Source organism: Cyprinus carpio, chromosome A6 (genome assembly GCF_018340385.1).
Source record: "Cyprinus carpio isolate SPL01 chromosome A6, ASM1834038v1, whole genome shotgun sequence".
In the NCBI taxonomy this organism is placed as follows: Eukaryota; Metazoa; Chordata; class Actinopteri; order Cypriniformes; family Cyprinidae; genus Cyprinus; species Cyprinus carpio.
In genome coordinates this window covers 25,871,405-26,015,583 of record NC_056577.1, presented here as the reverse complement: position 1 = coordinate 26,015,583, position 144,179 = coordinate 25,871,405, and the positions used below count along the sequence as shown (strand labels likewise).

At 35.4% G+C, this 144,179-nt stretch overlaps 8 protein-coding genes across 14 annotated transcripts; 5 read left to right on the top strand and 3 right to left on the bottom strand.

Moving 5' to 3' along the window:
* The first annotated feature begins 4,636 nt into the window (after positions 1-4,636).
* mdfic2 (MyoD family inhibitor domain containing 2) lies at positions 4,637-13,572 on the top strand. Of its 2 annotated transcripts, none has more exons than XM_042758743.1 (4): positions 4,637-5,163; positions 5,261-5,333; positions 7,314-7,490; positions 12,850-13,572. In XM_042758743.1, exons 1-4 carry the CDS (start codon positions 5,161-5,163, stop codon positions 13,104-13,106), a joined length of 510 nt encoding a protein of 169 aa, XP_042614677.1. In that variant the 5' UTR covers positions 4,637-5,160; the 3' UTR covers positions 13,107-13,572. The 2 variants fall into 2 exon arrangements, with proteins under 2 accessions (XP_042614677.1, XP_018967028.1); XM_019111483.2 differs by having other exon boundaries at positions 4,638-5,163; positions 5,257-5,333.
* Positions 13,573-24,298: 10,726 nt separating this feature from the next.
* Positions 24,299-37,453, bottom strand: LOC109087613. Of its 2 annotated transcripts, none has more exons than XM_042758740.1 (11): positions 37,335-37,453; positions 33,778-33,968; positions 33,513-33,603; positions 32,732-32,964; positions 32,365-32,601; positions 32,171-32,248; positions 31,870-32,086; positions 30,557-30,765; positions 29,769-29,841; positions 26,706-26,823; positions 24,299-24,780 (listed from the first exon to the last, which is right to left on the bottom strand). In XM_042758740.1, the coding sequence occupies exons 1-11, from the start codon at positions 37,339-37,341 to the stop codon at positions 24,585-24,587; spliced, it is 1,650 nt and encodes a 549-aa protein (XP_042614674.1). In that variant the 5' UTR covers positions 37,342-37,453; the 3' UTR covers positions 24,299-24,584. The 2 variants fall into 2 exon arrangements, with proteins under 2 accessions (XP_042614674.1, XP_042614673.1); XM_042758739.1 differs by lacking the exon at positions 37,335-37,453 and adding an exon at positions 35,376-35,601 and having other exon boundaries at positions 33,513-33,604; positions 33,779-33,968.
* LOC122145345 (2-epi-5-epi-valiolone synthase-like) lies at positions 37,147-41,645 on the top strand. Its single transcript, XM_042758741.1, has 5 exons — positions 37,147-37,483; positions 38,258-38,891; positions 39,409-39,645; positions 39,812-40,064; positions 41,028-41,645. The coding sequence occupies exons 1-5, from the start codon at positions 37,242-37,244 to the stop codon at positions 41,111-41,113; spliced, it is 1,452 nt and encodes a 483-aa protein (XP_042614675.1). The 5' UTR covers positions 37,147-37,241; the 3' UTR covers positions 41,114-41,645.
* Positions 41,646-42,628: 983 nt separating this feature from the next.
* Positions 42,629-47,153, bottom strand: LOC109058794 (microphthalmia-associated transcription factor-like). Its single transcript, XM_042758742.1, has 9 exons — positions 47,044-47,153; positions 46,406-46,627; positions 45,131-45,226; positions 44,896-45,013; positions 44,652-44,744; positions 44,082-44,138; positions 43,859-43,934; positions 43,544-43,691; positions 42,629-43,211 (listed from the first exon to the last, which is right to left on the bottom strand). The coding sequence occupies exons 1-9, from the start codon at positions 47,074-47,076 to the stop codon at positions 42,813-42,815; spliced, it is 1,242 nt and encodes a 413-aa protein (XP_042614676.1). The 5' UTR covers positions 47,077-47,153; the 3' UTR covers positions 42,629-42,812.
* Positions 47,154-63,403: 16,250 nt separating this feature from the next.
* Positions 63,404-107,969, top strand: LOC109091511 (FERM domain-containing protein 4B-like). 4 transcript variants are annotated; one of them, XM_042758734.1, is made up of 24 exons: positions 79,042-79,321; positions 83,379-83,444; positions 83,548-83,642; positions 84,693-84,785; positions 85,061-85,145; positions 86,652-86,708; positions 87,132-87,154; positions 91,838-91,921; positions 92,906-92,971; positions 93,396-93,453; positions 93,768-93,854; positions 99,653-99,729; positions 100,246-100,384; positions 100,512-100,653; positions 100,743-100,876; positions 100,975-101,091; positions 101,181-101,409; positions 101,780-101,827; positions 102,072-102,204; positions 102,801-102,965; positions 103,237-103,946; positions 104,398-104,518; positions 105,118-105,345; positions 106,759-106,875. In XM_042758734.1, exons 1-23 carry the CDS (start codon positions 79,160-79,162, stop codon positions 105,341-105,343), a joined length of 3,117 nt encoding a protein of 1,038 aa, XP_042614668.1. In that variant the 5' UTR covers positions 79,042-79,159; the 3' UTR covers positions 105,344-105,345; positions 106,759-106,875. The 4 variants fall into 4 exon arrangements, with proteins under 4 accessions (XP_042614671.1, XP_042614668.1, XP_042614670.1 ...); XM_042758737.1 differs by lacking the exons at positions 79,042-79,321; positions 106,759-106,875 and adding an exon at positions 63,404-63,647; XM_042758736.1 differs by lacking the exon at positions 105,118-105,345 and having other exon boundaries at positions 79,060-79,321; positions 106,759-107,969.
* Positions 107,970-111,094: 3,125 nt separating this feature from the next.
* LOC109091510 (PRA1 family protein 3-like) lies at positions 111,095-114,028 on the bottom strand. The gene is made up of 3 exons (XM_019105283.2): positions 113,758-114,028; positions 112,541-112,758; positions 111,095-112,379 (listed from the first exon to the last, which is right to left on the bottom strand). The coding sequence occupies exons 1-3, from the start codon at positions 113,937-113,939 to the stop codon at positions 112,204-112,206; spliced, it is 576 nt and encodes a 191-aa protein (XP_018960828.1). The 5' UTR covers positions 113,940-114,028; the 3' UTR covers positions 111,095-112,203.
* Positions 114,029-114,507: 479 nt separating this feature from the next.
* LOC109091084 (tRNA nucleotidyl transferase, CCA-adding, 1) lies at positions 114,508-120,001 on the top strand. Of its 2 annotated transcripts, none has more exons than XM_042758732.1 (8): positions 114,508-114,624; positions 114,924-115,072; positions 115,375-115,568; positions 115,761-115,899; positions 116,054-116,180; positions 116,386-116,579; positions 116,922-117,175; positions 119,012-120,001. In XM_042758732.1, exons 2-8 carry the CDS (start codon positions 114,931-114,933, stop codon positions 119,258-119,260), a joined length of 1,299 nt encoding a protein of 432 aa, XP_042614666.1. In that variant the 5' UTR covers positions 114,508-114,624; positions 114,924-114,930; the 3' UTR covers positions 119,261-120,001. The 2 variants fall into 2 exon arrangements, with proteins under 2 accessions (XP_042614666.1, XP_042614667.1); XM_042758733.1 differs by having other exon boundaries at positions 114,571-114,677.
* A 147-nt stretch (positions 120,002-120,148) lies between these two features.
* LOC109091509 (oxytocin receptor-like) lies at positions 120,149-123,239 on the top strand. Its single transcript, XM_019105282.2, has 2 exons — positions 120,149-121,764; positions 122,486-123,239. The coding sequence occupies exons 1-2, from the start codon at positions 120,885-120,887 to the stop codon at positions 122,692-122,694; spliced, it is 1,089 nt and encodes a 362-aa protein (XP_018960827.1). The 5' UTR covers positions 120,149-120,884; the 3' UTR covers positions 122,695-123,239.
* Positions 123,240-144,179: the final 20,940 nt, after the last annotated feature.

Genomic DNA, 144,179 nt, shown 5'->3' with positions numbered 1-144,179 from the left:
GAGAGTTGTTCCCTCCTCAGCACTACTTAGGGCTCACCTCATAATGTGCCTGCGCTTAAACCCAATCATAATCCGTCTTAAGCAATAACAACAAGACAATACTTTACTGAAAATGTCTGATGTCATATCATAATTACACTAATGGTAAAAGCTCTCTTTGCAAAAAAAAAAAAAAAAAAAAAAAAAAAAAAAAAGCTATATATATATATATATATATATATATATATATATATATATATATATATATATATATAATAAAGTGCATTTTAACTTTGCTCAGTCAATTGCTTTCTGCTGAATGCCTTGGATTTCTTTAATCACAGAAAAAAAAGTGGAAATTTCAAAATGAAGTCAAAGAAAGCAAAAAGGAACATATATTTATATTATATATCTATACATATATACGGAATATATGGAGTTTGGATTATGAAAGTCCAATAACATAAAAATAAGTTCAAAAAGACAAATGTGACTACAAAATGTCTAAGCAGGTTAATATTATCTGTTCAGACTGGAATATCTATATTCTACTAGAATATCCATTTAGTGCCAAGACAATATTGCCAGGAATATCAATAATTCAAAAATATTCATCAAATATGATCATTTTGACTTTGACATCTAATTAAATAAAAAAATAAAAAATAAAACAGAGAGTCAAATAGTCTGCCTTCAACCAATGTGGGGCTATCAGCTAATAGAAAAAAAAAATCTATTTAGTCATTTACTGGGTTGAATAACTTCAAGGCTTTTCCGAGCCCCCCTTGCATCACCCAGGGAATTCCCAAGTGAAGCCATCGCCTTAGGAAACCTTCACTTTCTTTGTTTGAGAGAGAATCCCCGACAGATTTAAGTCATATACTGTTTAACTTCACCAAATCCAATTTCTTCCTTTTCTCATATTCCTGCGATATTTTGCAGTATTCTGAGGCCATTCATCTGTAGTCTTAATTGGAAATTCTGATATCTATTTTGACTATCCTTGGGAGGGATATTTCTTTGTCATTTTCACTGGAATAAGCTGGTATGATGGCCTGGTCACGTAGCTGTCCTCTAACATTTGATAGAAGCTGACAAAATAGGGAGATTTATTGACATTTTTAGGAGCCTGATGACATCATAACCTTTTTTTGAAATTGAGAAATGATCTGCATTACATACAAGAGTCAAGTACAGTTGGAAACATAAAGCTGAAGCATGTAATTTTTAATTTATATATATATTATTTATTCAAATATTTATCTTAACAAGCTAATGCAGAGGCAGAGGCAGCTGCTTGCTGACCTATTACAGACAGGGTGTGCCCAGAAAACTTTTACAAAATTAATATTTTTGTATTTTCATGATGCAAGTGGTACACTTAAGCTTTAGAATCCTTCAATACATTCATTTTACTAAAATCAATCCATTAAAATCTTAACTATGAGTCTATAAAAGTCATTCTGTTTCAACTCATCCATCATGTAAATCTAAGAACTGATTGTCTGTGTATGGGGGATGGGAAGCTATATTTATCATTCAATTTTAAGCAGCAAGGTTTTTCTCCTTTTATACAAATGAATTAATCTATTTTTGTCATTACGCATAATGTATTTCATTACTGGAGGATAAAAGAGGGGTTAACTCATAAATAATTTAGAGGAAGGGAACCTGGTTGCAATATAATTAATTATCAACTGGATTTAGAATATGACTCCATGCATGATCATTTTATCTTTCTTTGTCTAAAGGTAAGAAGGAAATGTTAGCTCTGTTTATTATGATACAGCATATTCAAACATATCTGATGTTTTACAAAAGTCTGTATGCAAAAAAGCAAACAAATATATATGCGTTGTTGCCTTCATGATATGTAGCTTAAAAACACAGCACTTGTTTAACACTTGCTTTTGACAAGGCATCTGGTACAGCATTCATATATATGTATACACACATTTTTTTTTTATTTACAGGCCGTCTGTTCTGTAAACATATGCAAACATAACTGATTAAAATTGAATATCATTACATGTTGGTGTTAGATGAAAAATAGCCTAAAAACCTTGCAAAGTTTGATATATTTATCAAATCTTAACTTATTAAGATTGCAATTTTAAATTTTTTAATTTAATTTATTTTTTTGGTAGATGAAATGAACTGCACTGAACCTAGGTGAAGTGTGTCATTTTTTTCACAGGGGGAATGTGCTTGTTAGCATCAACCATTAGCCCCTCCTGGTAGATGCTGTAAATGCTATCAAAATATCTGCAATTTTATATATATATATAAAGAAATTATATCAATATTATGTTATTCAAAACTAACCGTGTATTCTAAACATTTTTTTCCTCAAGCAATTTCATTGTATTATAGTTGTTTTGCATGAAACCAGCACTCTATGTTGAAGAAGGCATCTGGCACGCACGGTCCACTCCCAAAAACATTCCCACGTCTTAATTTTTCAATTAGCAAGACCCTTGTTCTCTAAACATATGCAAACACAGTAGGGCATCCTTTAAAATGCAACTCTAATCTGCAGGCTAGTTAGAGTAAATTGGCAGGCTTGTAAACCTTGAGAAATCTGAATAGGGCTCATTATCAGTTTATCTCGGCTGATTGACTTTTATATGAGAAGCATGTGTTGTAGAAGCTGAACTAAGATTGTTTGGTGTGAACAGGTATGTGTAGACATGTTTGTTTACAATGAAAAAAACTAGTGAACTTCAATGCAGTAGTGCTATAGGCTACAACATAAGGCTCTGAATAAAAAAGGCTTTTATTTTTCCATGTGAAACTCTGTGAATAATGCTGGAAGAAAGTAGATTCATAATTTGGCATTTTTTCAACTTATGACAATTTTATGTCCCAAGGGTTGATTTTTATTAACACGTACAACTTTATTTTCAATCTCTCTCTCTCACTTTCTCTCGTTATATCTAGTTCACATTCAAACTGTCTTAGAAATTTTTTACCATGCATAGCCTTGATTATTAATTTTTCCAAGCCTTTTACGTATAGATTTTATATCATTGTCACAGACTAAGACTTTCAACTTTTTTTCAACTGACAATTTAAGCAAAACTAATATATTACATACTAATATATTTCAATATTTATTTGTATGAACATTATTACTTAAAAATTACTATTTATAATTTCCACCAAAAAAATCTCATATACACATATATATATATATATATACACAGTACAGGTCAAAAGTTTGGAAACATTACTATTTTTAATGTTTTTGAAAGAAGTCTCTTCTGCTCATCAAGCCTGCATTTATTTGATCAAAAATACAGAAAAAACTGTAATATTGTGAAATATTATTACAACTTAAAATAATAGTTTTCTACTTGATTATACTTTAAAAATATATAATTTATTCCTGTGATGCAAAGCTGAATTTTCAGCATCATTACTCCAGCCTTCAGTGTCACATGTAACATCCAGTCTATCACATGATCATTTAGAAATCATTCTAATATTCTGATTTATTATGAGTGTTGGAAACAGTTCTGCTGTCTAATATATTTGATGAATAAAAGGTTAAAAAGAACTGCATTTATTCAAAATAAAAAAAAATTCTAATAATATATATTCTAATAATATATTTTCTTTACTATCACTTTTTATCAATTTAACACATCCTTGCTGAATAAAAGTATTGATTTTATTTAAAAAAAAAGAAAGAAAAAATTACTGACCCCAAATTACTGACCAGTAGTGTATATTGTTATTACAAAATACTTATATTTTAAAAACATAGCTTCTTTTTTTTTTTGTTTTGTTTTTTTTACTTTTTATTCATCAAAGTATCCTAAAAAAGTATCACATGTTCTGAAAAAATATTAAGCAGCAGAACTGTTTCCAACTTTGATAATGAATCATCATATTAGAATGATTTCTAAGGATTTCTAAAGAAAAATTCAGCTTTGCATCACAGAAATAAATGATAATTTAAAGTATAATAAATTTAAAAACAATTATTTTAAATTGTAATAATATATCACAATATTACATTTTTTTCTGTATTTTTGATCAAATAGAGCAGAAGAAACTTCTTTCAAAAACATTAAAAATAGTAATGTTTCCAAACATTTGACCTGTACTGTATATATATATATTTATATATATATATATATATATATATTTGTAAGTTATTTCAAAATCTGTGTACTTGTTAACAAAGTAGTTTTTGTGAAATGCATGCCTGAGAAAAATCAAGGTAAATACCACTGGCCAACAGATTATTTTTTAATGTGCCCCATTTCCAATCAAGCTGTATTTAAATAAAAAAATAAATAAATAAATAAAAATATAAATAAATAAATAAAATGAAAATAATAATAATAATAATAATAATAATAATAATAATAATAATAATAATAAACGAAAATAACTGAAATTTGTATTTAACACAGATTAAAAAAAAAATGCTAAAATGACAAAAGAGTCTGATATTTCTTTCAAAAAATGTCTAAATGTCTAAAAATCTAAAAAAGTAATTTCCACCAACATAATTTCCATTTGGACGAAATGACACTGTGGGCGTTCAGAAAAAAGAAAAAAAAAAGACCAAATTCGTCTGTACTGCACGTGCCTGCTGTAGACACTGTTATTATTAATCAAATTTAGTAAACTAGTGGAGTGTTAGAGAGTTCCACAGGGCCAAAAAAACTACTAACTGTGGGGAAAGTGCGACATCTTCTAGAAACCTCAGCATCAAATATGCATATGAAGACATGTTTGAACATGAATAATGAGATCTACCACTAAATGAATCATCTCTAAAATGGCAAAACTTAGAAAACGCGAGGTTACCTTGTGTTTTAGCTGTCAAGCAATACACGTCACGACGTCGTCGCTAGACTTGGGTGTGTCACACATGTCAATCAAAGTCGCTTCTCTCTTTAAACCAGCAGTGACGACTAGCGGGAGGGTGAGAGAAACGAAATCATCCCCGCTGCTTTGATGACTGTATTCTTCTGTAATCTTCAATCTCACCAACTTTATTTATAACTAATCATTTGTAAAAATAGCGACGTACAGCTTTATCTGCTGAAGTGCGAAAGGAATATTTTTTTGTGTTGCTGGAGGCGTGTCGTGCATCTGTGTTATTATGCTTAAATCTCTCATGTGATGTCTTGATATTCCCGCCACTAAGATAACTGTATATCAATGGTAAGTTTTCATACGCAGCTTTAGCAGTGTCTTTGTACAGTTTTTCATGAATCGCACCTTGATATGACAATTGTTTTGATATCACACTGTAAGACAGATGGCTGGACAAAACTCGGAAATCGAGCTTGATTTGATCAAAACTGCAGAGAGAAGCTCGTTGGTAAATGCTGGTAAGTTAAATAAAAACCAACATGCTCCCATAATTGTCTAACACACTGAAACAATTTTGGTTTGGTGCATGACATATTGAGAATAATGTTTTCTCACTCGTTTTGAGATGGTTATTGATTGAAGGATGCAACAGTGCATTAGCTTTCACAGCAGTTAGAAATAGACGAATCCTGTCCCCTGTCTTAATGGATCTGTTTTTGTCCCATTTTTCCCACTGTGACTATCCCTTTCCCCATCTAGTAAATCCCCCAAAATTGTAGTTTTTATGATGGTGTAGTATACTCAAATAAGGGTAGACTGGGGCTAGTTGTCACACTGTCTATAACTCCATAGATCCCCACATTTATTTATCAGAAAGATTTGTATTAGAGAATATATCATGCATACAACGGCTATGCCTGAAAGCTGTGATTGTGAACAGCTGATAATGGCACACCTGAGATTCTGCTCATTTCGAAGCTGCTGTTTAAATCCTGTGACTGTGTTGTCGAAGAGCATGCGCTGTCCTGTAATAAAACACGAAAGATTAATCTTCTACATCTGTCATATCATAACACGTTCACTTCACAAAGCGAGAACACAGTGAAGAAACCACAGAACTTTCTGGAGAAACAATTCCTTATACCCTTTTCTAAATTATTCAGTCTGAAGGAGAGAGAAAGAGAGAAGAAAAAAGGCCAATACAGCCCAAAGCCATTTTCATTTGTCTTTCCCCTTCTCTTTTTTATTTTGGACTAACAATGCAGATTCCTCTATGGAAAATATGTCCCGTGTGTTAATTAATCATAAGACATTAAATGTTAAATAAAAGAGAGAAAAGCACTATGAATAATTCACTTAGGATAGGTGGAAGAAAAAATAAACAAGGTAGTGCAGCCAAAGCAATGATTCATTAATAGTTTGCATTCAGAGCTGGCAGATTCATTATTGAATGATTCTGAGGCCAGTGAAAGCACAGGAACACATCTCAGCATGTTTTCTAGACAAGCCTTGATAAACATTGCTTCAGGATGAAAGAACTTTTGAAATGAGAACTGACATGGTGGATTAGATAACATTGATTCTTTTGCATATATAAAGGTGGATTTGTTACTGACAGGGATGTTTAGAGTATTTAAAAGTGATGTATTTGAGCACTGCGGAAATTACACTTTCTCCTTTGTCCAGTTAAATGTGCAGAGAAAAAAAAAATATATAAGTAAGCTTTCCAAAACTGTGTACACACACTGGCTCTGTGGCACTTTCAAAACATTAATGTTTGTAGGAGTCGATTGACGAAATGTTGGCTTCTGGCTTAGACAATGGCATGTGTTTGGGACGTGAATATAGAGTGCAATAGTGCCTGCCCACTTTTTCAGAGGCCTTGGTTCCAGAAGTAATTTTCCCTTTCATTTTTCCCTCAGGGATTTTACAAAAGTCTTTGTTAAAGAGTTATAAGCCATGAAACAAACCAACCAGCTATGCGGAGACATTACAGACTTTGATTTGAAGCTAAAAAGACTGTGTACTTAATGGCTTTAATGAGGATTGTGAATGTGGAACTTGTGTGGAAAAATTATTTATTCTACACTCTTACAGTTAAAGTGAATGGAGACCAGGGCAGTGAAGATCCAAAAAGGACAAAAAATAAAATTTCCCCATAAAACTCCGACACTATATTCAAACTTTTTCATGTCCATATTTACTGGAAATCCTGTTCTGAAAACATGATCCCCAACCCCGTTCACTTTAATTATATAGATATTCTGCTATAAAAATATCATTTTCTGTTTTTTCGAATAAAGAAAGACAGTATAGGTGTTAGAATTATGACAGAATTTTATTTTATAGATGACTTGTTCCTTTTATGCTTTAGAGGATTTTATGAAAGCCTTTTGTATAATCTCACTTAGTACAGTAGGTGAGTGTAAATCAACCATATCTTGCTCAATATGCATAGGTGTAACATGCAGATTATTCAAAAACTCTCTCTTTTGCAGTAACGGAGGTATCCAGCACAGCACCTGAGAAGCTCTCACCAATTCCTGAGCTGGATCCTTGGGAGAGAGAAGCAGAAACGGGCTCGACAGAATTCACATACTCCTTATGCTCAGTGGACAGGTACAGCACTGCCTCCTCTTCCAGCAGCTCCCTATCTGACTCCCAGGAGAGAGGAGGTGAGTCACGCATCATCACACCTGGGTTTGTGGATTGGCTAGTTCCTCATTCAGAGACCACCATAGTGCCCAAAAGTGCTCTAAATAAAAATAAAAAAAACATCAACTAAAACAGCAAATAGTCTATAAACAAAATTCCAACTACTAATTTTCTCTCAAATGAGTGCTGGATTTTTACACTGTCTTGTTAAAAAAATCCTTTGATTTTTTTTTTTTTTTTTTTTTTTTAGTTTATGTGTTGCCACAAGCATATAATTATGCATTTTAAATAGTAAATTATTAAAATTTATCTATAATTTAAAATGAAAACTAAGGAAAATCATGTGATTTTAAAGCTGTCTACATCTGTTGAATAACTGAATTAAGCAGCACATTCGATTAAACTTACATATAGAGATAAATTATTAAACCCATGCGCAGAGAGCTCTTGTCCATGACTATTATGATTCAACTGCTTTTTCAATATGAAATTAATTAGAACAATATATTTCCCCTCATTCAGCCAGTAGGTTCAGATTAGTTCATGTAAATTTTTTCAATTTCGATTTATTTATAAAGCACAACTAAACATCTACCATTAACCAATGTGCTGTACAAAGTAAGTAACCATTTACAGAATTAAAACAAAGGCAAGGTCAAAAATAAAACTGCAATACACAAGGCAAAGCAAATGCAAATCATGAATAATAAGCCAGATCAAATAAAAAATATTTTAACCTAGATTTTAAAATGGATAGTGTAGGGGCGGTTATTATTTCTGTAGGAAGACTATTCCAAAGTCTCGGAGCGGCTACGAAGGGGAAGGGGTAAACAACACAACACCACAAGTTTTACGATCATTCAGACTTAAAAATTTAGGGATGTTCATGATTTAATATCCAAGAGGCAGGTCATCTGCATAATGATAACTTTTACCATACTTCTCAAAGATAGATCCGAGGGGAAGCATATACAAGGAAAATAACATGGGAGCTAGAGTAGAGCCTTGAGGGACCCCACAGGTCAAAGGTACAGAAGAGGAGTGAACTTTGCCAATATTAACTGAGAAACTCATATAAGAAAGAAAAGAAATTAACCAATTAACCTCTAAACCCCAAAAAACAACTACAAGGGACAGAAGAACATTGTGGTCTACAGTGTCAAAAGCAGCGCTCAAGTCTAAAAGTACCAGTGCTACAGAATCTCCAGAGTCGGTAGCTAAATGAATGTCATTAAACACTTTTAACCCCTTAACTGTCACTCACATGTTTGAACATAGACTTGAAAGTGCACTTTCCAAACTAAAATTTTTATAATTCATGAACAAAAACATTTTATAACATGATATTGATGTACCATTTTCGTGGTAATACAATGTCTGATTTTAAAATGGGTTTTTAAAGGATGAATTTTGAGATTTTACATTTTTCAGTTGATGTATCATTTCTGATTATTTCTCAAGTGTGATAGAGAAAAAAGGCAACGAAGAAGACTTTTTTTCGACAAGGTCAGAACTCCTGTTATGATGTAGATTTTTGAGGGTGCACTCTTGTCATAAATTAATCTATTACTTTTCCTACATAATTTTTAACAAACAACATTGGTAAAATATCTATTTTAGGAATCTTTAGACCTTTCCAACGATACATAGTTTGTCATGATTAGATAAGGATTTAGTGAAGTAAACGTAGGTGTCCCGTATACGGGACGGGGTGACAGTTAACAGGTTAAAAGAGCCATCTCAGTGGAGTGAAATTTTCTAAAGCCTGATTGGAACGCATCAAAAATTTTGTAATTGACCAACAAACTTTGAAGTTGATGAAAAACTACTTTCTCTATAATTAAGGAGTTAAGGTGCAGTCATTATGTCATAGTGTCAAGGTTTACACATGCATTACAATGACTTTCCTGGTATAATATTCAGAGGTTAATCTAATTCCTACTATTATGCTCAGAGGCAAGGGTATTTTGTCCCGCATTCATTGGCACGGGAAGATGTTTTAGGTCGGGGGTGCTGTACGCGTGGGTGGGGGGTAATAGCAGTATTTTTTGGTGGGTGGGGTGCAAACCAAGACAGTCGATTTGGTCAGTCAAGCTTTTAAATACATTTTCGCATTTCTGTAGTAAACGTACAAAGTCACAATCCATGTACCATTAAAAGCGGTTTTACTATGATTAGCGCTGCAGCAAGCGTGTGAGGTTGCCATGGCAACCAGATACATTACGCGCATAAAACAGATACCTTTTGGACATTATTCAAGTTAAACGCACAGGCATACAAACACATTTAGTAACGTAAAATCTTACTGAAAATGACAGATTAAGCAGTTTATATTCTGAAATATATTTCTAGGTTGTGTTCCGTGTGCATTAAATTACATTTGGATGTAAATGGTCCTTTTCCTAACAAATGTAAAACACTGAACTGCTAAGGGAGCGTCTAATGGATCACCTTTGTGACGCTGTCGGGGTCTGGAGTCAGGCATCTAGCTTCATCTGTCTTTATTTTGGTTAGGTACAGATTCCTCTGCAGTTTTTGTATGTTGTAAAAAAAACAAAAACAAAAAAAAACACTAAATATCCATTCATGTCATGCAACAGCATGCAACAGGTAAGCATAGGCTATTATCCGCCAAAATGCAGATTCGTCACGCGTCAACTTCTTACGCAAATAAGATTGGGAAAGCCTATTAGTAAGTTTGATTTTATTTATTAATTTACTTACAATAAATAACAATAAAATATATTAAAATAACTACTTTGTGCATATTTACTTTTGAGTTGAAAACATTATTAATTACCAAATAATTAGTAAAATCTTTCAATCGTTAGGGGGGCAACGATTGAAAATAGTAGGATATTTTGCTAATTACTTATTGCAAGTAGTTGCAATTATATGCACCTCAGCATTGTAATACATTATAAACCAGTATGAGTTGAGTGCAAATTGAGTGTAAATTTTAATTCTAATTATTAAATGGATGCCACCTTATTGGGAAAAAAAGCCCTCCCTACACCTACCCTTATCCTACCCAATACTTTATTTTCAACTTTTTTTATGATTTTCTTCAATTTCATTAAAAGTAAATGCTTTTCTGATGTGATTTGAAGTTTGAAAAGGGAGGAAAAAAAGTTCGCCAAAAGGCAGTTTCGAACCCAGGTCGATCGCGTCAAAAGGAATAGAATAACATACGCTTCACCATCTGCACCACTGAATTTGACAGTTAGCTGCCGTCTTCTGTAATGTTGACTAGCACAATCACAATCCGCCAACAATACCAGCTACTTGCACTATTTTTAGTGTAAAATAGACGCCGGTTGTTGTTTTTTTTACTCTTATTATTATTATTTTTTTTTTCCAACAGTTAAACAGTTGCCCACAGAAAAAAAACAGAGGGTGCTGCAGCACCCTCAGCACCCCCACTTGCCGCGCCTATGCCCGCATTATGCTCAAATCTACTTAATCCCATTTCTACCCCTAAAACATAGACCATCTCCTTTAACGTAGGATCTAGAGATGACATATGATGACGTGTAACAGTGTAGTAGTGGTGTCTCGTTTCTTAGAGGAATATTTTTTATATTTTTAAATCTGGAAAGCCCCATTTGAAGCTTGGTTTATTTATTTATTTTTTACACAAAACCCTGGGCTGTGGAAACATTTCTTAAAAACAGACCATCACATTAAGCCGACTACACTAAAATCCCCCAAATTTTTGATTCTGTGTCATCCCCCTATTTATGTAATCACCTGAAAGTGCCTGGAAGAGAAAAACACCTATACTGTACAGATGGATGATAATTGATTACATCTCCACACAGCTCTATTCCTTATTTCCTGGGAAGGAAAAGGTGGTTCAGTAAATTATGCATGTGTACAGAAGTGCCCAGCGAGAGCTGGGAAGCTTTTAAACTGTTGTATACAAGAGGTGCGGACAGACTCCAGGTCATTAAGGGCCTTTAAGTGTCTATCCCCATCAGCCGAGATCTCAAGGTAAGAGTTTTCAAAGAGGCATTTAGGTTCTATAACATATGTAATACTCTATGGGCTTTTTAAATGCTATTGGCATGATGGTGCCATGTCATTCTGAGCATTTCTGACATCATTCACTCTTGTGTTTTTTGACGTATTATGTGACAGTAACAGCATGTGTGTTAGATGTGATAATTTCAGTTCTAAATGGATTCATGTTGTGATGTACTGTAGTATATATACAATAGTGATAAAGCCTGTTTGTTAATGTTTAAAATGAATTAAAAAAACGTTTCAGCAATATCATAACTTAGCTCTGCTAGAGACGGATACTTTTTACATTTGAAACATTTTTAGCCGTTTGTTTTGATTTGCTAATGATAATTTTATAGTTGAATAAGCACACAGAATTAAAAAATATTTAAAAAATTTTGCATAATCGAATTTCTGCCTGAAACCCTCGGAAGTCGGAACATAAAAGTACTAGTATTTTACCCTATAGGGATTTTTCAAAAGTCTTTGTTAAAGAGGCAAAGTCATGAACCAAACCAACCATGTATGATGTGAACAACATTGCAAACTTTGATTTGAAGCAAAAAAGTATTTGAAAATCAGACAAAAGTACAAGACTGTGTACTTTGATGAAGGAAAGAACTACAATACCATGAAGCATTATGAATGACATAAGTTAAAAATGACAGATAAATATACAACTAGTGATTTAAAGATATTGATTGTGCATATAGACACAACACATTTTAAGTTTATTGCAAAACAAATATGCTTATATATGCAAATATTTTTTTAAAAACCTGAAACCCTTGGAATATAAAAGGGCTTTTAGTTGAAACCCCCCACCCCCTCAAATTATGTTGTAAAGTTTGACACTAATCACACTTTTATTTTATTACATTGGCTTGGCAAGAAGCACTACACATGGCCATTTTTTTAACTGCATCAGTACTTGAATTCATTCTTTTTATTTGTTCTGGCCTTTTGTTTTCATGACATATTCCTGTTGAAAAAACAGCAACTGCTGGTTAGGTATGTTTTAAAGCATGGTAGCTTGTTTGAGCTGGTTTAAGCTAGTCCTGAGCAACTAGCTCCTGCTCAGGACCAACCAAGCTAAAACCAGCTCAAACAAGCTGCCATGCTTCAAAAAATACCTAACCAGCATTTGCTGGTTTTTTTTTTTTTTTCTTTCCCTTTTTTTCCAACAGGGATTGCCAGCATCTGAAGCATCATGTTTCTGCTAACTAAACAGATAAGCTACAAGTGTACTCTCCATTAGGAAGGTTTTACACACTTCTTCTAAATACACTTCCTGCAGCTGTGAATAAAGTATAGATGCTTTAGCATTCCCTTTTGACTGTCCACAATCCCATGATTTCTTATTTTGTTGTTCAGAACTCTGTGCCGGGATTGTGCTGAATTGTCTCTTCTGCCGATTCTACGACTTGTTCCTCATGCTACCTGAAACATGCGAGCGAGCTGCTAACTCCATCTGCCCTGCCTACATGCTTTTCTCACCACCTGCGGAACCTGCGCATAATAACACCTGGAACTGCAGTTGTGATTTTGACTGTGGCCTTATGGACGCCTGCCACGAAACAGGGGAATGTCTTGAACTAGCGATGGAAATTTCTGAGGTTTGCTATCACTGAGGTGCCTGCAAAACTGAAGATGTTGCTCTGTTGGGAGAAAACTTTTCAATTCCACATCACTTTGGGAAAAAAAAAAGTTGGTATTTTCATCCCAGAACACCACAGTCTATGCCAAAGCAAGCTCGTATATGCTCATTTGGACCTAGCATAATCAAAATAAGTCATTCTAGGTTGGAAAATAAATGTAAACATGACATTAAAGCTACTATTAGCAATTTCTGCAACTCAATTGCAACTCTTATATCTTCCATAGTCCGGCTCCTAAACTCATACCATTGATTGAAGTGGTAGAGAAGTGCCTCCAGGTTTTCTGACTGGTTAATGTGAGTGGCTTTCTCTTAAATAACACAAGACCTCCGGTAAAACTGGCTCCTTAAAGGGGTCCTATTATGCTTTTTCACTTTTTGAATTTTAGTCAGTGTGTAGTGTGTATGTTTGGGCATAAAAAGATCTACCAAGTTACAAATCTCAAAGTCCACTCCAAAGGGAGATATTTCGTTTTCAAAAAAATCCCTTTTCAAGAACTACAACGAATGGCTCGTTTGGACTACAGCGTTTGTTTTCCGGGTTTTGTGATATCACAAAGCGGGCCATTAGAATATCATTAAAATAATTCCAGCCTACGGAAATTAGAATGGTTGGGGGATGGGGAGCTGCGAGGTCATGGTTAGAACGCTTGGTTGAGTGCATCAGACAAGACGACGATGCTTCATGTTTTGTAGTAAGTAAAGTAACTTAAAAAATTGACAGCAATGCATATTTACAGTACCTTTGGAATTTCTGAATTTTTGAAATAAACATAATACATATTACCGTTGCACTTATCTATACATAGTAAATGCAGTTATTTTTTCAGCGGGTGGGGGGTGTGCCCGAAGCTTGAATCCATATTCAGAAATGCACAGAAAAAAAATAAGGTTTGCTAATGGTTTCCTGTTATGTTACAGGAAAGTTATATTACAGTACATAAAATTTCACGTACCAAATAAACAAAGTAGGAGAGATAACTGAGGATGATGCCAAATGATTTGTAGATTCTGAGCACCGCTGACAAAACATCTAATCTTGTGTCGTAAGTACAGCCGCTCCATAGTATAAACAGAGTATGTGCGATCGTGAATCTCGAAAGTGAAACTAAAAAGCAATCGTGAACTCAAAAGTAGTTTTAATGCCATGCATAAAAGGCTCCCCGATGGCCGCAATTTATATAATTACCCAGTGATATAACTGCGAGAGAAAGATGAAATATGCAGGTCCATCTCAATAAATTAGAACGTTGTGGAAAAGTTCATTTATTTCAGTAATTTAACTCAAATTGTGAAATTTGTGTATTAAATAAATTCATTGCACACAGATTGAAGTAGTTTAAGTCTTTGGTTCTTTTAATTGTGATGATTTTGGCTCACATTTAACAAAAACCCACCAATTCACTATCTCAACAAATTAGAATATTGCATTAGAATGAAATCAGCATCTTCAAGAAGCTGGGCAGCAGAAGGAAGCATGAAGTGCTCCAAAATTTCTTGGTAAAAGGGTGCAGTGAATTTGGTTTTCAAAAACACAATGGACCAACACCAGCAGATGACATTGCACCCCAAATCATCACAGACTGTGGAAACTTAACACTCAATGCCTTGACCCCAGCCTCAGTCCATTCCTTGTGAAATTCACTCAAATTCTTGAATCAATTTTGCTTGACAGTCTTCATAAGGCTGCGGTACTCTCTGGTTGATTGTGCATCTTTTTCTTCCACACCTTTCCTTGCACTCAACTTTCGTTTTTCGGAAGGCGCGCCTTCATCACACCTGAAACTAGTCGAGCTGTTTGTGTCAGGCTGGGGAGAAAGGTATTGTAATAATGTAAATTATGTGAAAAATAATGCGTTTTTCGAACCACTAAGCATGAGAACATGTTTTAGTACACCCCCAAAACAAAATCAAGACTTTGTAAAAGAGCATAATAGGACCCCTTTAACAAAAAGTGTGTTTTAACACTATCAAACTGATCCAATACTGTGAACAGAAATAAACTCGCAAACACTTTCAGGATGTTCACTGAAAGGCTGATAAAAAGATCCTATCAGCTTTACAATAACAGGCCCTTGTGCCAACGTATGTCGATTTTTATCACAATGAAGAGCGAAGTGGAGAGAAAAGGCCTTCAGTGTGTCCCCGTGTAGATGGCTTGTTTAAACTAGAGTGCAGTTGTTAACAGCCGGTTTGAGACAGTGTTTTGTAGAACACTTGTCCTTCTAGGGCCCATCAACCTTTGTTCTTCGTTCAGGAAGACTGCTCTCTCGAGTGCACTGCGACGGTGTAATAGATCTTTTTTCAGCGCCAGGCTCTCATCACGTAATGTGGAAAGCTACACTTTTGTGTGGGTGTTTGTGTGTATGTAATTCAGGCATCTATTTCAGGGTGAGGTCAAGGTAAGAGAACGATCACGCCAGGTAGCGGGCTGGAGTGTTATTGTGTGTTACTGTGTTATCTTGGCTTGCTAAACATTTGTTTTCAGTTAACAGACAGAGATATCAAAGGAACAACCGGGTTGTTCAAACAACAGGAAAACCTCAGCGCAGTTAGCCAATAAGTGGGTGGTGCTATCTTTTTATCCACCATTTTTATGTAAAACAAAAATCATGGCACAAAAAGTCATATGACTTTTTTTAGCAGTCTACCTACAAATCAGTTTGCTATGTTGCTTCAATAAGCACTTTTACTGGATTTGCCATATTAGTAGTATAAACTACTCGTATCCTAGAAAATTGTTCAGTTCAGATTAAGGAACTTACTAGCATGTAAACATGGTATCTACAAGCAAGAGTGTATGTATTGTTTTGTTTTCTGAATTACGGCATGTCTGCAAAATATGTTTTTGTGTACATGTCTTTTTTTTCTGCACAGTCATTCATGGAGAATGTTGCACCTTTTTTACACTATATACATGACTCATATATATATATATATACACACACGCACATATATATCCAAAATTTTTGATACTACAATGTATATAATTACTGTTGTCAAAAATAATATGTATATATGTGTATGTGTGTACATACATCCATCCAAAATGTTGCTATTTCCCTGTCAGTGATGTGAAATTTATATTCTACTGTATTTTTTTTTTTCCTTTTTTTCAGATACAAATGAATGGTGAACTCTATGGAATATTTAAGATTTCATTTGTGATTATTTTCTTTTCACTTTTCTTATGGCAGGCACTTACAAACGTTCACTTAAATTGCTCTTTAAAAAGACTTTGGACACCTGTCACATTTTCTCTGACATAAACTGTGCACAGATGCCTGCTTAAATGGTAAACATCTGCATGTCTACAACTTTCGGATCTCTGTCAAATTACCTGATAGCTGTGGGAGCCACAGGGGCTGTTGGGCTTTGCTAATGGTTCTGTATATGGTCTTGCCATCTATTTAAAGAACTTCCAAAAAGTTCATTTTATTTCTTTGCATCTGTAACTGTCTTTTCATTGTTCATAATGACTTTTCTGTCTTTAGTACCATTCAGGGCACTCACTATGGATGATATAATGGGGGAAAAATCTTATAGACCTAAACTGAAGGAGCTACCCAAATATAATAGAAACCAGTATGCTAAAAAACACCTTACAACCTTATAGCAGCACTCTAGCAACCAACCACAATGCCCTGCTCTGCATGAACAAGCACCAGTTATATTTTCTTAATGTAAAAATCTAGTTTGTTGTCAATTTTACTGAATGTTACATGTGTCAGAAAAGAAAAATCTTGTGTAAATAAATTTATATGGTACCAAAAAAATGCAGTTCTTGAATTCTTACAATGTGGAAATTATCTCTGAATTATGAATGCTGATCTATGTGCATGTGAAGTCCATTATCCCTTATTTCCTAAGATTATGTAGTCCCCAATAGGCTATCAAACAACTCATGACTTGAATTCTGAATGCTGAACTTGAAGTCCATCTGGTCCCCAATAGCTATACGAGCTCCCACGGATGTATGTCAGCCATATACACAATCAAAAAGTGAGCTCCCCCTCTTATGAACTACAGTGTGTTTTATGCCTTTGGGCTATGCAGACGTTCAATCCCAGTGTGTGTTTCACAGGCCCATCAAGCCCATGGGCTCATATCAGAGATGCCTTTCAATCAGGAAGTGATCCCCATCTGACATGACAGGTGATTTTCCTCTGTGTCCAATTAATAACCTCATTTTAACAATTAACAGCGGAGGATTGTGGAAAGCCCTGTGGGTAGTGAAGGCCTGAGGGATTGTAGCAGTTTTAGGTTTCAGATCCTCCTAGGTTCACTCCCATCATCCCCGGTCATAAGGCCACGCCCTTTTCCAGGTGTTGGAAATGAGAGGTCTCCGAGGACGGGACAAGGTAAAAGGTGGGGTTGAAGATGAGCTGGGGAGGGAGAGCGCATATGGCAGGGAATGATGGAGTTTGGAGTGAAACCTCTCTTCCTTTACACCCCACGGAGAAGTGGAAATTAAAGACCAGGCAGAGGGAAGGAGAGCGTTAGGGGGTGTTTGTGGAAGGAAAGGGTGATTTAAGTGTCAGGACGGGGGGATGGGACTGTGGAGTTAATTACTGAGTAATGAGCGACAATTTATTGTCTTCTTGTTAGACACATCAAAATGCCTATTGTGAGACTCTCTGTTAATGTGTCCCCTTGGAGCTTGGTGCTAAAGGTCCCGAAAGCTTGTCTGGAGCTTTAGTAGCCTGTCCCGAGTCGGATGCAGCCATCCTGGGACCCCAAGGGCCCTGCGGAGCCACTGAAATACCACCAGGTGCTTTTAGTGTCGGTCCCCGAGTCAGGAGAATTTATTCCGAGAAATAATGTGAGTTGCATTAGCAGAGTATCGATCCCCCTCAGTGTGGCCTTCCCTCATGAGCCTGCGGTAAGTCTCTCAACCCCACTAAATCTCCACTTCCTCAGTTACAGCCCTCTCCTGTTGTTTCCTATCTCGTGTCCATCTGTTTTATTTTAGGTCAAAGTTTGTCGTTCATTTCTGGAGGTGATAATTATTCTGGAAATTTTAAAACTTGAAATAGAAAGGCTTGATTAGACGTTTGATCACTCTATATAATGTACAGTAAAACAATGAGAAAAACGGTTTCCTCAAAATCAGACCTGTACAAAATATATTTTTTATATTTTTATTTATATTTTATAAATAAAATATGTATTAATGTTTGGGGTCAGTAAGATTTTTTTTTTTTTTTTGATGCATTAAACTAATCTACAACTATAGTAAACACTTTTACTAAAAAAAAAAAAAAATGATTGAACTTTATATTCACCAAATAATCCTGAAAAATTAAATATTTCAAAATGTCCACAAAAATCTTAAGCAGCACAACCGTTTCTTTAGTAAATTAGCATATTAGAATAATTTCTGAAGGATCGTGTGACTAATGGCTGGTGAAAATGCAAGTTTACATCACAGGAATTAATTACATTTTAAAAATATCAAAACAGATACCAGTTATATTAAATAGTAATATTTAACAATATTACTGTTTTTTGAAAAATACATAATATAATAATGTAAAATATAACATTTTATATGGTTAAATTCGAATTAATTTACAGTAGTATGATTTTACAGTAATACCTATTGTGTTTAAGTGGAAACCATGGTAAATGTTTGTAAGGAGAGGAAAGAAGATATTTTCAACTGTCAGTTCAGTGACCTCAAAGTGCATGTGATACTCAAGGCCACTTCTAATAGACAATTTTGGAGGAAAAGTCAGTGAAATCATCCTTCAGCCCTCTCCTAAAGAGAGAAACCTCAGCCTTTGATGTGGTTTGTGTGAAATCAGACCACATAACAAAGCTTCCGTCACCAGCAGCCAGAAGTCAAAAGTAATCCGCACCATCATTATTCAGTACCTGTCATGAATGATTCACAAACAGCAGTATCAATAGAGATATGTATGTCTGCATGACATATAAATCCCCAAAGGAGAGAATATAAATAAAATCAGCTCTAAATAACACCACAAGCCATTGTGTTCAAATGAAACATGCTTAAAATGCTAGTAGCCTATTAAATATATGCAGAACTCATTGTTGGTTTTCTTCTTGTTTTTTTTTTTTTAAATCATAATATAAACCCATTAGTAATGACATTTCTAATCTGTGATAATGCAATTCTAATCTGAATTGTGTTCCTTGTTTTGTAGCTCAAATGAAAATGTTCCATCAGCAGCTGAATCTGTCTTTGAAATGATATCTCTGGACGCACGAGAAGAATATGGAATGTCTATAGAATGCAAATGAGCTTTCTCTGGACGTGCATAAATCAAGCAATGAGGTCCCAGCAATAACACAAGTCTGTGAGGAGCATCTATTAATAGATTAATAGAATTTGAAATTAGGCTATATTTATGACTCCACTCCGAGAACAGGATTCCTCCACTAGTGTTTTAAGAGCCGGTGGAACCAAGTCTCTGTCCGGTTCATCATAATGGGAGCCTTGTACAGGAAAATCCATCACTTTTTGCATTACAAACAAGAACTAGATGTGCTGAAAGTGCATTTTAGTGCTTTCTTTATAGCACAGTTGAAAGCGAAAGACACCGCAGCAAATTATGGGTCACATTTACAGTGCTGCACTAACATATACAGTACTGAATGCCATACATTGACTATACATTATTGAACTCCCCCAGAGTGGTGTTCTAAGACATATTCGTCGTGTTGTTCTCCTTTGTTCTCCAAACGTCCCTTAGGGGCCACCGGCAGCAAGCTCAAATTCTTTTTGAAGAGAAAGAACAATTTTCCACCATACGAGTCAACTTTTTCATTCATCAAAATGGCAGAAAACATATGCATCCAGCTCCCCATAGAATTCTCCCCTAAGGAACATGATTGTCAGTGTGAGAAAACAAGTATACCAACAGTGTGTTAGGTAATAGGCCACCTCATTAATCACCAGAAGTTATAGCTTATGTAATGGCAAAACAACCTCAGCTCAACAAACTCATAACTTTGTGTTTAGACTCATGTCATGTACAAACTTGGTTGTGCTATGAATTTTTTGCCCATTTTAACTAGCAGACAAGCTGCAGTCGAAGACAAATATACAGTACATAATGGAAAAATAGGTGTCTGAGGATGAAGGAGCAGTAGAAACAAAAGGATTTTGCAGAAAACTGGTGTTTGGATATAACATTCATCTTTAAAGGCCAAGAGTGTTTCATGTGGAAATTTCTTTATTAAAAAGTTTAAAAGTGCCAATATAGTGTTCTGTATAGCATGCAGTAGGTTATACAGAGGATAATGTCAGATGAATAAAATGCAGCAAATTGAATTTGCCAAGCTAATTATATTTATCACTGCACTGTAAACAAATATGAACATTTTTTTTAATAGTAAACATTATCACAATTTAAGTACAATTGAAAATCCTAGACATATTTTACTGTGCATAATTATATACATAATTTATGATACCATTCTTGTCAGAGTTTATACCTGATGCCATTTAAACATATCATTGATAAACGTTTTCAGAGAATTTGGCCTTCTACCATTCAAGTAGAAAGCAGCTATATATAACTAAAAATAGCTGTTAGGATAACAGCAAGTGAACTGGCGTACTTTAAAAAGAAGCTATGATGCATAAAACAAAACATTTAAATGTCAATGAAAGGTTTTTTTTTTTTTTTTTTGCATGATGATTTATGGGACAGCACATCAATGAAAGCCAACTTTTATAATTTATGATGTTCACATACAAACCAGTTGTTTTTGAAACAGCTCATTGGTTCTGTTGTGACTCAGAAATGCAAACTCAAATAAAAATTGTGAATCGGTAATTCATGAGGTTTAAAGTTTAGGCAGCTACAGTCAAACAGGCCCGTAATCTGTGAGAATGATGTGTCAGACTTTAGAGTCGTCTACATGAATAATGCACATCCGTGTGGCCGGTTTCCCACATCTATTTGAATAGAACGGAGCAATACGGCACATGTTGACAAAATATTGCCTTTTTATTATTTAGTGAAAATGTGCCTTTTCTACGCACCATAATGTGTGTTGAAGACATGTATGTCAGCAGGTGAGCCTGATCCAAGCAAACAGCACAAGCTTGCTATCATCAATAAGACATGAGATCACAAACAGGCCATAAACAGAGCTTACACAAATGACTGTACACACACAAAAGGCTGGAAATGCAACTAAAAGTCTTAATCTGAGGAAGAAGCCTGTTTATGGTCAGCTGTTTTGTCACTAAAAAGTATATTGAATGAAATACAATTTCATAACCAGATAAAACAGCTAGCACTGCCATGATAGCAATCCCCTTGGGATTGAGTAATTTGGGTTTATCAATAATTGCTCATTTTAAAAAAGCATGTAGTGTCTACATTAATCAAAGTTCATGTGAAGTATGTATAGGCTACTAGAGAAAGAGAACAAGCTCAGCACAAGTGTCTTTTTCCGCTGAAGACGTGTTTAGCACAACAGCCGTGCCCACGCTCCTGACAGTAATTGCAGCTCAAGGAGGTCATCAATAATGTATTCAAGATCACTTACACATCATGGAGCAGTCATAGGTTTGAAGAGAGACGCTTCTACCCTGGACTAAAAAAAAACCTATGGTGCAAGAGGTTCAGAGGGAAAATGAGGTCTTTAAAGAGAGCTTGAAAATAGTTTACAGCAGTAAACATAATATAGCATGTACAGCAGTTTAAGAAGTTTTCTGAGAAAAAAAAAACTAAACTATCTTAAGTCATTTTGCTTCTCAAGGAAATGCATCTTGATTCAACAATGTTTAGAGATTTATACTAGAAAACAAGACAAAAATTCTGAGAAAATCCTTTTTGTAGTGCAGCCCCATACATTCTGATAGATAGATAGATAGATAGATAGATAGATAGATAGATAGATAGAAATAAAAAAATATATAAAGATAAAATTCAAATTATTACTAAATCAAAATAAAAAAAAAAAACTTCAAAAAAAAAAAAAAAAAAAAAAAAAAAAAAAAATCCTTTAAAAATCAATAGGCTGAGTATTAAAGCAAACATTTAACCTAGCATCCTAAATTTTATTTTAAGTTTTTTGAGCAGCATTTTATATTAAACAATCATCTTTTTTCCAAAAGGACATAAACTGCAGATTCCTCATGTACAGAATGTAGACAATGGGCAATGACAGTTTGATAGTTCTTCAGTGATATGTGCTGGTAAAGAAGAAGCACATGGTGAACTACAGTATCGCTTTCTGACTCTATGCTTCCACTGTGTGGAAAGATAATGAATTACACTTTTAATCTAATCACTGATTCTTATTAAATCGTGCTGATTTTTAATGCTACTCAGAGGATCTGTTTAATGTAACTTTGCCATTAAATACTAATTGAATCCTGATTAGTAGTATTTCTGACTTTAAATACATCAAAACATGCATATTTTGTATTCTTGGATCTAAAAGTGAATATCTTGACAGTTCATGTGATGCTATGCTTCAGATCAGTGGCAGAATCGTCGATCTAACATAACAATGAAGCTCTCCAACACCAATATCCTCATTTACAGTACTAATTATGTAAATATCTGGCCTGAGTATCTGAGCTGATGGCATGAAATTGTAGACATTTATGTGCATACCTGCTATCCTATTGCTTTACTAATGGAACTAATTGGCCACTCCTTTAGAATAATTGCAGTGACAGGGGTCAAGTTCTCCACTGGCCTTTTCATTCAAGTATTGTTTTTCGGCATATACACAGAACAGAGAGCAATTAAGATAACTGTGGGAGAGGCCCTTACAGGACCATTCACGACTGCTGATGGTGAAAAAGACTGGTAGTGTTATACACAAAGTTGAACATGAGTGGATAGACTTGAACAAGTGTGATAGCAGGTAGTATTGGGGTATGTAGCATTACAAATGCATTGTAAAAGTTACTTATGATGCATCTGAATCAGGGCACAAATTTAGTAGTGATTACATTTGGGGAACAGTTGTGCTGCTCATATTTGACCAATGTTCAGAAATGGTTCATTTCATTTCCAAGGCAAAATTGTATATCTGAACATTTCAAAAAGTAATAACACACCTCTCCACAACAAGCCACATGATTTGAGCATCAATCATGCCTGTTACACAAATTATATGTGATGAGTTATGTGCTGAAGTTTAATACGTGCTGCGATAAATTTTCCAGTACAAATATCTAAACATTCTTAAATCAAGATAAATTCCCTTGAGAAGTAAAAGGTCATCAGATATTAAATCTCGTTGTATGAAAAAAAAGTGTTTATGGTTAAAACATGAAAATATCTGCAAATGAATGGGGTAAGAAAAATAAACATAATTCAGAGGGATAAGATTATTTTTTTTACCGCATTGGCAAATATTTTTTCGTGTTTTATGCGAAAACCTTATTTTATTTTTATTTTTCAGAAAACAAGATCTTACAATACTCCTTCGTTTCTCAAGTAAATGTATTTTATTTTAAGAAAGTTAAGATATGTTTTTGTCCCCATGTGCTCCCCGTGACCCAGTTTCTCCCTTGTTTGATTGTATTCATTTGATTCAGGTGTGTCTTGTCAATCACCCTCGTTTCATCCTGTATTTAAAGTGTGGTTTGCCCTATGTTCCCTTGTCCAGTGTTAAACGTCAATGCTATATGCTGCGTGTGTGTTCCTGCCTGCCCCCTTACTTGGATTATTAAAGATTGTTATTCATGAATCTCTGCGTCCTTCGCTCCTGCACAGCAGATATCTGTGACAAATATATATATATATATATATATATATATATATATATATATATATTTTTTTTTTTTTTTTTTTTTTTTTTTTTTTGTTGTTGTTGTAGAATTTGTTTTGCATTGCTTGAGGTTAGGTATTGGTTCAAATCTTTAACCATAAGATTGAGCAAATACCACAAAATAAATACATGAAACATCAAAATATAAGCTGCAAAATTTGGAGAACAAAAACGTTATTTTGTATTTTCTAGTTCTTGTTCCTGTCATGTGCTTCCCTTGCCTTCATGTGATCCTGCTATTTGTTCCTTTGTTGTATGTGTCCTGTTTTCATTGATTGTCTAGTTTATGTGTCATGTGTTTATTGGTTAGATTATGTCATGTGATCCCCAGTTTTTTTTTATATTTGTATAGTTCAAGTCTTGTAAATAAAAGCTGCACATGGGTACAGAAAGTTTACTTGCAGTGGACTTTATTACAGTTGTGGAAGACAGTGTTTATCGTAATAGTGTTCAAATATAAAAACCTCATACAAAATGCACTAGTTAAATAATGCACAAGTAGAGTTGCTTACAATTGAGACACTAAACACTACACAAGTTTGTGGACCCATTGATAACTTAAAAGTGTACAGTACATCCCTTCACCAATGTACTATATCAATAAAATCAAAGAATGACTCAGTATCCTTTAGGAACACTGGGTGAGAGTATATTACCAAATCCAAGAGGCAAACTTTCTCTACCACAGACTCTGACCACCCTCTATGACTAAGTTATGCCCTGTCATGTAGTCAGAGGCGTCAGATGCCAAGTATACCACTGCAGCTTGGAGGTCTGTCACTTGAGCCAGTCGTCCGGCTGGGATATCTGACAGCCAGTGCTGAACAAGAGGCTCCAGACTCTCTGAATGGATGAGAGGGGTGTCAACGATACCACTGCAGAGAAAGAGAGAGAGACAGACAGAGACAGATCAGATATGAGAGGCAGGGAGACAGTGTTGTTTCAGGGCCACTTGTTTCAGTTATAGCAGTCACAGTGACATAAAATGAAGTTGGCTATCCTTTAAGGACTTTAGTACTGAGCAGAACAGTTCTGATGGTGTTTACACTGGTTCAATGTCCTTTGATGAAAGGATAGTGTGATTGACACACTCCAAACTGAGCTTCAGAAGTCATAAAGTCCACATGAAATCAAAACTTACCCTACAAAAGTAACAATATATAAAACTGGAAGTTTCCAACGAAGTTGCACTTGTGGTTAAAACAAGGCTGTCTTTGTTCGGTACACATGCACACATCCCTTGCATATATATGCATATATATATTCTTTACCATTCACTTCATGGTCACCATCATGGTAGAAACTCAAATAAATGTCCCAATAATAACACGACAATCACATTCAGGTCTGGCTCCATTTGGTACAGAATGCACACAATCCAATCAATTTCAAAAGGATAATATCAATTCTTGCTCTCTTTTTCAAATGAATTCTGTTGCCATTGCAATTACCGTTTCATGATGACTGTAATGAGTATATTTCTTATATTATAGGCAGCACTAAAAGAGCTGCATGTGGTAAACTGGATCACCAACTGTCCACATCAACTTTGATTTTGAAATTACGTCCAAACTTAAGTGGCGTTTTTGTCCCTAACTAAAGGAAATGCACTCCAAATTGGAGCAAATGTACTTCACACCGGGGCGGCCGCATGGGAAATACAGCCTGTCTGTTCACACACTCACTGACAGCCGAAATCCCCAACATCCTTCCGCGCCATTTAAGCCCGGACGAATAGATTCCATTCGACTTGATACCAAATCCAAGACGGCAGCTAAATTAGAGGCACTGAAGTAGCATGTGACACCTTTAGTTAACATATTTAAATCTCAATTATATTTCTCTTCAGCACTGCTTTATCTGGGAGTACGTCTTGGCAATCAAAGGCTTACTGTGTTCCCTCAGCCAATTTTGTAGATAATGCAGCTTATCACTGTCGCAGCTAAAGTTGCCAATGAAATCAGGCGGCAGTCAACCTCACACGCGTTAATTGTGGTCCCCCCTCCCCGTATGCATATTTACCAACGGTCACTTCACAGAAATCAGGGGCCCACTGAGAGACCTTGTGTTTGAGGGAGGGGTGGGGATGTGACCGAGAGAAAAGAATTGCTTCCTTGCAAATTAAAATTAGAAAACAAGCTGGTGCTATATAGAAATGAATAAAGAGCACATGTGCGCGTGTTGCGGATTTGCTGTCGGAAGCACGGGGGCTTGGGGATGCTCAGCTTCAAGCAACACGCTCACGCTTCCTTTTGCTCTTTTCTTCCTTTCCTCAGAAGAACTGCGTTGACAAATAGATACAAACAAGGCTGCCATTGTTTTGATGACACTTCTGCTGAAGAGGCTAATTTGAATCCCTAATTGAATATAACAATTAAAGAAACTGTTCGCTCTACTCATCCCTCTAGACGTCATCCAATTAAGCTGGATTGCATTGTTTCACACTGTAATTTAGTAACTGAGTCTCAATTGTGTGGCCCATTGTGGAAAATAATGCATTTTGACCCTGTCAAAACAAATTAAGTTTCCACTTAAATATCAAAACAGTCCTCTCTGCTTAATTGGTACAATGCACATATGAAGAGAGAAAGGCTTTTTTTTTTTTTTTTTTTTTTTTGCACAAAAAGTTGGCATTGATTCATGTTACATTCAAAAACATAATACTGGGGAGAACCAGAACACATGCCTCTGTTTAAGATTGCACCAAGTGGGAAATAATCATGTTACCAGCAATAAAAATGTATTCCAGTTAAATTTTGACTTATCCCACAAAGCACAGTCTATGGTTTGTCACACTTACGGGGAGATGCAATTGACTCGAACGCCTCGATCGATCCACTCTGTGCCCAAGGTTTGTGTGAGTTTTACTACCCCAGCTTTGGATGTGTTATAGGAAAGTTGCTTCTGCGGATGCGGCACTGTTGATAAGGAAACATGACATTTAAATCTTATTAAGAACATTTTTATCAGTAATTTCATGTTAGAACCAGCTTTGAAGAAATTGCTCTATGTGTTAAATCAATAAATTAAAATGAATTAAAACAACTTTTCAACTTTTAAACACACATTAAAATCCATTTCATACTCTATAATGACCTAAACATGTGATTAATACAAGGCCCAATTACTTCATTCCCCTCATAACTCAGCAAGAAGGTCCTGAACTCCAATGTGACATGAAAACACTTTCATTAGCATTTGGGACCCCGCAGATGAAGCGATGTAAAATTAATTACTTGGGATGTTCGGCATGCATCATCTTCAAGAACAAAGGCAAAACGCCATTTGTTTGTCTTGACCATCACAGATGCTCAACGCTGCATGTGATGCAGGGAAAAGGGGCTTGCTTTATTAATCATCACGAGGGAGGCTCCAAGTTACATGCAACTTTAGTAGTTAACCTCGTCACCCGGTGATCTCACTGCCAAATTGCCGTGGTTGGGAGCGAGATGATAAATACGGCACAGCTGTGCGAAGGCAGCGGCCGGTCCTGTGGAGATGGGTTTGCGCTCTCTGGCCCCTCATTTGTTTTAAAGGAGAAATGCTAACCGGACAATTGTCAGATTGCACTGGGCCTGGTTTTCAAGGGAAACTGCTGTTATTCAAAAAAGTGGCCTCAAGGTCTGTTTCATCAGAAAATACAAAAAGGTCAACATGCATTAATCCTAGCAGAAAATATGGCAAGAGAACAGGGATTTTTACTGTATTGATGTTTTAAAGAATATTGTAGTTTAAAAGAGCAGTCGGCATGAGAGGATAAAAAGGAAAGTGAAACATATCTTAAATCACATTTAACATACATCCAGATTTTCATTTGACATATCGAGAGCAAGGAAACAAGGCTCCTCTCTGATCTGTAATTTTCAGAGATTTTGCAGGTCAAAGTGCCGTCATCAGAGTCTGTTTTTTTTTTTTATTTCATCTAAGGCCTATGAGTGTTAAAGGGGTAGTACACCCATCAAAAAAGGCATTTCTTTCGTCATTTAGTCACCATGTTGGGCCAAACCCATATGACTTTATTAATACCGTATAAATACTAAAAGAGATGTTTTGTGGAATGCTGTGATTGGATTTTATACATTTTCAATGAATATGCAGCATTCACATTCTTCTAATCATTTCTATTTGTGCACCACAGAGAAAATAACTCATATGAGTTTGAAATGACACTAGAATGTATAATTGATGACAGTATTTTCATTTTTGGGTCAACTTGCCCTTCAACAGCCAGTCTGTTCTGATATCGCTTCATGTGTAAATGCATGTTGCCACTTTTCTTCCATTTTAGGTTAAATGCCTCTTTTATCCATGGGCCTTAAGCAGAAAATTACAAAATAGTTAACAAACACAAATAATTAGAATTATACCAAAATTAATTTTAAATATGCCCATCCACGTTGAAGGGAATGCAGAAGAGAAAAAGAGAGGGGGAACACAATGCTATTCACCAGATGGACAGAGGCAGTGTCATTGTGCATTTTAATTGGACTTTCAAGATGTATTCCCCAACTTGGCTACAACAGCCCCCATCTGATTACACATTATGACAATATTATAACAGATGTCCAGGCCAATAAAGAAAATTCCTGAAGGACTGTATGTAATGTGAGTAATTGATCACTTTTTTCCCTTGCCCTCTACTCCCCCTTTTTTCTTATTCTCTCTCTCTCTCTCTCTCTCTCTCTCTCCACTTCCTGTAGCAGCATGCTTCTGTGTTACAGATTGCACCCACAGTTGGGACTAGCGTCCATATGGTACACAAGTTTATTGGCTACTTGACTACACTGTTGATGGAGTGCTGCTATTGCACAGCAAGGGACCTGTTGGAGGAATTGTGCTACACTGCGTAGCAAATAACGTTTCTTTACAGTGTGCTGCATAAAAAGACTGTTTCTTTTTTTATTTATTTTTTTACTGCAATTCAAGAAGGAGCACCCAGGACCGGCGGCATACCAGGAAGTCCCTTTATAGGAGACTGAACCACAAGTTGCAATTTACAGCCTTTCAACAGCATTACAGTTTTCATGTTTATAATGATGCAAAACTGGCTTCTGAGAGGCAATAGGGCTCTAGTTGAACAAACAATAAAAGGGTCAGTGAATTTTAGATCGTTGTACACACAAACACTTTATTTGGTATATTACATACAATTTAGCAGCTTTCAGTAGTTTTAGTGAGTTAAAAGCTATGCGGAGCAGCCTCTGTAAAAAACTAAAGATGATTCCATGAAGAGTAAGTTTTTCATTTCTGTATTAAAATGCATAAAGTCTGATATAATGTATAAAGTCAAAAATGTGAAATCATGATGATAAAAAATCCAATTATTGAAAAGAAAACCTTATCAAGTAGTTTTGCGTAACTTTTTTTTTATTATTAAGTCTTAGGGTCGAAAGATATATTATTATTTTATTAAATATATATTTCAAGGCAATTTTCTTTCACTCTCTCTGTCTACATAAATACATTATCAATTTATTATTATTATTTATATATTTAATGATTATATGCATACATTTAAATATCCATTTTTTCAATGATCAAGAAAAATGTTATTACTATTAACTGAAACATTACTTTGCAAATAATTATATTTCAAAGCGATATGAAACCAAAACGACATTTCTGAAAGTTCGGCACATGTGTTAATCTAGATTTCCAAATGTTTTTTCTTTGTCTTTATCATGGAAACTTGTGTATCTATACCCTATCAAAAAACAGTCAAGTTTTCTTTCTCTTTCTCTATTTTACTTGTTTGATATTCTCTTCCCAAAACCCCACCCCTACGTTTGATGAGGGTATTAAATTCAGAGGGAAGAGACAGTGTAATATCTCTGCTTATGGCAGCATAAAAATCATCACTCACCTATTAAACTGGCCATGGAAGCTGTGTTGATTATCTTGCCATATCCTTGCTTCAGCATGACACGACCGGCCGCCTGAGGCAGTAATTTGAAGGAGAGAAGAGACAAATGTGCTTTCAGAGGAACATCACAGTATTGACACCTTCACTAATCAGACTTCCACGTCTACAGTCTACAGGGAGAGGAATAACAATCCCTGCATGAGCAGAGAGACAAAAAGTCTCAAAAACTCCCAGCATTCATTTTAATGCGTGTGAGGCATCTCCATCACCTCTCGGTTTTGTGTAAAACAGCTTACTCTGATTTATTTGGTGCCTTGCAGGATTTAATGTCTTCTAATGCTGTAGGTATGAAATCACTTTCCTTCACACCTCTCTTTTCCCCTATCAGAGCTTTTATTCCGTCTCCCGGGAAATGTCAGAAACTAATGGAAAAGTTGTTACTAATATACAAAAGCAACTAGAATCTGCAAAAGTTTGGGCAAATACAAGTAATAGTGACAAAATGTTAAAGCTGCTCTTCTGCATACAACAAAAATGCATGGTGAAGGTTATGTGGCAATTTTGCTTGGTATATTGTATGTTAGGTAGGGATTTGAACCTGGGTGCCTTTTCAGGCTCTGATCTGGGTGCCTCCTGGTGACAACATGATGCTGACTGACTGTGGGTCTATGAAATTATTTGTAAATGCATGCCGCATTCTTAACAATATTTTTTTCAGGAATGCCTAGACTAAATGGTTTATCTCGGCTGGAATTAATGACAAACTAAATATATAAATGAAGTGGCACCTGGCAACACATGAAAGTCCCTCTGAGGTTAATGTTAAAGGTTTGGTCCCATTCCTCTAGACTAGTGTCCTCACTAGCTGAGTTCTTGTTGATGCCAGCATTGTTACAAGCGATGTGAATTGTGCCCCATTTTGAAACAATGTCATCAATCATCTTCTGAACGTCCTCTGGTTTGCTAATGTTCGCGGCCACAGCCATGCTTGAAATGCCTGGAACGACATGAAATCATAAGAAAAAAAATAAGACAAAGTCCAACATGCACATGAACACACAAATATCACTTTATTAGATTAATACATAAATGTGGGGTTTGTCCAATTTTAAACACTTACTCAGTCATATAAACTATATTAAATTAATACAGTATATATATATATATATATATATATATATATATATATATATACACACACACACACACACACACACACACACACACACACACAAAAGAACCAAAATGACTCAAAATGTTGTTAGTTTTTGTTAACAAGATAAAAATATCTGCCAATGGAGTAAAAAAAATATTTTAATGCAAAGGAAAAAAAAGATTATTTTTCTTGCCTCATTGGCAGATATTTTTTTCTTGCTTTAAGCAAAAACTAACAAAAGGTCTTGAAAATTTTGATTTGTAGTATAAAATACGTCAGAATTAGTAAGTAAGAAAATAATTTTTTGCAGTGCACACAAACAAAATTACTGTATATTAAGACAAAAGATGTCAAAAATAAGTCTAAAAAGCTGGGAAACGGTGTCATTCTGTTTGGTACTATGATACTAGGGCTCCATCTGCTGGTTAAATCAATTAATGTACGCATTATAATATAACAGTAAATATGAATATAATATAAATATAATAGCAAATAAAACTTTTGAACTAGTGCACTGTTTTTCAAATCCGATATGGCTATGGCTTCTAGTAGGACCTCTAAAAATCAGTGTTATTTTAGCATTATTTATGTACTTATATAGTATTTATTCATATTTGCTTATATTTTTATATTTTCTTTTTTAATTAGTTTGTTTTCAGTAATTGTTATGTGCTTTTTGTCATTTTTATTTTATTGTACAAGTTTTTATTATTAAAAATATTTCTATTTAGATTTTTATTTTTTAGACTTTAATTTTAATTTCAATTTCAGTCATTTTAGTACTTAAACTTAGCTGCCTTTTAAGTTATTTAAGTTTAAGTTTCTCATGTAATATTTCTTTTTTTTTTTTTTCAAAATGATTTTTTATAGTTTTAGTTGCAGTTATAATTTTAGTTAACAGTGACAACACTGCCTAAAGTACAGAAACATTAAAGTTTCACTTACCTTTCAAAGTCAGTTCATGGGCCACATTCTCTGCCTTTCCTTTGTCCATGTCTATGATGGCGACTTTGGCTCCAGCCTCTCCGAGAGCATGTGCGAAGGCCCTGCCAATGCCCTGACCAGCCCCAGTCACATAGGCCACTTTTCCATCCAAACGTAACCTGTCCAGCACTTGCTTCCCTTGAACTCCTCGGAACACCTCATCATAAGTCACTGTGCTCTATGAAGCATATATCATCATCAGTGATCTGATCAACAGCTGTACTCTAAGTTTTCTTATAAAAATATTCTAAGTACACTGTACCTTCAGCTGTGTGTTTGCCTGAGGTGTGTATGGCAGTCTTCGTATTATAGTGAGGCCATCTCTCAGAGGAATAATGACCTATAAACAGAGATCAAACAACTGAAATTCAGAACTGTCTAGGTTGTCTGTTTATTGTAGAACATAAGTTTTATAAAATGAATAAAAGCTCATATTTGAGAGAAAAACATGCACACCTGCTCTACTCGAGGATCATTTGTGACAAACTGATTAAAATCTTGCAAGGCTTTTCCAAAATCATCTGCTGAGTCCTTGAGGTAAACTCTGCCTTTAAACAGTGTGTTGTCTACACATATAACACCATCTAGCCGCAGCAGGTTATGGTCCAGGAGGAACTTGTAATAGTTGATGTAATTATGTTTGTCTGCGTCGATGAACACCATGTCAAACTGCTCTCCCATGGCAGCTAATTCCTGCAGAATAGTACACTTTTAAAGCATTTTCTTAACAAAATAATCAAATAATCAAAATTCCTTTCTGGACAGGACATATTTAACATCTCAAATGCCTGTAGAGATGAAGGTAAGACTTGTTTTTCCCCACCTTGAGGGTATCCATAGCAGGCCCAGTCTTCACAGTTATCTTTTTACCATGGGGAGACTTGTCAAATACAGGTTGTGCGAATTCTTTCAGGTAAGGCTCCAGCTCACATGCAATAAGTTGGCCATTCTCTGGTAAGGCCTCCGCCATTGACAAAGCCCCATATCCTGTGAACATTCCTATCTCTAGGACCCTCTTTGCTTTGCTCATATGGACCAGCATCTTTAATACCTGACCTATAGAATGACAATAACCAGTCTTAAAATACAGTTTGCACATATACGCTACTGTTTAAAAGTTTAGGGTCAGTAAGATTTTTCAGTGTTTAGTAAAGAAGTAAAATAATTATTTTCTGTTTTAATATATTTTACAATATAATTTATTCCTGTGAATGCAATGTGTGATCCTTCAGACATAATTTCAATATGTTGATTTGGTGCTCAAACAACATTTCTTATCATTAACACTGTTGAAAAAGTTTTTTCTTCTTAATATTTTTGTGAAAACAGTGATTTTTTTCAGGATTATTTAATGCAGAAAATTTTAATTCTAATTAATGTTAATCTAATTAAACTTATTAATGCATTTATATGAAATATAATTTTTTTTAGGCCCCAAACTTTTGACCAGAAGTGTGTATTTTGGTTTTATGAACTGTGAGTAATTGTGTGTATCTATGAAGACATCAAACATAAAGTACACATTATGGCAATGAAAATATTCTTTAAATATTGCAATTAAACCAAAATTAAATAAAAAAGATTTGTATTTTAAAGATGTATACCTTCTACCTGTCCAGTGATGCATGTAACAGGAAGCCTGAATAAGGTTTTTCCATCCTCATGTACCTTATTCCAGTCATGAGAAATTGATTTTTCAGAAAATAAATAAACAGTTACGATAACGTATAATTGCATGTGACTGGCAGCCAAAATAATCTTGCACTGCACAAACACTTCCAGGACAAACACAAACATACCATAAACAAAGGCACATCATTCACAAAACTAATAATCTGCAACCCACACAAAGTTTCAGGTGAATAGTTACCTATACAACTCAGCCAACGGTTCACTTTCCTGGCTGCTCATTTGTTCAAGGTAACCATCCAATCCGCTAGCGATGTCCAGGGCCTTCTGAAGATTATCACGCAGCTCATCTGGAACATTTGCATTATTCTCTGCGATCTCTTTAGCCTTCAGCAGGTACTCAGTGACAAACTCCACAGGAGTGTCTGAAACTAATATTAAAAAGATGGATTAGTACATTTATTAGTACTGCGTGTGATGGCATGATTAGATGTGTTATGATGCAGTCAATCAAAGATAATTTTGTAAGAACAGACACACACACACACACACACACACACACACACACACACACACGTGTGTGTGTGTGTGTGTGTGTGTGTATCTGTCCTTACAAAATTATCTTTGATTGAATGTATATATATATATATATATATATATATATATATATATATATATATATATATATATATATATATATATGAGCTTTCATACTTGCAACCATTCCAAGATAGAATGAATGAATAAATGGGTGCAGTTTGTTGCTAAGAGGAGAAACACAGTGGGTTCCAGCAGGGATTTTATTTAATATTTTAATTTATTTATTTATTTTTATTTTTTGCAGGTGACCATAAAAACACCATTTAATTTGTCTTTTTTTTCTGCCACCTCACGAGGCCCTTGCAGGTATAAACCGCTAGGGGTCCACGATACACTAAGTGGAAAAAAAAAATATCCACTAACTTCTGTGTTGTTTAGTAACCGTAATCGTAATAGGCTATATTATTTAGCAAACCACCGGTTTCTTCTTTTCTTTATTATTAACTCTAAATCTAACTAATGAACATTGGTGTATATCTAGTGGCTAATTGTTGCTGTTTTATATTAAAGCTGTAAATAACCCCTACTTTGTACTTTAATTTAATGTCTCAGTTCTAGGCTATTACAGAAACTTAGTATCTTAATGTTAAAAAATCTAATTTCCTAAGTGAAATTACCATGAATTCTGATAGATACAGGATGTTTCTGTAAGAGAGCTCAAAGATTCCTCTGAGCATGATCATGAAGTTTAACCTGCAAAACCCGTCCAAAAAGTAATAGCTTTTAAAGTCAAGTAATATAAAAATGAATATATATTAATATGCATACTTTTAGAACTTGCTACAGAAAATTCCTCAAATCGCTCCAACAACTGAATAATATCCCTCCCTTCGACTATGAAACTCTAGTGTTTCTACACAAACCTCTAATTTTCCATAAACACATAACGACACATGAAAGAGTTTAGTAAGTAAACGGTTAAAAACATGCAGTATTTTTGTAGTCTGTCTGTGCTGCACGTTGACCAAAGTCTTGACATTACGCTGTCAACTTGGAACCACTGACCGAGTTTAGTAACACACTAACCCTGACTGAAATTCCACTCGTGGCGTTTATATTTGTCTGTGTGTCTGTGTGTAAATTCTAAGTAAGAGTCGTAAGACTATGTATTAAACATGCTTTAGATCTGCTGCAACAAACAGAACTGACGTTATTTCAGAAAATGTGCGGTTTGACTTGTCATTTAGTGATCTGTAAAAAGTTCGGGAATACAAACTAACGCACGTAAACATTCTTACCTTTTGCTGCCTGCATAGCGAATCTTCGTAGCATGAATTGGGAGGGTTGTGTTGGCCGTGCTCTCCGTTGCACAAGCCCACCTTACAAGCATAAACGTTATGCAAATGCTCACGTCACAAACTTACACAAGGTAACGAGTCAGTGCATCGCCCCGTTTCTGTGTGCAGCTTTCACACGTGTGGAACTGCGCTTCCGAGCACTGTAGAGTTGAGTTTCGAGGGCTGCTGCTCTCTGACCCTTGTGAATTCCAGTTTATATTGGAATGAAAGTTATTTTATTATTTTAAATTGGTCATTAATACATCTGAAAAACTACTTATTTTATGTGTGTTATGAGAATACAGTAACTTGTTGTTGTTGTATTTTTTTTACTGAAATTATTAATAATATTAACTTATTTTTTCAAGTCTTAGATGTTAATTAACATTATTAAAGAAACCTTACACTCACACACACAAACACACACATTCAAACAAACAAGCAAACATGACAGTGATTCCAAAGTTCCAAAATATTGGATATTTGATAGCTTGACATGGGACATGCACAGATAAATAGTCAAGTTATGTTGCTATGACTGACTTTTTTTTCTAAGGTAACCTAAAATTGTTTTCAAAAATATAAATCAACTTGTTTTATTCAAGTCTTAAAAAAAAAAAAACATGCTAGTCTTCCAGAAGTATGTTGGATAGCTTGAAATGATGGGGCATGCAAAGATAAAAGTGTAAAATTATTTCGTAATATGACTACCTGTTTTGTTTTTGTTTTTGTTTATTTGTTTGTTTGTTTGTTTCTCCTGCAGGTAACCTAAAATGTGTTTAATAAAAAAAAGGAATTGTGAAAGTGACTTTATGTTCCAAAGAATTCCAAAGAACATTGGACGTACCATGGGGCATGCAAAGTTCAAAAGTCAAATTATTTTTTTTATATGACTGACTTCTTGTAGGCTAACTAAAACTCCATAAGATATCATTCCATAACACATATCTAGTCCTCAAAATCATAAAATTTCCTTACAGTGTAATTCCAAAGTATATCCACTTAAAATAAAAAAAAAATGCTACTAATGTACAAAAATTCCAAAGATCATAATTCATCATTTGACATTTTTGAATAGCAAAGGTCAGTGAGGTCTGCATTAAGTTTGCTTGTGTGCACGTGATTTCTTATCAAACAGTCAAACCTGTTATACCACCTTCTCTTTATACACCATTGACTTCAGTGGTCTTTTCCTTATCTCACTTGTATTGGTATTGTTTTAGTTGTATTAAATAATTTAGGTGTATTCATTAATCATTTATTTGTGTGTGTGTGTGTGTGTGTGTGTGTGTGTGTGTGTGTGTGTGTGTGTGTGTGTGTGTGTGTGTGTGTGTGTGTGTGAAAAAAAAACTCTAATAACTGGGATTAAAAGGGGAAGGGTAAACCTCATGATTGTTATCAATGAAACATTGCACACTCTTCGAGTCTATCAACAAATGAAAGTCATCGCCTTCTTTAAACACTGATATTGACAGTTCTCGGAATGGAGCACATTCTGACATTCTGCATTTTCATGACACTGCACTTTGGTGCTCCATTTAAGAAAGAAAGAAAGAAAGAAAGAAATTTAACTTCATAATCGTGAACAGATCCAATTTGCATAACAGCACCTATCGATCATTTAGCTCTCATATAACGTCCAGTCATATTTCATAACCCACCCGCCTCGGGGCGTTTTGCGCACGTGTGATCATCACATATAACTGTTCGTATAGCGAACGTGAGTTGTGTAAGTTCAAAATCAGTGACACATCACGGTTTTGGAGAGGGAGAACCTTTCATAAGTTTTCCGCGCAAGCTCCTCCCAGATTCCTGCTGATACACCTCATGGCATTATTTAATGACGCTACAAATATGGAGAGAGCTGAAGAGCCTTTAACAGTTAATACATCTGAAATCCGCCAGCCAGCTGTTCCTTACCACCCATCCTCGGAGAACTCGGCGATGGAGAACCTCAACAGACAGAAGGAAACCGTATTCAGCCTAGTGCAGGTGAAGGGGACGTGGAAACGCAAAGCAGGGCAAAATGTGAAGCAAGGAATGAAAGGACGAGTGTCAGCTGCTAAAATGTGCGTATAAATCAATAAGTTCTGCGAATACTGCACCCACCTACATGGATAAGCAAGTGTGTTTTTATCTGATCCTAAACTGCATTACGTTTATTAATATATGAAAAATATGTATATATATTTAAAACGAATACATTTCCTTTTGATGGATTAACAATATTTGAGTACAATTTTAAAGAATTTTTAATTTTAATTACTTTTGGCATTTCATAGCTTTTGATGTACAGAATTTAATAACAACTTATGTATAATTTTGCTACAAGTAAATGGACATAGTAACAGAGCTACAATTTCATATCTATTTCTCTTTCCTTTAACTAAGTCTACAGTAAAACACGAGGAGTCAAACATGAGCTCACTTTACATATCCAATGCAATTATCTGCTTATGCAAAGCAGGTTGTGTCAGTATTACAGCAAAGTGCTATAGTAGTTTGTGTTGCTATACATCCATGGAGCCTTTACATCTATAAATTATTAGAAAATATATATAAAAAAATTACATTTAAAATTAAATTAACTTTCTATATATATATATATATATATATATATATATATATATATATATATATATATATATATAAATTGAAAGTTAATTTAATATATATACATACATACAGTAGTACATATTTTAGATTTTAATTAATTTGAAAAGAGAAATATTGCAGTCAGGTAGCACCACTTATATTTTTTTTGTAATATTTAATCTTACTTTTTTATATATATATAATCAAAAACAAGATACAAAATGAGTCATGAGCTTTATATGTTGCAGTTACGAAAGCAGCTCCTCTAGTGGCACCACCTGGACAGTGGTCACCCCCATCACCTTCACATATACAGTTACTCAGACCAAAAATCTTCTTGACCCCAGCAATGATACTCTGCTTTTGGGCCACATCAGAGACACTCAGCAGCTTGAGGCCATACGGTCCAGCACCAAGCCCTTAAAACGCTTCATAGTCATGGATGAGGTAGTATACAATCTCTATGGTTCTCAGGTCACCGACTACCTCGAGGCCAGACACGTCCTGTACAGGATCCTGCCCCTGCCCACGACGGAGGAGAACAAGTCCATGGAAATGGCCCTGAAGATTCTGGAGGAAGTCCACCAGTTTGGTGTCGACCGGCGTACGGAGCCCATCATCGCCATCGGAGGTGGGGTCTGCCTGGATATTGTGGGTCTCGCAGCGTCCCTCTACAGACGGCGCACTCCATATATTCGTGTTCCCACTACCCTTTTGTCATACATCGATGCTAGCGTCGGAGCAAAGACAGGCGTGAATTTCGCAAATTGCAAGAACAAGCTAGGCACCTACATTGCACCTGTTGCTGCCTTCTTAGACAGGTCGTTTATACAGTCAATTCCTCGCAGACACATATCTAATGGTCTAGCAGAAATGTTGAAGGTACATTTTTTCCCCTTTTTTGGAATATTTATTATTATAAGTTTTATTCTTACACCACTCTGCATCATATTTGCTGAATGAAATCCAATACTTGTTTCTTGATCATTTTGGAGTGCTGATTCCAAAAATACTGCCTGTTTTCCTTCAGCACATCACACTTTCTCCCAAATTAGGAAATGCATTGTTTAGCATTTTTGCTTTCGACAACCATTAAATTAAGCATCTTTTTGTCAGACTTTTGACATTTGACTGCTTTTGTTATTTTGTATTAAAGCTGATATATTAAGTATATATATGTGTGTGTGTGTGTGTGTATATATATATATATATATATATATATATATATATATTTAATTTTATGATATTTTTGAGCTGAGCATCATCAAATTATGTAATATTAGGCCTTTTTTGCAAATCAGCAGAATTTTTTTCAAGAAGCAGAGCTGTGTTTTTATTATCATTTGTCTTTTTTTATTTATGTTTATATTGATTATATTTGTGTTTTTATTGTTTTTAGATGGCTCTCATGAAGCACAGAGGGCTGTTTGAACTTCTGGAAATGCAGGGGCAATTCCTTTTAGACTCGAAGTTCCAGTCTGGTATGGTTCTAGAAGACGACCGCATTGACCCTGCTTCTGTTTCTACCCGTGTCGCTATAGAAACCATGTTAGAAGAATTGGCCCCAAACCTGTGGGAGGATGATCTTGACAGACTGGTCGACTTCGGTCACCTGATCAGCCCAGAACTAGAGATGGTATCTTCACTTCATACTATGGGTTGTGTGGGGTAAAAAATATAGTATAGTAATAAAAAAAATTGAATTGAATTGAATTCCTAAAACTGTGGTTCAGGTTTTGGTTGTATATGCAATGCAAAATGCAGCAATAACTTTTTTTTTTTTCAAAATTTTTTTTTTTTAGAAAGTCCTACCAGCTTTACTCCATGGTGAAGCAGTGAATATTGATATGGCCTACATGGTGTATCTGGCATGTGAGATGGGGTTGCTCTCAGAGCAGGAGAAGTTCAGGATCGTCTGTTGCATGCTGGGGCTGGAGCTGCCAGTGTGGCATCAAGACTGCACCTTTGCTTTGGTTCAGAAATCTCTACGTGACAGACTACAACACTCTGGAGGGCTTGTGAGAATGCCTTTACCAACAGGCCTAGGAAGAGCTGGTAATATATTTAAATCTTAAAGTTCTTAAAGGCTAATCTAGGACTGGAAAAAGAATGCCAAATGCAAAACATAAAACACAATGAACCATATAATTATGCATGGTTAGGGTAAACTGGCTTAACTTTTAAAAGGGAGGAAAAGGGAGACAAGCCATGTTTTTTTTTTTTTAAATGTCATACCACCATTTAAACTCATATTTGGCATTTTGGAATAACTTCAAGACACAATGTTTCATGCAACCATGGTCAGGTTGTTAGACATCCCTTCATCTTTAAAAAACTTGAACATTGAGACCTTGATACACTGAGAAAATATGACCCTACTGTAGAGGGGGGAAGCAAGGGAAAAAAATGTATTTTAACATTGTTTTACCATGTTACAAACAAAGGTTAAGGTTTTTTGGTAACACTTTATTTTAAGGAGTCCCTGTTACACATGTTACATGTACTTACTATTATAATAACAACTAATTATGCACAATTGCATGCAAGTAAACCTAAGCCAAACTCTAATCCTAACCCTAACCATATAGTAAGTACATATAGTTAATTGATATTAAATGCATAATTACACTGTAAAAAGGACATTATCAGGAGAAAATACCCCAAAACGCGTATACGCGTTAATCGACTCCAGAGGGTTAAAATAAAGTGTAACCAATTTTGTTTATTAATTATTATTAATAATTAATTATCAATAATTATTTAGTAAATTATATACATACATACATACACACATACATACATACACACACACACACACACACACACACACACACACACACACACATATTATAATGCAAGTACAAGAAAATCGTAAAAGTATGAATTTCATGACATGAGGTTATTAAAAAGAAGAGATTTTAAAGCACCCAAAAGGGATTTTTAACATATCGTGTAAAGTGTTAGTCACATGATTTAAAAAAAAAAAAAGTAAATATTTTTTCCTCATTCCTCACTTAGAAATCTTCAACGACACTGATGAAGGTACTCTGTTCCGGGCTTATGAGAAGTGGTGCGATGAACTCAGCACTGGTTCACTTCGATGAGACCTCAGCCAATGTTTACTTACAAGGGAGCCTCTTAGTTTAACAATTTATACACATGTATTATTCTATGACAGCTTCTGTTTCCTTTTTATTCGGCATACATTATGGGCATTTAAATGTTTTACATTTAAAACAATTGCTTCTAATTACTATAATTGCCATTTTAAATGGCCATGAATAGAAGAAGGGTGACTTGATATGTCAAGATCTTTCTTTAGTTGTGTTTAAGGGTTTCTTTCCCACCATTTCATATTTGATAAAGGAACATTTCGCTTAATAATGAAATCATTTATTAAAAATGTAAATAAATAAAAAAAAAAAGTCTGTCTGATGTGTTTGATGTAATGCATGCAGGTTTATAATAAACAATTCTCTTTAAACAAAGTCTCCATTATGATGAGAAAGACATATCCTATTATGTTTCAGAGCAACAATAGCTTCAATTTTGTGAACACCATCACAAATACCACAGATATGCGCAGAAAACATGACATCATTTGTCTGGTATTCAATTAATGCTCTCTTGTTTTTATGTCTTCATAAGTCTTAAAAACAAACACAAGAATAATGGATCTTAATATAAGAATGCTACTAGATTTGAATCAGATAATCAATATAAATTTTAATTCCTGTCTTCTTCAATGATTTGTTCCATGAATAAAACTTCTTTTTTGAGACCGTATTATTTTTAAAAAATTTCAGTAGACATCTATGAACTGATAACAAATATAACATACTGTAGAAGAGACGGATATAGAAGAGACTTGTAAGAAATTTGTACTTTAGATTTTCAGTAGCAAATCATTCATCATTATAGATACCACATATCATTGTGATAAAAATTTGTATGTTTTTATCAATCACGATTTTGACTTGATTTTGAGTTTTGATTGCACATTTAAAAATTTAAAAATCACTGGTTACTGATTAAAAACACTGCCTGAGTAAAAATAATATCTACCATGCTGTGCCAAAGTACATACTGTACTGATAAATCAAGATTAATGTAAAAAAAAATTAAAAAAGGAAAATTCCTTTTATTCACCAATTTATGTTACATGACAGATCTGTGAAAATTTGACACAGTGACACTAAATAAATCTTAAGTGTTCAAAATTCCCAACAGCTTTCTCATGGTGGTATGACGATCAAACTTCATATCAGTAAAATATTTAATTGAGTTATAGCTAAAGACAGGACATGTTTTTGATGTTTTGCGCTTAGTGTTAATTAACAGTTGTAGAAGTGAGTTGAATTGTGCACGCCTAGACATATGTTACTGGTTACTCCACCCATGGAAAACCTACACCCCAAGAAGTAAAGTTCGACAATATCAAGCCAACTCCAGAAATCACACTTCAGCAGTTTTTATTTTAGCTATTTTTCATATTGTTCTAGAGAAATCCTTCATAAATCTACAAATTGTTATAATTGGTGACTCTTAACTAGTACAATCCAACATGATAAATGAAAAAAGAAGAAAAAAAAATATATCTATATATATATATACCCTTATTTATACACACTAAATATTCTAAAATACAAGAAAAGTACTGTACGTAATTGTTCTCTTCATGTTACACATGATCTACTTTGAAAGGAAACCACCTGAATGTGACATGGCTACTCTCAGGTAACATATTACACAAAGAAACATCTAATCATCTAACTTTGGTTCATCAAAAGTTTGTTCACAATGCTAAAAGTCATTTTCATGTTCATCCATACTGCTGCTGCTTCTGCTGCTGTTGGATGGGATGGGGGATCCAGAGGACAGCAGGGGGTCACTGCTGCCCACTGGAGACAGGCTGTTGTCCATGAGCATGTCCTCTAGCTTGGTAGAGGCCTTGCTGGTGCTGTCGTAGACCTCTGGTTCCCCTTCCTCCGTGGAGCTGTCGTTGTAGCTGATGGTGCCGTTGTTGAGGTCCAGAGTGGTGGTACGGGACAGGTCAGGACTGGGCAGGTGTGGGTACAAATCGGATGTGCAGTCCCCCATACCAGCCTCTTGTTTGATGGCTCGAGCCACCAGGTCAGTGGAATAAAGGCTGGGAGAGGCTACAACGGCGAGTCCATGAGCACGGGCTTGCATCTCAAGCTCCTGGATCCAAACCAGAAATGACAAATATGTGCATGAAAAGTTGTGCGTGTAAACAGTAGGGGTATTGTAAATCAAATGCCATGTGTCAAAATGAGGGAAATTCCCCATAATCAATTACTTGAGTGTAACTTTCGAATTTCATGCAGCTGAAGCACTGGGCATACTTTATAAGCTTTCAAAGCAATGTTACGCTTGGCCATCTAATAAAAAACCCTTTTGTCATAGGGCATGTCAAAACATACTTGTCCACAAAAACTGATCATGTGACTAGTTGCCGGGAGTTTAACCAATCACAGTATGTGTTGTGAGCTTTTGTTTACTATTTGGTTTACCTGAATACGAAGCAGGAGATGTCTGTTGGCCAGTTCTAGTCTCTTTTGTCTGTTTTCCAGCTCTTTTGCTTTTTGCTGCTCTTTCTGCAGTTTCCTAATATAATCCACTGAAGCTTTCAGGATGGTGCCCTTATTCCACCTCATGTCTCTGCAAAAACGATAGCCAGACGGTTACGCTGTAACTACTAAATTTGTACATATTGGTATAGAATTGGCTGAATATATAAATACAGTATATATATATATATATATATATATATATGTAATTGTAAACCAATGTTTCTTTTTATTTTAATATTAATTTTTGAGACTTACGGATCATTTGACTTAGGAATTAATGTCCCCAGCTCCTTAATTCTATCATTTATATTAAAACGCCGCCTCCTTTCAACTGCATGGATGGAAATACCAATAAAGATTAGACATTATTATTATTGTTATTATTATTATTCTATTCTGTTATATTATACTTAGCATTTAAAATATATAAAAAACATTTAAAAAATGTTCATGCATACAAAGTAATGATTAGACTCACTGAGGTTGTGGTTGTCTTTCTTTTGTCTCTCTTTTGCCAAGGCTCTGACCTCTGCCTGCAATGAGTAATTATGTTAACTAAAACAACTTTCTTCTTAAATTAATAAACTTCACAGTTTTAACATCAAAGCTATAAATCTTTCTATTACAAAGTTCACAGTTTCATCCCTAGTGCACCAATGTATTCTAATGTGTTGCAGTGTGCTAGAAAATTTTCATTTAAATTTAAAAATGTCAGTATTTAAAAACTAAAAATTTCAAAATGAAGTACAAATGTGTGTGTTTGTGTGGAGCATGTTTACCAATCAAGTGTCCATATTGTGTGCAATTACTGTCTTTATCAAATACATAGGCAATTTTGACACATGCCAACTGTGCATTTTGTTTGAAAATAATTTTTCTTTACTTAGTATGTATGTAAATGTCATTTCAAATGTAAAACTTGTTGACACACATTAGGCAATTAAATAATATGTTCTAGATATAAATGTACAGTCTCATGACAAAAAATAAATAAAAAACTCTTTATTCATGCTTAGAGCCTTCAGAGGCTGAAGAAATGTAAACATACCTACTGGAAAACCTTCGGGCCTTTGATAAGTGTCAAATGTGCCACATGATCCGGGCTTGTCCATTATGTGCATCATGCCAGGTGCTGGGGTAACTATTTAATACAATATATCTGACATTGATATTGTGCATTCGGAACTGCACACAATATGGATACTTTTCCTATACCTAAGAATGGTGGGTTTTGGCATGGTAACCAAAAGTCGTTATTAACATTAATTATAGGTAAGATAATGTAATTTTACCAGATAATTCCCTTTTGACGGCCGGTAGGTTAGATGAGCAGGAGTTGTTAATGGTAATCCCAGCTGGAGGAAGAGCATGATTCCTGTACATGTCCATCAGGTTTGCAGAAACTGGAATCTGAAAAATGATAAACCATAACCACAAAGATTTCAGTGCATGTGTTGACTCTTCAGGTGCTTGTATGAATCTTAAACATAACAAATGTGCATGATACTACAATCCTAGGTCCTTTACCGTGTTAGTCATTTGAAGTCCTGCATCCATAAATCCTAGAATGTCATCATTGTAGCTTGATTCCAAACCTATGATGTCTTCAATTACATCGTCCATCTGTAACAATTCAAATATAATATAAAACAAGAGCATAATGTGTTGAGATCACCTTTTAATTATAGTGCTTTATGTTAGTAATGAAGTCATAACCTGGCTAATAAGAAATGCTAAACCAATAAGATAATTGACTATTAAAACAATGAAAGATGACCATACACCACATACATGAATAATTTCTTAGAACTTCTATGCTTTTTTCCCAGTTGACACATTTTACTTTCCTAGAAACCCTTACAGCACTGATGTACTTAAGATCAAAGACTGCAGCGTCTCTCACAGAAAAAGGCAAGAACTCTTTGAAGAAACAGTGAGAAATTTTCAGTTGTGCAACTTACATAACTTGTTTTTTGACATCTAATAGGCTTCAGCATGTAGTTACTTAATACTCATAACAATGTTCATCCTTGATAGAGTGACATGCATTACCATTTAAAAGTTTGGTCAGGGTAAGATTTTTAAGAAAATAATACTTTTATTCAGCAAGTGGCAGTAAGCAGTAAGGGCATTTATAATGTTACAAAAGATTTAAAGTCCCCTTCTATTTGTAAATGTTTTTTTTTTTTTTTTTTTTTTTTTTTTTTTTTTTTTTGTAAATGATTTTTTTTTTTGTAATTCATAAATAACACTGATTTTTTTTTATCAAGGTTTCCACAAAAATATCGAGCAGCACTGTTTTCAACATTGATAATTAAAAGAAATGTTTCTTGAACACTAAATCAGCATATTTGAATGATTTCTGAAGGATCATTTGACACTGAAGACGTGAGTAAGGATGCTGGAAATTAAGCTTTTCCATCACAGGAATAAATTAATTTTAAAATAATAAAAAAGTTATTTTAAATTGTAATAATATTTTCATGAAATTGTTTGTACTATTGTTTATCAAATAAATGTAGACTTTGTGAGCTTAGGAAACCTTTGAAAGTTTTGAAAGGTAGTGTATATAAAAATATTTTTAATAAGAAAAATATCCAAAACTTCATGCTTTGGTAAAACATAAATTACATGGAGAGGCATTCTTGTTTTCCCTTTTCCTTATTTGTCTATGGACATTATTCACACACATTTTAGGAAAACTAAGCTGCGTTGGAATCCTGTCACTGTATTCACCATATTTTGACACTATAGTTTAGCAAAATGTATTATCTGACAGTCTGATTGAGCTTTTGCATCTACCTCTTTCTCACAGTTGAGGGTGAGAAGGGCCATAGGGCTATTAGGACCGCTGGCTCCTGGTCCAGGGGGCATGCCGTGCTCCGTGGGTTGGCTGGGGCCTGGTCCTGTGCTGGCCTGTGGGCTTAGCTTGGCTCCCAATGCACTGGACAGGTAATGCTTCACCTCCTGCCTCTGGGTCTGCTGGATGTGGTACTTGGAGGGGCTCTCCAGGTGGGTTTGCACCTGAGTCACAAACAGAGAGGTGATGCCAATATGTTCAGACAGACATTCAGATACTTACTTATACTGTATGTTATTTGTGCATACAATTAATTTCTATTCTGCAAATAATATTATTTTGTTGTTGTTTTTTTATATATATAGAAAATAAGCTCACATTTGGACTAAATGCATTGCATACATTAATTTTATAATTGCTCTGTGTATAAATATTGCAAGCATGCAAAAAAAAAAAAAAAAAAGACGAAACGCACAGGCTTGCCTATAAGTCTGAGAAAGGAAATTTCAGGAAACACACTAGTTTGCTTAGGAAAAAAACAGTCGATTAACAAATTTAAACAATGCCGCAAAATATAACTATTTTGCAGCATTTAAACTATTTCTGTTCTAGATCAATAAATAATAAAGTCTCATCTCACCTGGTAATGACTGTACTCTAGCATCTCCAACATGTTAAACTTAAAAATGTAGCTTTTTAAAAAAAATATTCCCTTTGTGGATTCAGGTTATCATGTGCAAAAACTGACCAATATATCAATCCAAAAGAAAATACCAAAGACAAATAAAAGACTCAAGAAGTATATAACTGTCCTCAAATTGTATTTCTTTACCAAAACTATTAATTTAACCAGAACGATGAATTTATGCCTTTATAGAGTTCATTTGACGTCACCAGTCCATTTCCACAATAGTCCCATTGAAACGATGGGTTACTAGTGTCTAAACTGAAATTAGCTTACGGCTAGCTAACGTTTCATCTTTAGTTCCACTCATCCTGCATAAAACATTGTTTGTTCTCAGCATCCGGCATACAATCACTGCTACTGTTAGTCCAAAAACAAGACAGTTTAAGATTTATCTATCAAATAAATAATGAAGAAAGAAAGAAAAGAAATAACTTTTCCGTACGATGGGCCTTTGGTAATTGCATTTTTTAAAAAGTTGAAATATTGTGCACATGTATGTAAGTGCGCACAAACAAACTCAAAGTCATACAATTCATATACAGTTGAACCACTGGATTAGGATCTACAAACGCATTAAGAGGCAGAGTGTTCTGTTTTCTGTATATAGTTTAAGAGCTGTTGGATATTCAGTATGTTATGAAAACAATAATCCTCAAGCAACCACTTCTCAAAATGTTTTAGTAGCTCATTTTGGATTCATACTGTACATCTGCACAAAATACAACAACAACAACAACAACAAAAAGCTTAGAAAGATATTAATGCTTACAACCATTAAAAAGGGCATATAAATAAATGAAATGTTCCAAAAATTGTTTAATCATCATTTACATAACCATTGTTTTGTGTCTTTTGCACGTTTGCACAAAGCACATGTGTGTATGCATACATAAGATATCCAAGTGATCCAAACATGATTTTTTATACATGCCTATGACCTGCTCATAATAAGCATGGGATTTGTCCGATCAAAGATTAATATTAATAGAAGTGCCTCAGGTACTTTTCATTTCATAATTTGAATCTGTTAAACCGTAGAGCTGTTATTTAAAATCAATAAGAAATATAACTGCAAGCAGTGATTACTGGGGTTTAAGCAGTTTAAGGGATTTATTGAATCTAAGCTGTTAGGAAATAGGCCTGTTAGAAATTTTGGGCTGACATCACAATAGATCCATGATGAAGAATACTGTAATACACACACACAATCTGAAATGAAGTTTTAAAGTATAATACTTAATACACAGTAAGCATATTTACACACACACACACACACACACACACACACACACACACACACAGAGAGAGAGAGAGACACACACACACACACACACACACACACACACACAGAGAGAGAGAGAGACAGACACACACACACACACACACACACACACACACACACACACACACACATATTTTGTTGTAGATACAGAGATTTGAAGTAAATGGTAGGTAACAAAATGCCAACTGCTATCTTCTCTTTATAATAATTTTCAGGTCTCACTGAAATCATATGTGGTTTAATTGCAAAATGTAATTTCTCAATATAAATGAAGTGGTAAACTTTGACAAAATTTAATTTTAAATGTTTTAACAATAATTTTATAATAACTAAATATGAATCCAAAAGCAACACTTGTGAAAAGTATTATTTTAGTGAGTTGACTGAACCCATTAGGCTGATCCTCTAGTGGTTACAGTTGCAATTTCATGGAGTTTAACATCGAGATATACTGTTTTTATCCTTTATACCCATTATAGTGCCAATTTTTTGCCAATCTCCATAAAGGTTGGCATGCTTGTTTAGAATCATATGACCCATGAGTGGACTTCAGACTCCAGAGAATTGTACTGCACTGATTTTATTGAATTTGAGTTGAAAACCAAGGACTAGTTTTCAAAAGAAGGTTTTGTAAAGGGGTGGTTGACTGTTTTTTTTCTAGGCTTGATTGTGTTTATGGGGTGCAGTCTAACTTGTGTAAATGCTTTGTGTTTTAAAAAACTCATTATTTTTAACATACCTTTACCTTTATTCCACACCGCTCTGTCCCTTCTCAGAGAAACGTGCTGAACATTTCCTGCTTTTATAAAGCCCCTTCCTCAGATATAGGCGATGGGCTCTGATTGGTTAGCTAGCCCAGCGTGTTGTGATTGGCTAAACTGCCTCTAGTGCGCGTCTAAACGTTCCGCCCCTCGGCTCAGTGGCATGTGCTCCGGTTGTATTGTAAACAACGGGTTCCATAATATCGCTTATCAGTTTAAGCCCGATTGAGAAGCAGAGGATATTATTTGAAGAGGATAGTGCAGAACCTGTGCAAGCAAAAATAACAACTTAATTCAACAATCTGTCTCCTCTGTGTCTCTCCACATCACCGTAGCGCCATTTTGTAGAATATCCGCTGAACGCAAGCAGCATACGCTCTTCTGTGTCAGCCGCGCTGCACGGATGCACTGTTTTTGTTCAAATCAAAGCGTAAATACACATAGAAAACGTATCCTTGTGTCGCGTCTGACTCAGAAGAGTATGATAAGCAGTTTGCGTTCAGCAGGTATTCTCCAAAATGGCGGTACAGTGATGCAGAGAGAAACAGAGGAGACAAATTATTGAATAAAGTCATTATTTTTGTAAAAGTAGGTTTTGGACACAACTCAGTTTTGCGGAAAAACCAGACTTCGTAGAGCGAACCCATTGGGAGTTTTATTTGTCCCAAGGATTCCAAAGATATAACATTTTTGAGTCTACGACAAATGGTCTAAGAGCTATGGCCTTAGAATATGGAGCCTAAGTCTAATTGTGATAAAAGGAAAATGATTCCTGGTCTTTCTCTTCTTTTCCCATCTGTTTCTCACCAGGAGTTGGTGGTAGCACAAAGGGAGGATACCACCCTGAAGGGAATGTTTCCTGCTACACATTTAACATTTTAACATTCTAAAAGCTCTTTATTCCAAAGATACTACAAGCTAGTCAGTGTATTTATTCGGCGTAATGAATTGTATGTTGCTTCAGAGGCATAAGGTATTTCAAGTATTACATACAACAATAATAAAACAGTGCGTTGACATAAAAAACTTACTTTTGGTACTTAAGAAAGTACTTACTTTTAAAAGCAAATACTTCCATACTTTTACTTAAGTAAAACGTCTTTACAACTTTCACTTGAATTGGACTGACTTAAAAAAGAGTGTTTACTATTGCTCTCTTGCATTATCGTCACACTATTTTCCTGTTTAATATTGTAAAGCTGCTTTGACACAATCTGTATTATATAAAGCGCTAAATAGATAAAGTTGACTTGGAGTTATATTTGACCAACAGTATCTGTACTTTCACTGCAGTAATGGAGTTGTGTACTTTGTCCACCTCTGCCTTTGGCTTCACTTACTTTTTTCTAAGCGTTTTCACAACCCTCCTCCTCCCTTCTAAATGTTTTCATAGTCCTTTGGATGTCAAAAAAGCTAAACTGTTCTTTAGAAGTCAAACAGAGGGGTAATTCAGACATCCCTGTGATGAAGGCCTCACATTAGCAGCAGCATCAGTCCTAGCATGTGCATGGCTGAGATCAGCCTCGCTCTCTAGACTAGGACTATACTCTTAACGCACTAAACCAGCATCTGTGTTTGGTGAAATTCAGATTACACTCATTCTGTTCAGGGGGAGTCAGCAACGAATGTTGTCCTGTGATGTAGAACCTACTCACTGGACCTGGTTTAGAGGAGGCCCACCCATTAATAACAGTCCCGGCCCTGTAAATTTTAGTGTCCATCCTTATTCTGAATCAATATGACATTTCACACTATTTAACTTAAAGCATGCTTTCAAAAACAGACAAGCATAGGAAATTAACAAGCTGCATGATTTATTACACATTGTAAAGTATTGCTATTATGTACATAATGACACCACGAGACACATACACACTGAAAATTATCTTCTGCTAAACTAGGGACAGTATTTGTTACTACAATGTAATGATTGTTTTTAGAGTCCCTGCAGTAAAGGAAATAATTCTTGGATTTTTGATATATAGATTAAAATTGACCGTGGGCATTTATATGATTTTTATAATAACCTTTAACTTTTTTTGCACCACATGAATGCAAGGGGGAAAGTAGGTGCTACTGATCCTCTGAATAATGCGTGTGTGTTTATGTATACATTCTTATTTAAAAGTGTCCAGACATCATAAAATGAGTCATGTGTGGATTCTGTAGACAGCAGTGTCATCATACAAACTTTAGTCAGGGCATATAAGAACGCTATTCTTTTTCTTATAACATGAGGGAAAGTCTTTGTGCTTTTCTTTACTCTCACTAGTACTATCATTCTTTGGTCTAAAAAGTTGGGTTCAATAAAAAGTTCCTCCTGAAGAGAAGCATTATTCTGTAAATGCCTACAGATACTGCATCTATGAAGAGATTCATAAATTCATAAACAGTTTTATCATCTTCCCACAGGATAATGGTTGAGGGAGGTAACAGTCAATAGTCAACCTTGTCCTTGAGGAGCCGGTGACATTTTGTTGGTGACTTTAGGCAGCTAAAGTACAGTTATTTCAGGTGCTGTTCATTAAAAGACATATAGTAACACTATACATAATGCAACAATTAAATCCAATTAAATTATTTATTTAATTAAAAAAAATGTTTTAATAATTAATTTTTGTTATTAATAAATGTAAACCTATATTGTATTGGAGCTTGCAAAAATAAAATAAAATTATATAAAATAAAATTATTCACTTCAAGCACTGACTAAATGCTTCAATTAAGTTACCCGTGGCTTTGCTAAGTTGCCTTCAGTACAGGAGGTCTTGAATGGTCAAATTGAATTATTAAAGTAAAATTTGACCTTTGCAAAAGTGGTTATACTATTGATTATTTTACAATTATTTTATGGTTTATATTGCACAAACATCACTTAACACACTTATATAATCTATATATATATATATATATATATATATATTATAATATATATATATATATATTATATATATATATATATAATATATATATCTAATTATATATCTATATACACCACACACACACACACACACACAAATACATATATATATATATATATATACACACACACACTCACACAAATAGAAACTATTGTTTAAAGAAGAAATGCCATGTAATTCTAAAGGTCTTGATTTTAATCTTTTTGAAGATCCATTAAAACATCTAAAATGGGATAAATAAACTCTTTAGAACATTTTACTCAAAAAGGGTATGACATCCTTCTAGAACAGCAAACTAGCAAAAGGTTATCAAACATAGAAGACGAAAGAACGAACAAGACAGAAAATAATAGAAAGAACTAGAAAAAAAAGAAAAGAAAAGGCAAGAAAACCATTCATTCCACACTAAACTTTGCTGACAATAACTGATCTGTAGCCATAAGTTCATGGTAAATTTGAACTTTTATGTCAACTTAAAGACCATAAAGCATCAGTTAAGGGGGCAAAGTTCAGACAACTTATGTAGTGGTGAAAGTGTGGAGAAAAGAATGATCTGAACTGCACACAAAATGTGCATGACCAACATCCAACTCATTTAAGACAATAGACACTTTGTATGAATGAGAGAGCATTTGAGGAAAATAAGTGCATTTATGAATGTGTGCACGCTTGTATGATGCATGTGCAGATATGTCAAAGAAAACGTGAGTGTGTCTAACTAAAATATATATCACCAAGTGGCATTTATGTTAAGAAAACATGCATAAGAACATTTTACAAGCAAATTCACAATACGTTTACATTATAAAAACAGATATGCTATTATAATAAAATACCAAATGCATTTAGACTAGGGCTGTCAGTTTAACAAATTAACTTAATTAATTAGTTATGAAAAAAATAACATTCAAATAATTTAACTCAGATAATGCACTGGCCCCGCTCCCAGACCCGTATGTCATGTTACATTTTCATACAGTTCACTGTTGACAAACATGATGCAAGGCAACAACTCCATAAATACAGTTATGCCCTAAAATTCAAGATATTGCGGCAAAAAAAAAAAAAAAAATTACCCATATGAGTTTTTGTATCATATTTATATCACGATAAGCCATATCATACGAGAAGCGAGAGCAATATCACACGCACGAATAGCAAGAGTGCAAATGTGATTTTATACAACAGTTCAGTACATAAAAAGTTAATACAAAGTACATAAAAAGTGTTTTTGCTCAATTTTGCCAACGAAAATATTACCTATAAAGCCACCGCAGAACTGTTGTGCGTCTGTGAGCAACATAGCGGTATTTCATTTCTGAATGAATCCTTGTTTTGAACGAATCATGTGAACTAATGATTCAAAGGCCCATTCACATAGAGAGATTACTTAATTCCTGAATGAATCAGCCGTTTGAACAAACTAAATGCATGAATAACGACATATAACGCCACCTGCTGGCAGTTTTAGTTTCTTTAAAAAGTTAAATAAATAAACATTAAAAGGATAGTTCACCAAAAATTAAATAAATTCTGTCATCATTTGCTCAACCTCATGTCGTTTCAAACATGATTGACTTTCTTCTGCACAACATAAAAGAAGGTATTTTGAAGACTGTTGGTAACAGCTGTTTTGGTTACCAGTGACTTTCATTTCATGAAAAAAAGGATTGCTGTTTCTCAAATTATCTTCTTTTATGTTCCATATTATGTTAAGCCGTTGTAGCTAAACATTTATGTGTAATAAATTTTATGTTGAATCAAATAAAATGTTTCTTTCAAGAGCTACTGTTTCTATATGTCTACTTGATACTTTCTCAATAAACACAATAATAGCTTTAAATAATCTTTTGTGGGTATTTTCACAGCCAAATTCATACATGCACCAAAAATCACCTTGAGATAAATCGATTTAATGCGATCTCAATATAACATGGTTTAATATTTTGTTATCTAATGTAATGAAACTTGTGTGTTTGGGTGTGTGTGTGTGTGTGTGTGTGTGTGTGCATTAAGTGTCTATAGTTTAAATGCAAGCCTGAGGGGTGTGAATTAGCATTTGCCCTTAGTGAAGAGACATTCACATTACACATCACGGGCCATGATGAACACATGCAGCTCAAGAGGAGGGGTCTGAGACAAAAGAGCTTTTTTCTCCAACCACATTCGTGCGGTGTGCTTTTGGGCCTGTGGCAAGAGGCATTAACAAGAATGCACCAGAGTCGGACCAGAATGGGCAACACTGGACCATTGACAAGGGAATACAAAAATGCACTTGCTTAAATGACAGACAATACTGCTTATGTGTGCAGCTGGGCTATACTGTCCCAAGTCAAGTCTGATATAAATTCATTAAAACTCCAAGACTGGCCCGTTATGACAGTCGGTGGGCCAGGGCAAAACTGAATACACTGTATATCATAATGTGGGCGTTGAGAGCACAAATATTTGTCACGGTGTCAGAGGTTGGAGAAGTCACACTGGCCAAAAACAGAATGAATGATGACTTTATAGTAAGACACATATAGAAATAAAACGCAATTAGTCACTCTTATGAAAGTGAATAATACACTGCTCACAAATTTAAGATTATCCGGCAGATCTGCAGAAAGCCTTATTACTAATAATGAGGACAAATATAGGAGACTCTTCATATGCAAAAGTGAGCAACATATTAGATCTATTAGATCTTTTGATCAACAATAGATTTTTAAAATATAAATTTTTTTATAAATTTAAAAATAATAAATTGGAGAGAAAAAAAATCTATATGGAGACTCTGCGACAGAGTGGAAAATTGTCTAAATATCCTCTAAATAAATCCAAGTCCAAGTAAAAAAAAGGCTCTAGGTAGATGTTTTCTTTACTTTTCCATAAAATATAACTGTGTGCAGTCCCTAGGAACATGTGCCAATTGTGTAAAACATGCATTAATACAATTAAAGTATTACAAACACTTCCAAATAAACAAATTACTGAAATAACATAACTGATGCCACTGTCTAAAAAGTGCCAATTAGGAAATGCATTACTGCAATTGCACTATTACAGAACTCTTTTACAAAGGCATTATTGTATATTAACAAAATATGCTCTACAATACAGTACAAAATTTCATAAACACGAAAACTAAAACAACAGTTTCTAAATGGTACACTTTTCCTAGCTAAAAGGGAAAAAAATTTAAGAAATAACAATAAGAATTTCATAAAAGAACTAGTAATCATACGTATCAGCTTCTGTATGTCTGTTATAAGACTGTAATTACGTTACAACCAAAAATAAGATGAAGTTAAGTGCAGTGTATGTCTCAGGGAAACTTTTTTTTGCTATAACTGTGATACAGTTTTTTTTTTTTTTACTAAGTATATGTGCTGAAGGTTTATATATTATTAAGCAGCCCTTTGTATGTGTCAACTGTATCATCTTGCTTCATTAAAAACCCAAAACCTTTGAACGAACAATTGACACAACTCTATAAACCTGTCAGCAAACCAATACAAACTACTTCTCAGAGACCGGCCTCTTTTTTTTCTCCAGAACAAAAGCTCTTTTTTTGTTGTCTAGGTTTTGACAGAGTACAGCGCCTTAAGCCTCATCATCTCCTGAAGCTGGTATACAAAGCCGGAGCTGTGTATGCATACGGATGAGTCCTGAAGCATCCCAGTCTGAAAGGTCATCCAAACCACCAATGAGAGAAGCAGACAACAGCAAGCCATTCGCACGTGGAGCTGAAATCTGATGGTATTTAAAGTCATCTGTTTTTGGAAAACATTTGCGGGGCTATCTTACTGGAGCAATAACTACAATGATAGCATGCAACAAGCTTTAAAGAATTTTGTTCAGTCACGTGAAGCTATGAGAACAGATCATTGTGTCACCAAGCAAAATGGCAACAGCGAAATTTCTTACTTGCCTCTTTTTACTAAATAAGATAATGAAGTTATCTACCATTTAAAAATAAATAAATAAATAAATAAATAAATAAATAGAAATGCGCTAAAAAAAATAAAAACAAATATATAAAAAATAGAGGTTCTAGTTACTACAGTACAGCAAGCCTCTATAATGAAATTAACCTGGCAAAAAAAGTTTTAAATTGAATTGTGAGCTTATATTTCCACGTTGCTGATCATGACGTTAAACCCCACAGATAGGTTCCTATCCTGTCACCATTTCAAAGAAGTCTGATTTTTTTCTTCCTAAATAATTTGAAGAATGCGAACAGCAGTCCTAATTATAAGCATTCTTGCTTGAATTAGCGCTGAGTGTGTGTGTGGCAGAACTGTGTTTGCCTTTGTCTTCTGAGCCGATTCCTTGCTTATTTCTGGTCAGGTCAGAGGTAATTCAGCTAATTAAGGGTTCACTCAATCTTTGGTCAAACCCATCAGGGCTTAATGATTTCACTTTTCTGCTTCGGCAGTCTCTGCCTGGTACCTCACAAAAAAAGTCTGCTCTGTGGAGACATGGACTAATCTATATGTAATGGAACTGTGTGTGTCCTTAAACATATTTTGGGGACAAATTTGTACTTGGCGAAATCTCCTAAAAGCCCATTTTAGGGACATCCTCATTTATAAAAACAGTATGAAAAAATAGAAGAAAGAAAATTGTGAAAAAGCTAAAAGCTTTCTCTTAGGGTTAGGTTATAGTATTTATAATACATAAATATATTTGTATTCTTTTTTAATCCAATAAATGTAATACTAATCAAAAATAATACACAATCTTCGGATAACTATTTCTATAAAAAAGTGCAATCCCCTACATGCAATCCCCTATATATATATATATATATATATAATATATATATATATATATATATATATATATACATATAGTTTTTTAAATAATAATTATAATAATAAATAGACTTCTCATTACAAGGCCAAGTTAATGTGAGCATTCAGTTGAGAAAACACAAGCACACAGCAGAAGTGTCTTCAAAATGTAAAAGGTTGTCAAAAAATATGAAAATGCATTTCAAATTAAACATTTTTACAAAATTATTTAAAAATAATTAAATGAAAGTAACTCTAGTATACTTTGAATTCTCCATTTTCACAAACTTAAAATGGACGATACCTGGTTTTACTTAATCAAATTCCTTTGTCAGCATCAGTTACCTTAATATTACAACTAATCTAGTACCACAAAATGTGTTATTGACAAAATACTACACAATTACTGTATATTTTCCACAAATTTACACAAATTAGATATCCTTACCAGATCTTTTCAGCTAGTTCCTTTCTGTCAGAAGAGTCATTTATTTTTACCGCCAATGAAACTACTTTGTGTGTCTGTGCATCAGATTCGCACTATCCCCTTGTGAAGTCCACTCAAACCAGCCAGAAATCAAAGCCATGCAAAAACGTCAGTGTAGTGGAGCAAATAGGATTAAACATTTTGAACGCCAAAAGTCTGGAAACGCAGCACAAACTAGGAGAGGAATTCACTGAGTACAGATTATCCCCTATATGGGTTTAACACAGTTTAGTCTTTAACACCAGTATTCTTTAGCCTAAGACACAGTCCATGGAATTTTCTTTGAAGATCGAGATCCAACAACTGGGATTGTCACAAAAAATCCAGTGAAATATAGCACCATTGTATATCTTAACGAGCGAGAAAGCAACTTTTTCTGAGTTATATCATGTCCATGTTACAAAACGAACAACTTAATAGGAAATCAATTTAAAAGTCTCACATGCACAATGGTCAGAATAATCTTTATCTACAGAAGACCTCACATTCAGTTGTCCAGGGTTGGGGTTTGTCTGGTAGAGGGCACTATAACATGAAGTTCATCAGGCCACCTGATGGTCTGGTTCATGTTTCTTCTCAAGAATCTGTTCCTGGCATCATCCACAGACGAGTATGTTTGGTGACGGCACTGTCAATGAGATGCATACATGAGTACATATGATGGATCGAATGTACAATCATCATACAGTGACCCTGAAGAAAATGAAACATGAATACCAAAAATGCACTTGGCATAGAAACACATGGCACATGTACTTACTCTAAACAGTGAGAATCATAAGAGAGTGATTATGTGAATGACAAAAATAAATAAATGGGAAAACATGACAAAAAAGTGCATCCACAAGGAAGTAGCAAGAGGAAGTAACAGATGCAGACAAGTTACAAAGAGGAAACTCCTAGTGTAGATACACTGAGATTTTAAAAAACAGTGTCTGAAAACATCCCTGATGTGACATAAGCTGCACATAATTAGAGGCAAAACTGTTCATTAATGCATGATGTGCTTGTGACCACTACATTTAAAGATAAATGCCAAGCAACTGTCAGTGCTGTCTAGATTCAATTTATTCAAATGACTCATTAAGAGTCCAAAAAATATAAGATTATTTAAATTAAATGAAACTAGACAGTTTAAAGCCATAATTAAATTTATTAAACAAACATGCAACCTTCAAAGTTTAACTTAAATATAAATTGATTAGGCTATTTGGTTAAGGAAAATATAAACATACTGTACCATCACACTCTTGCCGCTCGGTAAAACGTGTGAACTACTGACTAAATTCAAGGCTGGCCTCCACCTAATGAGTCAACATCCTTTCAAAGAAGCTTCTAACAGTCTTGAACAACTCAGCACAGCATAAAATAAAAATGAAACTATTGAAGTTTGAATGTTTTGAAAAGTTTTATAAAGCTGGAGAAATTATCTAAAATTAACACTGAACACTGAATTTGTTTGTAACATGCACAAACTTATTTAGATGCATAACACTTATTTAACTGGTCTTGGTAATGAGGACAAGTGCATGAGAAACCAACAGAACCTGTCAAAAAAAAAAAAATTGCATCACATCGAACTGTACTGTTCAATACTCAGGAGTGGAAAATTCCAACAGTGGTTATTCTGAGTACTCTCTGTCAGAGACAGGTGAAACAGGAAAGATGGAGACATGACTTGTGTATCCAGACTATAAATGAAGCTGAAAATATGCCCATTTCTTTGACAGGTTGCTGCATGTTCTTTCACCTCCCTGAATATTATAAAGCCAGACACAAGCATTGCACCAGTGAAAGCATTAGAGAAATTTTGCAGTGTAAAAAGAATTGAAAACTTAAGTTTAGATGCAGATCAAAGAATTCTGAATAACTAAACAGACACACAAACATATTTAAAACATGGATTAAAAAAATTAACCACATGATTTATGTATTATTTGATTAATACTGTAAATCTGCTGTTTCATCTGTTTCCTTTTTTAGCTTACCATTTGCAGTGAAAATGATATTTAATTTATCATGAAAAACATTTTATGGAACAATACTGCTTTGGAAAGTATACAGCATGAATTATAATATAATTTATATTGCAAATTTATTTTGATATTTTAATATTTCAATAATTAGATCATTTATTAGAAATTATTGATTGAGAAACTGATTGATGCATCATATTAGTTTGTTTATTTTTTTTTTAAATACATATGCTTCACATTTTTCAGTTACTTTAGTTATGAGCAGTAAAACATACAGGTACCTAATTCCAGCCCATAATGCCAGTAACTTTGACATCACACTTTTTTTACACTGAATTTCCAGCTGTCACGTTTTTTTTTGTTTGTTTGTTTTTTTTTTTTTTTTTTATACCATAGATTTAACAGGACTTTTTACAGAGTGGAATTTTCACAAAGCTATTGACATCAAAATGACAAATGATGAACAGTGTATGATATAAGTGCTTATCCATTTTCTTACATGAGCAAGGCATCTCTCTTCAGGGCTGTGTGGAACATGTCTTATCAACAATCAAACCTAATGCCAAAATTCATAACACTGTTACAAAACCTTCACTCATCCAGAAGGACAGAAATAGCATAGAAACACCTGAAAAACATGTAAGCTACCAAGGTTACTGAGTTCAGATATGTTACAAACAGCCTCCAGGAAAATACCTCTCAAATGAAACTGTGCTTTTTCAAGCTGAGAGCAGTGCTCCCAGTCTGCAAGCTACTTGCAAACTAGCCTCAAAGACAGATCATGTCGATCAAAACTATGGACTTACATCGCTTGTGACATTGCAATAAAATCTCAGCTGGTATCAGTGTTAGGCTTAAAGCTAGGGTGTTGCTCTAATACTGCTTAAAACATTTAATTTAAAAAAGAAAGAAAGAAATCAACAAAAACATTTACATTCACACCAAGAATGAACTATAAACCTAAAATACTTGAGTACAATTACTTAAGAAGTGTGCATTTATGGCCTGGGAAATTTTTAATAAATGCCAATAATATAATAAAATACTCCAAGTAGCAAGAATTGGATCATAATTCATCTTTAATTGTGCAGTACAGTTTGGAACACTTAAGATTGTTAAAATTGATTTTTACCATTTAATTCAGCTCTTGGGCAGGAAGTAAGGCAGGAAGTAAGTGCGCAAGACTAAATCCACACTATCTGTAGGCTTAGTGTATCCCATCATGCATCATGTTGTGGAAATAAATCACGAGACTTTTTGCCAAGATCGCGAGAGGTCACGGAAACCTTTCCAGTGTAAGTTAAATATTAATAATAAATAGATATTACATAGAATTTGGTAGTAAAACAAAGTGCTACACGTTTTGTTGGTGTAAAGGTGAGTAGCCTATATTTATTTTCTACATCATTTGCAACTGCTATTTATCACTTAATTAGAAGCACCAGAAATTAAAGTGTGTCCCATCAGGTAATGAAAAGTTGTGGTCTTCATCCTCACTTGAACACTTGGGCCAAATACAGGAAATACGTAGACAAGTGATCAAGTGCAAAGACCGCAGATGTGGGTATTTGGACATGGCATGTGTGTGTGTGTGTGTGTGTGTGTGTGTGTGTGAGAGAGAGAGAGAGAGAGAGAGAGAGAGAGAGAGCAACCTTATAGTGCTCCTGATGGAGAACAGTTGTGTGTGTAATTAGTTCCAGGTACGGGATTGTGGGAAATGTAGTCCAAGGTGAGAAATGACTGGTTTCGTGACAGTTGGATGCAGGGTTGTCAGGTCCGCATTTTTTCCATGGAATTTGGCTACTTTTAAACTGTTGCTGTGGGTTGATTTCCCCCGTGGGTTAAAGATTTTAATTAATATTGCATAAATTACATATGACTGAAATGCTTGTATTGAAACATCTTTGCATTCTACCTAAAAGTGCTAAGTGTTGTGAAGGATGGTCACTGGTAGGAAGCCTTTTAGCTGTGTTTATGATCAAAGTGCATAACAGTGACTGTAAAATATTATAATAAAGTAGTATTTTTTTCTTTTTTAAATGTTTTTATATAATAATAATATTAGAACATGTCCAGTTTAAGAGATGAACTGCAATACTTATAGATAACATATATCAGCATGTTTATAATTATTTACATAACAAATAATAATTATTAAATAAATAACACTAGCATTGCCTTTTCTAAACTAACACAACATTTGACAAGTTAAATCAGTTTTTTCAGCCTTTAATTAAATGTTTCTCCAGTAGATGGTGCTGAACATTTGTACCTGACCAGTCAGAGATGTTTTATCCACTAGATGGCAGTAAACAATAGCTTATCTTGAAGAAATGGGAACAGAAATCCATTGTCTTTGCACAGGTCATTTTATTCTCTTATGACAGAGATATAAGAGAATATAATTTATTAGTTTCCACAATTTCATCCCTTTCTATGGTGTTCACCTGGTTGTTTAATAGACCAATACTGAGAAGTCATGAATATATCCTTAATTCAGGAAATCATGTTTTTCTGAAGGCATCAAAATTGGTAATTTAATACTGAGTCCTGTAAGAATACTTTATTTTATCTTATTGACAATATGACAGTAATAGAGGGGTTCTTAATTTATTTTGCTGTTGTTATTGTTGGTTTTTTTATGTGAAACCCCCCCCCCCCCTTTTTTTTTTCCTGCAGTACTAGGCCTATTGTTTCTGTTTTTGAGTGCTTTTCTGTTGTTTTGATGACTGACACTCCCTTCCTTCCCCATCGCTCTCCCTCCCTCTTTCATAAACTCTTTCTCTCTCTCTCTCTCTATTTCGCTCTCTGCTTTTTCTGTAGTTTTTGCCGTTTAGGGCATAAAGATGCATTTTAAAGTGGAAAGCCTACATACACTACACCTCTTTTTTTTGTAGACAAAGCAAATGTAAAATAGTATGATGTGTGGTAGTATAGATTAGGCTATAACTAGGCTATATGTGATCAATTGTGTGCTTGTGGTTGGTACAATTTATCATTGGTGTCATTATTAAGACTGTTTACACTTAATGAAACCAAAAAGTAAGACTGTTTTGACTTATTGAAAAAAAAAAAAAAAAAACTTGTATTTTTGGTTTGATAAGAAAAGCCTACATGCAGTTACACTTTTGACTTCAATCAGTATGAAGTTCAAGGTGCCATGTCCTTCATCAGGAGTGTCATAGGTCTTAAGAAATATATGTGGTGAAAATGTCCATTCATTTGCTGTGGTCACTGAGGTGGAACTCTTCTCCGATGACAAGTCCAGAGAACTCATTAACCCGTCTTACTGGATAATCAACTGAACCAAAATGGATGTGAGAGAGTGAGCAGGCATTGCAGTGCCATCTAGCCATGTGTGAAATCACAGAGCTGGACAAGATGAGGTGGCAATCTCACACTCCTCCTTTTCTATATCCAAGATAAGGGTCTAAGAAAAAAAAAAAATCTACTTTATTATGTATTTTATATAGCTGATGTGCCACATATCGTCTTAAAATGTAATAGAGAGTATTGGTTATACAGAACCTATTATTAACTGCACACATCTGCGAGAGGTATAGGGCATTGGATTGAACTTGTCATTATGATTATCAGTTTAAATGTAAATGTATTTGTGTGGGAGCTTCCTTTCAAACAAAGGATATATTGCTAAGGTGAAATTGTAGGCCTATATCTACAGTGTTCTTTGGACCCACCAAGTCAAATAAATGTAATTTACTTTTTCTGATGACACACTAAGATTCTTCAACAAAGAAAAACAACAGCAACATTACTATGCAAAATATCCAAAATCATAGTAATTTAGTAATATATTGTATATCATGTGCATATAACTACTCTCTGTGTACTTTCTTTCTATATACTTGTTTATTGACACCTCACTGACACTAATATTTAGAATGTTTTACACTATTTTATTTTATTTTATTTTATTTTATTTTATTTTATTTTATTTTATTTTATTTTATTTTATTTTATTTTATTTTATTTTATTTTATTTTATTCTTCCGCTCTCGCGTCAATGGCGTTCGCATCACCATGGTAACGGCAGAGGGAAATTGTCTGCTCAGGCTGAACTGACTGTAGGGAGCAGATAGGGGCGGAGGAGGGGTAAATGTGTGAACGGACGGACGGGACTCGTCCGTCAGAGCCTGTGTCCTGTCCACACAAACCTGACATGAACTGTATCACCGGCTGGTTGTGCTTTGGGCATCGGTTTTCCATTTGTGTTCATGACTTTGGACGCGAGATCACAACAGAGTTATATTAGCCTCCGGTAACAAAAAGACAAAAGATTTTCGCAAACCTGGGGGCTTGAACACAACAATACCGACAATAAAGAGAGGTGAGTTCCGCTTGTTACTGAAAGGGCTGCGTGTTCTGCATGTCTTTCCCTCTGTTGTGCTTTAGGGATAAAGGATATACAATATTATAACAACTTGAGGATAAGAAGTTCAGTTTCTTTGATATACGTTATGTTTGATACATGACGACCGTACGGTGCATAAAGCTTGACTGACGTCAGAAACTTCACCTCATGTGCCGTGGTCACTGCGTATTATGTGAAATACACAAACAGCTTATTATTCTTTCTCTAGGATCATGCAGACAGACAGATATGATTTAAACTTTGCGGAAAGCGTTTCTGGTGGTGAAATACAGGGTATAATTTTGCCAGGAGCACCTGACTCCTCATAAATGTGCGTTCAGTTACTGATTACAATGTAAAAACCATGTTTTCCTTGATGGTAATAACTGATTCACACTGTTACTCTTTGTAAAGTTGTAGTTCTATTTACAAATATAAAAACTTAAAGTGTTCTATGCCTTGTGTCAAACCTTGAACAATGATACTCAAGGGACTACCTGGAGTAACGCGTGTGCTTGTTTCCTGTTGACACAATGTTCCCTCTTATTTTTTTTCTTGCTGAGCAAAACTTTTCTCTATTGGGCAGACATTTCGGCCACCTGTGCAAAAACATCGTTTATACCAGACCTGTACAGCGCGCGCACACAAAAAAAAGTGTGTAACTTTTAACTTTAATGTGCTATTTGTATTTGATTTGACCCGTGACTAAATGATGTACATTTTAGATTACCTAATAAAACTTACTGAATATTATTTCACAAAATAATACTGTGAAATATTATTGCAATTTAAAATAAAAGTTTTCTATTTTAATATACTTTAAAATATAATTTATTCCTATGAAGCAAAGCAATTTTCAGCATCATTACTCCAGTCTTCAGTGTCACATGATCCTTCAGAAATCATTCTAATATGCTGATTTATTATCAGTGCTGGAAACTGTTGTGCTGCTTAATATTTTTTGGGGACTTGTGATTTTTTGGGGGATTCTTTGATAAATAAAAAGTTAAAAAGGACAGTGTTTATTCAAATTTTGTGTTACAATATACACTACTAAAAAGTTTGTGGTCAGTAATTTTTTTCTTTTTTTAAAGAAATTAATACTTTTATTGAGTAAGAATGTGTCAAATGGATAAAAAGTGATAATAAAGACATATTTTTAGAAAAGAGTTCTATTTTGAATAAATGCTGTTCTTTTTAACTTTTTATTAATCTAAGAATCAAAGAAAAAAGTATCACATGTTCCAAAAATAAAAAAAAAAAAAATAAGTAAAAATATTAAGCATTACAACAGATTCAACACTGATAGTAAATCAGCATATTAGAATAATTTCTGAAGGATAATATGACACTGAAGGATGGAGTAATGATGCTGAAAATTCAGCTTTGCTCCTCGGGAATAAATTATATTTTAAAGTATATTAAAACAGGAAACCAATATTAGAAATTGCAATAATGTTTCACAATATTACTGTTTTTTATTCTGTATTTTCGATAAAATAAATACATCCTTGATGAGCAGAGACTCCATTAAAAACAAGGTCAATTATTTATTAGGTTTATAATATAGGCCTAACATAATATAATATCAAAACAAACTCAAGCATTTAAACTGATAGAATAGAATAGAATAGAATAGAATAGAATAGAATAGAATAGAATAGAATAGAATAGAAACTGAAGCATTTAAACTGATAGAATAGAATAGAAACTGAAGCATTTAAACTGATAGAATAGAATACAATAGAATAGAAACTGAAGCATTTAAACTGATAGAATAGAATAGAAACTGAAGCATTTAAATTGAGATCTGTAAGTTAAATATTAAAAAAAAAACGCGAACGTCAATTCTTCTATAGCTATGTAAACTACACCTGTGTGTGACTGTAAATGTCTCTGAGTTTTGTTACCGTTCTGTGCCCATCATCCGCTATTTCTAATCAAGCCGCTCTTCTTTAATAAATGATGACGTTTTATTTCACGTCATTGCGTTTGCGTCGGCGCACGATTTGAGCTATTTCGTACGCAACCATTAAATATTCGGTTTCTACAGCGATTCATTTGCCGCACATTCCTTTTCTATGAAACTAACCACATTCAACGGTTCTAACTCTATCGTGATATCAACTCTGTAGCGGTTTATCCGAGCATTGCAATTCATTCGCTGTCGCAAATGGCTTTCCCAACTCATTTATGCGTGTGCGCGGCACATTATTTCTTCTGCGCGGCTGCGGTGGAAGAAGTGCGCGGCCGCGCGCGCGCGCAGCTTAGAGGGAACATTAGTTGACACATGTGAAAGCTGTTGATTAGAAACCCAGGCTCATTTTAAAGGACCAAGGAAGACAGAACTCAATCAAAAAGCCCATTTTCTCCACCGCTCCTGCAGACACTGAGTCTGAACTTCCTGCTTCCTGAGAAAGACAAACAATAGGAGACAGAAACATGTGACATCCTGATAGTCTGTGAGGGTGATGCATTTCGCTACAAATTTAAGAAGGATAAGAAGTGTTTTTTTTTTTATTTGTAGGGCTTGTTTTGGGGAGCAGATAATGTTATTCTGCTAAATCAAAATGACATTTCATGGGAATGTTCACAGTTGTATTTTTAAATTTTTAAAGAGTTTATATATATATATATATATATATATATATATATATATATATATATATATATATATATATAATATGTTTGATTCAAAATTTGATTTACGCCACAATTGGTTATATTTTAGCTGGTTTTCTTTTAAAAACACACACACACCTTCAAAAACACATGCATACTAAAAATTAGGTAGGCATTGTGTTGATCCTACTGTGGCAGTTCAGTTTCATGCATTAAATGAGGTCAGTTTTCCCAGTTGCTTTAAACTATTAACTTATATAGTGAATTCTGTATTTGGTACTCATTGTCATTTGCCAGTAAGTGTGTGTTAATGGATTTGCCTGTAGAAACCAGGCTTTTAATGTTCAACTAGCAAACTTTTTTTTTTTTTTTCTGGAGGTTTTTAGGGTAGAGTGCATATTTGAAGCACATATTAAACAGTCACCATCACCCTTCTTACGATTGCATTTCTGTCTGTATGTTGTTTAGGGCCAGTTTGTCTTTCTGCCCATGTCAAATTTCAGTTGGTATCCATTTAACACTACATGATGCTGTTATATGATATAGTTGTAAATCCAGTATGTTCACCATGTGTAACCTGACAACCAGCTCACCTTCCTGTTGCACAACAAAGGAAGGCTGACCACAGAAGATAATATTCCATGCCTTTGTGTGTACATTGAAGACTGACACGTCCAGAAGTGTAACTTGAAAACGCATTTTAGGGGAGTGAGTAAATTTAGGCTCTTTTAGAATAGCCTTTTTTTACATTTCTAAACTTGATTCCAGCTGGATCTAAGCTTGGTTTTAGATTTAGGGAGCTGATTGTCAGTTTCTCTCTATGGGTAGGCAGTAATCTTTAAGCTTGGAAGTACAAATCAATTCAAAGCTTCTGCATTTAGTGGTGCTGGCAATGCCTCAGAGGGGTATGTGGATTCAGTTCAATTCAATTAAACCAACTCAGTTACAGAGCAAGTGTGACCCAGTGTCGTATAATTGATCCCTTATTGCATTAAGGACACTGGTGTCAGTCCAATTTGACTGTGTCCTTAGAAAGGCATGCTGACAAATACGGCATCAGATGGTTAAGATGTTGAAATGTACAAAGTACATTTGTAGATCTCTCTATATGTAGATAGAGTGGGTGAAACTGTGTTTTTGGGATGTATTTGCCAAGAGCAGATGAAACCAGATAATGTTTGCAGATGCTTCTAGTACTCACTGCCAGTTTTCTAAGAATCATATGGAAACCAGAATATCTGTCTCAAATTAGTGTAAAATATCCAAATTGTGTCAAAATTATAGCGGGTCATTGCATTTGTGTGTTTTATAGCTGTTTTGGACTTGCTTTTCCATTGTTTTGTCTTTACCGGAGTCTTTAAAGTGTCCACAGGCAGCTCTAAAAAACAAAGGATCCAAACTTGGTTTGGGAGTCCATAAACCCGTCAGGGTGTCAGTCTGTAAAAATATTGAATTTGTAATATAATCCCTTTGTCTGTTTCACTTTATAAACCAGAATTAAAGGCTTATAGAAAAGATATTAACTAAAAAGCTGAATGTTTTTATAATGTGATGCTGTTCTGTTCCAATAATTGAACTTTAGCTTCCATGATGCGCTGCTACTGTTCTCCAGGGAAAACTGAGAATGTTCCCTATAGTTATAACTCATTTTCTCTTTTGCACTGGCAGGCATATGTTCAATTACAATCCATCAATTCCCAAAAGTGAAAGTGGCTATTAATATCAGTCTACCTTACAGTAGACACAGAGAGGAAGCGCTGATGATAATGGGCCATCAGCTGCTGTCTCACCTACCACTGCTGGTGTATATGTGTGTTTTTCCTCTCTCAAGAGAGGCCATGGTATAGAAACATTCTCACTGAAAAACAGACATGGCCTACAGTCTGGATACAGTGGAAATCAATAGTGCTGTATGGTGCTGCTCCAGTTAAGTGGTAGCGCTGGAGGGGTCATGACTGATTCTTCAATATTTCTGTGTTTATCTCCATCCATGCCTTGTTTTCAAGGGAGATGGATAGAGTAAATACATTGTCCTGTAATATGGTAAATGTTATCAGAATGATGTTTCATAAATAGTGGGTTAGGTTAGTAGCACACTTACAGCCCTAAGGCCACAGAGTGACAATAAACTGCAGGCAGGAAATGGACACAGGTCAGCTCTTTTCATCTAGCAGATGGTTAAGGAATTGCTTTTCATATTACAATGAGTGGCAAATCCACCACATGCCCTTTGCATTTTAATGATTATTCAGCTTTAAAGAAACATCATTTTTCAGTAACAGATGCTGCATTATTAGTGGTACTTGTTCACTTGAACAAACCCCTCAGCCTTATTTCAGTTCTGACTTGTCCCGCATTGTTTGTGCTACAGAAATTGTATATAATTCAAATTGTGCGGTGTTGGTAGGGAGAGGTGTTACTTTTCTAAGTTATCTGACTTATGATTTTACATAAGTATTGGAAACGAGGTTTTTACGAGGTGGCGATTTAGTATGAATTTGTAGACTGTGATCTGTAAGGAAATGTGTGATTTTTAGAAAACACATAAATATGAAGGTTCACTGCTAAACCTAATCATCAATGTGGTGTAAGCACATCTTATGAAAATGTATGAATGAGACTGTATGAATTAGCCACCAGTTTGCGAAAACAATAGTTACAAATTGCCATGAGTGTATTGGATTTTCACCTGGTGAATGATAAAACAAGTGAAAATAAGTACCATAGACTTATGACCTGTTCCCACCAAGGACAATAATTATAACTATAAAGTTAAAATTGATTATAAACTATAATCATTCTAATTCTATGAGAACTGGGAAGTCCTCACCACAGCTAAAATGATAAAGACAAAAAAGAATGATGTCATTGAAATCACTTTCAAAATGATGACACAAACGAAAACGAAGAATGTGAACAATGAAAACTGATTGACAGCCAATCAGAATCTACTTGAACTTAAAGAGCTCACTCACTAAAGTAGACGGCACAGCTGCAGCTCTCATTAAAAATAAACAAAACATTATTGGTCATTGATGTGGACGCTAATATAGTTAACATTACAGTAATCGTGAACAGACCTTTAGATTGAACTCCTTCAATATAAGTCTACAATATATTTTTCTCTTGTGTTAACAGGCTATCAAAATATCATAGAGACTTGCTAGTAACAACCTTCAACACCCTAGCAACCACCTAATAACCACCAGAAACACTAAACACTATAGCAATACACTAAAAACTGAGGTGTCTGTACAGAGCCAAGTTATGGCTGGTCTTTGCCTGCTCGAAATTCAATGTAAAGACAATTCCACATAAAAGCCAGACTAAAGTATGCCTGCTCAGACCCAACTCAGTCCCTAGTATCCAGTTGTACAGAAACCTGATACTTAGGCCTCGTTTACACTGCCAGTTAAATGTGACCCAATTCCGATTTTTTGCTCATATGTGACACAGATCGGATCTGTTCTATGACAGTGTAAATGGGAAAAAAACGCATGCATTCAGATATTTCGAGATCGGTTTCAGGCCTCATGCATATATGGAAATAAATTGGATAAAAATCAGATATGTGCCAATGCGACTGTTATGTAAACAGGCAGAACGGATTTACTGAGGCATTGTGTTGTGTACATCATTAAACCTGCGATTTGGTACTTCTCCGCGGTTTAATGACATCATATGTGACCCGTGTTGGCAAAATGAGTGTAAATTCGCACAGGCTATTTTGAGCTACAGGCAAAAAAATAAAAAATTCTTATCTTTATTTGTACATTTTCTCTGCTCACTTCTCGCGCTGACTGTCATCTGAAGTGGGTGCATATAATGGCTGACGGTGCGCAATCCCGATAAATACGCACATACTACAGTATTTCAGAATTCATGCAGACATAATCTGCTCTGTCTTATGTGAACGCTGATGTGTAACATTATATTAGATCCATGCATTACAGTATGCTATAGGACGTCTGTATCATTATCATAATGTTAATCTAATAATAAAAAAAGAGGGAATCACTCGCTACACTTCATTGAACTGCTTTTGTAGTTTTAATAATCAATTTATTTGTAATGAACACACTTAAGTTATTTTTACATTTGATTGTTTTTCGTAAATGAATGCTTTAGTTTAGATATAAAATGATAAAGGTAATGCATTATTTGTTTCTTGCTAGGCTATTTGTTGTACCGGGAATATTTTTTTTTTTTAATTGCTCATTGTGACTCGTTTTTTCAGCACAAGTCACATTATTCTCATGAGGAAACACATGTGGAGGTGGTAAATGACAACAATGCATGCACAATGTTTCAGATGGTATGGCAAGTGTAAACACATCAATCGGATATGGGTCACAATTGAAAGAAGTTGTAAATGGACAGCCCAAAAAAATCGGATATAGGCAACAAATCAGAATTGGGCATCAAGACCTGCAGTGTAAACGAGGCCTTAGTCAGCTTCCCTGCTTTAGCCTCAAACTCTGAGATATGGATTACTCAAAGAAAGAGAGAGCTTGGTTAGCTTTAGCCTTGGGGTGGGGCACAGGCCTTGATAAAGTCTTGACAAATGGCAATGACCTTCTCATGCCACGAATGACCAGCAAGAGGTGATTGAATTGTTGCCCAAAGGAGATAGTAAGCTTTATGTGAGAATGGTGGTGTTTTTGCTGATTTTTTTATTTATTTTTTTAGATTCTAAACAAAGAAAACATCTTGAATGACTAGATCATTATGATAAGGTTTAGAGAAAAGAGTGAAGCGTGCAGGTTGTATTGTTGTGATCCAGCTTGTCATGTCTGGGAATGACTTGCTCATGCATTGGCTTTCCCTGCTGTGTGCTGTCTTTTTTATTTATGCTGACACATGGCATGTGTCTGTGGGCCATTTAGCGGCATAAGAGAGGATAAAGATCTAAATTAAAGTCATTTGATTGTTCTGTCCTCTGTTTCCTGTTCATGTACTCAGTAGAATTATGGCAATGTTCAGGAAATCATCTTATACTTATTGTACTATTTCATTAGTATAAACTGTACGTAGTATGAAAATAGTATGTAACTCACATACTATTTCTGTATACTTCCCTTTCTTAATAGCCTAAATGAACACAAATGTTCTCATCCACAACATGTTCAAGGACTGTGAATTATTACAGGAACATTTTGCACATGCTTGCTAAATTCCAATGCCAATTTTAGTGTTAAATGAGATATTAACAATTTTACAAGAGGCTGAGCTTGTGTTCTTTGTCTGAAAAAAAAAAAAAAAAACTTACACATGGCCTTTTACAACAGTGGCCATAGCTTGAACACAGCCTGTTGTGTTGCAATAACAATATAACTTCTCTGTATTTATTAAAACACTCTTCTACCTCCAAAAATTATTCCATATCTTTAGGCCAGAAAGGAGGAAAATTGTCCTTTTAATTTGGCTGAAATAAGGTGAAATATGTCACACTGATTTTTAAGGATATGACAAGAGACAAGGACATAAGTTTCAGCACAAATGTTTTGAAATGTTAACACGGTGGTAGTTTGCATAATATGGAGATGCGTTGTGAAGCAGGACGGAACATTAAATATTAATAAGGACAAGAGCCAAGAGAGATGGGATAAGCTAAACACTTCTTAATCTCCAGTAGCACTATGATTACAAATTCACAAAAATGCACATATATAAGCATATCAGTGTGAGGATACATTCAGTTATGGGCTTCAGAATTTTTTATTTGCACATCATTTTCTAAGAATTATTTCACATGGGGAAAATGCCATAAGTCAGTGATTCTCAACTGGTCATGATCCAAATAAGTTATAGAGAGTGCTAAATGTAAAATGCAACTAACCATAACCAAATAAAAAAAATAGTATAACCAGCCTTGAGACTATATGCAACAAGGATAAATCTGGTGACCACAATGTTTTATGGTGTGAAATGTGAACTTTTGAGTGACTAAAGTCACAAATGAGTCGCTTATTAGTATGATAGCTTAAAAATGGTCTCTCCTGAACACTTTCTCACAGATTTGCCAAGACCCCCTCCCCCCTCTACAGTGAAACTAAGAGAATCCATTCATGGTTTTCATCTCTTGCAAATGATATTTAAACCCAGTCGCCCCCCATTCTCATTCTACCGTTCAGCAATGTCCCTGCACCCACAATCCCGAGGAGACCTTATTAGAGGGGGCAGACAGACAGTACACGCAGAGCGCTGGGCTGAAGCAGCAGTGACTACCTCCCCCTTTCTGTTCCATGGCATCTGTGTTATGCGCACACACACGCTCACACCCATCCTTTTTGTCATGGTTCAGAGGTTCCAACATAACCCAGCTCTCTGTGCTATGGCCTCATCAGCCCCAAATCCCAGTCAAACAGACACTTCAATAGGCTCACTGTGACAGCCCAGATAGTAAAACCCCCACCAGGACACATAAAGCAAAGACTTACTGTAATCTAAACGCCTAAGGTTAAATATTCATGAAGTTGTAAGCTTATATTTCTTTATCTTCATAAAGATGTCAATTTTTTTAAACTGCACTGACAGTACAGTAAAGACTAAAAGATTTTAACATTTTCTCAGGAAAAATTAGGTGTTGTGAGTGGCTGCTAGGGTGTTGTCATGCTGTTGCTAAGGTGTTCTGAATGGATTTTGATGTGTTGCTATAGTTTCTAGGGTGTTTGAGGTGGTGTCTAGGTAGTTGTTCACTAGCCCAAGTCAAAAGTGCCCATGCTAAAGTCTCTGATATTAATATTCATTAGATATTCTATCTTTTTGTATTATTAAATTGTATTATTACAATTTAAAGTCACTTTAAAGTTTTGAATATATTTAAAAATGTAATTTATTCCAGCAACAGCAAATCTGAATTTTCAGCAGCCATTACTCCTGTCTTCACAGTCACATGATTGTTCAGAAATCATCTAATATCCTTATGGTCATCTTTGTGAATGTTTGTGACCCTACACATTAGTAGTGTATGGCAGGAGTTCCTCTATCACTTAATTTTTTTTATCATCCACCAAGTGAAAATTTTATGTTTGATTGCTTTATAAAAGTTATAGCACACCTCTCTTCAACCAGCAGCACAATTTGAGATATCATTCATATCACAAACAATGTGGGATGAGTTACAAACGTAAGTGTACAAACTTTAATACTAAAGCTTATGGTTTAAGATTATGAACACAAGATCAGAGATCCGTGCTTTTTCCCCCTAAGGCATTTTAAATTAAAATGCAACAGAGCTGAATTTATTATGTCTGATCTGATTTTGATCTCTCTCGGTTATGAAAAAGCATTATTATTTTTACAGATTGTGAAACTGGCGTTCTGATATTAGAACTCTCTTAATTCACTTCAGAATTTTATTGATTTCCTTCCAGCAATCCACCTGTCAAACCATCTGTAACCCAACAGAGACTTCAGTCAGTCAGTGGGCTGGTCAAACAGCTGTTTGGTGTTGGCTCTGTACAGTAGCTGAAAGGTTTGGAAGGCATCCCAGTAATGGAAGGGTAATGCAGACACTGCACTTTACAAAACATAGTGATGCACACTTTAGGGGCCATCAGCTGTTGATATGCACGCGTGTACTTTGAACCAGCTGCATACCTATCATGTCTGAGTGTGTGTGCCCTCTGAATACATGAAATGCCTTCCCCTTTCAGCCAATTAAATATGGTCATATTGCATTTGGTAATTGATGTCACATTATTGCTATGCTGGGGGACCGCACAGGTTGATAAGGATGGCAGTTATGTGCCGCCCTCCTCTGGGTTCTCAGTGGAAATTAGCTCATTAATACAAATCAGTGTATGAATGTAACCATGGGAGTTTCTCTTGGCCCTGAAAAGGGAGAGAAAGATAAAGACCGAAACAAATAGAAAAAGACAGAGAAACCATTTCAGCCAATTAAAATGTCTCTGAATCTTGCTGAAAATTACATTCCCTCAGGCCTTCTGAGATGTAGATGAGTTTGTTTCTTTACTGGAACAGATTTGGAAAGATTTAGCATTACATCACTTGCTCACCAATGGATCATCTGCAGTAAATGGGTGCCATCAGAATGAAAGTTCAAACAGCTGATAAAAACATCACAATAATCCACAAGTAATCTACAGTCTCCAGTCCATCAGTTAACATCTTGTGAAATGAAAAGAAGCATGTTTGTTAGAAACAAATCCATAAAGTGTTTCAACGTTAAACTGTCGCTTCTGGCCAAAAAAAAAAAAAATAGAGTCTGTAATCCATAATAATGCTTCATCTAGTGAAAAAGTCGATGTCCTGTTGTCCTGTCAAATCAAAGTCCAATGACATAGTTGTTTAAAACAGTTTTAGATTGTTTTCGCTTGTAAACAGTGCTTGATCTGTGCATATTTTTCTCCTGATTCAGATGCGATGACTTTTTGACTGGAGAAAGGAATAATATGAATAGAGGACACATTTTTTTGCTGGAAGCAACTGTTTGAAGTGAAAAATGTCTTGATGGATTAATGAGTGATTCTTAATGAATCTTGACAGAGACTGTTCATTTGCAGGTGATTTGGGACACAAAAGATTAAAAGCTTTTGATCACAATGTCAATGAGATAATAATATACTTTTTCATTATGATTTTATGAATGCATTTTTTTTAATATTCAACTGGGATCATGCCCCGCTACCCTCTTCTGGCCCATTCTATGTAAATTGCTGACGTCATATAACACAACATGCGATTGTCTTGTTTGTGTTGGAAATACAATAGCCATTTAATTACCAGCATGGTGCCATCAAGCATCAGTGCCATTAAAATTAAAAGGATCCCATGTCACTGAGAGCTTGAGTTTATGCACATGACACCGGGCAAGTGCTAGTGTGTGAGGTCATCACTCAATGCCATGCTGAAGCTATAATCATATCCCCTCCAGTTTCTGTGGCAATAACGTGTAGGCCTAATGTTTGTAATAATGCAAACGCATAACACTCAAACCAAAGTGCAACCCATCTCCTGGGCATAGTTCTCCCAGATGTTTTTACCATTTGAACACAACATGTGGAAATTAAATTGGTTTTGATGTTTTTCCCACACATTGACGTGAAAGTCTTTGTTTTAGTTAACAATATGCTTTCTTTTGCATTTCGGCCTAAAATATGGCTTCAAAAGCTACAGCTGTGTTTACTTTTAAAGGTCCAGGCAGTATGTGAACCTTGGTTGCTCTGTGTGTTTGTGAATCCAGGCAATTATTTTCCTTTCATAGAGGAGCTCTTGAGTGTGAACCTCATGCTGTGTCTTAGTGTGTTTGTACTTGCATTCCACATTAACAACATGTATTTTGAGCATTTAATATGATGTGCATCTGATGTTTTTTGTCTTTGTTTTGGTCTTGCTCTATCTCTTTCTTTCTGACAGACACACTGCTTCTAACACACACACACACACACACACACACACACACACACACACACATGATTTTTGTCAGATTTAGTCAGATTCTGTCCTGAGCTATATTTATAGTCTGCAAGGATTCATTAATCAACAAATTATATAACAGGAAAGTTTGTGTCACATGCATGCAAAACAATAAAAATATTCTTAGTATTTTTCACTGTAAATATATTTAAAGTTTGGACTATATAGGTATTAGCTAATTGAATTTTAATATGAATAATATACTTTATCATATATCACACTTTTTCATTTTCAAGTCTGAAATATAAATATAAAATAAAATATATATTTAAAGATAAGTCAGCTAGTCATCATAGAATAAACTTTAAAGGGTGATCACTGCACTGCAAAACATATTTTATGAATATTTGATTGTCTTAAATATTTATTATTTATTTTATTTACATTTTTGAGAAAAAAAAAAATAAATAAGAAAAAATAAACAACCAATTCGCGTGAGAAAAAAAAAAAATAGAAATCAGTTAACTTGGACAGTTGTTTGGCTTAGTAGTAATTATACACTGAAAAAAAAATTTCATTCCTCCAATTAAAAAAAATTTGGGTAATGATTCACATCTATATTTTTTATCTTGAGCCAATGATAAATAAATAACTTGCCCTTAGGCAATCAATGCCTCAATCAGGAAACTATTACATTATGTGAGACTATTATGAAAAAAAAAACACTTCCTATTTTCTTATTTTTAATTAATTTGTTTTTAGCTTTTAGTTTTACACTGAGATTGAGGGTATAAGGCTCTCACAGATCAATGCAAGACCACAGGGTGCCCTGTTTCAAACCTCTGTGTTTGCTCTTTCTAATGCCACAGGCTCGTTGAATTCCCAGAATGCACATAAACCCTTGACTCTTTGCCTCCCAGCATCCAATCAGTGCTTAACTTCAATGGCTGCTCTGTGAAGGAACTGTTGAGCACGGGTCACACAACTTTGTCAGTCATGGTTGGAGGCTTTTTAAACAAATTCTTGTTTAATGCAACAGCTTGTATTTTTTCTCTCACTTTTTTGCCCATATAAAAAGTCATGCTACACTATAAAAAAATATTATTTGCTATCTACTTAAAAAAATTATGGTAACAATATTACACATAATATTTTTAAGTAGTTTTTAAGGATTGTTTTCTTTAATGGAATCTACCTGAATAAATCATGTAAAATCTCCTAAATTATTTAATCTATGACACAATGAATTTAATAATATTAGTGAAATGTGCTTATTTATTTTAAGTTGATTTTCAAATATCTTTGATTTCGAGTATGGCATATGCCTGTTAGCCTTTGACTTTAAGTTATTTTGTAACTAAAAGACTGTGTACAGCTGCACTAGTGTTAGCAATACTGCTCACTGAATAAAGCATCATGCCTCTCAGTGTTAGTATGCAGTTATCCACAACCTAACCATAAGCTCTACTCTTTTGCACAATGTTCTGTAACAATAGAAATTTCAACATAGCGGAAACTCTTTCAAATGTCAAACATAACTGAACATTAAACATCGACAGATGTTTCCCTTCAATCAAACAAACAAATAACACTTAATTTAAATATTTACTCTCCCTATCCAGCCATTTGCAAAGCATAGTGGAAACTAACAATCACCGCCAAAATGAAACTGCATAATTGAGCTAGTTCTCTTAAAATAAATAGTAAATTGTGTAGACTTTTGCTAGCTTAGTGTCTATAATGCTGTATATCATGTATAGGCTAATTTTCATGAGCTACAAACTATGTGGTAAAGAGGACAAATTTAATTAATCAGAGGGGACAGTAAAGACATTTACAATTTTACAAAAGACTTCTCTTTCAAATAAATGCGGTTCTTTTGAACTTTCTATTCATCAAAGAACCAAAAAATGATCATGTTTTGCACAAAAGTATTGAACAGCACAACTGTTTTCGACATTGATAAGAAATGTACTTTAGCACCAAATCAGCATATTAGAATGATTTCTGATTTCTGAATGATCTCTATTACCAGTTACATTGAAGCAAATATATTGTGTGTGTGTTGTCTTGATTAATTATACTCCATGCAAATATCTGTGTGCATAGCTACAGTGTTTTACTTGTTTCACTTACTGTGTTCTCGCAAAACTGCAGTCTTCCTAGTCCTTTTTTTATAGATACATACAGTCTGGATTGATTGGCCTGTTTTTCTTAGTAGTTTTTTTAACTATGGAGCTACCACTCATCTGAATTGTTTACTTTTTTGTGTTTCTCCAATCTCTCTGGGCTTTGTTTGCATCATTTTGAGATTTTGTTTACCTCTTGGAATAAGCAATTTTAGCAAGTTAAATCCTGTTCAAGTGTTTGATTAATTTCTAGCTATTTTTCTCTTAGTATTAATAGACTGTTTGCATCATATCCCTTTATTTCTAGCGCATTCTTTGTTTTAGAAGATTTAAATCTTACAAACATACACAGACATATAAACTTCTCAAGAAACTACTGCCAAATTTGACAGCTGTGTCTGCATGTTCCTCTTCAATTTGTACAATTCCCTCTCAGAATGACCTTTAAGTCTGAACTCAACACCAAGATGTGTAATGCAAGACCCCATCTCGTACACCGACAGCAAGAGGAGAAAGAAAAACATCCTTTTGGATTGCTACAACCTGAACATCTGACATATTGAATGTAATCTACACAAACGTGGAACAGGACGTGATGCTGAGGAAAACTAGACGTTAGATGGATAATAGATTTAGTTGAAGGGTTCACTGAGAGGATGGAAAATGTCCTAATTTATTCCATTTTGACCTTTAAATTTCCTCTATAATTTGCTGTAGAGTTTGGGCGTTAATCATAACACATCAGCCTCCTATATTGTGTATTGTGTAAAGTAGGTATTTTTATACATTTTTCCTTTATGGAATATGCCGGGTGGAGAAGTGTGGTGTCTGGCCTGAAACTACGCCCTTAACAGACACACTTTCATACACATACAGAAACAGCTAATCGTAACCCTTACCTTCTGTGTCTTTATTTTAATCGCTATGACTAACAAAACATTCTCATTTGATTGGTCTTATGTAAGTGTCTGTAAAACGTTGGTCATAAAAGACATACGCTTGTGAAAAGCACAGAGAAACCACAACTTTTGTTTATGAGAACGGGCTGGGACTGTCATTGTGTACAATTTGCGTAAATATGTGTGTATGTGAGTGCACTCACATTCTTTTATATATGAGTGTGTGCATCACTGAGTGTGCCTAGTACCTTCAGTAGGCTTGTCTCTGAGTGTGGATTGTTTGTGGCTTGCCCTCTCTCTGTGTGCTCTTCCAAGGGGGAAAGTCTTGGACAGAAGCCTACACACAGAGCCTCAAACCCAGCCAGTGGCATTCCGACCCTGGCTCTTCCAGGCTCCAGTTAGGTTACATCAGCCTCAGAGGGAGCACACAGCTTCTTAGTGTGCCAGACAAACAGGGATGGCGCTGGGCTTATTTTGTGGCGTAGAGGATCTGCTGGCCTCTGGAAGTCAGTTAGTGTGGACTGTGGCTGAACAGGTGCTGAGGAGATGCTACAGTGATGGGCTTGTGCCCTGTAGGAGGTTCCTGCAGACATGGTGTCATCTGGGAGATGTCTACCAGGTATGAGATGTCTATATCTATGTCATGTAGGCTACGGTTCAAAGGTTTGGGGTCATATATATTACATTTAGCCACCAAGTATGCATTAAATTGATCAAAATTGACAGTAAATGTCATTTATAATGTTACAAAAGTTTATTATTTCAAAAAAACTTTTCATTTATCAAAGAATTCTGAAAATCACATTTTTCACAAATACATTAGGCTGCACAACTGTTTCAACATTGTTAATAGTAAGAAATGTTTCTTCAATTCTAATCAGCATATTAGAATAATTTCTGAAGGATCATGTGACCATGAAGACTGGCGTAATGGCTGCTGAATTCAACTTTACCATTACAGAATTAAATTTCATTTTAAAATATAATAAAATAGAAAACATGTATTTTCAATTGTACTAATATTTTACAATATTACTGTATTATTGATCAAATAAATGCAGCCTCGTACTGACCCCATTCTTTTAAACGACAGTGTAAATCTAAATTAAAGGGCGTTTTGCCAAGAATAAAAATTCTGTCATCATTTACTCATGCTCGAGTCATGTTGTGAAAACTGTGTGACTTTCTAGCTGCTTAATATAATGAAAGTGGATGTAGAGCAGGGATTGTCTAGTGTCTAAACAAAGAAAAATAAAAAGATTCATAAAAGTAGCCTATATGAATTATTCCAAGTCTTATGAACCCATGTGAGCGCTTATGTGAGGAACAAACTGAAATGTATTTATTATTCAATTAAAATTTTTACTTGAAAATCTTACTTGATAGCTGCTGTCACCATTCACTTTTACCATATGTAAAACTCCTTTTGTGCGTCATGGAAGATAAAACGGCATATGGGTTTGGAGCAACATGAGGGTCATAGCACTATCTGCTCAATTCACATACTTTTTATGAGTGCAAGCGTCACTGTTTCTCCTCTTATTGTTGTGCTGAGGTCTGTCTGATGTCATTGTGTCTAAGAATTGTTGTATTAATAACCTTAACCTGGATTCAGTCATTCATGACGTCTAATATATAATATATGCTGTTAAACACTGATGTGGTTTCTTCAGAAGTCAAGATGAACAGCTTGTTGTCATCAGAGAAATCTGAATTGTTAAACAATAATGAGCTTTTCTATATTTTATTTTAATGTTGTATGTGAGTTCTATGAAAGGCATTTGGAGAAAGTGTCTAAAGTCTTTGTGGAACCACATCTTTTTTCAAACTCTGTGAAGACAGATGTTTATTGACCACGTGGACGTTGCGTGAAAGACATGTCAGCCTGTATACTTTCCATGAATAGGGAGTAAATATGAATATTTGTTTTTCTTTGTCGACAAATGGTCAGTAAAAAGAGGGCCTTCATCAGAAAATGTTGTTATTCTTCCTCAGGGGTTCTGTATTTAGAAAATAAAGCTGCCCAGTTATAACAAAAATTAGAACCATTCGATGATTTTGTAATTGTGACTATTAATGTCAATTCATAAAATGTACATTAAAATACTTATTTTATGGGGGAAACTGCATACCATATTCTTTATGAATAGTTATAATTTAACTAGAAATTTAATAGCCAGTTTTATTTCTGTGTTTCTTTAATCAACTTCATTGAGAGTAACTCCACAGCTGAGTGATACGTATATATCATCATGACAGATCTTCTCTCCAGAAGTTTTTTTTTCTCTTTTAAGTTTTTGACGTAGTTTTAGAGCTGGTAGGTCTGAGTCATTTCATCCTTTTGTTTTTTTGTGACTCACTTTGAAATGGTATTGTTTGTATAAGATTAGACTCTAAAAATCACACTCATGCATGGCAGAGGTTAAGAGGTCTTCAGGTCACAGATGATGCATATCTGAAAGTAAGACAGGTTTGGAGCTAGTGATACTAATAATGGTTTAAATACTTTTTTATTTTTTGTTTAATTTTTTTATTAGAGCTAGTGGTAACTGTGTCCACAAGCATGTGTGTATCTTTCTGGAGAGGGAGTATGGGGCTTTGTTTAAACTCAGATTATAATTCTGGGTGAATGACCCATATGTCAAGAGTATTATATGTCACATGACCCTCTCTTTTGCATGGTCACTCATCTCCACCCCCCCACCCCCATATGCACATATATAGCTTTATTTATACGCAAACAAATCCGTTATGCTTCCATTGTCTTCAGATAAAGTTTAAAGTCACAAGTTTAAATATTCTTTACAGATCCCAAACTCTGTACAAACTTATTTGTCTGGATTGATCCATAACATGAGTTAGCAGACTGTTATAACAGCTACTCCGTGCCTGGCACAGCTTTTAGTCTGATAGCATACAAAACAAAGAAGATCTCTACATGACTAAATCTATATTGGACAAAGATTGATTCTTGGCTGCTCTCATGTGTCATGGATAAGTGGGCTTTTTAGTGGGGGGCAAGAAAGTCTTAGGGGGGCAGGGAAGTGATGCCGCATTAAGCATAATTAATGCTGATGCTGAGTCTAGTGTAAAGCACTTTCAATAGCATTGTTTTTGGCAAGTTAAAGTTCAACTCAAAGCCAATGCTGGTGGAGCATATTTTACTTATGTATGGTAATCAGTAGTGACTGCTAAGGTATTGATCAAATCAAAATTTAAATATTAAACGAAGCAAAACATTGCCTAAGAATGAATTCCACGTAATGTGAAGTAATTCTGAAATCCAAATAATGTTCTCAATTTGGAATGAATTTGAGAAAAAAAAAAACAGAGGATGTATTGTTATGTATGTTCTATCTCATCTTTCATAACACGTTTCATTAAAGCATGACTTTAAACATTCATCGGGCAGGGCTATAGTCCTGTAAAGAGTTTCTATAGTGACTAATCCAAGCTTAGACAATGGGGCCTGTGTAATTAACAACACCAATAATTCTCTCCATTAAGACGGCTTAAATGCAGGTCCTTGTTTTTTATAGCGGCTAGCCCTCAGATTTTTCTCTGTTATTCAGTAGTACTTATTATGGCTCTTGTTTGATCACAATAACATTTAATAAATGTTTACTCATACCAAGTACTAAAATCTAAAATAATTGTATATAATATTATATTATATTATATTATATTATTATAAAAAATGTGAGTCACAAGAAAGTTGGTGAATTCACATGAGAGTGGTTAATTAATCAACTGTTATCAGTACTTTTACACTGGTGAATCTGGTGAAGAGAGATAGTTTGGTTCTCATTAATTAAGCAGAATTCAGGCATGCTCTATGTTGAAACCTCAAGCTCATCACCATTTTAATGCATGAAGTAGAAAGTTAATTGTGTGTGTTAATTATTTTGCAATTGATTTAATGCAATATTAAAGATAAAATGAGGGTGGATTGATTATATATAATTGTTTAGTTATATTATCATGATAAATCTTATCGGGGCAGCTTTGAACAGTAAAAAGATTTGCGGTTTGGAATTTCACATGACTATGATTCACTCAGATTATATTGAATTCTATTAAGGTTCAGTCTTGTACATAAAGGGCTTTTAGCTGCAGCTGTGCAGCCATTGTGTAAGAAAACATGATGTAAACCATGAAAAATAAGTATAAGCGTTGTACTAGACATGGTGAAGAGAACAATGTGTCTTTGTTTACGTCAGTTCAGATTTTTTTAGGCTCTTAAGTCTTTCTGACTCACACACTCTCTCTGGGTTTTCTCCTCTCTCCCATTCTAAATCAAATGCTACACCCTAAATAGTATAAAGGCATAATTAGTACTTTAATTTATTTAAATAATTTAGCGTTCTGTGACTTCGTTGAATACTCCTAAAGTCACCCTGACAAGAGGCTGCCAAGATCATATCTAAATCCTGACCTTACACGGAGAACGATCTTCCCAATGGGAAAAACAATCCAATTTATTAACCCAGTATCCAAGGACACACTCTCCTCACGTCATTAGATTAGTGTTTAGAAGTATAGCAGTAGGTTACGATGATGATGACTCAATCTGTATTAGAGGAAATTGGTTGTTCATTACCATATTTTTGTGAATTAGTTAAATAGAAATATTGAATATTTTAAGACTAACTTGATGTTGTGTTTTATTTTGACAGATGACCGAGGGCCGGCTGTGTCAGGTGCTTCTGCTAGATGACAGGCAGCTGGAACTGCTGGTCCAGGTAAAGCTAACTCACTAACTCATAGATAGACAGGCAGACAGATAATATATGGAATAAAAAAGAGACACAATATTAAAAATAACACCTGTTTTCCCTAATACAGCCAAAACTGTTGTCCCGGGACCTCCTGGATATGGTTTCATCGCATTTTAATCTGAAAGAGAAAGAATATTTTGGAATCTCCTTCACGGATGAGAAGTAAGTTGGTGAAGTGATTTGTTGTCATTGTATAGAAAGATGCAGTTATGATTTTCTGAAATCTTGCTTATTGATAAGCCATAAGCAAGTGCTATTTCATCACTTGCTGTAATACAAAGACCCTCCTGAGTAGATATTTAATTATAATATTAATTTATAGTATGTGATCATTAGCCAGACAGCCTCAAATAATAACTAAATTTCTACTGAACTACTATACATCTTTGTCATTTTTGTATGCTTTTGAATAAAAGGCTTAGTTAGGGCTTCAGGAGTAATTCCAGTTTTAGAAGATTTTTTTTTTTTTCAAATACATACCTGCTTGCTATGGATTCTTGCCAAGAATGCTAAATAACGGTTCACACCAAGGATGATTACTCAAAAGATAACAATAAAGATATAGTTATAAAAATCATTCTCAATATTAAAGATATAACAGAGTCCACACTATAGCTTTAACGGTAAATGCACTTAAATGCACAGAGAAACAATATTGTTGGAATCACATTCAGAACAATTTTTTCCAGCTGATTAATGATAAAAACATTGACACCCAATCAGAATCAATTCTGCCATAATGAGCTTAGAATAAACAAACGATATCCGCATTCTTGGTGTGAACTGTTCATGAGACCATTTGATCATTCATTCATCTGTGGCCTGATGGTTAGAGAGTTGGACTTGTAACCTGAAGGTCGCAGGTTTGAGTCTCGGTGCTGGCAGGAGTTGTAGGTGGGAGGGAGTGAATGAACAGCCCTCTCTTCCACCCTCATTACCCATGGCTGAAGTGCCCTGTAGCAAGGCACTGAACCCCCAGTTGCTCCCCGGGCACTGGATATAGCTGCCCACTGCTCCGGGTGTGTGTTCACGGTGTGCTCACTTCTCACTGCTGTGTGTGTTCACTTGGATGGGTTAAATGCAGAGCACCAATTCTGAGTATGGGTTACCATACTTGGCAAATGTCACCGACTTTCACTTTCATTATAGCAGATACATGTTTCTTATGTCACTTTAACCAAAGTATTCATTAATCTTATTTCCATTCCTCAGGGGTCAGACAAACTGGCTTCAATTGGATCGCAGGGTGCTGGACCATGACTTTTCCAAAAAGACTGGACCACTTGAGCTCAAATTCCAAGTCAGGTTAGTTCAGATTCACTCATTTGCATGTTCAATGACTATCCAATAGGGGGCGCCACCTGCAAAGACATGCTGATGCAACTTAAATACAGTAAACAAAAACAAGATATGCTTAGATGGAGACAAGAGAAGATTTGGCATTTTGAATTGACAATAATAAGTACTCATTCACATTTTTCTCTCCATATGTAAATATTGTTAGTTTCTGTTTATTATAGGAGTACATTTATGTTCTGCATTGACTATTGCTGTGTTTTTTGTTTTTGTTTTTTTTGTAGGTTTTACATTGAGAGTGTTGCATATTTGAAAGATGCTACCACCGTTGAACTGTTTTTCCGGAATGCTAAGATATCTGTCTACAATGTAAGTGATCCAAGTATTAAAATCATGGCAATGATCAAAACAACTTAACGGCAAAGGTTTATTAAACATTACAATACTCATTAAGATTTTTCTGTAATTTTGTAGTGCAATGCATGATAACAGTTAATAATTGTTATCATATGTTATCAATAATTTATTGCAGTCGTGTGGTTTTCTTTATGTTTTATACAATTGTCAATCTGATTATTCTTCCCTTTTATTTTATTTAATATTTTGTAAGGCTTTAAAAGTACTTGGCAGGTGGCTTCCATTAAGTTTTTTTTGATTACGGGCATTTACAGATGACAGCCCCCCGACACAGCTGGGTTGGCTGGCTCATCTCTAGCCTCTTACAGCTATAAAGACTATAATTGAACCACCAAATTTAATTCAGCCTTACACTTTTAATAAAGAAAGTATGAACTGAACTCTCTCTGACAGATTTCCTTGTTTTGTGTGTTTACATAGACACTACTGTAAATCACATAATTCTGAAATAATCATATATAGTATTTGACTATTTTGTGCTGTATTATGATGCTTTCCACTGTAACATAAAAGGTGGGAAATACTGATAATTTGTTTCTCAAGCCATTTCGAGGGCAATTTGGTATATCTCTCCAGTGTGATGCTGAACCCTGTTTGTGTTTACTGTTGCTGATTTTTGACAGGGACAACAGAATTGTTTATATCCACTTTCTGTATATGGAAATAAATATGCACAATTAAGAAATTTTAAGGTTTTGTATTTAATTTTATTTAGCATTTTATTTAGTATTTTGCATGTTGTTGTAATATATGGCTTAATGCTTTTTTTTTTTTTTTTGAAAGATTGCCATTAGCAATCAGCCATCAGCCATTTATCTGTCTTTGTCCGCTAGAGTGGTGTGACCTGAGCCCTCCCGGGGCGCTGCATATGGCGTGATTGAGTGGTTGAGGGATTTTACTCGTTGCTGTACAGCGACCCCATGTTGACCGATTAAATATCTACTTTTGTAACTGTTGTTCTACAGCCTACTACTTATTTAAAATTTATTTGAAATTACCCCGGGGCGACTGTGTGATGAAAACAATTTATTCAAACTCATGAAGTTTGTTTATATCATTGTTTACTTTCGCGAGACACTAGAGTAAACTTCTTCTGATACATGTTGTAACAAGAGCGCTGAACCTGCTCCCAGAATGTACCATGTCATCCTGGGGTGGTCCAAGTTATTTGTTGCAGTCATTCCGAATATATTAGTGACCTTTAAAATGCTAGATTCACGTGTTATTGTACTAATTTGTCAGTGCTGTAATGATATATTGCGTCTGAGGTAGATAAAGTGATTCTTTTTGTAAGACACCCTGTGTCTGTTTAGAAAGATGGTATCTTCCTCAGTGGAACCTGTGTGTGTGGAAACGGTTGGTGGGATAAATAGTTAACGTTAGATACGGTGTGTCTGTCGAAAGCCGAGAGTGTAAAGCGATTTATTTTTTTAACTCCTTCCTTTTTTAAACTTACAGGAAAATATTGAAGTGGAGAGTGAGATCGTTTTTAAGTTAGCCGCATACACTGTTCAGGTGAGTGAGCATTTTTCATTCTCTGGGTTAGTTTTGACAGACTCGCTCCGAGTTATTTTCATACGCAATTTGTATCCGAACTGTTTTTAAACTGCTTTACAACTAAACTGGTTACAACTGCGTGCGTACTACTGTATGTCCGGTTTTTGCGTAAGAATTTGCATTTATCTTTTTGCTAAACTGTCGTATGAAACAACGTCCCCTCGTTGCACGTTTGTGCATTGAAATGCTTAGGATGCGACGTAACTAATTAACATTATCAACTTTTCATTATTTGGCGAATGTGTAATACAAAGTTTAGAGACGTGTGGTCTGTAGTAAACCCACTCTGGAGTTAAGCTTCTTACCGCATTGTCTCAAGCATGTGTAAAAGGTTCAATCTGAATGATTCATCAACACAAGCTTTTTGTCTCTTTTCTTTAGGAGGCATACGGAGACTACACAAGGTAAGAGAAATCTTACATCTTGGTTTCAAGATTGCATTAGATCAGGGGTAATCGACCCTTGTTATATAGATTATTATAATGTTTAATTAGTTTTTAAAGTATTGTTTGTGTTTGGATAATTCATAGACATGGCTCAAAATTAGGAAAGCACTAGTAAAGGTTTATTTATCACCTAGTAAAAGTATAACATTTTCTGGTTGTCAGACTTAATGTAACATACACCTGCTATGACATTTGTGTGAACTTGAGGGAACTGATTTAATCCACTAAAATGAACACAATTTACAAATACCTTTCAGGGTCACTGTATGCACTTTTTTTTCTTTGTGAGTGTGTTGATTTGTTTTTTCTTAATCTGATAATGAAATGTACACTAAGATGATTTGAGCTGGACAAATCAAAAAAAAAATGTTGCTCAGTTTTGTTGCACCATATGTCACAAAATCATTTCAAAATAGTTAAATGTCATGTTCTGTGTTTTAATTTTTTATTGCTATAATTAGTGTTTGTCCAACTTGGTGGTCGAATTGTGTGTTTGTAAATAAGATCCATCTCAAAGCAAGCATTTTAAGTTAATGTTTAAACTGTGTGCCTCATTGTTTTGTTGTGAATCCAGCCCTAGTTGATCATTTCCAAAGGAAACATTTAATGAGTGAGTAGAACATGGCAGTCAATATGTCTGATGTATATGTCCTTGGCTTGGATATTTCTGGATTTAAACCTTAAAAAGGACTCTTGGTGTGTGCATTTTGTGTAAGGCGGAGCATAATTCAGTTTAGAGATTTGTAGAGAAATGTTGCCCACTTTCTAAGCACATTACCACAGTCATCGTACTGGTAGACATATTACCTAGTTTTTCTTTTGTAAATTTTTAGGAGATTTACTCCAGGTGATTAGTTGTTGTAAGTAATGGCATTCTTCGTCTTCTCTGTTAACTTGGACTAATTTTGAGGCAGTTAAAGGGATGCATAGGGATAAAGCAATCTGTTAAAGTAACACAAAATAAATGTAAGGTAGAATTGCTCAGAAAGGTTCGAACATGTGTTGGTCACTTTCTCAATAGCCTTGCAGTTCATTATTAGAAAACAATGCTTATCCACTATTCGGAACAGAGGTGTGTGTAAACATTCCCTTTTACTCTGAAAATGTTTACCTTGCAACCGCAACTGCTTTTGTTTAGCAGTGAGAAAACGTGTTAAAGAAATGGCTTGACAAGCTTTGTTTTCTTTCTGTGTTGACTTGTTTTTGTAAAAATGGACAGGAAGGGACATATTGAAAGGGCTTGGCGTGAAAATGGGAGGTTAGAGTATACAGCCACAGGTGGCATATTGGAGCTGCTTTCACTCTGGCCTTTTACATTTACTGTATGTCTAGTACTTCTACAACAGGAAGTGGCAAATGGGCGCTGCTCTTCTTTTCTGTGGAATCGTGTTGATCTCACATGATGTGCATATTTGGTTATATGACAGTGAGTTAACAGATGTACATTTCAGTAAGTGAGTGTGTGTGTATTTAAATTATATTTCAAATTATAATAAATGCAGAGAGAGAGAGTGAGAGATTATTGTAAAGCACTGTTCATTGTTACACTGTTTGGGTCATAGATTTTTTTTTTTTTTTTTTTTTTAAAGAAATTAAATAATACTAATTATATTGATCAAAAGTGACTATAAAGACTATAAAGTTTTAATGTTCCAAAATATTTTTATTTCAAATAAATGTTGTTCCTTTGAACCTCAAAGTTCATCAAAGAATACTGAAAAAAGTGTCATGTTTTCCACAAAGATATTAAGCAGCAAAACTGTTTTAAACATTGATAATAATAAGAAATGTTTCTTGAGCACCAAATCAGCATGTTAGATTTTCTGAAGGATTATGTGATACTAGTAATGAGTAATGACTTCAGAAAAATCTGCTTTTCCGTCACAGGAATAATTTACATTTTAAACTGTATTAAAATAGAAAATAGTTATTTTTAATTGTGATAATATTTCACACAATATTATTGTTTTTATTGTAATTTTGATCAAATGAATTGATTTTAACGTTGCTCTTTTCTGGCACATAATTAAACCGTGCAGTCGAGCAGTTCTGGTAGCAGCGTATCATTACTGATAGCGTGCTTTTATAGTTTAAGTGGGCTTAGGATACAGCAAGACCTTCTCTCCCTCTTGTTTGTGTTCTTTCCATGTGGATAAAGGCTTCCAGATCTCATAAAGCCTGAGCGGTTGCATTTGGAAGCCCAGGGATTTAAGTTTATGTAGGAAGTAGGAAGACCCCCACCTCTCTCAATATAAAACTACTCCTCCTCCTCCTCCTCTCCACTGTTAAGACTGCATAGATTTTCGGGGAGAGGGAGTGGAGACATCTCCCGTTGGCAGACGATAGGGCGTCATTCAGGACACTGATGTCATCTGTCTGCAGTTTATGTCAGGAGCAACCAAGTGGGGGTTCTCCCTAGAAGATCACCCCCATATGTCCTAGATCTTTAGAGAGAATATAGAAAGTTCAGGAAAAGGTGCCACTTTTAAAATAAACAGTGAGGACTCTAAGCAGAGGTTGCCTTCAGTTCAAGGATATTGGCATCAAATGACCCATTTCCCACTGATTTCCTGTAATGAGGGTAGGTGTATTCTTGAAAAAGCTGACACATGGCTCTAACTCCTCCATGCGCTGCTTGTGCTGGGTTAAGCGTTTGCCCGAACTTCCTTGCCAACTGTTTGATAGTACAGACAGCATAATGAATTCCAGATTGCTGACAAAGCATTGCGGTCTCAGAGCACCAGCTTACTGTATTTTACCACATTATCAAAGCGGCCTGATAGATTTATACCTTCAATATTATCATAAATTGCTGAACTACAGAATCGGCTGGCTTTGAAAGGGAGGTGCACCATGGAATATAGTGGTGCTTAGTCAAGCAAGGTATTAATGGGCTGATAAGTAGGGCTAGAAAGGTTTTTCATGTTATCAATTCTGTTACCTGTTCCCTTTTGTTTTCAATTAATTTTCTAAGTATTCTGAATCTGATGTTATGGTTTTACAGTGTTCTGCACATTTAGATCAGTTATTGCACTTTGTTACTGGAGTAATTGCTTCCTGTGAAAACAGTATTGCCCACTGCACCCTCAAGACAGTTTTGGAAAGATCATAGCTTGCTAAAGCAGATCAGATGTCTGGAAGCCTATGACATGAGGGTTTTCAATAACACTGCTGTTCTGTTTTATGAATTCGGATGTTGTATCTTTTGTTCCATCATGATTCATGATGGTGCCAGTTTGATTTTCTTTTTTTGTGTAGCTTTTGTTGTAGTTAAATGTGTGGCCTCCTTCTGAAGGGCTAGTTCACGCAAAATAATTAAATAACATTTTTGCCATTGTTTACTCACCGTCATGCCATTTCAAACCTGTATGTCTTCCTTTTTTCCATGCAACACACAAGAAGAAAAATGTATGCACAAGATGAAGTTTGTTAATGCAATTGCATGCTTTTATTCCACAGAAGAAAGAAGGTTTTGAAACAGCACTATTTAAACATGATTTGTAATTAAATTGCACTTTGTTTTACCTGTATATTAAGGACACAGTCTTTGACATTGAAGTATACCACAATCTCTCCACTGAGATAAGATGCTATTAGCTCAAGTACTACATCATCACTAACTGCAGTTTGAATTTGTAACCTTACATGGGAAATCTCAGTTTTACATTTACGTCTAATCTAGATATAGGCTCTGAGTGACTATATAAAATGTCAAGCCAAGGTTTTTGTAGTTGCAGAATAGAAAAAAAATGAACATCTGTCAATATGTAATTCAAACACTGATTGTTTTAAAGTGTAAGAGTTGAGGTGGAAGCCCATTTACCTAAAAAGGAATTCCAGCAGGATGATAAAAGATAAAAGCCAATGTGCTCTTCAAACATCACAAAGCTCTTGGAAGAAAATACTCAAACATCCACCTACTGTATCAATGTCATCACTCCTCACCTCAGAGTTCTGTTTCAAAAGAATGATATCTGCTCTCCTAAAACAAACATCATTATCTCTTAAATCACATCTTGTTTTGGCCAAACAAGTACTGCTTCTACAGAATTTATACATTATATTCTTTCAGCCACATCATTTTGAAAATGTCAAGTTTCAATGAGATATAAAAAAAAAAAACATTGTTGCAAATTTTCAAAGGTGTTGCGGTAATAATAGTCAGAATAGAGTAAAAATTAAACAAAAAAAAAGTTTAAAAAAGTTCATTTAAAATATCTATTTCAGTGTTTTAAGTAAATGTCAGATGAAAAAAAAAGAGTAATGATAACAGTCATGCACAATGTATTAGTTCCTAATGCTACTGACATTTTCAGACTGTTGTGGTTTTTAAAAGGGTGTTTTGGAGAATGTTCAAGAAGGTAAAATTGTCAGTAAACACCTCAGCCCTCACTTTTAATGCCTAAAACAGACATTGTTGAGGCAAGTCTTTTAAACATTTCATGTTTAAAATGAAGATTTCATGAGAATCACCCACATATTGCTGAAAGTTACAGTAATGCTATTGCCTACATTCTATAATTCTATCTACATAACTGCTGTGTTTAGTTTTTATACACTAGCATATATTTAGCTAGGACACCCATTATTTATTTTCTGAAATAGTCCATTTTAACATGTTGTTTTTGTTTTAATTTTTAGTGATGAAATCACAAGATCAGACTTAAAAAAGCTTCCAGCTTTCCCCACTGCGGTATTGAAGGAGCACCCATCATTAGCATTCTGGTAAGACTACTTTTTTTGTTGTTGTAAAAAATACAGGTAGCTTCTGTAATATGACATTTTCGTGAGTGAAGCACAGTATTCAGTAAGAAGTAATGTAGGCAGAGACTTGATTGTGTCCATCGGGTTTTGATTGATCTTAAAAAATGGGATATGATGTTGTTAGTTATTATTTTATAGGCCTATGCACCCTCGGTTACATCAGCTTGAGATTATGTGCATTTAAGGAAGTAAATGTGTGCATTGTCATTTCATATCTTTTTAAGAACATTATTCAATGTCTATAACTCAAAAATGACACAGATATTTCATGTTCCAAGTGTGAATATGTATGTAATTTGACTCTTATGGCCATATGTAATGTGCAAGCTGCTGAACTTTTATTTCAAACAAACCTTGTTAATTACCTTGCTTGTTAATTTTCCCTGCCCTCCGGCATCTGTAGCCCTAGAAGTCTAGATGTTGAAGTCTCCCACCTTAAAAGGATTGATGTGGCAGCTTTAATCAATGCCTATAGAGTGTGGCGAGCAGTAAACCAGTAAACAGACAGCAATTATTGAAGTGTGCGAGTGGGAATGAGTGTGTGAGGAAACAGCTGTGTGTTAGTGCAAGTGTTTAAGAGACAGCTGTGCGAGTGCATGCAAAAGCAACTGTGTTCGTTTACATACATAAAAATTGCCTGTGTATTGTAATTTTATTGGTGTACAGGTTTTGTGTAATGTTCATCTGTCAAATTAATTTTCCTTTTTGTTGTTTTCTAATAATAAATGAATACTTAAAGTGTGTCTGTGTGTTTGAGAAACCAGTTTTAAGGATAATTGTCTCAAAGAGTTTGTGTGTGTGTGATTCACACATGGGTGCACCTGGCTAGTTAATAGTCTGACTAGCCACGTCATTTAAATGGCACATTCACATGTTGGTCTCGTGCTCAGTTAATGTTTTGTTGGACTTGTGTGGGTGGTAATGCTCCTCTCTCTTGCCCTCTAGTGAAGATAAAGTAATCGAGCATTATAAGAAGCTGAAAGGACTCAGTCGTGGACAGGCTATCGTACGGTAAGCACACTAATCATTTATAAGTCTGACATAGATGATCTCAAGGAGCATAGGTACAGGAACTACAAGTCTGAGCCTGTTGCTCTACCTCTGATAACTCCTGCAGAGTTGGTTGTGGAAAGGCATAACTGCGTAATTAATTAGACCACATTACTGAAAATGACTGCTCTCAACAGTGGCCGACTCTGTGCCACTTTATTTTTAGCTCATTGGGAAGAGACAAGGTCATTTCTGTCAGCTTGATTTGTGCTGCTGTGTTGATATATTGACATTGTCCCTCACTGTGAAAGCACCAAGAGAAATCAATTGTAGGACTGCTGTCAGTGACACATTATAGATGATTTACTAGGGTTAAATTTTTCCTTGATGTTTTTGTCTGAAACACTGTCTTATTAACTTTCTGCGCTATACTGTTGTTCAACAGGTATCTGACCTTAGTTGAGTCTTTTCCTGCATATGGAGTTCATTACTACAAAGTGAAGGTGTGTGGTTTGATTTATCATGTGATATTTTAGGAAATACAGAACTAGACATTATAAGTACAGAAGCCATAATTAATATGTCCTTAACTTGATTTATGGTTGGTTAAATAATTAACCACAAGTAAAATGTGTGTGGTATAATTATAAATGTGCTTAGTTTGTTAGAAATGTCTCGGGAGATCAAACAGTGCTGTTAAAATAGCTGCTACTGTATGTAAATAGCTGTGTAGGTTGGATCCATTTGATCTTTTTTATTTCACTCCCGATGCCAGAAAAAAAGCAGCAGTAACCTTACATTTTCAACTCTTTCACAGGACAAACAGGGCATACCGTGGTGGCTGGGAGTTAGCTACAAAGGCATTGGCCAGTACGACCTGCAAGACAAGCTCAAGCCACGAAAGGTTTGCTGTGTTTGTTTGTTTTGTTTTGTTTAGAAAGTGCTAAAAGTCCCAGTGGTGATGGAGAAAATGCTACAGTTTTTTTTTTTCTTCTAAGTTTACAGTCATAATTTTAGGGTGGGTTCATCTGAAATGCTTAAAGGGGTCATATTATGCTTTTTTAAAGATCATTATTTTGTGTATTTGGTGTAACAGAATATGTTGACATGCTTTAATGTTCAAAAAACACATTATTTTTCAAATACTGTACATTATTGTAGGTCCTCTATCCCCCCACCTCTCTCAAACGCATCGGTTTCTACAAAGTCCATCCTTCTGACAAGCTTAGTCTGCTCTGATTGGCCAACTGACCCAGTGCATTGTGATTGGCCAAACACCGCAAGCACTCGTCAGAAATGTAACACCCCTTTCCATAATCCCAAGCTCCAACTTTCAAAATAAATGTAAAGACAGTTAATAATGTACTTAGTTTTACAATCAGTTCAAGCCGGAAAGGGGAACAGAGTCGCGTGACAGACACAGTGATGAAGCTTGTATGTGTTTGCAGTACACAAGCCACGGAGGGTTAAGACAACTGACCCCACTGTGTAACCCTTTCTCTCTCACACACACACACAACACGCAAAATTTATTTCCATTTCAAATAAATGCTGTTTATTTTTTTGCTTTTGAACTTAAAGTTTATTAAAGATGGATGTTTCCACAATAATGTTAAGCAGTGCAACTGTTTTCAATATTGATAATAATAATTGTTTCTTCAGCACTAAATCAGCATATTAGAATTATTTCTGAAGAATAATGTGACACTGAGAAATGGCTGCTGAATTCAGATTTGCCATCACAGGAATAAATTACATTTTAAAATAAGTTCAAATAGGACGTTTTTAAATTGTAATAATATATATTGCACAGATGCTTTTATTGTATATTTTTAATTAAATAAATGCTACCTTGGGTAAGCATGAGACTTTTTTTTCATAATTCAACATTCCAAAAATACATTTTTTATTTTTATTTACAAAAGAAATCTCACTATTTCCAAACTTTGAAAGGTAGTGTACAATTCTTCTTGTAAATATAGTGTACTTGCTACCAAGTGCCCAAAAATCCTAAATCTCTTTCAGATTTGATTACTATAAGCTGGTAAATTCAGTCATTTGTTCTTCATCAGAAACAAACTTTCCAAGCATGCTGGTGTGCCTCCTCTTTAGATGTCTCTTGTTTATAATTTTGTGTTCTTTGGCATTTTTAATGAACATGCTCATTTATCACATTTTAATCACAAGTCTGTCCTATGAGAGATTAGTAATCATTGCTCTTTTTTTATGAGGAGAGCTTCTATATTTCAGCCCCACCCTCTCTCATTAAAGTGCCTGTTAATTGGCATCCATTACACCAGTGCTTTGTACGATGCAGCTGGGTGTGTATGTATATTCAGCCCTGTGCCAGAGTGTTAATGGCCATGTCCCACTCTGAAATCCTGCTGCATGGCAGCAATGAACACCAGCCCCTCCCTGTGGAGGGTGTAATTATGGAGCTTCATGGGGAGCAGTGCTGCAGCAGAGGGGGAGCTGGAGTGAAGCCTGCAATGTGATATCTGAAGGGGGATTGGCTCTATTGACGGAGCCCCAGTCAGCTCTTCTTCTGGCAAAGACATCTACAGGGTGTTAAAGGAGTAAACATCTTACCTTTTTATTACCCTTTTTGCCTTAAAATGGTACAGTGGTGGCACCATAGTGCAGTGTAGCTATCACACAGTATTACTAGAGTATTTTGATATACATATATTCACATTTTTTAAGGCACCGTGTCCAAAAAAGGTAATAAATTTGGTTATATTCGCTCTCATTCCCTCCCTCTCCTTTTTTTGTGTCTTTTCTCACTCGACTGAGTGTTTTTACACTCTATTTTTAAAAAATACACTAGGACCTGTCAGAGTGCAACCCATCATCTGGCCTGTATTGATTGTACTTCCTGCCAAGGAGGGCAGTCTTTGTGTCCACCCACCCCCCAATCTTCTTCCAACACATCAAGCTCATTATGCAAATCTGATCGTCATTGTGCACTTCACTCAGCCCAGACAATTGATCAAGCAATAGAACACAATTAGCTTAGCAGGGGGCCATAGAGGAGAGCGAGGGGTCTCGCGGCTGTAACTCCTCCACATGCAAGAGTTGTTGGGGGTCTGGGGTATTAAATGCTCTGAAACTTTTTGTCTGAACTTTCCCGGGCTCTGAACTGATGCCCTATGAAAGCAGTAAATGAAGCGTGTTTTGTATTATTGCTGCTAAAGTCTACAGTCATTAGTCTGTCCCCAATTTTATCCCATATATTTTTGTTTGAATGATCAGATGATTAAATTAATATAGGAATGTTGGTTAAAGATCTAGAAATATTAGTTGGCAAATGATAGTTAATACTTTTTTTACACTGTGTTTACACTAAATTCTGTGATCTTGTGTGTTATATAATTGTGTCATCCTGTAAAGCAGGGGTTTTCGAACATTTTGATGCCAGGGAAATATAATCTCCTTGCAAGGGACCACCTTCCTAAAATATAAAGATGGCAATATAGTTTTAAGTATAACAACCCATTTTTAATATGTGAGAAAATGTTAAATTATAAAGATAACCTGTTGTTTGCAAAATTAAGTAAATAATAAAATTATTAAAAAATAAACACTAAAGCCAAAGCAAATGAATAAAGTATTACCTGGAAAATACTGACCTTATATTCACTCAGTATTAAAAACCACTCTGAAGATCTTAACAACCATATAGCAACACCCCGGCAAGGTGAAGAATTTTGCGTACACAAACAGCCCTCACATTTCTTTCTAAATTGTTTTTACTATTTATTTGTGGTTACCTCCTTAGGGATTTTGTATGTATGAGTGTGTCTTGTGTCTGAGAGAGGAGGATGCAGAATATGATTGAGTCATCATTCTGAGCTGACAATTGCGTCTGGATTGTCTGTAAATTTGGTGATGACAAATCATAGACACACAGATTTTAAGACCATGCAAGACAATTCAGTTTTTGTTTTTCTTAGTAAGCTTTCATTGTAGCTCCAACATGCCTTCAAAGAAGCAGCACTTCACACAAGCTCATGTTTCATCACGTGTATTGGTGTGGCTTCTGTTATATTTATATTTTTTGTCTTTTTTATGCTTTTGGTTGGGTTTAATGTTTTGCGGCGGTTCATACAGTCAGGGTGACAGTCCAGTCCATATAAAGTTCAGTTCCATTTACATAGCACAGGTTTACAAAACAATATGGTTGTCAGTCATGAAAATTGTGATTAAGTCATTTTGGTTATAGAATCCAATCATTACTCTCATAATATATCTGTGTATATAAAACTGTATGTGCCACTCCAAAAAAGGACCTAGAACCATATTCCGCTGCCTTTGAATGAAGCCTGTCTTGAAGATCTAGAGACACATCTTGAGGGTGTGTCCATATTCACAACATATTTCTGCACTGCATCATCATTAGCCCAGTGACAGGAAAGAGTTTAAAGGTGTGTACAATTATAAAATACTACTTAGACACATCCAGATTATGTGTAAGCTGGTTTTTAGATGTGCGTAAACTGAATCCACAGGTATTGATACTAGTGCTACACAAATCTCTTATGGTGCTTATTGGTATCACAGGTTAAAATTACATCAGGATCAGTGATACTTTTAAAATACATTGTCTGCAGGGTTTGGGTCAGCAAGTTAACATTTATTTTATTTTAATTGTCATTTTTATTCACTAGTATTTTAACTTATTTCCATTTTTGTATATGTTTATTTTTGTTAATTTAATTTATTTTTAATTACTAACATCTGCAGACATCCTAGATTTGCCTGACTGTCTGGCTTGCTTTATCAGTCACAGACAGTCTGAGGTGTTGAAGATTGTTCCCATTGTCTTCCCATTTGTATGCTCTCTCATTTGCCCTCAGACTTATCTAGTTATCTGTCATTTAATTGGCTAAAAGAATTATGCTGGAATAGCTCGTCTCACTCACCTCATTGTTGACGATGCTTTTATTGCTCCCAGTCCTATAAATTGATTTTGTACATTTCAGGGTAGTAAGAAATGCATTATAACATGTTATCACATGTTCTTGTAATAAGATAATGGCATGACAAAATAAATGATGCGTTTGGATCAGTTGTGTGTTTATACTGCAAATTTTAGGTAATCTATTTCACATTTGGACTTCAACATATGATGTACTATATATTTTAAGTTTTTTTTTTTTTTTTTTATTGTAAAATAAAGGTCAGGGAACTTTCATGCTGTCAGATAGTGAGAGATTCCCTGTTGTCGTCACATCAGTTATTTAGACACCGTGAGAGAGGCATCCTGTTTTCACCAGGAGGTGAAGAGTGCCATGGCCAGCCATTAATGATTACAAGAAAGTAGTAGATTCCTGGCATATTTGCCTTGGGAAGCATAAGGGAGCGAGCATCCAAACCAACGGATGAGGGATTACGATACAGACTGTAAACATTCTAGGAAAAGGAACACAGATTAATGAATAGCTATAGAAGGGTGTTCATTATGATCAGTGCTACAAATCCCCTCCCAAAATGAAACAAGATGAATACCATTCTGTGTGTGTGGATTTCAGGGAGCGTAACCTGTTTGTCTGGTTTGACAAGGACAGGAATCAGGTATCATACTAAGAGGGAGGTGACCATAGAGAAAGAATGAAGTTGTGAAGGTTTAATTATATGTGTGAGTTAGAGAGTTTTAGAGATGTGATTGCATAGTCGGTGGACGGAAACGAGAGAGAGACACAAGTGCAAGTCTAGATCAAGGTGGGTAAGGGTAAAGTTGAGGTGCTAGTGATGTCACAGAAAGTGGGAGGGAAGGGGTGGGGCTCAATCGCCTGAAACTCTTGCAACACCTCTTGGTCTCTTCGAAAGCAGACAAGAGAGTATTGTTCAAGGAAGCCACAACCCTGTGGGAAACTAGATCAGGACTATACTGAACCTGTCCAACTATCCAGGGACTTTAAAGGCTTGCTAACTGAACTGGTAAGGTTTATTTGTTTAGATCTCTGAAATTAAGATAAGTTGTCGTTGTTCATTTTGTTGTTATTAAATAAGAATGTCATAAATATGTCAAGTTTTAATATGCTCTCGGCAGTCAAATCTACTGTGTGATCCAGGCTTGGATCAAATTGTTCCTATGAGTATTACTCAGAGCTGCATTCGAGCTGTACCTGGTGGGGAGCGTTTATTAACATTCCTGGTAAATCCTCACCCCCGCACACTGATAGTGGTTGGATATTGTACTTTCCCTGCCCTAAGCTGGGAAGAGCTCTGACGGCGCTCTGGAAAAAAGATCTGAAAGGACAGTTCTCATGAATGGCAGATGTTTTGGCCATGCTTTTATCACAAACCTGTTTTTCAGTGCTCTCCCTTTAGGGGTGAATTTAATAATAAGTTGTGAGCACAGTGGACGCTTTGCTTCTGCAGTGCTTTGATTGTATTGTCCTCATACCCAAAGTCTGTCTTGTGCTTCCAGCTTAATATATCAATATCCTTATGGATGTAGTGATGTTTTTGTGAGCAGATGTTGAGTACAGTGTTTCTAGGAGGGCATTAAAATATATTTTTCTTGGTTTGATACAGAAAGAAAAAATAAATGCTAAAATACAGGGATGTTAGTATCAATGGGTGAATCTCACAAAGAAGTGCAAATCCTGTTTGTAGGTCTTTTTGTCATTGATATATTTTCATGATGTTTCACATAACAATGTTCCTGTCTAACTTACGTTTCCTTTTTCTTCGTAGCTCTTTCTGTGGAAACAGCTTGAAAACCTGTATTTCCGAGAGAAGAAGTTCGCTGTAGAGGTCAACCAGCCTCAGAGGTGAGAACAAGATAAATCTACAATAGGTCATGTCTTGATATACATTTCCCATGTTATAAACATGAATGAGACCGGCTAAATCAATCAGTGAGCACAGTTTGTGATTTACTAAGCATTATTTCTGTACCTATAGACTATAGAATGTGGCCTTTGAATAGACAAAGTAAATGTTGGCGATGCAAAGCCTTTTGACGTTGCTAATGTTTCCAATGCTGAACTGCAACAGTGAAGCAATTGATCACTTTACGCTGTAGTAGTAATACGGGCTGGGGTTTCCCTGTAAACAAAGATGCATCTAATATAATTGGATTTATACAATTAATAAAAAAAAATATTTTGTTTGAATCAACCTGACTACTTTTTATTATAATTTTTAAATGTAGAATCACTTAGGTTTTTTTCTTATTTATTGCTATTCAAATGATTAGTGTTACAGAAGCCAATATTTTAATTTAATTGACACAACACAGGATCAAATGTGTTGTTTGACTTCAGTGTGCACGTGTTTATCCACAGAAGAACAGCTTCTAGACGCACATTTGGTCAGTCTGGTCAGGTCATCTACACATGGTATGCCAGCCATTCTCTGATCAAAACCATCTGGGTGATGGCCATCAGCCAACACCAGTTCTACCTGGACCGCAAACAGAGCAAAGTAAGCATTTGTACATCTTTAATACTTATTACTTATAAATTCACAATTGCATAAATCATTGCTTAGTTTCTACACTGATAGCATGCAAAAGTGATGATGTAATAGCCTCGATTTTACGCACCTAAAGGCTAAAATAACTACAGCAAGAAGTTTGGGTGATATTGCCATGGATCTCACAGAGACTGGTGCTCCGAGGAACAGTACGCTGGTCAGCATAGAGAGTAAAGACAAGCTCATCATGGCCAGCAGTGGAAGTTTGGTCTCTTCCAGTAAGACAATCTGTTTCTTCCATTCCAAGCACAGCCTAATGAGCATTCGTACTGATGTCGAGATTGAGCTTGCTTTTGCTTTCATGTAGATTCTGTAGACAATGAAGTGAATGAGGAACAGAGGAAAGAGAAGATTGCAGAACTGAAGAACAAACAGGAGCACATAAAAGAAATTCTTGCACTCAAGGAAGAAGAGCTGAAGAAAATTTGCCTCCGGGAAGCTGTTAGTGGCTTGTCATATTTCTATATGCTTTTTCAACTATGTCTATTTAAACAGTCATATCTTAAGTTTTTCTTTGCTTTCTCTTTTAATTTGATCAGGAGTTGACCGGTGTGTTACCTAAGGAGTATCCTTTGGCACCAGGAGAGAAGCCCCCCACTGTTCGAAGGCGGGTGGGAACTGCTTTCAAATTGGATGACCTTTTCCCTTATGATGCGGTAGGCTGTCTCAATTGCTTTTCTCAGAAATACTGTAAGATCTGCTTGCAATTTGTGTTCTACTTTGCTAATTAATTTTTTTCTTGCAGGACCCTCATTTAAGAAACCTGGAGAGCTGCTTTGCGCTCCAGAAAAAGATTGTGGAGGCAGCAAAAAAACTTGCCTATGAAAATGAGCTCTGTAAAACCGTGAAGAAGAAACGCAGGAGAAACCTTCTGGATGCTACCAAAAAACTCCAGGGGATCGAAAATCAAATTAATGATTACAGAGTGAAGATTGGCAAGGAGCCCACACAAAGAGCTTCTGTCATCATTGCTGGTGCTTATCTGGTTTAATTATTAGTCATGTTATATATATATATATATATATATATATATATATATATATATATATATATATATATATATATATATATATATATATATATATATATATATATATATATATATATATATATATATATATATATATATATATATATATGTATATGTATGTGTGTGTGTGTGTGTGTGTATGTGTGTATTGGTCAAAATGTGTGTGAACCCTGAAAACGTGCATGGTTATACAGTTTATGCAAACTAGCACTGTGTTGACAATCATGGTTTGATGCTTCACTTATGTAGAGGTAATGGATAATGGCGGCAAGGAATTATTACATGCCGAACTATAATCTCTGTTGTTGTTGCAGATGATATAAACCTTGACAGCCTTTCTGACTGCCTGAATTTGCAAGATGGTGAGTATTGCAACAATGTTATATATAATGGATTATTTATTATAACAGTATTGTAACCTTGTAGAATTTATACTATCACTTTTGGTCAATGTAATACATGAATAAAAGCATTACTTCTTCATAAAAATAAAATCTTATTGACCGTAAACATTTAAACAGTATTGTAGAAATGCCGATGCCTCTTATCTGTGCAGGTTAGACTAGGTGGCTATCCTATTAATCTTGTTAACTTGTTTTGTCTTAGACGAGCCATCACAGAGACATCGTTCACGTTCAGTGCAGTATTCTCCACGTCCCAACTCGTCAAACTCCTTCGCTGCATCATACCATTCAGATCACATTGATCATGCCAGTGACAACTACCAGGACTGTGGCAGGTGAGAGTCCTGCCAACCACAGCTCTTCAGGATTAAGCTTGAGCACTTCTTATTTTTCCCTGCCTATGGCTGCTGTTTGCTTTTGTGCTGTTGAGCTAGTAGAGACCTGTGAACAAGGAATCAGCCCTGCATTCCAGTCTTCCCTTGCCTCGACTTCTTTCTTCTCAATCTCCTCTTATCAGCCCAAACACTCACAGTGTTAAAAATAGTGCCCCAGGAATAAGCATGTCACTGCTTGACTGCAAAAACTCCAGCAATAATCACAAAGTGGGGGCGGAAGGGGCATATGCAGGAAAGCTGCTCTGGAAAATCTCACAGGAACAACAGGCATTAATAGAATAAGCTAATGAGGTGGAAGTTCATTGATGCCAGACAACTGAAATCTATCCGTAAAATATGTAATTCTTCAGTCATTTGTTATTTAATCATTTGTTCCTCTAAATTCACTGAGCTTTTCTATTAGATTTAACCAAGTACAAGGGTGACATGCGGTAAAAAGTTTTTCTGTATTTCCTTGGAGGTTTTTATGCACGATAAGAACTCCACCCATGAAGGAAGTTCGGTTTGATAAAGCATTGTTCTTATCTGCATTCTAGATTAAATTATGGTGAAGTCCAAGATCCTGTGGCTTATATACACGGAGATGCCTTATCGACACCCAGCAGCCCTTACCGTCAACCCTCACGCCAACCCTCTGACTCGCGGAGCATGCCCCCTACCCCCCAACTTCCCCGCAATGCCTACAGCAGCATCCAGCTCAGGTACAGAACACAATTGACCCCTCTTCATCACCCGCTCACCAGTGTGACCCTTAAATGACATTTGGTAAGAAATAAAGAGTGTTCCCATGATCATGGCAAACCTGTAAATGTCAGGGTTTTCCAGGCTTGGAAAAGTCGTAGAAATCTGTAGTTAATGTTTAATTAATTCCTTTTTTTTTAAGTTTTCTTATTTATTTTTGAATTATTGTATTATTTTATTCATGATTTTGAAAATGTTTTCAATAATTATTTTGCTTTTTCCTGCATGCAGTACTCATTTTCGGCAGCGCAGCGGTAGTCTGGAATCTCAGTCACAGTTCCTTACGGAGGGTGAGCCACCCGAGCCCGTCTTAACCATCTCTCCTCCTCGCCGTAGCAATAGCACTGAGATACTTGATGATGGCTCCTCCTACACCAGCCAATCCAGCGTGGAGTACCCTGTACCCGGCTGCCATTCACGTGCTAAAAACCGCCATCGGCGAAGGCAGGGCAACATATACGCCAACACAGGCAGCATGCCCAACCTTGCACAGAATGACACACGGGGTTATACACCCCAACCTCGGCAACAACCAACCACCACAGCCTATTACGTTACTGGATATCCAAGGTACATCGAACCAGAGGTGTACCCAAATGGACCGTACATGTATGAGACTGACATGGAGGGACACTATAACGTTAACCCGTCCTACTACAGACACGACCCTCATGGGAACTATGGCCAGGATGAGATAGATGGTTTGACTCATAACCTTTATGCCACATTAAGGCCGTCAAGGAACCGTCCTCCATCCAGGAACGAGAATTCTGTCAAAAACAATCAAAGGGCTGAAGTGGTGGAACACTTGCGTGGTTGGTACAACCGACAGCACAGACAACAAGGGTATGATACCTACAGGGGGCCGCAGCAGAACCTGGGCTACAGGACCATGTCATCAAGTTATGTACGCAGTGACAGTACAACTTCCTATTCGACAGGTGAGAAGTGTTGCAAAAAATACTACCTTGCGTTTCCTCGTGTTAGAAAATTTTCTGGGCTTCTAATGTCATCTTAAATGGGTGAAACTCAAAATCAAAAGAATATCAGTAATGTAATGCGGAAAAAACATATTCTCATCCTGTTTAGACCAGTTTTTTTAAATAAAAAAAATTATTAATATAAATTCAGTTTTACATCAGAAATTCATCATACATCATTCCATTTATATATTATTAAATTTGAAAATGACTTAGTGGGCATCTAACACTTGTGTTTATCTGCCATAACAGTCAAATAACAGTCAAATATCGGCCGCTTAATTACCCTGGCCAGTCTAAAACCTTGATGTTGTTTTGAGTAATTTTTCTTCTCTCTTGAACGGTAATGTTATCTGAATGAGTATCTCCTCCATTAATTTCCTTTCATCTTAATTTCATCTTAAATTCGCAGTCTGTTCAGAAAACTGGCACGGTCGACCAGTCATGGCAATGTCAGAGTATGATATGCCTCCCGCACACCCTCAGTCCTACGGCTACAACACTGTCCATTACAGCCAACCGTTACACAGCAGGTACGACTCTTCTGTGCTCCATCGTCCTTTACTGATTGCCTCATTAGCCTTTATATGAACCTGATAAAGAACCAGAGTTAAGCACCCACCATCACAATGGCATGCAAGAAACTCATTACTGCATGCGTCTATAGCGCCTCAGTAAAAAGGATGAAAAAATGTAATAGAGCCTCATTAAATGAGGGTCCCACGTCATATCATAGAAGCTTAGGTTGAACTTTTTTGACCTGACAGTAAACATCCACCAAGAATACCCTATAAATCACTACAAATGTACTAGCAACCACCTAGCAAAAGCATAGTAACACCCATTACTAATTAGGTACATTAGGTACTAATACATACCTTTAAGGTACCAATATGCACCCTCTGGGGGAGATTAAGTAGAGAGGTGTACCTTTTAACAAGGGTACTGCCCAAGTGACAGCTTTTGTCTTTTTTTTTTCTGAGTGTATCTAGCTGATATGCAACAGTTGTTTATTGGCATGTTCTAGCTAACAGCTTGCCTGACACCATGCATCTGGTTAATTCTGCAGGAGCGCTGGTGCAGTACCTTCTCTCATGCTTTGTTCTCCCCATGACCATTCTTTTCCTCACAGAGGCTCCAGCTCGCACTCTAAGTGTGCTTGGCACTACCCCGCCTGCCCTCAGTACTATCCTCCACATTTCTCCCAAGCTTGCTCTTCCTCCCTCCCTCCTCCTCCTCCTCTTCCTTCTTCCTACTCTTGCTATCAGATGAAGCAGATGAGTTTGTCCCCGCCTCAAACTGGTGGTGCAAGACATGCAAGTGTTAATAAAGCTTCATTTGCTAAGTGTAGCCCTTGATAGTAAGTAAAGCGCCAGCCGTGTGGTGTTGCTGTGTTTGTACGCCGCTTGATTTGTTATTTAGTCAGCGTCTTATGATGTCTGGCTTGTTGTGTGTTGTAAAAGTACAAATGCATGGCTTCCTTTTTAAATGTGCCCGTGTTTTTCCAAGCAACCTTTAAAGGAGTATTTCCTACTTGTGTCCTCACCCTCATGTCGTTCCAAACTCGAATCAGTTTCTTTTTTCTATAAAAATGCAAATATAGAGATTGTGTTGAGCGTCCATGTGTCCAACCTTTGCATTTTTATTCCATGTCTTTTGAAGCAAATCCATTCCTCACAAGCTTCAGCATTTTTAAGGTTTTTTTTACTGCTGGGCCATTCTGGTGACCAACACACACTACCATTCAAAATTTTTGACTGATTCATTCATTCATTCATTCATTCATTTTTTTTTATTATTATTTTAAGAAAGTAATACTTTTTTCCAGCAAGGATGCTTTAAATTGATCAAAAGTAACCCCTTAAAGTGTCAACATACATCCAGTGATCTCCTAGTGAGCACACATGAACACTTATCAATTTGATCTGACTGCAACTTACCCTTCCTTCCAAACCAGCCCTGACCCCCATCTTCTGGCTCCGCATCCTCACCCTCTTATGGACAGATACCCACCCGAGTATGGGTGGTTGACTCCGGGCAGGAGAAGCCCATTGCCAGCGCCTATAGAGGTGCCTGGTGCTGTTGCCAGCGGTTATGACCCGGAATACATTTACACTCATTGCTAGTGACACAGACAACATGTAAAACATTGGTGAGATATGAAGGATTCGCATTTGACTCTCTAACTATAATGGCGAATCACTCAGGGGTTAACAAAACTTCAGTCTTTTCCACAGCACTTTCTTCTGCTCACTCACTGGTGGTGGGGTGGTTGTGTGTTTTCTTCCAAAAAAGGGTGAGGTCTCGTTTTGAGGGGAAGCATGTAACCCTGCACTTTTTTTTGATTGCTGTGTACAAGTTATGACTAGCATACATGTGTGTTTTTGTATGGTCTGCTTCAGGTGTGTGAATGTTTAACACTGTTCAGTCATGATGTGTCTAACTCAACCTACTTGATATCTGTGAACATGTTTACATGTATCAATCAAAAAACAATCATCAATATGGAAACGAGGCTTGTTTCTTGACCAGATATACTGAATTCCTTAGTACACAATGCTGCAAAACCAGCTGCACAAGGAGTTATTTTTGCAACATTGTGTTTCTTGCAAAACTATTGACCGTGACTATTTTTTTTTGTATATCTGGTATTGTATTCATATATATTCTGTGCTTCTGGGGTTTAAAATGTTCAGTAAATCTTTGTATTTGTCCAAATTTCCTGTAGATCTTTGCATTATTAAAACATTTTTCCTCTCTTTTCTATTTGCAGATCCTGTATAGACGTCAACCACTATGATTCACACACTAGCAGCCCAATGGACAGCAGTTTTGACTCTGAAGATCAGCAGACACTCTATTGGCATGAGAACTCCAAACCTGGAACAATAGTGTAGAGAGTGAGAGAAACTGTTTCCTGTTCACTCTTATGTGCCTTGCTCACATCCCGTTTGCTCATTAATGCCAGCGAGTTCCAAAGGTAGGAATGTCACCGGACGAGAGCCTTTAAAACATGCGTGTGAAGGACAATGCATTCTCTTTGTGATCAAACCTATGGAATAGCACTTCGTCTTCAAGACATAGCTGCTGTGGAAACTTTGGGTGAAACTTTTGACGCTGTGTGCAGAATGAAGTGGGTACATCGCCCCAATACACACACTGTGAGATTGAAGGATATTGCAACATTAATGTTTCATGAGGCACAAGCAATCAGTGATATGAAGGATTGAAACCAGATTTTTCTCATGTGAAAAATCCTCACCAAAATATTCTGTAATGCTTTTTCACACTTGGATTGTTAGTCGTTCGTGCTGATCTCGACAAACTTTTAACAGTGTTTTTGTGTGTGTGTGTGTGTGTGTGTTCGCAAACTCAGTACTTGGAATGTGATGGTGCAGAGCCTTCATTCAGTATTTTCTCACTCACCTGTGTACCATTTTAATTTGGTTCACAACCAGCAGTGCTGTTTTTAAGTAGTGCGCAACTAACATTTGCACCAATCACAAGAAGTTTTGCTGTTTTCGCACTAGCAAATTCTAGTAAATCATGTCTGTCAACATGTTACTTTACGTCAGCCAGTGCCAAGTATTCAGTTTTTTTTCTAATCCTGTTAAAATGGACTGCAACAACTCTAATTATTGAAACATAACTGTATGGGAATATAATTGTTTTTATACCGTCACTAACCAATTATCCTGGTACAATAATTGCGGCCATTTACTGCACTTTTATACCCTAATGGACTTTGGAAACCGTGAATGAGAGCACAGCATCTCTCGTTCTCTTCAGAAGGGAACTGTATATGTTTTTGTAAATACTGTAAAAACATTTGATACGTTTTTCACCATTCAGAGAGATTTCTTTTTATCATTTTGAAAGATTTGTTTTTAAAGCATATAATATATAGTTTGGATTTCTCAAGCTGGTTCTTAGTCATTTGTCTAAAAAAAAAAAAAAATCATTGGAATTAAAAGAAAAAACCACCATGTATTGCCCTTGTCTTTTGTCCGTATTGAGCATGAATGGTTTGAGTTTTTGTAATCAGAAATATAACTTTCTTGTGGCTTCATGAGGAATACCTCCTGCTGGGATGCATGCAATAAGGAAGTTGACAGCTTGACTGAGCGTGACAGTAAGCCACAATTGGGACTATAAAATTATTTAACATCAATAAGTCAATTCTATGCAATATTGGTTACATTTATTATTTTATTATTAAGTGATTATAAATTTGTCTTTTCATAGCTGAAATATTGAATTAAAGTTCTCATAAAAACAATCACTTGTGTTAAAGTTACATACACATAATTTTTTTCATCACTTTATACTCTGAATTCTCATGAGAACAAGCATCTCGTCATCATGTGTGGAGTACAGTATAAAACCAGAAAAACGAGTTTTGAGACTCCAGCTAAGAGCACATGAGCCACTTCCCTAAAGATAAGCAATCGGTCACCTATGTAAAGAATGAACTCATAACACATCATGTGGCTGGCTGGCTTATTATGCTACACCTTTGATAAATATCCATAATTCATGTATTTATGTTCACACTTGGACTGATTAATAAAAAGTAAGTAACATTTAAAATACATTGAAAGAGATCAAAGATATTTTGATTTGGTCCATAAAAAAAAAAAAAAGTATTGTAACCTCTAACCTATAAATTCTAAGCCAGTGTCATTCTTATAATAAATATATTTTCAAAAATATATAATACAAAATGAATATACTATAAGACTTTATTTTAATCAAAAAAAATCATATAGGAAAATACGTTTTTTGCACCATTTTCTTGACAGTATTTTTCATTACATTAATAAAACAATCATTAATCAATCATACATATATATTAAATATATTCAATTGGATATAATAAAATATTAAACATTTAATAATACATTTTAGCATGATGATTTTCATCACTGTATTACAGTAACATGATTTTTTTTCCCCAAATTGAAATGGGAAGTGTTTTAATCATGAGAATGATTTCATAATGCAAATCTTTTTAATGGGTAAGGTTTTTTTTTTTTTTTTTTGTGATTTTAGTGTGGTATTTCTTTGACATTCACCCTACAGCTCTTGAAGTGATTGCACTCTCCTCACATTGCCCTCTGCTCTTGGCTTTGAGCGAGATACAGAGGCTTTGTTCTGATGAACTGTGGCCTGGGGCCGTCCACCCTACACTGCTTCTGAAGTATGCTGGGATGTTTGTGCTGCAGCTGTGCCCTTCTGTCTAACCTCCTCTTGCTCTTGTAGCCACCAGCTGCATAAAGATTTCAGTCAGATCATCCGCAGCTGACTCCAAACCTATGCAAACAATGGCCATCTATTAGTCCTTTGTGAATATGCACACCATCCTTCCAGTTGTGGGTTTGTGGTTATGCACCCTATTAAACTTCACAGTACATAGACATAACATGTAATATAATCATCTGTAACTAAGGAACTGCGTTTTATTTAACTAATTTTTCCAAACAATGTGTGCATTCATTAATGGGCCTGTTGCTCATCTTAAACCACATTCAATGGTGGTGTAAGTATGTATGCAACAATAGTCACCTAATATAAATACACCTGAGACATGAGGTCATGTTTAACCTTAAGAGATGGGAAGGTAGTTTCTGAGTTCCATCATAGATTAAATGTACATGTCTTAAGAGGTTTATTATAATAGCCTGTTAGCCCAGCTAGTGAAGGAAAAAAAAACTCCCATTATCTCCACCTAACAAAATAATAATTATTATATTATATAAAACAAATGTGCTTTTTTTGTGTGCTCAACATTTTATAATTATTCACTACCTTTATGATCAATGTTGGGGAAAGTTACATTTAAAAGTAATGCATTACATTTTTTGTTACTCCCTAAAAAAAGTAAGCATTACTTTTTATGGATGGCAATGCATTACATCACTTTTTGTGTGATGCAGGAGAAGAAAGTTAGACACTTCAGAAAAAAAAGAAAGAAAGAAAGAAAAATGTGACTGTTGCGTTCATTGTTTTTTATTATTATTTTTTATTGAAAACAGAAACATGAGAAAACAGCTCCCTTTTAAGTTTTTTTTTTTTTTTTTTTTTTTTTTTTAATTCGCCTGATTTTTACATTTTTATTTTCACGGGTAGAAAATGGATAAACCTACATATCTATGGGATAAACAGCCTGAATATTCGATTTCCATGTGTGGGCGGTAATGAAATGCCACTTTCCGTTGGTTGGTCAAACAAAAATCAAATGACGTATCATAATTACATCACGTCTTCTATAGTTCTGTGGAACAAAGTAATAGTCCTCTGCTGCAAAAAAAAAAATAATATAAATAATAATAATCTGATACACTTGAAATGCGTTACCCCTAACACTGTTTCTGATATTCCTTATTAGCTATGTGCTCAGCATTTTAGAATTCAAAGAGCTAAGATTTGGGTCTGTTTTTAAACGTTAACACATGAACGTGAAGTTGCTGATTCAGCCGGTTCAGATCTAGAGAAGCTAAGCATGATTTACTGTAGTAAATTTGCACAGATGTTGTGAGCTGCTCTGAAACTACTGCATATAGGATAAGAGTGAGGGACAGAATTTGGGAATAAACCTTTAAAGTCATATTTGCTCATACATTTTAAAGACTCGTCATTGTATAAGTACACAACTTCAGTGAGTCATTCTGTGAGCTTATAATGAGACAGCTGTTGGAAATTGGAAACTGTTCCATTTGTTCCTTTTTAAAAAGGTTTTACTTTTGGAAAACATGTTTGAAGTCCTGTACACTCACAGTAAATGAAGACTCCAGTCATATCAGTAGCCTAAGAAAAGCTGATTGATTAATTTTACATAGATCAGGTTGCATGGGGTCAACATGCTGGGATCACATGACAGACTACTACTTGATTTATCTTTGTAAACCAATGTTTTCAAACACTTTGCTTGTGGAATAAATTAATCATGTCTGATTATGAATATGGCATTTTTTAAATGATAATGGTAATTAGCATGATGCTGCATTCACGCTGCAAGACGACATATTTAACCACAGCAGTTCATCTGATTTCAAAGTAAATCTATATTTGATTCAAATAAAACACAAAAATGTGACTTTATTAACACATTTTGCATAGATTGAATAATATCCACCTTTATTTTATTTTATTTTTTTACATAAATGCATTTGTAACTTGAATGTGTGTGGCTTCCGGTGTCATTCACCTCCAGTTATTTTACCCATCAGTCGGTTATGCCACTTGGTATTTGTTATTATTTTACGTTATTATAATCATAAACACACTGGTTTGTAATGCAAATAGCACATTAATAGAATAAAGCTTATCTCCACATTGCAAAATAAGGTTGATACCGCCACATGAAATTCAACTGAGTTATTTAACCTAATAGGTGACAAGAAAGCAATAAGACATGAAAGTCTGAGCATTAATTAAAAGGATGATCTTAGGCATGATGCAAAAAATTGAGTATCTAAAACCCTCATATTGCTTTTACAGCACAGCTACATCAGCAATGTGATAAAAGATATCAATATTCAAAGAACAGTTCACATCAATAACAACAAACAGAGGTAAACAATTCTACAAAGCAATGGTTCCCAACCCTGGTCCTGGAGGCACCCCAAAACTGCACATTCTGCATGCATCCTTAATCAAACACACCTGATTCAGGTCATCGGCTCATTAGTAGAGACTTCAAGATCTGAAATCGGTGTGTCAGAGAAAGGAGATATGCAAAATGTGCAGTGTTGGGGTGCCTCCGGGACCAGGGTTGCTACACAGAAATACAGTTCATTATAAGTACAGCAGGAGTTTCCAGTTGCTGTTAAACACAGTGACTTTTGTAGAAGTATGACATCTCGTCATATTATAATTTGAATTGTCTTAATATATGAATGAATGTATTTTGGGAGAGGAGGATACTAACAATTTAAATATGCACATATGACACATTTCCCTATAGGTCATAAAAAATTCTTTGGAAGACGTTCTGAATTGCATCCTCTTACATTTGACCTGAGATGTAAACAAACATAATAAAACACTCTCATTTTCAATACAATAATTTTTTTCATTCCATTATAGAAAAAACACACTGAGAAAAATATTTTTTGCTTTGCAAATGAAAGATGTTGGAAGAAACGGAGTGAATTTCACAAATTGTGCCAGCTGATTTGTATTGGTGAGAAGCTCAGTAAGGCACGGTCGAAAGAGTTCACTCCTTGAGTTTACTCTCCAGAAAGTCTTGAATTTTATTGAGGTTCGCTTCTTGTTGACCCAGTGCTTCAAGCACGATTCCCATGGGTGATTTCTTGAGTCCAGCACTCTCCATCTTATTCTCCAGTTTGTTTTTCATGTTCCTTAGGCGAAACGATGCATGTGCAAAGATCACTGAAATGCAAAATATCTGGATTTAATAAACTGCTGTTTTGCATTTGTTTGCATGCAAGCCACAAAGTCTTATTGCTTTCCATCTAATAGGTTTCCATCTTATGAAAACATTTTGTTTCCTCCTTTCATTTTTAGATTTATGATTTTCTTAAGAAACTTACAGATAAGAGGCAGCAGGATTCCAAGCAGGAACACCATAACTCCACCAAAAAGCGAGATGAGGAAATAGCTCACGACCATCACCAGGAATACAAACAAAGCAGGGTTCTCCTCCTTGAATTTTTTGATGATCGCCTTGTTCTCCCCTGCCCATACAGAGCCAATGAAGACAGAAGTGACCACTGCTGCACCCATGAACATGCTCACAGGGTTCAAGAACCTGTGGACAGAGAGTTTGGCAGTGACAGGATCTCATTGAAGCTAAAATCGTAGTGATTATACTACAGTTGTGTCCGACAATCTTGTGCCCAACTTCAGTGTCTACTTAGAAATAAAAGTTGTACTCATTGTGTTTTAGATCACAGCCTTCTACGTTTATAAGAATACAAGCATATGTCAATAGTGACACCTAACGGTTATAAAGTGTAAACACAATAAAATATTGTTGGCAAAAAGCAGGCATCTTCCATAATGGGCTTAAAATATTTAAATAACTTATACCTTTAGTTAATTTTAGTTAGTTTAGTGTTAGTTAATAATTAATAATTTATAACAGTTTAATAATTTTGACTCTGAAACGTTAAAATAGACATGCAGTCTATGATTGTAAAATGATTACACGACTAAACACTGCTTTCGTGCCCTTTGCTCATGATCAGTGTCATGTGATTACACCCTTAAATACTGTTCCGTCTTAGCAACTAGCTATAATATTAGAGCCACACCATAATCTCCCAGACATTAGATTGGCCTTCATCTAACAAACACAGTTGCCCACATATCAACACAACTACGTGTGCCCAGATCAACTAACTGTCCAATAACTATATTTAGCTAAGAATTGTCTCATGTTCTAAATTTTACAGGACAAAAACTTCGTATGAGAACAGCTTCATTGCAACATATTCTTTCTCTAGACAAAAAAAAAAAATACAGTATCAAGTACCATTAAAAAAAAAAAAAAAAAAAAAAAAAAAACATTTAGGTGAACTTTTAAAACGTTATTTATAGTGCATTTAAAGCTTTGTTTATTTAAAGCTGAAAAAGGTTTTTGTTTTAACAGTCACTTCTCGCGATACTTTGTGTAATGCGATGTTTGTGTTGACGTGCCGACGACAAGTTAGAAATAATGTTTGAATATTTATTAAACAGCTAAATCCCATATTGTGCATGCATGATCACTTTCACCAAGAAGACAGGCTAACCTTACTGGACTTACCCTACAACCAGGAATACACTGATTGCCAGTAGAAGATAGTTTGTTTGATAGTACAGAAGGTTGCTGACCACTCTGTTGTTCCATTTCGCCAGATCTCGCGGGTCTGGTCTGCCGAAGCGCTCTAAGCCTGGGTAGAAGTCATCATCCCAGTTTCTCAAAGGGGCGAGCTCCACTTTAGCCATTAAATCAGACTTACCGGATCCCAGCAGCTTCTCCCTTCACATGCAAACAGCCTGTCACTTCCTCACTCTCGCGATGATGCGCTTCGGCTTTAAATGGGCGGTAACTTTCAATGCAGACGAACTATCGAGTTTGAATATTTAGGACTTGAAGCAATCAGAGAGATAATGCTTTTACTATCATGCTACTCACATGTTCCTTTCACGGTTGTTTTACTGCTGATTGAATTAACCAGGAACTCGATGGCATGAATCATTTTTTGAATCGGATCTTTTAAATAAAACATCGCAACTGTTTCACAAAGCTGAATCGGACTGAATAAAACCCAGCGATTCTGGAGTCATTGAATAATCTATAGTGACCCTAGGATTTGATTGATGTGGAGAAAAGCGAATTAGTTTAATAGCTGACATTTTACACATAAAACATAATAAAAATATGGCAGTTTTATCAACAGGAATACGAAATAAGGTTCCTTTTTAATTAATTGCATTAAAACTCTTTTTATATTACAGCTAAGAAATGCAAATACATTTTAGTATTATTAAATTCAGCAGGCTGTGGGAGCCTGAAAAGAGTAAACAAACAATTTTCATTGGTTGTTAAGGTCATTACGTAGCAATCCCGGAAACTCGGTGTAGACTGGCCACGCCCCTTCCGCGAATGTCCGTCATGGCTGCGCACAGCGTGAGTGAAACTACAGATGTGCTGAAATACTAAAGCATATATTTTTGTCTTAGGTGAATAAATATAACTAATTTTATGTCACATTTGATAAAAGTATTGTTTCTTTTGGTAACTCCAATTACAACCTCACAGTGTTATCCTTGGTAATACCACGTTATGTGCTTATCACCTTAAAAGCTAGCCTCGAAGAGTCACGTCAATTCATAAGCTATTTATTAACCTAACGTTTAAACATATTTTAGATTCAGCATTATTTATATGACATGTGAAATTTACAGACACTGATTATTGTCTTTAAGTTCACCGATGTGGTCTAAATTATTTATTCGCCCCTCGTTTATCAACCGAGTTCATCATCTCACGTGGAGTCACAGGTTATTAGTCACAATGCAACTGAAAACTAAAGAGTTCGAGTCCTTATTTACCGACGGGCTGGTTGGGATTGCTGGTAAGTTCACTTTGTCTTATGTCATCATCACCTTTTCAGAAATACTGTGGTGGTACCATCATGGTACAGTGATAGTAAACCACTTTTAATATACAGTACCAGTGAGAATTTGGACACACCTACTCATTGTTTGTTATTAGCATTTCCATATTAGTCACCAAAAATACAAAACAACACAAATGGAAATAAAACGAATTTATATTTTATTTAGTCAGGCATGTCCAAACCTCTCAACGATTACAGTGTTAGTATACCATGCTTTTTGTACTACCAAGAACATGTGATATTTTTTTGATAAATAGAAATATTTGAAAAGAACCAGTTTGAGCTGAGGATTGCAGGAGGTGCGGTGCGGGATCTTCTGTCAGGAAAACGGCCTGAAGATGTGGATTTTGCCACCACAGCTACTCCAGAGGAAATGAAGGGCATGTTCCAGGCAGCAGGAGTCAGGATGATAAACAACAAAGGCGAGAAACACGGGACCATTACTGCCAGGGTAAGGTGAAGCATGCAGTTTTTTATATTGATATTCATTTTACTTGGGTGTTTTACTAAACCTTTAATTCATATTATTGAGCTTCTGCAATGCATTTAGGCGATCTGTTTTAATTTGTGACAGTTCTCCACATAATGTTTATGTTAATGTTATGCATGCAAACTGAACCATAAGGATTTATACATTATATAGCTTCATGAAGAGAACTTTGAAGTGACCACTTTGCGAGTGGATGTACAGACCGATGGGCGGCACGCAGAGGTGGAGTTTACCACAGACTGGCAGAAGGATGCAGAGCGCAGAGATCTCACCATCAACTCCATGTTTCTTGGTAAAACAAATGGAGTTTCTAACAGAATATTTCACCTGCGTGAGCTTTGCTATTTGATATTGTCATGAATTAATTCTTCATTGATTTGTTACATTTCATTTGGAATGATTAACATTTTTGTGTATTTGATTGGTCCTTTATTGTGTTTTTACAGGACTGGATGGGACTCTCTATGATTATTTCCAAGGATACGAGGACCTCAAGAACAGGAAAGTGAGGTTTGTCGGCAGCGCCTCACTACGGATCCAAGAGGACTACCTTCGAATTCTGAGATACTTCAGGTAATTATGTGCTAATACAGGGAACAAATATATGCCTTTGGAATGATATAAGGGTGAATTAATTATAATAGAGTTATCCCTTTAAATTTTACAATATATATTCTTTACATTAACATTTTTCAATGAACATTATAAAGTAGAGTTCACTGTATAGCCTATAAATGGCTAATGTGGTTTATCTTTATTTTTTCTGATTGCGCTGTAGATTTTATGGTCGGGTGGCAACTGAGCCTGGGCAACATGAACCCGAGACTCTGGAGGCAATAAGAGAGAATGGCAGAGGATTGGCAGGAATCTCAGGTGAGAGGATCTGGGTGGAGCTGAAGAAGATGCTGGTTGGAAACCATGCTGATCACCTGCTGGAGCTTGTCTATGAGTTGGGCCTTGCCCAGTACACAGGTGAGAAACAAAAAATAGTGATGCGATATTTGTAAGGAACTGTGGTTGAGTATCTAAAAATATAATGGACAGTTACCTGTCACTAATTGGTTTCCATCCAAATTTATTATTCAAAATGCATTTAAAAATGCAATTCATATGGACAGTTTTCTATGATGAACATGCTTTAAATATCTGAATTAAAGTTAACTTTGATATTTTTTGTGTGGTAATGAAACTTTCTGGAGATGTAAAAAGTTTTTTCACATTAAATCTTTTTTTGTTTTTTAATGAATGTAACATTTATATATCAGAATAAATTTGATATTTAACTGTTCAGACTTGCTGTGTCTTTTCCTGCAGGTCTTCCAGCAGATGGCAGTGTTGAGGAGATGAAGCAGATCTGGCAGAAGGCTCATGACAGCTCTCCTAAACCCATGACTATCCTGGCTGCTCTCTTCCGAAGCCAGGAGGATGTGGAGAAACTGGATCTGCGACTGAAACTATCCAGAGAGGAGAAAAACTTGGGCCTGTTCCTGGTCAAATACAGGCGAGATCTCGTTAAGGGACAGGACGAACATGACAGCATGAAAATGTACACAGATTTCATCATTGATGTATGTACTTTTCCTTCCTTTCTAAAGTTTAGTACAAAAAATGTCATTACGTCAGTTGCTGTGCATTGATTTAATTTAATTCAAAATTAAATCAATATCAATATCATTTTAATTCAAATTAAATGAATTTCATATAAATTCACAAAAAATGCATTTGTTAAACAAACATCAGAAAGACCCACTTTATGCCCATAATCATTAAAACTGACATTCGAGTGTTATTTTAGTTTTGTTTACTGCTGTAGTATTTATTAATATTTTGAATTAGCTTTTTTTTAATTTTCTGTTAACAGTTTTAGTTAAAATTTTAGTCACTTTTCTATTTTCTATTTTCAGTAAATAGAATATATCACTATTTTCACTTAGTGTAAATTGCATCCGATGTGATATGTGATGAAAAAAGGAAAGAGAGTGAGTTTGGCAAAAGGTGGAAACAAACTCCGGTCGACCAGAGCATTACTCTCTACGACCTGCGCCACTGCAGATGCCTAACAATCTCCAACAAGATAAAATGAACATGACACGAGTGTGTTTATTCTCAGTATTTCATTTCAACTTTATTCTCGTAATTTAATGAGTTTATTCTCAAGATTAATTTTTTTTCTCGAAACACCACTACTTTTTTCTTGAAATTTAACTAGTTTAATCTTACATTATAATGACTTTAATCTCGGGATGGTTTTATTTTATTTTTGTTATTGCTTGGCCCTAATCCTCCTCCATACAACACTGATTTGTGTATATATATATATATATATATATTTATATATATATATATATATATATATATATATATATATATATATATATATATATAAAAATGTAATATTGTGATATATCAGTACAGGTCAAAAGTTTGGAAACATTACTATTTTTAATGTTTTTGAAAGAAGCTTCTTCTGCTCATCAAGCCTGCATTTATTTGATCAAAAATACAGAAAAAAAATGTAATATTGTGATATATTATTACAATTTAAAATAATTGTTTTTAAATTTATTATACTTTAAATTATAAATAAAATCTGTGATGCAAAGCTGAATTTTTAGGATCATTATCACATGATCCTTTAGAAATCATTCTAATATGTTGGAAACAGTTCTGCTGCTTAATATTTTTTCAGAACATGTGATACTTTTTTAGGATACTTTGATGAATAAAAAGTAAAAAAAAAAAAAAAAAAAAAAAAAAAGCTATGTTTTTAAAATAGAAATATTTTGTAATAACAATATACACTACTGGTCAATAATTTGGGGTCATTATTTTTTTCTTTTTTTTTTTTAAATAAAATCAATACTTTTATTCAGCAAGGATGTGTTAAATTGATAAAAAGTGATAGTAAAGAAGATATATTATTAGAATATATATTATTAGAATTTTTTTTTTTTTTTTGAATAAATGCAGTTCTTTTTAACCTTTTATTCATCAAATATATTAGACAGCAGAACTGTTTCCAACACTCATAATAAATCAGAATATTAGAATGATTTCTAAATGATCATGTGATAGACTGGATGTTACATGTGACACTGAAGGCTGGAGTAATGATGCTGAAAATTCAGCTTTGCATCACAGGAATAAATTATTATTTTTTAAGTATATTCACATAGAAAACTATTATTTTAAGTTGTAATAATATTTCACAATATTACTTCACCTTCTTCAGGACTTGTGTGAAATTTTGATTATGTTTTGAGTCATATTTATGCAGAAATGTAGAAAATTCTAAAGGGATCACAAATTTTCAAGCAGCACTGTGTGTATATATATATATATATATATATATATATATATATATATATACAAAATATATATAATTTTTTGTTTTTTCCATTGAATCTAGAGAGCCGGACTCCCAGAGTAAAGTGCTGGAGCTGCTGAAGTATCAGGGAGAAAAGAAACTCTTAGCTGAGCTGAGCAGGTGGTCCATCCCACGCTTCCCAGTGAGTGGCCATGACCTACGCAAACTGGGTTTTACCTCAGGTAAAGAAATCGGCACCATCCTTCAGGAGCTGAGGGACACATGGAAGAAGAGCCACTATCAGATGAGCAAAGAGGAACTCCTGGCCACCCTCAGCACATCCTGATGCCAGATAAGGAAACACACTTGTGTCAGAAGTGCTTATGTCTCTGCATGCATGTGCAATAATGCATTATGAGTCTGTGTTGAGAAGGTGTACCTCCCTAGTGTCAGCAGATACTGAAAGAAAGAACCATCAGGGCAGTCATATAACACTTTTCTAATTTTGTCCTATGCATTTGCAGATACAATGCAACCAAAGGTTTAGGTATATCTATTGTTGCTATCTTGGGAATTTGTATTGGCTATTGGCTTTTTGGATGGTTGTCAGTGTGCAGAAAATGTCTTGGAGCATCAAAGTGCACATCTTCAGATTTAGAACGCTTTAACATATGGAGGATTTACCCCGTTGTTGAACCATGGGCATCATAAACACTCTCCAAAATGTTTTCTTTTATTAATTATTCATGAAGTTCCCTAGTTTAACATAATATCATATTCATTCATTAATATAATTGGTTTGAACAAGGATGCATCTAAATTGAATGGCGCAATGTTGCAAAGTTCATTTTGTTTTTTGTTTATTTGATGTGGGATTTTGCCCTTTCAGCAGAGTGGTGTAATTATTATAGTGAAGGGAGTAATTTAGCTCTCCTGCAGAGAAGACATCTCATATGAAGCTGTAGCCATGGTTTCATTATGAGGAAAAATGATGTTCCTTTTGTCAACAGTTCATAGTTATTAGAAGGTTATGCAACCAGCTCTCCAGGTGTTTACTTTGAAATAAAGTAGCCCACATCACGTCTTACAGTGTCGTGCTGTCTTGTTTTAAAGTCTGTGGATGTTCGGAGATTACTTAAGTATTATTTTTTATATGTTTGTGAATTACTTAATATAATGATTTCACATTGACATTAGGGGTAAGTTGTGTCATATCATTTTTACATTGATTATTGTTGTATACAGTCTCACAGTCTGTCAATGTAAAGTTGTCAAATTTAAAGGGATAGGTTCACCCAAAAATATAAGATCTGTCATCATTTACTCACCCTCATGTCATTTTAATTTAAACCTGTATGACTTATTTTCTTCTGTGGAACATAAATATAACATAATGTTTCAGTGTGTGTGAATTTGTCTATAGAATTAAAGTTGGGTCCAGTGTTGTTTAAACTCTATTGATTTTATATATAAATTCTGGTTGAACTATCCAAATAAAAATAAAATCTAGGATGGCCTGAGGGTGAGTAAATTATAAGCAAATTTGGGTGAACTATTACTTTAATATGACTCCCAAATCATAATTGGTGCAACTGATCGGTTTTAGCCACTTAAGTATGAAATGGAGATCACCTATGTTGGCTACATTATAAATACAACTCTATCTGGAAGGTCCAGAGTAAATATTTATTAAGCAAAATTGGCAGACAGCGAATGTCTTTGTATAAAGAACATGTAGTACATCTTTTCAGCTTGTGGATTTCTGAATGCCATTTTATGCTTCTAAGTATTTGTATAAAAGACCCTCCCCCATCCATCAGAGCAAAATATAAAACCTCTTGTCTCCGCTCAACCTCACACACACTATAGATGCGAAGACGCGTGAATACTGACTGTCTTGTGCGCACTGGGACAGTTAAACTGCACCTACTGAACTTGAACTACTTTAAGACTCCTAAGATATCAAGAAAATGTCTGTCCTTACATTAAACTTAAGCAATGCAACTTTGGAGATGGAAGCCACCAGAGACGGACCCCGGAACGAGCATTTAGCTCAAATCGAGATCGCGCTGCTGAGCGTCATCTTTCTCTGCGCGTCAGCTCTGAACTCTGGTCTGCTGCTGGTTTTGTGGAAGAAGAGACAGCAGATGTCCAGGATGCGCGTGTTTGTGACCCATCTCTGTTTGGCGGATCTGGTGGTCGCCTTTTTCCAGGTGTGTCCACAGCTGATGTGGGACATAACAGACCGTTTCGTCGGTCCTGACCTCGTATGTCGTTTGGTCAAGTATCTGCAGGTCGTCGGCATGTTCGCCTCCACTTATATGATAGTTGTGATGACTGTTGACCGTTATCAGGCGATCTGCAACCCCATGGTGACTTTCCAGAGGCGGCGCGCGCGCTGGAACTTGCCCGTGTGCGTCGCGTGGCTCGTGTCGTTCGTCTTCAGCGTCCCGCAACTGTTTATTTTCTCCAGGGTTCAGATCGCCCCGGGTGTCTACGACTGCTGGGCAGAGTTCATTCAGCCGTGGGGACCTAAAGCGTACGTGACGTGGACGACGTTGGTGATATTTCTGCTGCCCATCTTAACTGTGACGGTGTGCCAGGTGCGCATCTGCCGCGCGCTCCAGATCAATCTGTACCTGAAGACCCAGCAGCAGCAGCAGCAGGGAGGTGATGGTGGACACACGCACCCTCTTTCCTCCAGAACCAGCAACGTGGTGTCGGTGTCTAAGTCTCGGATTAAGACCGTGAAGATGACGGTGGTGATCGTGCTCGCCTACACCGTGTGCTGGGCTCCTTTCTTCACCGTTCAGCTGTGGTCAGTGTGGGACGCGGACGCTCCGACTGAAAGTAAGAGAAAGTGTTGGCTCTTTAAGTGTTAATAAATAGCATTGTGCCGTCTTAATCTAACCTACATGTAAATTGCTTAAGATATAGTATGCCTTAATAAAAAATAATAGGGCTGATACAAGGTGACACAAGTTGTTTTTTGGGGGAGAAAAATGCTAATATTTCTGTGCATCGTCTCCTACTGACAAACGTAACTCAATATAAACTAAAGTGATGAAAAGGAGGAGAATCTTGAATTTCGCGCCCTGAATGGTGGTGTTTTATCATTATTATTTAAAGATTTGTAGACCTACATCATTTTTAATCAGGGTGAGAGTTATGATGTGATTTCTCTTTTCTAAACTGTTTCTCAAGCGCGTTCTCTCGTCACCACTGCTGCTACGTGAATATGCAAGTGTTGTATGTATACATCACAACACTATGAAGACCGAGGCGTGTCCTGAGAGTCACATCGAATATTAACATTATATTGAATATATATAATACTTTTTTTAAACATGGATACTTGTACCTTAGGAAGTTGATCCTGAATGATATTGATGCCACCCCTGTAACTCATTTCTGATTGGTTAAGCTGATGGAAGACGTTCCAGTTTCCCCACCCTCTCCTATGTTACACAGAGCTATGCTCAGTCAATATAAAATGTTTAGGGAAATTTATTAAGAATGTGATCAAATGTAATGACTGCCATCTAACCAGTATATATTTTTTATATTTCAGCTGTAACCTTCACCATCCTCATGTTGCTGGCGAGCCTGAACAGTGTTGCCAATCCGTGTATCTACCTGCTTTTCACCGTGAAGTCCCCCAAACTGTTGGGAACCCTCCTGTGCATGAAACACACAGACATGAAGGAGTCACTGCCTGAGGAGGCTACGGTGGTCAGCTCTCTGTATCTGAGCTTTAAAAGCCACTCTGACATACGATGAAAATGAAACAACACTATACAGACATATCCAAATGCTATGAACATGTACCATATTAGTATTCTTCAAACTACTAAGGAGTACCATGTAAATAGAACATGCATATGGTTCACCACTGTATACATCACAGTACCACATCACTGTACCATGGTTCTAGCACAGTACTTCTGTGTAAATTAAATCACTAGGCATCTCATTGTGGAGTTGTCTCCATATTTTGAAGCATATCAAATTCAGATTCATTTTTACATTTAATTAATATTATGCAAATTTACCTCCCGCCTACCCTCCGCCCTTGAAAATATATATTTTTTTTCTTCAAAAACTGGTCATAGTGGCTTAGTGATTTTTATTATTTCTATTATTTAACTGTACATAACAAGCAGGAAATTGCTCACAGTGTGTGCTGTCCTAATCACAATCACAGTGGTGTACAAAATACAGTGTGTTTAAATATTGACAAAAACTAGTGTGGTGGATATTGTTATGAAAATGCCTGTACATGTTCACTGTTCTGTGTGTCAATAAAGTGCTCTAATATTCTGAAATGTTTGGGACTGGAATCTAAATGTCTAAAAGGTATGTTTATAATTTACCTTGAAACGGTGAGTCTCGTAAGCTTCACGTGAGAGATATGACTAACAACAGAATTGAGCCATGTGTGGAGCAAAACAAAGACTTAACTAACAGGATAAAGTGTAAAAGAGCATGACAGTATTTTTTCAGCTCGTGATACTGTGTGACTCAGTTTGATCTGACCCCTTTAATTAAGGCTTTGGCCCCCCTCCCCCAAAGGATGACAAATCAAATCAAAAAAGTAAAGAAAAAATGTGGAGAGATGTCAAAAAGAGTACATACAGTTCTGATTCTCACAGAGGGAAATGTGTAAATGTGTTTTTTTTTTTAAGTTTTTGAAATGTTTTTACGATTTAAAAGTATGGACATCTGATGCCAAATAGATGAACAATGAGGTAATAGGAAAGTAATGAAAACACAAAAATCTAAAGAAAAAACATAAATGTAAAAAAAACCATATAGCCTTAATGCACTGTAAGTCGCTTTGGATAAAAGCGTCTGCTAAATGCATAAATGTAAATGTGAAAATTTTTGTAGTGAATTTTTTGTGACTGCTTAACACCTGAATCAAGGAGGCTCTTAATCTCTAGCTGTGGATGTTGCCAGATATCGACAAGCAGAAGCTCACATCTCCATGCATTTTAACGTGATTCCTAGAAGCCGGATCTTGGATGTTCATCTGTCATGGCAGTCAGTTGAAATGTTCTCTGCAGTCGACTCGGGACGCAGTTGAGCAGCTTAGAGCACAATGTGGTGACATGCTACATGCTAATTTCCCTTTCCCTCACACAGCCACTTTCATTTACTTTAGAACTTAATATTGAACTGATTTGAATCAGCTTTGACTTTGATTTTATTCTGTGGAGTTCTGAGTGCTTTTGAGAACATATTGAGTGGTTGAATGTCAGCAGCATATGAAAAACAGTGTGTGCATTACTCATTGATTGTTAATCTGTTGAAGTGGTACAGTGGTAAGAAGTGAGTTATTTTTCTGGCATCAGTTATTTATGTAGTTGATGTTGGTGTACGTAAACCAGGAAACACTTCACAATCACGACTGATTTCCTGTCATTGTAATGCTACATTTCAAGTATTATCTACATCAAACGGGCCGTGCGTAAAAAGCATTCTAGTAGGCAGCTTAATGACAGACATGCTCTTGACCTACATATAATGTAACATAAAATTAAAATAAAGTAAAATAATGTAACAAAGTATGCTTTTAATGCAGCTTGCCACTAGGTCAAGTGGTTAGGAGATTAGAAATAAAATGATGTTTGTATGGGGATTTGAAAAGTAGAAGTATACGGTTGGGTTGTAACCATTCCTGCCAAAGTTAAACCTTAATAGATATGGTGGTACACAGTGATTCATCTATTAACTCAGAATATATATATATATATATATATATATATATATATATATATATATATATATATATATATATATATATATATATACATACACACACACACACACACACACACACACACACACACACACACACACACACACACACACACACATTGGCCTTTCTTCTCAGCAGCAGGCTTATCTTTTTATTATACACAGGGAAGTCACAGTGTAAATAATTTTCATTTGTTTCTACCTGACACAACCCCTGAAAACAATTTTATGTATTTTGAATAAATAATTTCATTTAAATTAAAGGCAAGACACCCCAGGTGAATAGGTCAAATTTAACTAATAGTTAATACCATACTTTCCAAGTTCCTTGATGACGTTAAAGGAATAGTTCACCCGTTTGCTGAAAATTTACTCATCCTCAGGCCATACAAGATGTGGATGAGATTGTTTCTTCATTGAAACCGATTTGGAAAAATGTATCATTAAATCACTTGCTCTGCAGTGAATGGGTGCTGTCAGAATGAGAGTCTAAACAGCTGATAAAAACATCACAATAATCCACAAGTGATCCACGTGACTCCAATCCATCAATTAACGTTCTGTGAAGCGAAAAGCTGTGTGTTTTACTGAGAGGATCCATTGGTGAGCAAGTGATGTAATGCTCAATTTCTCCAAATCTGTTCCAAAATAGTAAAAAAATTATATTAAATGTCAATATCTAATTCTCACTATAACAAAACATTCAACATCATCGTGAACTACTACTTTCAAAACTTTTTTTCCTTTTTTTCTGAAATGTTATACATTTTATTTAGGGGAAAAAAGGTTCTATCTATAAATTCTCTGGATTGCAAAAACTTTGAAGCTTGATATCTCAAAACTGCTCAGAGTGCAGATAGAACCTTATAATTCCAAGGTTGTGATGGAAACTCAGTTCTAGTGAGTCTTTTGGGTTTCCATGGAAACGGGTTTGTGATCTTTGAGTGTTGAATGGAAGAAAACACATGGCATGAAATTGCTGGTGCAGAGGGTAGAGATGGTCACATGTATCACTGCTGTAACACTGTGATATGAGAGTTAAAGGGAGACTATCAAAAATTGCGCTTTGATGCGAGTCTATCTTATCCAAATGATCAGTGTGCAAACAACATGGTTTTTGAGCTTCTGTCAGTGTGTGATGATAAACAGTTTATCTTTATCTTGTTCAGGACGGACTTTTAAAAATAATAAATAAATCTGCAGTGTTACTTTAGTTTAATTGAGATCATGTTAGCTATATTTTCTTATTAATATTTAAATAAGTTTTATTTTTTAGATATTTTTTATTTTATTTTTAATTTTAGTTAAAAAGTTTATTTATTTATTTATTTTATTAGCTATTTAAATATGTCTTTAGTTTTATTCATTTTTATTTTAGGTTTATTTATTAAGTTAAATTAAAACAAGAAATATTGCCATATAGCCTCGGCAACTAGCTGAAATAAAATAAGTTTAAGGGTTTGTTTTAATTATTTAATTTTTATTTCAGTTAACTTGACATTTTTTTTTTTTTAATAACCCTGATTTGTGTATACAGTGGTTCAGGTCATTTCTTTTCCCCTGCAAATGTTCATATTTCATCTATACTGTTGGTTGAATGACATTATTTTCAGGCACTACATTGCTTTGGAACAAATTAATCCTTTAAATAAACTATACAAATACATTTCTATTGAATTAAAACAGTGTTTCTTTAATATTTTAATAATTGGTTTTGGCTTCAGTACAGTGACAAACAAACAAATAATACATACATACAATTTTGGAAACAACATGTTGTCTTCACAGGTATTATTTTACATATCATAAATTAGTATTTTATATTTGGTGCTTTGTTAGATTTTTTGACTTCAGACTCTAAAAACAGCTTGTGTTGAACCAACCCAAGAGACAAGCACTTACAGGCTACAAAACAGAGAACTGATTTATTAGTTGTGTGAAAACAGCATGAGGCTGGATGTGTTTGTGTTGCACAACTGCTCCCGTTCAGCGTCTTCAATATATCTCTGTGTGACTCATGTCTGCTGGAACCTGCTGTACGGTGAAAATGTGAGACAGTGTTTCCAGTGGTTTGTCCAATAAACGTCTTGATGTTTTTCTAAAATATTTCCTCCATATTGATGGTTACTAGTGGCCAATATTTGCATGTTACATTGTATGTCTGTAGCAAGATCATGAGTTACAAATAAATGTATCTTTAAATCAGATTTGACATACTTTTTTTTTTTTTGGTAATTGTGTTAAATCAAGGTGCAAGGTTTATGCTTAAAAATACAATTTGGGTAAGAAAAATAAACTTCTTTGAAAATATGTCAAATTATCAAATGGCTATTATTGTTCCTCAAATTGGTTTATCTTGTTTTTTTTTTTTTTTTTACTGGAAAACAAAACAAAAGATTAAGACTGATAATTGTGGAGGGCTTATAGAGATTATCAATATAAACACACATTTTTTCAGACAGACTTTGAAATCTTCTTTTATCAATGCCACTTCAGCATAATGCCAAACTTCTACATCGAATTTAATTTAGCTCTTTTCACTAATCAGAGAAAAGTAGTAGCTTTGATATTAAACTTGAATATTAGAGTTGTTACTGAATGTGTTTGAAATATGAATTTGCCTGTGATTTTTGCAGTCCATTCAGCAATAACAATTAGCACAAGATTTAGGAATGTGTTTAAAATGTATACTGTCCAACACAAGCTGTTGCACTGAAATGTTATTGACAGTGTTTTAGTCAGAATGCAGCTGCTGATGCTTTTAACTCTGCAATAATTACATTTACTGACCCAAGACTCAATTATTAAAGCTGTCCGCTCTGATACTATATCACGTTACATGTACACACATTGTTTAGACGGGCATTTCCAAATCACATTCCCTTGTGGTTTTTAAAAAAACAAAGGGCCTGGCATATATAGAAGGATTAAAAAAACTCAGTGTCAGTTCATTGTAAGAGCATATTCTGATACCAGTCATATAACAGAGTGAGATCATGCTAAGAGTTTCAGTGACTTTCACTGATTATGTGGTCAGATTGATTCAACTGTAAACCATGCATTTTTAGATCTTAAAAATAAAAACAAAGAACTGAATTTCGAATGAATTTAGATCCAGATGCCATATGTTATCCAGATGCTTGTTGTATTTAAAGGGATAGCTCACCAAAAAAGAAAAGAAACACCCCAGTGCATGCTGGGGCCACAAAACAGATGCTGGTTACTGATAAAATTGTACAATTTTATTTAAATATTATTATTTATATATGCATTTTGGTACTCATACCATAACATTCAATTAATAAGTTGGTGTATGATGTAAACGCTAATCTATAACTGTTTTATTCAAAATCCTAAAACCAATGACTTTTTTCAAGCTCCGGCACACTTTGAGTTAAAGTGTGGTAGTGAAGATGGACCTCAAAATGGCTTTTGTTCAAAGTAAAGTTATAACAATCACTCTCTATTCCGACAGACAGTAGGAGCAGAAACCGGCTTCTTTTCTGACTTGTCTTACATCGACAGTCAAACACTTTGCAACTGCAGTTCAATCAGTGTGAGATCAATTTTAGAGCATCCGTGCACATGTGTGGCACCATTTGTACGAAGATTTCGTACACGTGTCCTCTGAGTATCCACATGTAATATATGTACAACTGCAGCCAAGGCTGTTATATTAAGTATAAGTATTGGGATTCTCAGGAAAGCCCCATGACATCAATGAGCCGCACGTGTTCTGTATAAAGGTGCCACTGCTAGACACTGCATCCAATCAATCTAATCAAGATTTTCAGGGTCAAACACTTTATGTCTTTACTACCTGCTATCCTTAACCTAAATGCGATTCTATGCACTCAAACTCAAGAGACTTGTTCCTGAAATAGAGAAAATTCTCTTTAATATACTTCTATATTTGGGAATAAAATGACAGCTACTAATAATAATCGTGATGATGCACAAGGTTGAGGGAGACAGGAAAAATAAAACCCACTCAACTTAATCAATGCATAAATTATCAGATGAAACTACATTTTGTGATTGTATACACTTAAGTATGTGACAGAATTCACATACAGTGCTTGTTATATTTCCCCTTTAAGAATGTTTTAGTTGCCTGTGATTGTGTTTTTTTTTTCCCTTTTAAGGGTTTTATGTTTGGCTAGTTCATTAAAGCAATAGCCAGTTCACGGCTTTTTATCCAATTTTGATGTCATCTTTGTTAATTTAATTGCATGAACAATTACCTACAATTTCTACTTAATTTTAAAATATTCTTCGGTGTACTGTATATGTCCATTTATAGCATTTGTATGAGAGGTTACAAAACACATAACATATCTCAGAACGTGTCAAACTGAGCTGCGAAACAGAGCAGACCCACAGTAAACAACTCTAACAATGTAGTAATATGTGCCTCTCTTTTTCCTTATCTTTTCCATTCCGAACTCAACATATCATGGCAATGTGATGCAGGTTTCTGACCTCTTCCAATTTATGACCAAAGTAACTCAGACAAGCATCTTTGTACAGTTCAGCTTTGCAATGTACAAAAAGAGCTGAGAAAAGTTAGCAAAATGGTTTGTTAGTAAAGTGGAAACTAAACAATATATATCTTTTGACACCATTAGCTCTGGCATATCAGAGGCTTTCAAAGAAAAGAATTGGATCAATGAAAGTGTCTCAATAAGGACTTTGAAATTTCCATACAAGCTTTGAACGATGGGCAGACAGCATAAGGACGCATGGACTGACTGAAAATGGATATGCATGTGGACACAAGGAGACAACAAATTTAGCATTCAATATGTCTGTCAATAGACCTCTGCCATATTTTTTTCTTGTTTTATGTTTACCCATATGATGGTGAAAAATTGCAGAAGAATGACAGTAAACAAACAGTATTGTTGTATCTAGAAAATGGAAAATTAGCCTTTTTTAATTAACAGACTTGAATAATTAAACCAATAGCAGCAAACCATTCAGTGCATGAGTGAACTGTCTGAATTAATCAATCTGAATCTCAAACAATTTCAGATCTTTTTGCAAATCCATTTGACCGATTGAATCAAAAGAGTGATTCATTTGTGAATTTGGCATTGGTAATTCTAATTCTAAACAGCTGATAGAAAACACACATACTTGATTGCTAAATTTTATCAGAGAAAATGATTCTCAGGTTAAGTGATGACAGAGAAGATCATAATCCATAAATTAACACAAATCCCCCTCAATAATCAGAAATTTCCAAGCTGGCTGAAAAAAATAAATAGAACTTCAATAAAATATAAATGTAAATAAATTGTAATTAAATTGCATCATTTATAAATTACAATTGTTGCTCTTCACATTTACCTGTGGTTATGATTTTATTAATACAGTTATCTGATTGATTTTATAGTCTCAAGCATTCAGAAATCCCACAAAATAAAATTAAGCAGTTTTACTTTGATAACCATGGATAATTTTGGTAAGGTTTGTGATGTGATGTCCACGTTTTTGTTGAAGAAATTAAAGAGGCTGTAGCTTTTTTCAATCGCAAAATGGTGGTCAAAAAAAAAAAAATTGAGTGGATATTTGAATTAATTGTTTGGTCAGTATTAAACAAGGATTTGATCGTCCTGTAAGTGTAAAAACAGCAATTATCAAGCCTTTGGTGCCCTTTGCAGGCATTTGTAATAATGTAAATTGTTTATTTTGTATTAGGCTACATTATGTATTTTAACAGTGTTATTCAATGAAACTATATGATTGTTTTTAATTAACCAATCGCCTCGTTGTTTTATAAAATACATTTTAAGTCATGGAAACTAGAATATTAAGGCAGATGCGTTGTTGTTGGTTATGAAATTATTACCGACATTAAAACACGTTACTAACATCACAGTCAAAAAAGTTACACGATTATGAATGTATACCTAAAAGTGATACACTGGCTTCATCTTGGGCTTTTTTTAATTTTTCTTTTCTCTGTGCCGGACTGCGCTGATGTCTTTCCCCAGATATAGCCCAGTTGTCCATTAATTATGATGATCATTTGTATTCAGCCGCAAACATGAGGTGAGAGCGAGCGCGGCGCAGATGCAGGAATGGCGCGTCGCGTGTGATTATACTGCCTACTGCGTGCGTTCAGCATAAAATGCAGTTTTTATAATTATGTAATATACATGTTCATGTTTAGGTCTTTATTTTTATTTATGTATATGTACATGTATATGGTAATATTAATATAGAGCAAAAGTTTTTTTTTTTTTGTTTGAGCAACTGGGATGGTGCCCTCCTGGGAGTTGATGCCCTACGCAAACTGCGTACTCTGCGTATAGGGAGCGGCGGTACTGGCTGTATGGCATCTTACATGACATGATAACTAACTTGCAATCATGTAAGTGTGCTGATTAAATATTAGACTGTAGCGTGTAGGCCTACCTATTAATAAATAGATAAAACTGTCCAGATTGCTATACACTGCTAGTACACATGTATTTCTACCTGATCAGTTTGTTGGTATAAATTAATAGGTTGTTTCAGTGATAGTAGACTTAAGTAAACCAGTTCATTTAGATGTTAGGCCTTTTTTCAGTGTACAGAATCATGTGGCAATTATTTTCCATTAAACTTGACAGTGCTGACGTAAATTTTAAGTTTATTTTCTTCGGAATAAAGGTGTCAAAGTAAAATCGAAATAAAAACACAAATATAATGTAGTATAATATTTTAAATAGCCTAATGTGTAAAAATACATAAAACATGGTTTAGCCCATGGTTTGTGCCAAAAGGGTTCTTTCTCCTTAAATAGAACCTTTTTGGCATAAAGGGTTCTTTGGAGTTGAGTAAAGAACCCCAGAGAACCTTTTTTTCTAAGAGTGTACGGTCCTGCTTCACCACCACGTTTTTCCCTCTTGTGCTTTATATTGTATGTAACGTAGCAGGGCACAAAAGCACCTCTTAGAACACAGTGGGGATGAAGAACGTGGCACTCTGTTTCGTAGGCATGTTATATTCCATCCATGTAACCGCCCATGCATATATTCAAATCCAAATCATCAAAGACTGCTGGTTGAACATATCTTCCACAGAACTAAATAGACAACTGAATGCACTGACCATGCCTTCACGTGCACGTTTCCCATGCTGGCCATATTTCTCCCATTAGACAGAACCTCTGAAAGGTTTGAGTCATCTCACACTTTGAGGGTGCCTATCATCTTTCGTGAGCCTTATATATATATATATATATATATTATCATACTGTATGTTCCTTGTTGGATATGAGAGCTAAATACAAAGTAAGGGTTAGTTTCTTTTCATTCTCTGTTTTTTTTTATGACAGGGTTTTAAGATCTGATAGATGAAAGGAGTGATGGCTCATATAAACAACAAAAGGAGGACTTCAAGAGTAGTCAACATTTTCATACATCCTTAATGGGTTTCTCCAGTGAAAACCTGAACAATATGGGATTCCATGTTTGTACTTCATTAGCTGCAAAATGTTTTTTGTACTTGACTTTTTTGTTGTACAGAATTATCACTGTCCAGATCACAGTCAAGGACAACTCTACCAGACAAGGTGTCTGAGATTCAGTAGGTGCGTAAAAGTCTGCTTCAAGCACAATATAATAGTAGGTGACTGCAACATCTCACTTGGTTAAAGATTCTCTTGTGATGGCAGATTCTCAGATTGTTCAAGTAGTTTAGCATCATTTACACACTCTTCATCTGTGCGGAATGCAGCTCAAATAGAATGTTTAACCTCTTTATTCACTTAATTGGTTTAATTTACCAATAAAGTATTTTCAATCCAATCATTTAAAATTAATTTTTTAGCATTTGTGTACACGAAATTGGTTAATTGTAAGTAAATATATGATAATGTTGGTTGCTTGACATTCAAGTAACACTTTGGATGTTATCTGCATCAACATGACCATGCTGATTCATTGCAATTTTAAATGACACTTGAAAGCCAATAATATGTGAACAGGGATTAAACATGCCACTGATAGACTAGGAAGACTTTTGTCAGCAGGGTTTCCATAACAACAAGAAAAAGGACATCAGAGACAGTTTCACACATTCTTAATGTGTTTCTCCAGTGAAAATCTGAACAATATGGGGTGCCATGCGTTTACTTCATTAGCTGCAAAATGGTGGTCCAGGGCAGCACTTCCTGAGGATATTGTATCTTTTGTACCTGTGCTTTTTTGTTGTACAGAAGTTTATCACTGTCCAGATCACAGTCAAGGACAACTCTACCAGACGAGGTTCCCATACTGATTTTAAATGACAACTAAGTGACGTGACATACAGCCAAGTATGGTGACCCATACTCAGAATTCGTGCTCTGCATTTAACCCATCCAAAGTGCACACACACATCAGTGAACACACACACACACACCGTGAACACACACCTGGAGCAGTGGGCAGCCATTTATGCTGCGGCACCTGGGGAGCAGTTGGGAGTTCGGTGTCTTGCTCAAGGGCACCTCAGTCGTGGTATTGCCGGCCCGAGACTCAACCTTAGGGTTCGGAGTCAAACTCTCTAACCATTAGGCCACGACTTAAAAAGCCAATGAAATATGTGAACAGGGATTAAACATGCCACTGATAGAATAGGAAAACCTGGAAAGGAATGGCTAATAATTTTGTCTGTAGGGTTTCCATAACAACAAGAAAAAGGACATCAGAGACAGTTCTGATGGGAGGTTTTTGCACATGAGATGGTAATGAGAGGCCCATAGTGCACATTTGGCGTGATGAGAGGTCATGCTAATCAGCTGTCATGGCAAGACCTCACCTGACAGTCTCACTTGATTGCCATGTCTGGGGTTGTTCAAAGCTCAACCACCAGTAGAGTCCCTCTATGCCCTTAAGCGGTCTATTTTCTCCCGCTTGGTGTCTAAACCGCGGCAAAGACCCTCCTTCTTCAGATTTGTCAGAGGTGTTGTCATTACTGCAAGAGCTGCTGGATAAGGGACGCTCCCCATCCACTCTCAAAGTCTATGTGGCAGCTATAAGCGATCAGATATAATATATTCAGATATATTTGTGAGTTATTGGGTTACTGGTGTGCATGTAAACTTGCTCTTTGGTGCCATATTTGATTTTAAAATGTGGATAGGATTTTCATTGAATAAAACAGTTTATATTTAATGTAGCCTTTGTCTCATAAGTCTGTCATATAACTTTGAATATATCGCGGTAGTGTATTAGGCTCATGTTTTGTCATGTTTGGAAGTGCTACATTCCTCGTTCACTTTCATTATATTAGCACAGCACTATATATCCTGACAAATTCCCTTTTGCTTCCATGGAAGAAAGTCATACGGGGTTAGAACGATGTGATGGTGAGTAAATTGTTTATTTTGTGAAAAGCATATTGCTATTGACGACTGTCTATTACATACAGTGTGGCAGGTAACAAGTATGACATCTTGTGGTTCTTTGTCATATCGCTGTAGTCTGCTCTCACACACTTTTGTACAATTACCTCTGTGGGGACAAATAGCCTATAGATTAGATTTATAGGCTACTGTTTTTATACTGACAATATTTTATCCACTAAACCTACCCCTCACAGAAACCTTTTTTTTTTTTGCTATCTTACATTTTCAAATAAACGTCATTTAGCCTATTATTTTTAATACATATTTACCACAATGAAGTATAAATATGTACGTGTGTGTTGTGTGCAGTACTACAATAATGTTATTCACAGAAAACGAAGAAGCAGCATTGAGCTCTAGAGGGCATTAAAGAGCCATTATAAGGACTCAACCCTTCTTACTGTGAGGATGGATAAATTTGCAAGGAAGTACAGGAATGAAGGTGAGTTGCATTTTAACTGTGACTTAAAGGGATACTCCATCCCAAAATGAAAATTTTGATATTATTCACTTACCCCCATGTCGTTCCAAATCCGTAAAAGCTCCGTTCGTCTTCAGAACACAATTTAAGATATTTTGGATGAAAACAGGGAGGCTTGAGACTGTCCCATAGACTGCCAAATAAATAACACTGTCAAGGTCCAGGAAAGTATGAAAAGCATCGTCAGAATAGTCCATCTGCTATCAGTGATTCAACAGTAACGTTATGAAGCGATGAGAATACTTTTTGTTAACGAAGAAAACAAAAATAACGATTTTATTCAACAATTCCTGTCCTCTGTGTCTCTCCAAATCAGCGTAGGGCCATTTTGGCAATTCTAAGCTGTACACAGGTGCCGTACGTTCTTCTGTATCAGCCGTGCCACAAGGATACGTTTTTTATGTGTATTTACACTTTGGTTTGAAAGAAAACATCTGGTCCAGTCCACTGATCAGCAAAGGGCATTTAGACATTGGCATGTTTGCTGAACTGGTACAGTGGAGAGAATAATTCAGAAAGATTTTTTTTTTCTATTCCTGCTGAAGTTCAAATCTTGTCCTACAGATCATCCATGTGATTCACATGAATTGTTGATAAGGAAACAGTGAAGTTCCTATGACAGCAGTGAGATCACAAGGACAAAGGGAAGACACTAAGTTAGTGACTTATCCCTGATGGCTTGTTATGTTTGGTACCTTCATGCCAAAATTCTGTCCAATGCAGAGGCTTTCCAAGGACATTGATGAGGTGCAATGACACTGCAGGCATGACTCTGCAATTCTGAAAATGGCGCTCACATTTGTCTTTATAATCTTCAGCATCTGAGATAATAAGGAGGCAGGAATGGTGTTAATTACCCTCCCAGCAAGATACAGAACAGCATGCCATTATCTTGAATTGGAGACTAGAGTTAGTCAGGAAAATTTGCTGCATACATTAAGAAAATTGCCTGTAAGTGTGTGGTATGTGTTTGGTACATTAGTTATGGCGATATTAAGGATACATTTTTATTATGTGACATTATGATATTCTAAAGCAGGGGTGTCAAACTCAATTCCTGGAGGGCCGGAGCCCTGCAGAGTTTTGTTCCAACACACGTACCATGTAGTCAGGGGCATATCTACGTGGTGGCCAGTGCCACCCCTGTTGCGCAAGTATTTTGACCACATTAACAGCTGACTTTTCTTCATTCAAATAACTGACACTGGCACAAAGGCCCCTTAATATGGAACAAATGAGCCCAAAGATGCATATAAGTAGACATGGCAACACTGCAAGTGCGTGCTTGGCAAAGCAGGTTTACGAAAGAAACACAGCAGAGCAAGACGTGAGCTCAATGGTCAAACATGTCCATCAAGCACATCAAGGTTTACATAGGCAAACAATGGAAAAGTAGCACAATGGAATGGCAAAAAAAAAAAAAAAACTTAAGGTTTAGCGAAGTAACAAATATATTGCATGGTTATACACGCTCGCTCACAGAATGTGTGAGCGGGGCAAAAAGCATGGGTTTGTTTGATTGTAACCAGGGCTAGAAACTTGGGGGATGGCGTTCCAGTTCAGACTAAAAAAAAAAAAGAAAATTAAGTGAAAGTGACGTGTAACCAAATACGGTGTCCAATACTCAAAATTTTTGCTCTGCATTTAACCCATCCAAGTGCGCACACACACACAGCAGTGATTGGTGAACACACACCCAGAGCAGTGGGCAGCCATTTTTTGCTGTGGCGCCTGGGGAGCAGTTGGGGATTTGGTGCCTTGCTCAAGCATTCATTCCCCCCGCCTACAATTCCTGTCCGTGCCGAGAGACGAACCCACAAGCTTAGGGTTACAAGTCAGACTCTCTAACCATTAGGCCACAACATTTTATTTTGTCCATTTTTATATTTTTTTAATTTCTATATTTTATCTCAATAGCCTATGAAAGCGATCAGACTTCCACACATATCCATATAAAATAATAAAAACGTAGTGGGATATTTGTGTCTATGATTAGCTGGGCAATGTCTGCTTTTGTGATTGGCTGTAATACCTCGCGACGAACTGAGCTGAGTGACAGCTTTTTAATGATTATACTGGTGGGGGCCCAAAGAAATCACTTTGTCTTACCTGGCCACCTCTGAAAAAGTTCTGGCTACTTTCCTGCATGTAGTTTTCAAATAAGAAGGATTTGATTAGTTGGAACAGGTGTGTTTAATCAGCTGGCTGGTTTAATTAGGGTTGAATCTAAACTCTGCTCCAGAGCTCCAGCCCTCCAGGAATTGAGTTTGACAACCCTGTTCTAAAATAATGCTTAAAATAATAACGTTTTCCAGGTTAAATTTTGATTAAGATTATTAAAAATATATAAAATAAGAATATATGCACAATATGCAACATATAAATTATCAGCTGATATTTAAAAAAAATTTTTTTTTTCCAGATTTTATGACCTTAGCTGTCAGCTAATGCTTAATTAATATTTGCTTGAAAGTTAATATTTAAAACATAAAAAATAATTTAATAACATATCTCAATATCTAGCAAATCTCACAAATAAATCCATTTGTAATTTATTTATATACAAATTTATTGCATTTTAATATTGGCTACAGTGTTATTTTCATATTATTTTGTATATATTTTTATTTTATTTTTATGTTTTCACTTTGTTTTAAGTTTAGTTTAAGCTTTAGTAATTTTTTATGTGCTTCTGTCATTTTATTAATTCATTGTTTAAAAAACTTAAATCTTTAATATTTATTTCTGATTTAGTTTTATTTTTTTATTTTTATTTTTTAACTTAGACATGGGGCAACTTTCTTAATAGGTTTTATTTTAATTTTCAATTACCAAAAACTTTTTTAATAGTTGAAAATGATCTTTTTTTAATAGATTTAGTTTTGGTTTTAGTTAACAATAACAACACTGATTGCCCACTTACCGGATATTTAATGTCATTGCATCCCTATTAAAATTTTGGTTTAATGCAGTATGTAAATAAACTCACTGAACAGTTTGTGGATTAAAAAAAAAGGTTCAGGTTAATTTTTCATATTATTTGATTAGAGTTAAGGCCACAGATTATTGCTCATTTAAGGAGAGTTTGTTTAAATTTCTTTACTGCTCACGGCTTGCAGTGCAGCTCAGACTGTCAACCAAATGGACAGAAACATTCTTTTTGTGAGTGCCAATTTACAGGGCACTGATTCAGGGGGCAAGAGAACAAACTACTGTTCCACTTCTGTGGAAAAGGAAATGGACTTCAACTTGGCAGCTAGTCTAGAGCTTAAGACACTGATTCCTCTGTTTGCATTCAGTTCATCTTATTCATTAGAGGACTGATCTTCTCCAGTGAAGACAATTAAATAATTATCTCTGTAATACAGTTTTTGAAATCAATCAAACATGTTGCCACAGTACCAAAGTGACTTTTGTTTTTAGAGTTTGACTTGATTTTCAGCTTTGAATAGCAGAAGGGAAATAGTCAATTCAGTTTGGCGGTTTCTCTTCAGCTGTGATATTTTATGCAAAGCAAAATTTCCTCTCACATTACTGTTGTTTGTATTGCATGTCTAACGACAGACTGGTTGTTCTACGTTGATTTCAGCATGCGCTACCCACCACAAAGATCACAACAAGTTGTTTTTGGCAACACTCAGTAATGCCCTGTGTAGCATCAGAATGGCATTACCCAGCAAGGAAAAAAGCCACTCAAGCTTGTGTCAGTCTAACAGAAGGGTAAAAATAACAAGGGAAGTGCTGCTTCAAATGTTTCACCTACATTAAGTTATTTTTGTGCAACGCAGCACTTTAGCAGCAAACTGACAATGTGGATTAGACATGCTATTCTGCCAAACAGGAAGCTAGCAGTAGCCACTAATCTTTCGCTTATAAATCTCAGCTGGGGAGACTCTTGTGAAGGTAGCGCAGCAGAAAAAAGTGCCTTCATTAAAATCGATAAGACTGTGCCCCCTGAAGATGCTCCATACAAACCTTTGATGTCTTCTAAATTTTACGGCGAGATATCTACCGCTCTGAGTATCCTCACCGATATTTTTAGCAGTTTAATTCTACCAGATGTCTTCTCTACCTACCTTTGAAGCTGATGAGAATTAAATTGAGAACATAGACAAGTGACAGTCTTTTTCCCCTTTCCCCATATGAAGCTCTTAGTACAGCTGCAAAGCCACAGTTTTTTCTAAAGCTCTCATATACTATTAATCGTTTTCATCAGATAATCAAGATAAAAGACTCTGAATGACCACAACAGGGAGAAAGAGAGAGGCAGGCAGGCAGACAGACAGAGCGAGAGAGACAGTGAGTGAGTAGAAGAATGCAAACAGTCTCAGATGGGGAGGTTTGTCACAGATAAGCATGAAGCTCTATGTAGCCTCTCCCAAAGCCACATAGCAGAGTGGAAGAGAGGCCAGATAACAGCAGTGTCACTGCAGCATGCTGTGGCCATGGAATACTGATGAGGAAACCTGGGAGAAACTGTGCTGACTGTGTTTGCATGTGTGCATTTTCATATACGCATTCATATATGCAGGTGCTTCTAGCTACATAATCTTGATTTTGTGTTTCATTGCAATCTGAAATGTGTGTATATTTATATATATATATATATATATATATATATATATATATATATTATATATTTATATAAATGTGTGTGTGTGTGTGTGTGTGTGTGTGTGCATATATGCACACATCAGGGGACCCCAGGGTACACCACTGATGATATGTCCCAGTGCATGTATCTTAAACACTATAAACAAAATATTATATTATGTTATATTATTTTATAGTAGGCTATTTTATATTATAGTATATACAGTAGTATATTATATTTGGAAATGTTTTTCCTTGCATCCCATTGATGTTACAAATCCTTGTGGTGGGTAGTGAAGGGCTTTCGATGCTCATGTTCCAGTGCCGGCATTGTTGTCTAGTCAGCGTTGTCATGATGTCAATAGTCACATGGCAATTACAACTCTAATGATTGGCCTCTTCTTTGGTTACAATGACCAAATATCACAGATTTCGCATATTATCGCATATTTCTAGGGCTGTATGTGCCAACTGAGAAGCTGATATTAAGAATAGAAATGTTCATGTGTTCATAGACCTTCATGTGGGCCATCAAATTCATAACTGCTTACTTAGCATTAAATCTGCATTACTACATGCAATCTGTATTTAAGTTGTGCAGGCACTGTTAGAACTATTTCGTTGTAAACCTGACACGTTAGTATACACTAGGGAATAAAGGGGATCTTTTAATTCAAGAATGAAAGAAAAGACCTGGAAGTTGTGGTACGGGTTGTGTGTGGATACCTGCTGGAGTTGTGTGGGTGTGTGTTCTCCTGTCTGTGAATGAAAGACAGCGAGAGGCTGACCTTTTTTGAATGTCATGCTTTATGTGTTTTCTCCTGATGGTGGAGCATTGCTGTTTCTTTGCTTGTCTCCTTTTGGGCACAGGCTGGCATTCACTTGTAGACCGCTTTAGCATGATGCTATGGGTCTCATAGTTAATCTAGTCTCTCTGGAACATCCGGGTATATTAAATACATATTGCAGTTGCTGTGGGACATGCAAAGCAGAAAAAAAATACAGTAACAATTGGGCCATACTATGATGTGTTTCAGGGTCAGTTTTGAATTATGTTAGCAGCATTCTGATATCTGTGACAGGATTTTATCTTCCAGATAATTATGTACCTAGAAAAAAGTATTTTCTGGCTGTAAAAATGATTTTTCTCTGCATGTTTGATGTACATAAACATTTGTGTTAGTTACATAAGCTGTGCTTTAAATATGTCTGTGAGGAAGCGTCTAAAAATCTTTTTTAAAGGGGTCATGTAATAAGGAATGAAATTTTTCTTGATCTTCAGCATGATGTAACATACAGAATCAATACAGTCTGAATAGTCCAACAGTTTATACAGCACATTTCAGTGTGAATCGTTTTGTGATCCTGTCAAATTGTAATGCAAGCTTTACAAAAATACTTATTAAAGGATAGGACAGTTAAAACTATATATGAATTAAAAAGCTATATTTTATAACAGAAAACTCCCAACCAGTGTGAGGAGAACCAGAAATAATCATGACGTGAAGGAAGCATTTCTTAAAAGACTCTTTTAAGGTAAGGGTCAGAGTGAGGGTGGAAAGTGGTAATGAGAAACTAAAATATGACTCTTTTTGGCTCATAAAGCTTCAGCACCATTATAATTGAATCTCAAATAATAAAACATGTATGATATGAACCCTTTAAATCTAGTGGATTCATTTATAGCACTTTGAAAACATTATTAACACATATTAACCTTTCTGGCTAAATATACCATGTTGTTAAATTCATATCAATTTTCATGTTTTCCTTTCTGCATACACATTAAAATACAACAACTCTCCCAGGCTAACAAGCCTTTGCCTTTTTTGCATTTGTTGCCTCAAGGTCATTAAGCCCTGATTAAGTCTAATCACTCAGAGTCAACAAATGAGGCTTCATTAGTAAAGGACCGGCAAAGGATAAGTGGGCAGTAGAGCTCAAAAGAGAATATAGGTGTCAGTGGCCAGAACTAGGGTCTTAATGAAGAAAGAACTAAAGCAGGGAAGCAGAGGGATGAGCATATGTGGTATGTACCATTACATGAAGGAAGTCTGGTATTAGCATGTCAACATTAGAGGAGGTGTTGTATATCAGAGGACAGTGTGTAGGTGAGCATAGGTAAACTAATGGCAACCTGGGCCTAAACTGGTGGATGTGACCTTTATGACTCACTTATATTATGTTTTCTTTCTTTCTTCTTTTTATTTTTTATTTTTTTTATCTTAGTCTCGAAACACAGATAAAGGTATTCTGTTCCCTCCAGTCACAGTAAGACATCTTTTTGCTGTGATGTGGAACAAACCCTTCCTTGAGTCCTAAAGTCCGGATTAGACTTGCAAATTCCCAACGTTTTCTCCTGACTGGCATCTTACTGTAAAAGTTATTAATATTAATGAACCAATTTGCATTCTCCTTGAATCCATTTTTGCTCTGGGTGTTTGCCTGCTTGTATGTTGCTGTATGAATGAATTAAAAATCGCAATAATACCTAGTGCTCTGGGACTGTGAGACATTTAGGTGATGACATTGTCATAAAATTTGATTAGTGACATAAGTTTCACATGAATACCAGTTTATCTTTGTGCTGTCTAATTGTTATGACATAATCTAGTGTGCTGAAATCTGTAACATCTGTTAGGGTGTGGCCTATGTAGTGTATCGGGCAGTTTATTCAAATGGTGTTTTGCTCTAAGAAGCAAGTTGACAGATGGTGGAATGTGAAATTATTGTAGTTAAGACAATCTTTATTGTAACAGACAGTGGATTCGGTCTACCGTTTGCGTGTCATTCTGAATAACTCCGAGCTCACTGGGTATGGTTACCTGCCACCTGTTTTCCAGGGGAAAGCAGCTTGAAGATAATTTTTTTTTTCTTTTGTTGAAAGAGATAATCATCAGTAATTCAGCAAGTATGTTATGTTTGTGAATGTACCAAATAATATATGCATAATCAGTACCGGCATCTTTTCTGTCTTGGACAGTTTAAAAAATAAATCAATACTACATTATCAACACTTCTTAGGCCCATTTATAGTTTGACTCCTGCCCCTGACTGTCTGATCTCTTCAACATCCTGTGAGAGCACAGTTCATATTTAGCATCCTGCCTCTGTTTGCCCTGTCGTTTTCCCACTCATTTAATTATGTAATGCTATTACATTTCATTGGAGAGCCAATCGAATCGGAAGATCAACATTCATTTTCCTCTGCAGTGGCATTCGTGGAGATGTATGGCTGGAATAATTGAATTTCTTTGCCTATGTTTGTGAATTTTGTTGTTGACTGGTAGCAGAGCCTGAGGTGCAGTGCTGAGCTTTATGAGCACAGAGCCAAGATGGTTGTGAAGGGAAGACGGATATATGTAGAGGGGAAGTACAAAATGTGTTTGACTTCCAGGAGTTGGTGGATAAGCAAATTAGGCATTTTGCTCCAACAAAAATAGAATTTTGAGTCAGGGTGGGATAGATTTGCATTACTTTTTCAGAAAATTTTGGATTTGCATTTGATGAACTACCCTAAAAATAGCCTTCTTGTTTAAGACATTTTACTGAATAAAATTGATTGTATGAATAATCATATATATATATATATATATATATATATATATATATATATATATATATATATATATATATATATATATATATATATTCATCAGTTGAGTTCAATAGGACATCTGAGAAAAAAAAGGGATGTGCACGAGTAGTTGAATATTCTATATGTAATTATTATTTGAAAAATAAAAACAATTAGAATTATACCACGTTTTGCCTTGCTAGCCTGGAATACATGATAAATCCTGTTTTTTATGAGCCCAAATATTCGAATACAATATTTTTGACAAATGAGTCATTTTAAAATCGTGCAGATCTGTGTATAAAGCTTGGAGATGTCCTGGTGTAACTTTAGTGTCCTTTCACTGAAATACTGATAGATTCTGCTGACTGCTGCCTCCACAGTTTTGACATTGTAATGCTAAAGGTCATATGATCAATAAGATGCCCTGTGGAGCTTGTGCACTGCATACAGTCTGAACGTTGGTCTTTCAAAGCTCTTGTTTTTGATTGCCTTTTATTATTTATTATTTTCAGAAACTCATTCTGCCCCGCAACCCCCCACCGCACACACCTAAAGATGAATATGGCAGCAGAATTAGCTGTGACAGACCATATTTCTTGGTGGGGACCATCATCTGGCAACAAGCCCAATATTAGAAATGAAACGATCTAGAGAGCGGAGCACAATGTGCTACCATACTTAATGAGCTAGGTTAAAACAAGCTTGAGTTGCCTCTGGAGTACTAGTTTGCTCATAACGTGTTGGGATCTGGGCATGTTTTTTTCTGACTGTTGTCCCTTTTGAGATCTCACCTCAGCGGCCTTATTTATTACAACACCTTGTGAGGGAAACAGTTCTCCCAAAACACGTGTTGCACGTTTTCTTATTAAAAGAATTTCTTACGAAAGAAGGTACTTAGGTCATATAATCATGACACTGATTTTTTTTTTTTTTGATAACTTGGACCCTGTGGGATTTCTGGCATGCTAAATTTATTACTGCCATCACTGATTCAGAGTGAGGCTTTTGTGTGATTATACAGGAAAGTAAAACCTGAAACCTGCAGTGTGAGAATTAGCCCACAATCTCCATGAATTTAACATCTTAATAAATATGCTAAATAGTGTCTTAATGAAAATGTTAGTGTGAGGTTAGTACACATACTGTTTCATTAGCTCACTATGAAAACAATGAAAAGTCTCGACTGGGATTTAAAAGCAAACATCTGTATATGTGCGCCCAAATTCCTAAGCAAGGTAATTTTGCTTGTCTAGGCTTTGGCATTGTTGGATGTTAAGTTAGTCCTCACTGTCAGTGTGATATATGGTTGCTGTGATAATGTTCATCTGTTATATGAGGGGACAGCATCTCTCCAGCCCAGTGTCATGAATGAAGCTCACACACTCCGTCATAACTTACAATCAGACGCTGACACCAGGGAAGGAAACCGTTCCCACAGCAGCTCAGTGATATTGGTGAGACTTCTGATT

Coding starts and splice junctions, on each gene's coding strand:
- mdfic2 (XM_042758743.1), top strand. Junction 5,334..7,313: donor AAGCTCGTTGGTAAATGCTG/GTAAGTTAAATA, acceptor TCTCTTTTGCAG/TAACGGAGGTATCCAGCACA. Junction 7,491..12,849: donor TGACTCCCAGGAGAGAGGAG/GTGAGTCACGCA, acceptor TTTGTTGTTCAG/AACTCTGTGCCGGGATTGTG.
- LOC109087613 (XM_042758739.1), bottom strand. CDS start 35,409: ATGCTACGAAGATTCGCTATGCAGGCAGCAAAAG. Junction 32,249..32,364: donor ATGATCCTCGAGTAGAGCAG/GTGTGCATGTTT, acceptor CTCTGTTTATAG/GTCATTATTCCTCTGAGAGA. Junction 30,766..31,869: donor CCATGAACTGACTTTGAAAG/GTAAGTGAAACT, acceptor ATGTCGTTCCAG/GCATTTCAAGCATGGCTGTG.
- LOC122145345 (XM_042758741.1), top strand. CDS start 37,242: ATGGCATTATTTAATGACGCTACAAATATGGAGAGAGCTGAAGAGCCT. Junction 37,484..38,257: donor CGAGTGTCAGCTGCTAAAAT/GTGCGTATAAAT, acceptor TATATGTTGCAG/TTACGAAAGCAGCTCCTCTA. Junction 38,892..39,408: donor GTCTAGCAGAAATGTTGAAG/GTACATTTTTTC, acceptor TATTGTTTTTAG/ATGGCTCTCATGAAGCACAG.
- LOC109058794 (XM_042758742.1), bottom strand. CDS start 47,076: ATGTTGGAGATGCTAGAGTACAGTCATTACCAG. Junction 46,628..47,043: donor TAGAGTACAGTCATTACCAG/GTGAGATGAGAC, acceptor TTTGTGACTCAG/GTGCAAACCCACCTGGAGAG. Junction 45,014..45,130: donor GACTTCAAATGACTAACACG/GTAAAGGACCTA, acceptor ATCATTTTTCAG/ATTCCAGTTTCTGCAAACCT.
- LOC109091511 (XM_042758734.1), top strand. CDS start 79,160: ATGGCGCTGGGCTTATTTTGTGGCGTAGAGGATCTGCTGGCCTCTGGA. Junction 83,445..83,547: donor AGCTGGAACTGCTGGTCCAG/GTAAAGCTAACT, acceptor TCCCTAATACAG/CCAAAACTGTTGTCCCGGGA. Junction 86,709..87,131: donor TAGCCGCATACACTGTTCAG/GTGAGTGAGCAT, acceptor TCTTTTCTTTAG/GAGGCATACGGAGACTACAC.
- LOC109091510 (XM_019105283.2), bottom strand. CDS start 113,939: ATGGCTAAAGTGGAGCTCGCCCCTTTGAGAAACTGGGATGATGACTTC. Junction 112,759..113,757: donor AGTGTATTCCTGGTTGTAGG/GTAAGTCCAGTA, acceptor CTCTGTCCACAG/GTTCTTGAACCCTGTGAGCA. Junction 112,380..112,540: donor AATCCTGCTGCCTCTTATCT/GTAAGTTTCTTA, acceptor TTTGCATTTCAG/TGATCTTTGCACATGCATCG.
- LOC109091084 (XM_042758732.1), top strand. CDS start 114,931: ATGTGGTCTAAATTATTTATTCGCCCCTCGTTTATCAACCGAGTTCAT. Junction 115,569..115,760: donor ACGGGACCATTACTGCCAGG/GTAAGGTGAAGC, acceptor TACATTATATAG/CTTCATGAAGAGAACTTTGA. Junction 116,181..116,385: donor CGAATTCTGAGATACTTCAG/GTAATTATGTGC, acceptor ATTGCGCTGTAG/ATTTTATGGTCGGGTGGCAA.
- LOC109091509 (XM_019105282.2), top strand. CDS start 120,885: ATGTCTGTCCTTACATTAAACTTAAGCAATGCAACTTTGGAGATGGAA. Junction 121,765..122,485: donor CGCGGACGCTCCGACTGAAA/GTAAGAGAAAGT, acceptor TTTATATTTCAG/CTGTAACCTTCACCATCCTC.